At 41.5% G+C, this 144179-nt stretch overlaps 3 protein-coding genes across 3 annotated transcripts; all 3 read right to left on the reverse strand.

The window, feature by feature from the left end:
• Positions 1-19614: 19614 nt before the first annotated feature.
• Positions 19615-32530, reverse strand: CCDC34 (coiled-coil domain containing 34). The gene is made up of 7 exons (XM_054390742.1): positions 32435-32530; positions 32198-32400; positions 28439-28571; positions 27173-27280; positions 22261-22419; positions 20587-20710; positions 19615-19814 (listed from the first exon to the last, which is right to left on the reverse strand). The coding sequence occupies exons 1-7, from the start codon at positions 32528-32530 to the stop codon at positions 19615-19617; spliced, it is 1023 nt and encodes a 340-aa protein (XP_054246717.1).
• Positions 32531-39277: 6747 nt separating this feature from the next.
• On the reverse strand, positions 39278-113357 carry LGR4 (leucine rich repeat containing G protein-coupled receptor 4). The gene is made up of 18 exons (XM_054390333.1): positions 113173-113357; positions 81257-81328; positions 66249-66320; positions 64651-64722; positions 53915-54130; positions 52877-52948; positions 51097-51165; positions 50446-50517; positions 50288-50359; positions 49593-49661; positions 49090-49161; positions 48386-48451; positions 47272-47343; positions 46312-46383; positions 45944-46069; positions 44504-44625; positions 43593-43667; positions 39278-40554 (listed from the first exon to the last, which is right to left on the reverse strand). Exons 1-18 carry the CDS (start codon positions 113355-113357, stop codon positions 39278-39280), a joined length of 2853 nt encoding a protein of 950 aa, XP_054246308.1.
• An 11167-nt stretch (positions 113358-124524) lies between these two features.
• LIN7C (lin-7 homolog C, crumbs cell polarity complex component) lies at positions 124525-135008 on the reverse strand. The gene is made up of 5 exons (XM_054390510.1): positions 134972-135008; positions 128988-129106; positions 127865-127936; positions 127286-127495; positions 124525-124812 (listed from the first exon to the last, which is right to left on the reverse strand). Exons 1-5 carry the CDS (start codon positions 135006-135008, stop codon positions 124657-124659), a joined length of 594 nt encoding a protein of 197 aa, XP_054246485.1. The 3' UTR covers positions 124525-124656.
• Positions 135009-144179: the final 9171 nt, after the last annotated feature.

Raw genomic sequence — 144179 nt, forward strand, 5'->3', positions numbered from 1 at the left:
GCATGTGCTGCTGCTGCTGCTCCTTTTCCTCATGCACAGAGTTGTTAGCTAGGGAGCTGCATGCACCTGTTTCGTTCAGGGTGTTGAGACCCTGGCCCACCTTGTCCAGAAAGGGAGATGCCTCATCTCTGGAAGTTTTCCCAGTCAGGTTGTATGGGGTTCTGAGCAGCCTGCTGTAATTGCAGCTGTCCTTGCTGACTGCAGGGAGGTTGGTCTAGATGACCTTTAAAGAGCTCTTCCAACCTCAAACTGTTCTATGAGTTTATGAGCTTTCTTTAGGTGAAGAAGCATCACAAGGAGGGAGGAAAAAATTCGTTTGGACGCTGTGCAGGTTAGCAAAATACCCTGGAGAAGACAAGAGAAGGGCTCTTAGTGCTCTCATAGTGTTAAACAGGAAAGAAGCAGAGGCTAGATACTTTCTAATAAACCTGATGCCACTTTCACATTGCTTTTCTTTCTGGAGACTTGCACATACTTTTTAGTTTTGACTGATAATAAATAATAGATTTCCTGCCACTAATGACAAGGTTCCCCTTTCCCCTCCCAGGTTAACTGGGTCTGTCCAATAGATCTGGCCCTGCATACACAAGAGCTTGCTGGCTGCAGAGCCCCTGCAGAGCCACGCTGAAAGCACACACAAAAATATTTCTTCTGCTGTTTTTCCTGAACTTCTTAAACTCTAGGTGACCCAGAGTAAAATCCATTTTAATGAGGCCTTGGTCAAATCAGTCAGTTCAGGCCTTGTTTAACTGGGCAACACTATGCAGAAATTAAAAATAATAATAAATTAAATTAGAAAAACACATTCTTGTTCCTTTCTAGAGTCTTGTTTCTTACTTTCCTGTCCTTAAACAGCAAGGAAACAGTTACATTCCCAGTGTTAATCCTCTCTTCACTGTACAGCCTACCAGCATTCTTCCAATAGTGCAGCTACTGTTCATTAAATGGGGGTGCACTGGGTTTTATGGCAGTAATCCTCTGGTGCCATAGCAGATGAGGTCCTGTTACTCCACTAAGCTGTTCAACACATGCTTCTGATTTTCACTTAGTAACTCCCACTGATGGTGACAGAAGTCCAGTGAGCAACAGCTAAAACTGAGAACTGGTAAGGAGCATAGCAAAGTTGGTTTTGCTGTAGAAAGTAAGAATATGCCTCCTTCCCCTCAGCTTTGCTCTGGTGAGGCCACATCTGGAATATTGAGTCCAGATCTGGGGTCCTCAGCTCAAGAAGGACCTCAGGGAACTGCTTGAAAGAGTCCAGTGCAGAGCAACAAAGATGATGAAGGGAGTGGGACATCTTCCTTCTGATGAAAGGCTGAGGGAGCAGAGACTGAAGGGTGCCCACAACCTTATAAAGATGTGAAGGGTGAGTGTTGGGAGGACAGAGCCAGGCTCGGCTCAGTGATGTCCAATGGTAGGCCAAGGGGCAGTGGATGCAAGCTGGAGCAGAGGAGGTTCCATGGGAACAGAAAGAAAACCTTTTTTCCCTCTGAGGGTGACAGAGCCCTGGAACAGGCTGCCCAGAGAGGTTGTAGAGTCTCCTTCTCTGGAGACATTCAAAACCTGCCCAGATGCATTCCTGTGTGACCTGCTCTGGGTGATCCTGCTCTGGCAGGGGGGTTGGACTAGATGCTCTTTCAAGATCCCTTCCAACCCTTAACATTCTGTGATTCTGTGATTTCAGTCTGATTCTACAATGAGAGAAACCAAAGATATTACAGCAGATTGATCAGTTCACCTCTGTTATGCTGTTCTTGGGAGCAGAAGTTAGAAAACGTTTACTGGTGCAGCTATTCTGACAATGTTAAGAGAAGTGTGTAGAAAGAGAATAGAGAAGATGTCTATTCTTCAGGTATCTTCAAAAACTGATGTTATTAGCATTGTATATAATCTTCACACATGAATCAAGTCTTAATTTGGACCAGAATGACCAAAGAGGTGATGTTTGCAACAAACCCCAATCTCAAATGAGATTTGAACAAAATGAGTTACACCAAAACAGTCAAAGTAAGTTGAGAACACATCTTTCTGCAGCATGAACAAGCATTATTCTAGGAGGTGCAGGAGGCAGTGGAGACAATGATTCTTCCTATCATCTTATCATCTTCCCCTAGGTGTCTCCTGTGATTCTACGATTATTCTGTAGCTTCTCATGAAGCATTTCAGTCTTTCATTGACCTCTAAGCACATTGCTGTGAGAGATACAAACCAACCACAAGTCTTCAGGACTGCAGAATCAAGCTTCTGTTGAGTGGTTGGTTTGCAGTCTCAAAGGCTTTGATAAACCCTGACACATTCACCAGTCTTTCAGGACTCCACATCCACAGCTCCTTATACAATTTGGTGTTCTCTGGATTTATGTGCATATAACTCTACTCTTTATGGCTGAAAGACCTAAGCACACATTCCTTTGGGTCTCCCATGCCTTCTAATGTTTCTACATCAGCAGCTTAGAGTCTCTACCAATCCACAGCTACACAAAATGCACTTCTTTCATGCAGGCATTTCAGTCTGCTTTCAAAAGCATTTTTAGGAATGAGTTTGAGGCAAGTAAATTTTCCAAAGTATTAAGCAGTTCCTGGTTTTCAAAATCCTACCACATGGTTTAGAGGGCCAGTCTGTAAGCCCTGAGGTGAATTTGCAGTACTGAGACAACAGAGGAGACACACACTCCTGCTAATACTTCTAGTATTTGATCATTTAAACAGCCACACACATCTTGAAATTCAGTCCTTGGAAATTTTACTCTACCCCCTAGCTGCTCTTTAAACAAAGAGTGCCTACATTTGCTGCACAGGTTTTTACCCAGAGGTTAGGAAGAACTTCTTACAGTAAAAACCACAGAAACAAGAAAACCACCAGTTTAAATGATGAGCCACAGCTGGGGATCAAAGGGTCAGCATTTTCACCAGAAGGGAATCCCTCTTCCACTCCTTATATTATTTATCAAACTAATTACTGGACTCTAGTTCAAGGAGGAGCACTGTTCCTCCACTCTTAGCTTTGTTTGTCTCTAAATTTCAGGTAATTTAGCAACAGTTGTTCTGAACAAGTTGCTAAGGGCAGCAACAACACTAGCTGCCCCCGTTTTCTTTTTGCCTCTCTCCTATCCCACAGCCCACACCACGTTTTGCCCTCTCCACTACCCATCACTTAGATACACTCTGCTTAGATTAAACAGCCCCAAGTCCTTCCAACAAGCTGCTTATCTCCTTTCAAGTGCTCCGCTCTAAAAGCCATCCCAGTCGTCAGCCTTTGTGAACTTTACAACTCGCTGGATTTTTCTTGAAACGTGTCTCTTCTTTAAAGCCAAACCCATGGAAAAACAACTGAAACCAAATGCCATGTGATCAGGGCCAACCATAACACACAAGAGCCCTAAAATAACAGGAGAGATGCTGCGGTAATGCCTGACCTTCTGAACCGCGCATAGGGGTTGAAGCAAACCAGCCCCGTATTCACGGCTTCAATGGTGCATGCTAATAGTTTATTTGTAATGCAGAAGAACCCAGTTTACAGGGCCACGATTTTTTTAAAGCTTCAAGGCCTTGCTTTAGATGCCAGAAATTACTTCACTTTTGGAATGAGTTTAAACGAGGTCACAGTTGAACTTTATTAGCTTATATGGTCAAAATCAGTTCAGCAGGCAGCTTCGATGGCTGCAGACATTCCTGCTTTTCTCCTATCATGTTTCCACCTCAAAAAAAAAGGTGAAAATCTACAGATTTTCCGTTGTAAACATCAGTGAAGCGTGGAATTATTCCAGCTGGCTTGAAACTAGCAGTTCAAAAAGGTTTTATTTTAAGTATGCAGGCAAGACGTTCAACAAGAAGTTTCTTACAGAGATGTTATCAGCCTGGTCAGATCTGCACCCAGCCGTGTTAGTTAGGGATGTAAAGACCATGCCAGACTCCTTCATATCTCATGACTGAATGTACACCAATTATTGCACCCCTCCCTTCTGCTGAGCTGGTGACTCAAGGAGAAAAGGTAAGTCCTTATAGTCCCTTACCTTCCTGTAACCTCCTTGTGCTATGAAGACTTCTTTGGAGGAGGAGAAATAAGAGATAAAGAAAATATGATTAGGGGGTTAAGAAGTCAGCTCCAGGAGAGAAGGCCTGGAAGGCATGCAATGTGCTGTGTCCTAGAGATGAAACATTTACTTTTCAAAGCAGCTGAGGAGAATGAGCTTCCAACAATGACAAGAGAGCAGTAGAGATCCATTAGGACCTCAAGTTCAATCAGATGAAAGAAAAATCCCACTCATTTCTATCAGCATTGCCATCTAAAGAGAACACTGTTCAAAATGTCTTCAGAGGCAACCCCCTTGCCATTTGCCTACTGCACTGATTAACTGATATTTGCTTTGAATTACTTGTTTTGCAATCTTTTTATGATTTAAATCAAGCTGAATGACTGCATAGTATAAAAGCCTAAAGTCAATGGGAACAGTAATATTAATTTCTCACTGGGTTAAGTAAACACTACAAACCTTTCACTGACACATGGATTGTTTGGTCTGACTGAATTGTTTTCAGGTTCAAAAATCACCCATTCCTTCTGGAAAAGCAGGGTTTATGTCAGCTGGTATACTCATGTGATCATATCCTCACGGCATTGCAGGCAACAAGGAATGCACAGTCTAGATACTAACATCCAGAAAAGGTTCACAGGATCAGAGGATTTTAGGGGTTGGAAGGGACCTCTGGAGATCATCGAATCCAACCCCCCCCTGCCAGAGCAGGACCATAGAATCTAGCACAAGTCACACAGGAATGCATCCAGATGGGTCTTGAAAGTCTCCAGAGAAGAAGATTCCACAACCTCTCTGGGCAGCCTGTTCCAGTGCTCTGTGACCCTCACAGTGAAGAAGTTCCTCCTCACGTGGAGGTGGAACCTCCTGTGTTGTAGTTTACATCTCAAATGGGTGGGATGTGTGCTAACAAGTATGGTTCCAAAAAACTGAAGAATCAAGTTATGACTCAGGTTCCAAGACTCAGTTTACAGAGAATCATAGCATGTCTAGAAGATTTCAGAGTGTCAAGGCATCCAGTGGATCAAAATATATTGCAAGTGAAATTCCTTTGCATTATGTAAACTAAGCAGTGTTGATTTAGTTACTAGATATGAGAAGCTTACGAGGCCATTGCTAGAGGAATAACATTACCATACCAATTTTTCACTGTACATTTACAATTCTTGAAGTTCCCAGGAAAATAAATGACTGGAAAGATACTCCACTAAATCCCACCTGTGTGGGATCTCTGACACCTGACTGTATTCATATACTGCATTCCACTCTCAGCAAGGAAAGGGAAGACTCCAGTCCCATGAGGAAAGGCTTACCTCAGCTGCTGCTTTTGCAACTTCCATTTCCTTTTCCCATAAAAAGGCTGAGGCAAATCCTTTCTTCTGCATCTTTGTCTCTAGGTGTTGTTTAAAGTTTTATTCAGTAACCTTTCTTATCTTGGGGACTTTTAGTTTTGCAATGCTCTGGTCTTTCACTGGGTTCTTGCTTTAGTAGACTTGGTGGCATAGGAACTCAGAGAAAGGCTTACTGGTTTTGCCACTAGTTTGGGACTGAGGCAATCAGGTCCCACCCATTAAACAGATACCTGACATATTTATCACTACAGACCACATGCACCTAAATTCTAATTCAGAAAATGGGCACAGGATGCTTGACTTCTCTTTTCTTTTTGAAGGAAACACAAGCTTCCCACAACTCTCTTTACTGACATGAAGAAGTATGACAAAAACCTGGAATTAATTAATTCCTGAATCAATAAAAAGATCAAGTTAATTATTTTCCCTCCAGGTCTGGCACACACAGTTCAAGCAATCTACCATCAATGGCTTCAAATACATCAGAACTGCTTTTTGAGGCTCATAAAATAAAGAGCAAGCAAATTAGTTCAGAGAGCAGCACCTCTGACATTCTGCCAGGAAAGCATGTGTGGAAGAACACAGAGGAAAGATGCAACACCCACACAGGAATCACATTTGAGAAACAGAAACACGTGCTTTCAAACTTGAATTATCACATCATCATCATCAAATAAAGGAGAGCTTAAGAAAAGTATTTTTAATCAGTGTATTTTAATCAATGTATAAACAGGGTCACTATAAATTGCCAGGGTTGGTAACAGATAGAGAAGTTCCTTGAAACTAGGAATTATGTCAGATTCTCTTTTTTTGTCCATGTCTTTATAATTTTTTAGTATTTTGTTATGATTTTTTAGTAATGTAAGCAAATTCATTTTCACCTTTATACACAATAAATAGCATATAGTTGGTACACACCATATGTGGTTTTTATTTCCCTGTGTATCTGCCAGCAAGAAAAAACATTATTTGAAAAAGGAACAGTAGGATGGGATTTGATATTTCTCCCTTTCAAAAACTTGTTTTTTTTTTTTTTTTAAAAAAAGTCTTTTCCAGTCAGACTATTCCAATCCCTGTTCCAGTCCAGACTATGCCAGTACAGCAGGAAGACCTTAGAGGGAATTTCTGTTTGCTAGAACCCTTCAAAACAGACCCCTCAATCTTTACTCCTACATTTTATGCAGCATTCTGCTGAGATGGAGACAAGCCTTGGCTGCCCTTTTTGCTGGGTCAGACATCCTTGACCTACTAAACTGCTTAGGTTTTAATTGCTTAGTTTAATTGCTTACATTTGACCTCCTATTTTGAGTTGTGGGGTTTTTGTTTTTTTTTTTTGGTATGTGAACTTTGCTTTTTGTGAGGGTGTGAGAAAGTTTTGGCTTGCAAGAAAAGGGAATCCCATAATTCTTGAGTTTAGATTGACTTCAGTTATCTATGAGAGTTCCTCTCCTCCTCTTCACATCGATTAGGATTCCAGCATTAGTTACATTTCAAATTACTTTTGACAAATCTCTTCTATCACAATGAGGACAGAGGATCCTCAGAGTTTCTCACAAATTTCCAGTTGTTTCACTAGCTGCAGCATGTCTGGATATTTCACAGTATCATAGTATATGAGAGGTTGGAAGGGACCTCCAGAGATCATCAGGTCCAACCCCCTTGCCAGAGCAGGATCACTTAGGGTAGTCCACACAGGAATGCATCCAGGTGGGTTTTGAAACTCTCCAGAGAAGGAAACTCCACAACCCCCCTGGGCAGCCTGTTCCAGGGCTCTGTCACCCTCACTGGAAAGAAGTTTCTCCTCATGTTGAGGTGAAATCTTCTATGTTCAAGTTTGAACCCATTGTTCCTTGTCTGATCACTGTGCACCACTGAAAAGAGCCTGGCCCTTTCCCCCTGACACCCACCCCTCAGATATTGATAGACATTGATCAGATCCCCTCTCAGTCTTCTCTTCTCAAGACTAAGAGAAGCCCCCAGGCTCTCAGTCTCTCCTCATAGGGGAGATGCTCAAGTCCCCTAAGCATCCTTGTGGCTCTGTATTTAAAAGTGTTCACACAGCTGCTGATGGTGAGCTAACCTAGGAGAATTGCTAAGAGCCCTACTGATAGGGAACACAAAATGAAAAGTTGTATTCTGGATATTTTACTGCTGCTGTCCAAGAATTTTTCTTAAAAGTAGATTAATTAGGTTTCATAAAAACCCTTCTGTTTTTTTTTTTTCCACACATCACCATGTTCAGAACTGCAATGCCATTACTAAACTGTATGCTGAGTATTCATGCAAATCAGCTGCCTAGCTCATCACTGTCACAATCACACAACCTTCCTACAGCTTTCTTCACAAAAATCATCTTCCAGGCTCATCTGACAGACAACCTGCAGAGTTTTCAACTTCAAAGAGTAAATAGGAGTATTCATTTTTGCTTTTCTTTGTTAGGTTGCCTTTCTTGCAACATATAATGCTGCTAGGAGCAGATTCACAACCCATACTGTTCATTTATTTGTGATTTGGGTTCTGCTCAGAGTGATGCTGGAAACTCCATAAAGACTGAGGATATACAAGCTGCTAGGGTCTCTTCTGTCCTACCAGAAAGCTACACAACCATATAGCCTAATTGTGTATTTCTGTTTCTAAGACCTGCTTCTTGGTTTTCTCCACCTGACAGTGCAAATGAAGTTATCTATGAGACACAGTAACAGCTAAAATCTGATAGACCCATGTAACTCATGTCTGGCAGGAACTGGAACCCAAGCAAACAGAAATTTAGACTGACCAGCAGGGCTCCTTGCCAGAAAGCACAAGAAGCTAAGTGGATTCTCAGTAAATTATTGAGGCATTAGCTTACAAATCACATCACCCTTTCCTTAGTCTTTTGAGGTGGTGGTGTTTTTCAGTGAAAGTGAAGTTATCATTCAGTCATAGAATCAGAATGGTTTGGGCTGGAAGGGACCTCCAAAGGTCATCCAGTCCAACTCCCCTAATGACAAGCAGGGACATCCTCCACTCGGTCAGCTTGCTCAGAGTCCAACCTTGAATATCTCCAGGGATGGGGCCTCAGCCACCTCCCTGGGCAACCTGTTCCAGTGTTCCAGCATCCTCATGGTGAAGAACTTGTTCCTAACATCCAATCTAAATCTTCTCTTCTCTAATTTCAAACCATTGCCACTCATCCTATCACTGCAGGTCTTTGCAAACAGTCCCTCTGCAGCCCCCTTCAGGTACTGGAAGGTTGCTATTAGGTTTCCCCAGAGCCTTCTCTTCTCCAGGCTGAACAACTCCAGCTCCCTCAGCCTGTCCTTGTAGCAGAGGTGCTGCAACTACCTGATCATTTTTATGGCCCTCCTCTGGACCTGCTCCATCAGGTCCATGTCTTTCCTGTGTGGAGGGCTCTAGAGCTGGATGCAGTACTCCAGGTAAGGTTTCCCCAGAGCAAAGTGGCAGAATCACCTCTCTGGATCTGCTGGCCATGCTTCTTTTGATGCAGCCCAAGGAACAAGTGATAGGACAAGAGGAAATGGCTTCAAATTGCACCAGGGAGGTTTAGCTTGGACATGAGAAGAAACTTCTTCACCAAAAGGGTTCTCAAAGACTGGAAGAGATTTCCCAGGGAGCCCCTGGAGGTCTGATGCTGGGGGAGATGGCTTAAGGATGACCTGGAGTGCTGGGTTAATGGTTAGACTTGATGATCTTCAAGGTCTCTTCCAACCAAAACCATTCTGCGAGAAGAAACTGAACCCGAGAAACCTGTACTTTTCCTGTTTCTCCAGACACATTTGAGGAAAGGTAAATCTGATTTAAACCAAAGCGAAATTTCTTAAAACCCATCCACTCTGAGGCGCATCAAAAGCTGATCATCTAAGGAAAACACAGAACTTAAAACCACTCTTGAAAGCACACAGAGCTGTGACCAATTCTTCCTATTGCAAACCAAGCTGCATTTGAAACCCATGACACAGACTTTCATCCCTCCCCTCCCTTCTCCAGCAATGGGAAGAACTTGTCTTTCCAAAAAACTGGATTCTAAACTATGCCTCAGGCTGCAGTGAGTCAAGGTTTCACATGGGATTGGTTGAGCAGTTGCTTCCTTTTACTTTGTGGGTTTTTGTTTCTTTTTTTTCCCCCTTCCCCTAAAAAACTACCAAAGGCATTTGAGGCAGGCTTAAAGTGGAGGAAAGCTACCATGTTTTGTAACTGGTAAAAGAGAGGAAAACATTCACTAAGTAATAACTGCTCATAGTATTTACATAACTGTACATAGTATTTATTTCTGCAGGACTGGACATTAAAAGTGGTTGAAATTTCCTTTATTGGCAAAGTTGGGGTTTTCTTTTCTTTTCTTTTCTTTTCTTTTCTTTTCTTTTCTTTTCTTTTCTTTTCTTTTCTTTTCTTTTCTTTTCTTTTCTTTTCTTTTCTCTTCTTTTCATTTCCTTTCTTTTTTCTTTTCTTTTCTTTTCTCTTCTTTTCATTTCCTTTCTTTTTTCTTTTCTTTTCTTTTCTCTTCTTTTCATTTCCTTTCTTTCTTCTTTTCTTTTCTTTTTTCTTTTCTTTTTTCTCTTTTCTTTTCTTTTCTTTTTTCTTTTATTTTTTTCTCTTTTTTCTTTTATTTGCTTTTCTCTTTTCTTTTATTTTTTTCTCTTTTTTCTTTTCTTTTTCCCTCTTTTTTCCCCCTCTTATTTGTTTTTCCTTTTTTATTTCTTTTTCCTTTTTTATTGTTGTTTTTTGGTTGTTTTCTGAAAGGACAACCACTTTTGGATTATTAATGTTAGTTCCAGACATTCTTTGAGCTGGGTTTATGCCCCACCAGTAAGCTTTCATGACATTTTTCAGCTTTTTGAAAAGTTCCTCTTGCCAAAGCGCACTTCGTTGCCTAGCAGAGCATGCTTTTATCTCACAATCAGGAACAACAGCGTGGCAGTAAAGACAGAAACAAAATTAAAACCAAGTCGTGGAAAACATGTAGTGATCTGGTTTCCAGATAACATTTAATTACAACTGTTTGAGACAGTGCCTCTTACAGCAACGGATCATCACTGCAGTTAAACAGTACTCTACAAGTCAGCTACTACAGCAAAGCCAGGCAGCTTAGCATAGAATCAAGCAGGTTGGAAGAGACCTCCAAGATCATCAAGTCCAATCTATCACCCAGCTCTATCCAATCAACCAGACCATGGCACTAAGTGCCCCATCCAGACTTTTCTTGAATGTCTCCAGCGATGGTGACTCTACCACCTCCCTGGGCAGCCCATTCCAGTGGGCAATCACTCTCTCTGTGAAGAACTTCCTCCTAACACCCAGCCTATGCCTCCCCTGGCACAACTTGAGACTGTGTCCTCTTGTTCTGGTGCTGGTTGCCTGGGAGAAGAGACCAACCCCCATCTGGCTACAACCTCCCTTCAGGTAGTTGTAGACAGCAATGAGGTCACCCCTGAGCCTCCTCGTCTCCAGGCTAAACACCCCCAGCTTCCTCAGCCTCTTCTCATAGGGTTGGTGTTCCAGGCCCCTCCCCAGTTTTGTTGCCCTTCTCTGGACACGTTCCTGTACCTCAACATCTCTCTTGAATTGAGGAGCCCAGAACTGGACACAGTTTGGCTCATGCCCTTGCAGAAAACATATAACAGTGCATGCATTCTACCTTACAGGATTTTGCAGGGATTACTTGGTGGGTTTTTTATGTGTGCACTTGGAATTTTGTGGCCTCTGTTTGGCAATGGGATCATGGCATTGCAATTCCTGGTAACTAGGAGGGGCCCAAAACTGGACCCAAGGTGTGTGGCCTGACCAGTGCTGAATACACTTGGCTCCACAGTCTGACAGCCTCCTACACCCTGTTCCCTATGTGTGTTTTCACATGGCAAGCAGGAGTGCTTATGTATGAAAGGTGGCAGGTTTCAGACAGGCTCTAACTTTGGCAGAGAGAAGATACTTAGCTTGTCCCAGTTCTAACAAAGAGTCAGCAGCGGATACCTAACTCGGGAGTTTTAAGTCAAGTTCTTTGATTTCCTCACAGGACAGCATTCTTTGCCCCACTATATGTTGTCTCAAGGTTAATTAAAGAGCATACTGTGTAATTTTAACAACTCTATGCAGCTAGACAAGTTATTTTTTGAGATCATGATTCAAAAGCTTATGATTATTCATTTTGCTTCCCTTTTGTGTTGAGAAACCAAAGCAACACTAAAAGTCAGCCAAATGTTTTTCATATATATATATATATATATATATATATATAAATACACATTATTTGTTATGAGTCCAAGTGAAGCACACTTGAAATCTTTATGCAAATAAAAAATATCTGATTTCATAGGTGTGTGTACTCCTGAAAAAGTCCCATGATAAAACAGAACAAAAATGCTCCATGGTGTTAGAAGGAAGAAGAAAACAAAGCAAGCCCTGGATATACTTTGTAGATCACATCATTAACTTGTGAGGTGTGTCTTTTGTTTACCAGTGATGTGCTCAAGAACATCTAGACTGCAAACTCTTTTTACACAGAACACAAACATAAGTTATGATTGAATCCATGCAAAATTAAAAGGAAACTGTAGCACAGTTCTGCAACACCTGTATTACAAAGAAAGTCAAAATGATAACTAATCCTTATTTCTTTTCCTACCTAGCCTCTCTGATGACCAGACAGGGAAAAACAAGATGCAGTGCACAAATATCAGTCACCAGCCATGCAGATGTACTGTGTCAACCTGAACCTCCTTTTGGTGTGCAGCTAAACCTTAACTGTAATTTAGATCCCAAGAGATGAAGTTGTAAAAGTCATTAGGGCTTTAGCATCAGTAGAGGAACTACATTTTTTCCCACCTCAATCCTTCCTCCAAAATATCATTCAAACTACATCCAAACCTAAGCTAAAACTGTCCTTACCAAGATCAAAAGCCTAAAATATTGTCAACTCAGCATTACACTTTTGACATAAACCCATTTTTATTTGTGACTACAAATAAAAAATTAAAATAGATTTTTCACAGTGTTTCTGATAAAAAATTAAAAAAAAAAAAAAGTAGGCAACACTTACAAATTATTTCCATTCACTTTTTCCCATGGGTATTCAGGTGACTGACCTAGTGGGCCAAATGAGAATATACTACCTGGAGATGTTTAATCTCTTCTGCTGGAAGTATTTTACTTTGCAAATAGAAGTAAAAGTTCAAGGATCAGAGACTGAAACTTGACACTCTCTAAGCTAGTGGCTCTGGAACCATCCTTTTATTTGTTCCATAAAACACAAAAGTTTCAACAGCACTATCTGAGGGGGGAGCAAATTCTGTAAATGCACACTGGCAAGGACAGTAACTTAATCATAGAATTGTCAGGGTTGGAAGGGATCTCAAGGGACATCCAGTTCCATGCCCCCTGCCATGGGCAGGGACACCTCACACTAGGTCAGGTTGCTCACAGCCACATCCAGCCTGGCCTTAAAAACTTCCATTGATGAGGCTTCCACCACCTCCCTGGGCAACCTGTGCCAGTGTCTCACCACCCTCATGGTGAAGAACTTCTTCCTAACACCCAATCTGAATCTACCCACTTCTAGCTTTGCTCCATTCCCCCCAGTCCTATCCTTCCCTGACATCCTAAAAAGTCCCTCCCCAGCTTTCTTGTAGCCCCCTTCAGATACTGGAAGGCCACAACAAAGTCTCCTTGGAGCCTTCTCTTCTCCAGACTGAACAGCCCCAACTCTCTGAGTCTGTCTCCACAGGAGAGGTGCTCCAGCCCTCTGATAAATCACAATTCAAACCACTGAACTAGGCATGAAACAGATTAAAGATTTTAAGTGACTACCAAACGTTTGAACTGCTTTACAAGAAGATTATGCTTTAGAAGTATCAAAGGCTTAAGGGTAAGTTGGAAGGTGCCATGCCACTTCTCAATAGTTTTAAAAGGCATAATGTTAAAGATTAGTTGCTTTACTCCTGTTTAAGCATTTTAATCCTGAAATATTATACCTCTGAAGCAATCTTAGAAGAACCCTAACAATTTTATGTATGAGCAACACACTCAGACCACCTGAAATAACAACCAAAAAAAAAAAAAAAAAAGAAAAGAAAAAGGGAGGGATTTTTTTTTCCCCAAAGATTTGTTTGTGTTGGAGTCTCATGAAACATGATCAGCACATCCACTACATTCAGGAGATTACATAAAATCTTACTCATTTTCAAAGATGTTCAGCTTAACCAATATGGAGGTGAAAAGAGTTCCATGGTCAGCACTTAAGCATGGACTTCATAAATAGTTCAATAACTTCACCCTAAAAAAACCAACAACAACAACAACAAAGCAAAAGCAAAAACAAAAACAAAACAAGAAAGGGGGGGGGAAGGGGAAAGGAAGAAAAAAGAAAACAAAAAATTCAGCAGCACCAGGACCCTAGAATTTCTTCATAGTTCCTGTAACTTTTTGCACTATTAGCAGATGAAATCAGCATGAGAAAACTTTCCTTGTTAAACAGATTTGGGTCATATTACCCCTACACCAAGAATCTTGGTACAGTCAAATGCTTACCCTCCCATTTTCCTTCCTGAGAAGTGCAAGAATTTGGATCTGAAATAGTGCTAAGTGGAAAGCCATGTGAGGTCAAAGTACATGCAGGGAAACAAGGAGGCTTCATCCAGTTTATGTCAGTTGCAACAGCCTGGCAGATTATAAATGAGTGCTAGTCAAAATCTGTAATATTGAACCCCATATCAGAGCTGAAGCTTTGATACTTAGATTAATAAATATCCCCAGTGCTACAGGCTGGGATCAGAGTGGCTGGAGAGTAGCCAGGCAGAAAAGGACCTGGGGGTACTGGCTGACAATAGGCTGAACACGAGCCAGCAGTGTGCCCAGGTGGCTAAGAAGGCCAACAGCATCCTGGCCTGGATCAGGAATAGCGTGGCCAGCAGGAGCAGGGAAGTCATTCTGCCCTGTGCTCAGCACTGTTTAGACCACACCTTGAGTACTGTGTCCAGGTCTGGGCTCCTCAATTCAAGAAAGGTGTTGAGTTGTTTGAACATGTCCAGAGAAGGGCAACAAAGCTGGGGAGGGGTCTGGAGCACAGCCCTGTGAGGAGCAGCTGAGGAAGTTGGGGCTGTTTAGCCTTGAGAAGAGGAGGCTCAGGGGTGACCTTATTGCTGTCTACAACTACCTGAAGGGAGGTTGTAGCCAGGTAGGGGTTGGTCTCTTCTCCCAGGCAACCAGCAACAGAACAAGAGGACACAGTCTCAAGCTGTGCAAGGGGAAGTTTAGTCTTGATCTTAGAAAGAAGTTCTTCACAGACAGAGAGATTGCCCATTGGAATGTGCTGCCCAGGGAGGTGGTGGGGTCAGCATCCCTGAAGGTGTTTAAGAAAAGACTGGATGAGGCTCTTAGTGCCATGGTCTAGGCATGATTGGATAGGGTTGGGTGATTGGTTGGGCTTGATGATCTTGGAGATCTCTTACAACCTGGTTGATTCTGTGATTCTACAGATGAGGGTACTTCCAGATGTTGTCATTACACCTGGCTTGGGATAATTTTGATACAAACTGTGCACAGTGTGGTGTAGAAAAAAGTGCTGGAGGATCAGAATAACTCACCTGTTCCAGTTCAACACTGCCCACATTTCTATGTCATGTGAAATAAATCATACACCACAGGTACCATGTTCTGCCCATTCACAGCTGCAGCCTCAGTTGCCATCTGCCTTTCATCTTTGTTTCCTGCATCCTTGGCAGTTCCATCTGGTATGGAAATTGTTTTTGCAGGTTTCCCATGCCCTTTTACACATTTGTCACTGCCTAACTCAACACACTGTGAGCTATGCTCAACTGGAACAGACATCCTAACAGACAGAAATCACTTCTGAGCAGTGGAAATCAAACCATTGGCATTAGCCCTTTAAAGTCATGCACTCACTTAGGAAGAACACAGGAATTCCTGGGACCCATCCTTTATGACTTGATCAGGGTTTTGTTAGCAGGGGCTTTGGTGTGGATTTGTATCGGTATCTTTGAAGGGCCCTTTGAACTCAGGCATACCACAGTCACCTCACTTTCCTCTTGGGTACTGATACAAATTCCTGCATAGCTTTCAGCAACTGTTAGTTAAAGATGGATGCACACATTTCAGTGCAAAGGGGAAACTGAAGAGCCTTCTTCTGACCCTGATCAACATCTTAACAAAAAGCACCCATGCATTATGGATTTCATACCTGTACAGCCATATGTGGTGGCACTGTGTAATAAAACTTGTAGGGGTGGCTTGGTTTTGGTCAGACTCAAGTTACAGAGCAAACATTCTAGCATCTGTTAAGATTTTGGCATTGCTGGGTTACTTATTAACAGCTTGTTGCCTTAATCCCAAAACACACAACCTTGCATTGTTTGAAAGAATTACCTGTGGCAGCCACAGACCCAATTTCCACACAATGGCACCTGTGGGATATTTAGCTGGGTTAACTTCTTATTGTGTAGTGCTAATAATCATAGAATCATAAAGGTTGGAAAAGACCTTGAAGATCATCAAGTCCAACTGTAACCCAACTACCATGACCACTAAACTACATCCGGAAGTGTCACATCTACAGTTTCTTGAATACCTCCAGGGATGGAAACTCTACCACCTCCCTGAGTAGTCTGTTCCAATGCCTCTCCACTCACTCAGCAAAGGATAATATTGAAATCATTTCAGTTGTGTCTTCAGTAAAAGAAACCTGAGTCCTTTGTAGCAATATCAATTGCCATAAGAGAATCCACCCTGACATCTGGCCACTGTATAGTTCAATAGATTTTGATATTGAGCTTTAAGTATTTCAGCTTTCAAATCACCTACCCTGTAAATTCAAACTTTGCCTGTTTATTAAATATTTGCAATCTCTGCTCAAGTCACTAAGTTAGACCAAGCAAACATTTAAGTCCACATATTAAGGAGAAGTCTTCATGTGTTGCACAAATGTACTGTTGCCTAAGTACAGGTAATTGTCTAGTAGGTCATTACAAAATGAGTTACATGTGTGAAAAAAAGGGCATAACGCTAGATATGAAATGGAGGCCATGCTAACTGAATAAGCTTTAGGTCCCAAGTCTTAAATCCAGAAAGCATGACCCAAGGCTTTAGCCCTGGTTTATCAATCACCTCCCTAACACATCTCAAGTCAATCAAGCGTTTATACACTTCACAAGATCAGGGTGCTTGGATTTCCTTTTTGTTACCAAGTTTAAAAACAGTTCATGACGTGACCCAAGGGACAGCAGTCTGGATCACTCACCTTCTCCCCCCAGCAAACAAGTGTGAGAAGTATTTACTCACCAAAATCTCCCAGTGAAAATTCTAACAGGACTACTGACTACTTTTCAAGCTGGTTTTAAAAAATGATAAATTAAGAAATTAATTTGACAATTGAACATTACACTGGCAGGGGCATTATTAGGATCTGATGCAATTAGTGGGTTCAGGTGAAACTCTGGCTCCAAACTAGAATGAGAACCAGAAATTCCAACAGTGCAGTAGCATCATGTTACATTCACCAGACTAATTCCTAAGAATGCAAGGCTGCCTACAATACTGCTGACCCCTTACTCATCCTATGCTCCTCTATGACTTCTTTTGATCCACTTTGCTGCTTGCAGACTTTCAACCCTGAAACATGTGAAAATCCACTGTCAATTACTGAAAGGCCATGCTACTTTACAGAGCACCTACAGAGCAATTTGCAAAGCCAGTAAAAGCTCATAGGAGATGTGACCCTGTGAGGTCCAGTATGACACTCTGGTTACGACAGATGAAGAGGAGGAAAGTTTGTGAATCTCAGGAGCAGCCAGGACTTTGAAGTGGTCTGTGAATTCTTACAGCCAGAAGTTCTGCAAAAACAAAGGGCCAAATACAGGCTGAGGTTGAGTTTTGTATCCCTTTAGCAGCACAGATATCAAGATGCAAGATCTTGGATTGTTTCTAGGGAGTAATTCAAGATACAGCAACTTGATCTACTGTGAAATTTCATGAGCAGAGAAATCCAGGAGAGAACTTCATAAGGGACTACAGAATGCTGTTTAAGCTACAAAGCATTAAGATTTTATCTTACTAACATCTCAGAAAGAATGGTATAAATTAATTATTTGCCACAACAGCATAAAATTAGTTTTCTGTAGCATACAATCTTAAATTATGCTACGTGGCCCAGGCCATTTTGTGCAGTTGCTATCTTGCTGAAAAAAAATCCAAACAATATTTCTCTTCTTTGCTGAGCCAAACCATTATGCTGCTTGAATTGGAGCCAGTATGTGCACTCATGAGCTATCCTGCCCTAACCTTACTTGTAATTTAGTTAGGACAGAACTGCATTTACAATGCCATAGATAAGCTACAGCAGGGGCCTCATCTTAGTGCTGCTATTTGAGGAGTAGCAAGTTCAACCCTGACTGATTCTATGCTTAAAGCTGCCTGTCCCCAAATGAAACGTTGTCCTGATTCTGAAGACAGAATAAACCCTTCCACAGAACATTTGGTGGAGGAAAAATAACACCACCTTTGCTTGAGAGGAGAACAGAACAATGGCTGCAGATATTTATTAGTATTTTCTAAGATCTCTAAACCAGAATTCCAGTTCAGTTACTCTGGTTGAGGCATCTGACTCCAACATTTACTGTTACATTCCCATCCTTGAACCAAATACAGAATCACAGAATACATCTGGTAGGAAGAGCCCTCAAAGATCAACACAGCTAAGATGTATTCAGCACACAAGTACAGCCTGAGTGCAGATACGCAATCCTGAAGGACAATCCCATTTGGGTTAGCACAGCACCTCCTACTGAACTGCCATTTGTCACTGTTCAAGCCAACAGAAATCTTGTCAGTGATGTGTTGCAGCAGAACCAAGTAACAGATTCTTCCATACTCTGTTCATATAAATGCTGTCAAGGCCTATCTGATATGATAAGCTATTTTATGCTACTACAAGCAAGCAAGTGCTAAAACACCACCTTGCTGGTGGCTACAGGCTATTTCAGAAAAACTATGAGAGAAAATACTAACATGATAGTATATGGGTCTGCATACATGGGTCTTCACTGAATCAGTGTCTCCAGAGACCTCTGTAAACTAATCCAAAATTACTCATTTACATTACAGGAAAATGCTTCCCTTCATCTAAACACTAATGAGCTTCTAGTAGCTTACACAACAGTCCAACTTCTGACTCTCCTAAGACAGCTCCACATGGCAAGGTCAGATGGAAAGATTAACAACTAATCCATTAATCCACTAGTTTCATACCAATCCAGCATGGAGGTCCTTATTAAAAAAAAAAAAAAAAAAAAAATCTGAGCAGAGAGTTCTACATCCTGAGTATCAGGTACTGACTTCTGTGAAGCCCATGTTCTCCTACTTACCAGAAACACAGTTTGACAGCCTGTGGAGTCCAGACTTCTCCTAAGTGTGCATAGTAAAATTAATATAAAATAAACACACAAAAGAGAATAGTGCATGAACCATCAAAATTATTCTCTGCCTTTAAAACAAACCTGTAGTGAATCAGGTTCAGGTTGGGTACTAGGAAAATTTCTTCATATAAATGGTTATAGGGCATTGAAACTGCCCAGGGAGGTGGTGGAGTCACCATCCCTAGGGGTGTTTAGAAGTTTCATGGATGTGGTGCTGAGGGATGCAATTTAGTGGCAGTAGCCTGGCAGCAGTGAAGGGATTGTGAGCTCTAGGCAAGCAGCTGGACCTGGTGATTTCAAAGGTCTCTTCCAACCTCAACAGTTCTATGGTGCTATGGTAGCAGCTGTGCTAGAAGTTCTTCTCTTCTTTGATGAGAGCTCCATTCGGTGTCTTTGTTTTATTTATGTATTGGAATAAATAGGGAAATAAACTAATAATTAAATACAACAGTAAAAGTCAGCAGTCTGTACTCTGTATGCCCCAGGACAACACTTTAGAATACTGCTGCCCAAAAGAATAATCACATACCCAAAAGAACTCCTTCAACAACACAGAGGAAAGCAAGAAATAATTCTGTGAGTTTTATTGGTATTGAGGTACAGTCCCATTACAATTGGCTAAATTTCTTTATTACTAAAATGCAACATATAAAAAAAATTAAAATGCTGATTGCTGAGTGAGCTCTAAACATAAAACTTGTTGACAAAAAAAAATAAAAGTAAAAAAAAGCAGCCTGTTTTGGACATAAAATAACATACAACTTGATATTCCAGTTCACTCAGGATTGTAAGAACAGTTTTATTTTCTGTATTATAACTGCTTTCTGCAAGGGTTATTCTTGGGCTTATAAATTACTATAGGCAAAGAAGAACATGACTGACGAGGTACAGGTCTCTTACTCTTCTTCATGGCAAGAACATTGTCTTCCTTTGGAGGAGGCACAAGTACAGGTTTCCAAGGAATGGGGTTATAATACGCTGGAGCTGGATACCAACTCCCATCACCACACCCTAAAACATTTAGAAAATACACATAACTAAACAAGAATATTTAAACCACAAGCTTTACAATGCAAACAGTTGTAATAATCATTTGGCCTAACCAAGAACAGCAGGGACTTTGGAGGAAGAGAGCACAGGTATATCACATCACTTACATGGTTCAAAGTAATAGATCTTCCACCTCAAAAAAGACAAAACCAAAGTGGGACTCGCAAAACACCAATCAATAGCATTCTCTAACACTTCCTTTTAAAACAAAAAGGATTACAGAAGCCAAGGTGTGATGCAGGTGCAGAGCAAAATGGAAAGAAAACCTTAGCTCAGAACACAGGTTGATTTCCACAGCTCCTTTTTCTGTCAGCCTCTTATTAATCTTTTGTCTCAAAACTCCACCTCTTCTCTAAGGGGGATTCAGGTATGATGAGGTGGCACACACCTTCTGTAACATGAACTTTACAAGCATGCTAACAGAACTGGTTCACTTCACAGGAACCAGTAATTGCCTTTAGTGATCCCTAAGCCTGACAAAGAAAATGAGATCAAAATCAGTTATAATTTGATATGTCACTTTATCTTAAACAATATAATTTTCCTCAGAAGTAATGTGAAGGGCTATAAAAAACAAAGGGTCTCAGAGTAAAAGCTTCTCTGACTTACACTCATTCCAATGAGCTAAAATTAGATACTGGATGAACATCTTAAACAAGCTCCATTTTATGCTAAAAGATGAGAGGGAAGGAATCACAAACCAAAATCACTACATATCAGCAGAAGTACAAACCTGTAGACTTCCCATTTAAAACAGGGCGTGGTTTATTCCTAGCATTATGAAGCCATTCCTTAAAGATCTTCTCTGACCTTACTTTCTTCTCCTGCAGCTCAGCTTCCCTTTCTTTCTCTTTTTCCTAAAAACAAAAACTAAGATACTTACAGACAAAGCCCTGTACAATATGCACAAGTTGGTAAACAAATCTTTTGTAGATTCCCAGACTGCTGAATGCATTTTAAATGTTTTTCAAGTACAAATACATTTTTCTGACAACAGAAAAGTTGAAAATAAAATTATCAACCTCCACATTAATCCAGTGTTTCTCTGAGAAAAAACTCTGGAAGACTACAGGCAGAAGATACTCTGAACATATTGGGGAAATGACCAGGACCTATTGTGCTGCCACTAACCTAGAGAGACTATTGCACCTAGAACAGCCAACCACCCTTCTCATTCCTCCATATTCATACAGCCCTTTAGCAACCCTGACTGGGATGCCTCTAAGCCTGCAGTTGGCTTGGAAAACCATTAATCAGAAGTAAAAACTGTATGTATAGGCATGGCATTTGGGTTTAAACCAAGTTGAATGGATACTGTGAACATGGCTTTTAAGAACACACATAATAAAGAATGCATATGGTTTAAATCTGACTTGCATTTTCTTGGGTTTCAAGGTCCTTTATGCTGTGCATTTTAGAAGCTCAGCAGAGAAACAGAATCAGTTTGTTAAGCAAGAAATATAAACACCACCAGCTCAGAATATTTAAGAGTGTTTTAATTATATGGGAAATTGTGAAAAGACTGCAACGTTAAGGTCATTAAGGCCTGCAAATTGATCTTACCTAGCTTAAGTTAGTCCAAAGAAATTATTTATATGTACTTGTGAAATTCTTACATGTGTGTTCTGCACTTTAAGACAGCTCTGTAATTACAGGGGGAATAAAGATAAACTCTTCTCTCTTCAATCCTCTTCCACACTTAGCCACAACAACAGTGTAGTAGTTCTATAATATTACATATTCTACTTAAAAATTACCCTGCCATTTAAAATAAATTCAAATCCAACCAATTAACTTCATAGATAAGACATCTGGTCATACATTTCATAATCACTACCAATATGTGATGTTTCAGAGGAACTGTGGATGATTCCTGCAAAGGTAGCATTTGTTCCAGTGAATAAGGGACCTCAAAGCCTACAACAAGAGGACTTCTGAAGCTTCCTATAAAAATAACAGGTGAGCAATTCCTTTGAAATAACATTAAAATTAGAACTCCTAGCATCAGATATGAAGCAAAATGCTTTTAATTAGAAATATGTGCAAGTATAATATAAATCTAATGGTGGAGACTGGGAGAAAACTTGCATAATGATGACTGTTCTCTGTCTGGGTCAGCCTGCAATGGCTAATGGCTGAGTAACAAAGGCATACTCTGTGGTTTGAGTTTCTCTTTCTCTTATCTCAATTGCAGTGGGTTTGCAAAGACTGTTAACAGCAATCCATTAAAGTGCATCTTGCTTTGCTGACCACACCTTAATGTCTTCAAGGCACTAACATCACAAGTTTTGAAAGTTTTTTTCATGTTAAACAGTGCCACTTGATAAATTCTAATTAGATTAAGCAACTAATGTATTTAATACACTGTAAGTAATCCCATCCAAATAAATGACTCATTGATTAATACCTTCTCTTTCTTCTTCTTTTCTGCTTCTTCAGCTCTCTTCTTCTTTAACCATTCTTTATACTTTACTTCTGCCTTTTCTTGTAACTGCATTTTTTCTAGTTCCCTTGTGGCTTTTTCTGCCATTTCTTTGCTCAGCTTTCGTTCCCTTTCCCTTCTTTCCTAAATGAAATGGACCAAAGAAAGAGAAGAGAAACATTACAGTGTATTTCAGTGAGCAATTCTTTTGAAGAATACAGTTCATGTCTTCATAAATAGAAATAAATTATCATAACCCTGAAAAAAATTATTATACTGTAAGCTCTTTGAAGACAGAACTTTTTAATTGCTAGGTTTCATATAAAATAGTTTCAAACATAAACTTGTCACAAAATAAGATAAGAAATTTACTTTTAGGACTGCTTATGCAGACAGTCCAGACACTTCTCAAAAAATCTGAGAAAGAAATAGGAGTTGCAGTTCTTGACCTTTCAGTGAATCCACAGCAAATCACAGTTCCAAACACAACTCAGGCAAACCGCCCCCTTCTAAGAGCCATAATCTCTGAGGTGGATGTTTCTTCACCTACGCCAGATGACAGTATCACTGCTTGGGTAACCTCCTGTCAAACATCCTTATCTGACTAAGAGTTATTAGAGTACACACTATGCATGACTTCACAAAACAATTAGCTAGCAACTATATTATTTCACTTCTGCTACATTCTGGTGAATGTCAGCTGAATCTGTTCAGCAGTGCAGGGAAAATGGGCACTCCAATGCATAATCTGGAATATAAAACTTCAGATAACTACAAAATAATGGAAGCATCACTAATATGATGTCTCAACACTGTTTGTAAGGCCTGTACCTCTGATAAAATTCTTATCTACAACTAAAACCGATTAAAAATGGAATTTCATTCTGGGGAAAAAAAGTTGAGATTACAAAACGCTTTTGTGAACAACAGAAACAAGATCCGTGTTAAAACCCTTCCATGCTAAAAAGGGAAAATATTTTTGGCAAATTATGCAGATTCTAAGCATCACCTGCCTGAGAAACAAACAACTAGTTGTCTAAGCTTTTCTTCCTCTAGAGTTAGAGAATGGTTGGACTCAGTGATCTTAAAGGTCTTTTCCAATAGAAATTATCCTGTGATTCTATATTGATCTCTTATTCAGAGCTGTTCCTCCGTCCCTTCATTACTAAATATTCCCCACACACATCTCTCAACAACTCCTGTTTCCAGACAGTGGCTGTGTGGAACACATAAAAAGCATTAATGTAGCTAAGAGATATATGCTAAATGAGTGAGTTAAAACCACTAGTGAAGGCTTTTAAAGCTTTCAAATCTTTGGGTGTTTGCTGGCTTATCTCTATTGTAACTGAAATCAAGTTACAAAGAAAAAAACCTAAGGGTCTTTCAAAGCTACAGTCTTTAGCTAAGGGTCTTATCATATAAAAAACATGAAATATAGGAGAAAAGTGAAAAAATCCCCCCCCCCCTTCCATACCTACAATTATAAACAGAAGTAGCCTGAAAACCTTTCTAGAGACTGTAATTAAATGGCAGGGAAGCTTCTTCAATTATATACCTTTAATCATAATACTTCAGATGAGTTCAGTTACTATCTAGGCTGACCCAAAGTTAAATTAGGTCCTACATAAACAATGATATGCCATGCTCACTACCATGAAAGCCTGAAAAACTGCTACATTTTCTTTCCAGTGAGACATGCTTAAGCCAGGGAGACTCCCTGCAGAACTGCAGACTTTGCAGCTGCCTAGAAATTATTCTGCAGACAAATCAGAAACTCTTCCTCTTTCTCTCCCGCACAGACCAGCTTTTCCTTTATAAAGTTAGTGTACACTACATTCCCAGCTGCTTTAATAACCTGTTCCATGTCAAGCTCATGTCACCCTGGCTTTCCCAGCTTCCCCCTGTTCTCATTATTTTCCCTTATACAAGTCCATCAAAAATGCTAGGAATGTGCATATTAATGTAGATGTTTTTCAATCCTCCCTTCACTCTCCTTCCATGTATATATGGGGGGGAGGGAAATGATGTAATTTGTTTATGCCTGGTGTTGTCAGATTGGGTTTTTCAAATTCTCTTTGATCTTGTGTTCAAAACAGACATGATCTATTCACTGAACCACTAGTAAATTCACACACACACTCTAAAATACGATTACAGGTTATTACATAAATTAAGGTATTGATTGTAAACCACCCAATTACTCATTGCAAGAAAGGCTTGTTCTCCTGCCACCCCACCCAAGCACATTATTAAGGAGAAAGGATACCAATCTGCCCTGCAGGCTGACTGCTCTGGGCTGTGATCCTATCAAGCCTTGGAACCTAATGAAATCTGAGCTAGGTCAGTACTTGAAAATCTCCCACCCAAAACAAATCTATCTGTCCCACAAAGCAGTGATGGTGACTTAGTAGGCAGCGTCTGAGTCAGTACCAAACCAATGTCTCATGGGCAAAAGTACTAACTTCTGAAGAAAAATCAGACTTATCTATACATGGAGAACTATCAAAGGAATTTAAAATTTCAAGAAGCATCCCATTTTCTTCCTGACAGAAGGTAGAAATATTAGTTAGAACTAGATGATTTTTAAGGTCCTTTCCAACCCAAACCATTCTCTGAATAAAAAAAAAAAAAACCAACCAAAAAATGAAACTGTCCATGAACAAAAATAGTGCTTGAGCTTTGCTTCCTAACCTGACCCCTAAAAGACAAAATTTAACAGCTAGAGCATCACAACTGACATGGCCATGCAACAAACTGCATGAAACCGGTTTGGTGTAGAGGAAGCCAGCAGAATTCTTTCATGAACATCCTATTTCTGACACAAATTTATCTCACATTCACAGCATGACAGTTTTTCCATCAGTGTCTCCTGGATGCTTAAGATGAAGGAAAAAGTTTCACGTAGGCTCAAGCATCAGTACAGTACTCACTACACTACTCAGTAATGACAAAAGGAGGCATGAGATCACAGAGGTAACACCCTCAAAAGTACTGCCTGCTGTCACACAAAGCATTTCTGCACTCTACGTAGGCACAGAGGTTCACAAACAGCAATTGGTGAGTGCTTAATGCCTATTTCAGTGAAGAACACTCGGAGTTTTGCCTCAAGGAGCATATGTTGATGTTTCTAGAATGAAATTGAGTTCTCCTAAATATGAGATATATGCACACTCCCCAAGAAAATCATAGCAACCATCAGTTTTCACTTAGCTAACCCTAAAGTTCAAGTGAAACCTTCATGCAACTTTAAACACCTTCTTAGTCATTGAACTGCCATATTTATCCTTCAGTCTCTGTCCTGATATTTAGCCAGTCTTGTGAAAACTTCAAGTGGCAAGGTCTGGGCAGCACAAATGTTGACATTCTAAGACAGCTTAGCTTTTGAGTTCAGTTTGTTCTTGATTTGAGTGCGGTTTACAAGAAAGACTAGCCAATGAATCATCTGATTTAAATGAAAATCAAATTACTTTTGGTAAAAGCTTGGGACATGGCCTAAGGATGACCTTATCCTTCCAAAATATAATCTGACAAAGCTGAGACATGAATATATCTTTTCCCCTGCCCTCTGGGCTGATATGATCACCACAAAAAAAACCCTCCCACTCTCACTGACAAGAGAAAAGAAGCAGCTAATCAGTAAATCCAGAAAGGCAAAGGTCTTTGGAAAAGCCAAACAGGTAGAAGTGGTGGGGGCAGGGGAGAAGACGACCTTTCACTGTTTTGAACTGTGAACAATTTTAACAGGCTCTTTCAAGCCAATGAATAGTTACAGACACCTGTAATTTAATTTGCATTTTAGAAGAGGGAAATGGCATTGTTTGTGCTGAATAATATATCTTCTACTTTTTGCTGTGTATTTTAATAAGGGAGGACCCTTATGCTATCAGAATAAATGCCTAGAGCAGGGGTGGTTTGGGGGTGGGTTTATGCCAATCATCCAGTCAGACCTGACTAAGAACAGCTGGTTAGATCCAAACACAGCTTACTCTAGTGGTTCTAGATGAATCTAAAGGGTTCTGAAATCATGAAGACAAACATATGAGGTCTTAACATATGAGTCCAGCTGGTGCTACTGTAATATTTTCAATCCATTTTCATCTGATTTTATTCAGAACCAGAACTACAGAACAGTAAGCAACTGGTATTGCTACAGCCTGTAAGACAACAAATGCACATGTCCGTGAACAGCCAGAGGCTGAAGAAGCCCAAGCCCTCCAGATATTCCCATTTTTGACACTCAGTACACATGCACATGCTTGCTTTGTGTGACATAGAGCTGTACAGTGCCCCACTGAGGTCAGGATTCTGTCTGCTTGGGTAACCATCTCAAGAAAGCTTAAAACATTTTTGACCCCACTCAGAAATGACTTTCTGGATGAAGGAATTCCCAATTGCTAACTGTGGTCCACTGAGAATTTCCTGAATCTGGCCTCACACCTCAATTATCCCTCTAAGCTTTACCATACTATTTGCCTGTCCACAGTAGTACTTAACTAAATCCTCCTTCTGGCTCTACTTCGTCTACAAGACGTTGCAGACAGCTAAGATGTACACTTTATCCAAAATGCTTTGGCACTGAACCTAGGAAGTCACAGAGTAGGGTAGACAGAAGACCAGAACCCCAACTATAATTAGCAGAAGGCTACTACACAAGATGTAAGCCAATTGTCAGTTATCTGACTACTCAGAAAACAAATCTCTTTATACTTTATGTAAAAATAAATAAATAATAGATCAGTCTTGAACCATGGTTAACTGGATTGGAGTGGTAATTCTCAATTAAAACAATCATTGATTTAGCAAACTACAACCATGGTTGTCCAAACATTTTAAGCATATTGCAGGTTTATTCAAGTATGGTACATGCTAGAATACTTGCAGTCAAAGCAGTACTTACCTCTTCTCTCTTTTTTTGGGCCCATTCTTTGTGCTTCTCCTCAGCCATTCTTCTCCTCCTTTCACATTCTTGCTTTTGCTTCATCTTCTCAAGCTGTATATTCATTTCCTAATCAAAGAAAAAGCAGACAGCCTAAATCTGTGGTGACTGCCTACATCAATTCCCTCAATAGTGGACACAGTGATGTAGTTAAAACAATGGAAACATTGGATTTGGAAATCATCTCTCCATTAACATTTTAAAAAAGATGTATGACAGGCAGCATTGAAGTATTATGAAATACAATCAATGGAAATGTGTCATTTTTAGAAGATAAACTGGAAATGTGTCTCTTAATTAGGATTTAGAAGCAATTCAACATAACTAATTACTCCTCGGCTTAATGGATCAGTCATATTACTCAAGTTTAACTATCTTGGTGTTATGCTGACCTCTAAAAGGCTGTTCCAGAACCTTCCAGTTTTGAGTGTTCTATGAACTAACTACATGAGGTAGCCCACATAAAACAGGTCTGTGTTACACTGGATTCACTTCACAGATTAAGTGAATCATAGAAAAGTTAGGATGTGCCCAAGGTTAAATAATGAATCAGAAACTAAAGTGAGAAATGATCTAACTTTGACGTGATTGTTCTAACCACCATCCAATAGTTACAATTTGATTTTAAACCACAGTATCATTTTATCAACTACAACTACAAACTTACTAATCAAGGTAACATATAGCTCTTTCAATTCCTCCCTAGCCCCAGTATGCAAGAATTGGTCATTTGCGATGGGGGAAAAAAAGAAAGGGGGGAAAATGTGCTGTGAAAGGGAAGCTTATCCTGGGAAAGAGCACTAAACAGTTGTATAACTACACATTAAGCAGGTAACAACACTGTGCCTTATATCTAACCAAGTAGCTTGGCATACTTACGCCCAGCACACGCCCTGTCGTGTTTTACTACCTCCACGCAGGCATATGTAGCCATGATGAAAATCAAGGTACTAATTATATAAATATCTTTTAATCCTTTAAACTCAAAACCATTACCTGACAGTTGGACAGGCAAAGCATTGTACAGCACCACTTCAATGAAGCGTAACATTTAGCAAAAGAGAATGCATGTAGCATGTAAGCACTGTCAAGCACAGGCACCATGGAGGCCCAAGATGCTCAAAAATAATGGATGAAACTTTGTGTTTCCACAACCAGAAGAAAGCAGATAATTCTGTGCTTGGTATCTGTATTAGACTTAACATCAGCCCAACTGTATGGATTCACCTCTGCAGCTCTAGCTTGTAAGCGGGCACGTAGTTCCTTCTCTTTGCCAATGAACCATTCTTCCCATGGTGAAAGATTAGCTTTCAAAGGTGACTCTTTTTCCCTTGCTGCTACTTCAGAGTCTTCAGCCTTTCTGAATTAAAAACAAGAAATGTAAAAGAATATTATCTGTGCTACTGTCTTTAAAATGACATTTCCTTTATGGCATATTGTGACAACAATTATGTCATTTTTCTCCTTGCTTAATTGGCTCCATAATGGATAAATGGCATTTATAACACACCTCTGACTATCACCCTTTTGTTCTACTTACTGAACTCTAGCTTGTTAAGTGTTTTTTTAACTCCCAGTTCCAAACTGCAGAAGATATTCAAGTATTACTTTGTATGAACTTAACAAAAGCTAACACAAGAAACATCGGTATCACCATCCTTCTTACGTATGAAACCCAAGGGAAATCAGAGATTTAACACTACCATCCTGTCCTTGGTCACAGAGAAGCTCCATGGATAAGTGGCCTTCAGCACAAAAAAAAGACTCCAAAAATTGAGGATATTTTTCTTGTTTCGAGTCATATAGAACTGGATTCAAGATACAAAGCAACCTCTGCATAAAGAATCCATTCACCCTAACAGGTAAAGCTTTTCCTCCTAAAAAGCTTTCACAGGAAACTTACTTAAGAAATATGGCTTGCATGCAATACCTGATGATATTATAAAAGGTTCTATTAAGACTTTTAATAGGATACCTTGCATAACTCACTCATAACTTCTTTACTCATGAATAATGCAGCAATCCTAGCCCCAGGCCAGAAATATCTTTTATAATACTCTATAGATGCCCTATCACATAAGACAGTATATTAGGCTTTAAGTCAACCAAAACTAAAAACATGCCAATATATTTCTTTGTAAGCCACCTTACAAGGAATTTTTTTTTTCCTTAACGAAACAGTTGAAACTCAATTTCACTTTAGCATTTAATAGGGACATAAGAGCTCTGAAAATACCTACTTATATACATGCTTCACTACAGTGGGTTATGTGCTGAATTCAAGCTACAGAAGATTCATCCAAACAAGTATATTAACACTCCTGAAATAAATCTTTTCAGCATATCTGTTTTTCATCAATACACAAGTATTACACTTTCACACCGAACAGCAATGCTCTGTTGCAAAATGTTTCACATCTCAGCAAGCTTTTTAGAATGTGATTCTGTGATACAAAGCATTTGGAGACACCACCAGTGCTAAGGAGTTTTGTCCTACTCTTCTCCATTGTTGCTACCCACACGTGTGTCCACCAACATGACTGTTCATTGCTCAAGCCGTGACATGCCCAGGGAAACTGATTCATGTCGAAACCAACCTGGAAAAGTGTTATTTTCCCACACAGTATCAGCCCCCAACTCCTTTGACACTGTGCTGCCACAGAGATGTAACACAATGGAACTGACAGGATACCCTGGCACACTGACAAGGCACGGATAGAAAGCAGCACAGACCAAGGCTACTAAGCCCAGCATTATCCAACACACTCTGGTGCACCCCAGGGCTTTTATGCTGTATTGTTAACAAACACCAAAAATGTACCACACTTTTTAAACAGGTACATATTAAGAGATGCAACTTAAGAGTGTTAAAAAAGAACCTTCTGAAACTTTATCAGAGATAAGGAGAAAAGTACTATGCATTCAAATTCAGGAAAGCAACACCAGCTTTGTCCAGACTTGACATTTTGGGCAGGGATACTTCCTCAAAACATTTTTTTGCTGTGCATGATTTGCATTATGGCACCCTGTACTAGAATAATGCTGACACAATGGAAGGAATGAATTAAGAAAAATATTTCCTACATGTTTTCTTGTCATTACAAAGTTCAAGTTGTTAAGCTCTCAAAAAAAAAAAAAAAATAGTAATAAATTAAAAATTTATTATATACAAGAAAAAAATAAGAAAATTAAGTTTAAACAGAGAAAAACACACAAAGAACTGTAAGGAGAAACGTCATTTCTCCTCCTGCAGTGCTGTGTAAAGCTCTCAGATTGCACTGGAGCATAGACTGGAACCCAATCCTTTCAATCCTTTCCCGCATGCATTCCAGCCTCCAGTTGCACCGTCCCTGGCACAATGATTCTGTATTTGGAGCCACACACAACCCAAATCTCATGGGACCATCTTCTGAAATGCTGGCATGTTCACAGCGATGACCTTCCTCTGAATAACTAAAATAACAGCCTTCTTCAAAGTACCACATTCTCAGGTGCACCTTTATTTTTAACTAAGTCTCTTAAACCAAATTAGACTCATTTGGCATTAGAACTGAAGTCTGATGAAAACACCACGATTATCATTTACCATATACTCACTTCAGTCACGCCATCAAACCTAACACTGATCCAAACCAAAAGTATGGAAATGCCTAACACCATTTCACAAGGCCTTGTTTTCAGCCTCTTTTGCAAATATTGCATTTCCCACGTTCAATGTCTGCCTCCGGCTCATTTTTGTGTAGTTTTAAGAGGACAACAACAACAAAAAGACTCTTTGAGCAAGCGTGTGCAGAGGTGGAGGGGTAGTGGCTGTGTAAGAAGTGCTTCTTATTACACTTTTGAGAACTTGGCAGCTATACACGGAAGCTGCTACAGGTACAGTTGGTAGATGCTTATTACAAGACAGCAGCAGTATTATTCAGATACAGTGTCTGCATGAGTTAAGTATATATTGTGCCCACAGAATTTAATGAGATTGTTCCAGCTCAGGCACCGACAGAGGTCGTCTCTGGTTGCATCTCACTGCTGCCAGGGAATATTGCAGCAACAGGCCCAAACATTGAGAGCTGTTTCAAGTGGCATCTCAGGCTGCAAAGAAACTACATGGTTTGAACTGAGTGCTGCTGAACTTCACAGTAAGTAAACAAAAATTACTTATTGATAAAAAGAAAAGGAGAGGTAACAGAAAACATGAAACTGGAGGGGCCACTAACTGAAGTCTCTATTTCTGAATACATTTGAATACTCTCCCTGGACTTCTAGCACCTTTTTCAATTAATGCTTTTAAGAAAGGGATGCAGCTTTCCAAAAAGCTCTGAGAACCATACTAGAACGCTGTGGCCCTGTGAAATTCAGTTGTCCCTCCCTTACTCCAGTGGCACTTCTAGCTCAGTTTAGCTAGCTAGATGCCCCATCAGTTACTACACATATCTGCTAAGTTTCCAATGCAAAGGTCGCATTCCAGAATGAGATAGGCACCCCCTGCTCCTCCCCCATCTATTTTAAAGGGAGGAATAAGGCTTATTCTCCTGTCAAGCAGCAGAGATCCCAAGGAAAAGAAGACATACTTAAGTTTGCATATAATTAAAACGGAATTAAGTTAAGCCACAAGAACTGTGCAACGCATACACACAGAACTGGCTCTGGATATAGTTATACACACTAACCAGTCCCAAAGAACACTTAAAAGAATGACAGGAGCGGCTTTACCTTTTTAACTTTAAAAGATGCAATGCTCAGGTCAACAGCTTATAGGTATTTTGCAAACACATGAAAACACTCCACTGCCCACTGAAAAGAGAGCTGCAACTTCCCCAAGCATCCTAACGAGGGAAGGAGGTGCCTGAAACGCTTATCTATGCAAACAAATCGATATTTAGGTGAAACAATCTTCCGTCCCCAGCAAAGGCCTCAAGCGGAATGAGGCGAATGCAAGAGACGGCCCCGAACTCCCTGCTCGACTCTGGGCCCAGACGCAGGGGTTACCTATCGCCTCGCCGGCTCCAGGAGGCCGCCGCCCGCTCCTCCTCCTCGCCACTAGGGGAGCTGGGGCAGGACGCGGGGGAGAGCGGGGAGCAGCCGGAGAGGCTGAGGGGATCCTCGGAGCTGGAGAAAGTCGATGGGCTGAGGCGGGCGGCCCTCCTCCAGCTGCGGCTCCTGGCACCGCTGCTCATGCCGGCGAGTGGCACCTGAGAGAGCGAGCACGCAACGGTGAACAGCCACCCACTCCCCGCCGCCCCCACAGCGCAGGCACTGGCGGCCCGGCCCCGCCCACGCTCCCGGCGGCCTCCGCGGCTCCCCTGCAACCGTCGCCGCCATGGCAACCAGGACGCCGCGCAGCCAATCGCCTCGGCCTCCCGCCGAGCGCCCGCCTACTTCTGAGCTGCGGCCGCCGCCTCCCGCCTCAGGGACGAGAGAGTGGTGCTGGCCCCACGGCTAGGCCCCGCGTGGCGTTACTGGGAAAGGCAGAAGCACCCACCGTTGGAGTGAAAGGATAACATCAAATCATTCGTTATCCTTCTTCTTATCGCTCTGCCCAACATGCCAAGCCAGCTCCACAGACACTGTGCCCTACTTAGAATCATAGAATCAAGAAGGCTGGAAGAGACCTCAAAGATCATCGAGTCCAACCTGTCACCCTAAACCTCATGCCTATCTAAACCATGGCACCAAGTGCCACGTCCAATCCCCTCTTGAACACCTCCAGGGATGGTGACTCCACCACCTCCCTGGGCAGCCCATTCCAATGGCCAACCACTCTCTCTGTGAAGAACTTTCTCCTCACCTCCAGCCTAAACCTCCCCTGGCGCAGCTTGAGACTGTGTCCTCTTGTTCTGGCTGGTTGCCTGGGAGAAGAGACCAACCCCCTCCTGGCTACAACCTCCCTTCAGGTAGTTGTAGACAGCAATGAGGTCACACCTGAGCCTCCTCTTCTCCAGGCTAAACAGTCCCAGCTCCCTCAGCCTCTCCTCATAGGGCTTGTGCTCAAGGCCTCTCACCAGCCTCGTTGCCCTTCTCTGGCCATGCTCCAGCAATTCAACATCTTTCCTAAACTGAGGGGCCCAGAACTGGACACAGTACTCAAGGTGTGGCCTAACCAGTGCTGTGTACAGGGGTACAATGACCTCCCTGCTCCTGCTGGCCACACTATGCCTGATGCAGGCCAGGATGCCATTGGCTCTCTTGGCCACCTGGGCACACTGCTGGCTCATGTTCAGGCGCCTGTCAACCAGCACCCCCAGGTCCCTTTCCACCTGGCTGCTCTCCAGCCACTCTGACCCCAGCCTGTAGCTCTGCATGGGGTTGTTGTGGCCAAAGTGGAGCATCTAGCACTTGGACTTGTTGAATGCCATCATGTTGGACTCTGCCCATCTGTCCAGCCTGCCAAGGTCCCTCTGCAGAGCCCTTCTACCTTCTAACAGATCAACACCTGCTCCCAGCTTGGTGTCATCTGCAAATTTACTGATGAGGGACTCAATCCCCTCATCCAGATCATCAATAAAGATATTGAACAGGATGGGGCCCAGCACTGATCCCTGGGGGACACCACTAGTGACAGGCTGCCAGCTGGATGTGGCACCATTCACCACCACTCTCTGGGCTCGGCCCTCCAGCCAGTTCCAAACCCAGTGCAGAGTGCTGCTGTCCAAGCCACAGGCTGACAGCTTGGCCAGGAGTTTGCTGTGGGGTACAGTGTCAAAGGCCTTGCTGAAGTCCAGGTAGACTACATCCACAGCCTTTCCTACGTCCACCAGGCGGGTCACCTGATCATAGAAGGAGATCAGGTTGGTGAGGCAGGACCTGCCCTTCCTAAATCCATGTTGGCTGGGCCTGATTCCTTGACCATCCTTCAGGTGTGCAGTGATTGCCCCCAAGACAATCTGCTCCATGATTTTCCCTGGCACTGAGGTCAGGCTGACAGGCCTGTAGTTCCCAGGTTCTTCTGTCAGTCCCTTCTTGTGGATGGGTGTCACATTGGCCAGTTTCCAGTCTTCTGGGACCTCTCCAGTGAGCCAGGACTGGTGGAAAATGATGGAGAGAGGCTTGGCCAGCTCATCTGCCAGCTCTTTCAGCACCCTAGGATGAATCCCATCAGGTCCCATGGACTTGTGAATATCCAAGTGACTCAACAAGTCTCGAACTAATTCCACTTAATACCGGCAACATACGAGTCCAATTAATTCCACTTAATACCGGCAACATACGAGTCCAAAGAACATAATTTTGTGAAATTTAACTAAAGACGGAAACATCAGCAGGTTAAGGGACTCAACTCCTATGACCACGGAAAGACTGACAGATGAATAAATTGCTCATTACAAGGGCATGCTTCATGGAAATACCTTCTTAATTCTGTCAATTTGGTGCCATAACAGGAAAAGGTCTCTGAAAAGCATTTGCCCTGGTAAGAACTGCACCAACATTGCTAAAGCCTACAGGCAAAATTCAAACTGGCACAGTGAAGCACAAAACTTGCTGCAAACAACCGAGTGCAGTGAATAAATACATATACATCCCCCATGGCTCTTACTACTGTGAAAAATCAGCCCAATTTCTCAACAGTGCTAGCTGAACCAATACCATCATAGCCTACGAAGTACTTAAAGCTGTCTAGCAGCAGGGAGTTAAATTCAGAGCAGAGCGATATATTCACAGACCTACACTTTCTGTCCAGTCATGCCAGTCAGCATGTCTGAACATCCCATTGCTCCTGACAAATTGCTCAGAAGTAATCCCTAATTGCCACGCACAGTAGTTGGAAACCCATTTTACACAGAAAATGATGTCAAGAAAGCAATTTTACAGGTAACAAACATAGGAATTAATCAAATTCTAGGCATAAGTCAACTACCCTGAATCACTAACTACCTTCATTTGTCAAGTCTATAAAACATTTGAATTTGCTAGCTCTTTATGAAATAGCTGAATTTTAGAAATTCAGCTGTAATCTGGCCAGGTCAGTCTCCAAAAATGTAAGAACTCAGAATCACAGAATGTTAGGGGTCAGAAGGGACCTTGAAAGATCAAGTTCAAGCCCCCTGCCAAAGCAGGATCACCTAGGGCAGGTCACACAGGAACACATGCGGGTGGGCTTTCAATGTTTCAGGAGAAGATGACTCCACAACCTCTCTGGGCAGCCTGCTAAAGGGCTCTGTCACCCTCAAAGGGAAAAAGGTTTTCCTTCTGTTCCCATGGAACCTCCTCTGCTCCAGCTTGCACCCCTTGCTCCTTGTCCTATCATTGGCTATCACTGAGCAGAGCCTGGCTCTGTCCTCCCGAATTCACCCTTCACGAATGAGGTCACCCCTCAAGTCTCCTCTTCTCTAAGCTACAGGCACTCAGCTCCCTCAGCCTTTCCTCAGAAGGAAGATGTTCCACTCCCTTCAGCATCTCTGTGGCTCTGTGCTGGACTGCTCAGTTCACCTTGTTTAACAGTACCCAAATTTAATGAAAAGATTCATCTAAGATTACTTTCAGTTGTGATGTCTAGTTCCACACTTGCATTCAAGATGACAGAAAAAGTATAAAAATAATCCTACTGAAAAAAAACCCTTAGTAAATGTAGGCACAAAAAATTATTTGGACAACCTGCCTTAGGTTTGAAGAACATATCTTATTTTCAACATGGAGGGAATGAATAATAATAATAAAAAGAATAAATAAATAATATTTCAATCGAATGTAGTAGAACTTTAAACATCTTCCCGAGTCTTCAGATTTTCCAGTTTGGGGAAAACTGGTGCAGCAGGCACAGGATGATAGCTCCTTGGCTCCATGCTCAGTGTCAGAGCTGAATGAGCACAGCCTGTAGTTGTCTACTGGCTATTTTTGTGCCTGCATTTGTAGTTCTGCTCAGCCAGGGTCTGTGAAATCTGAGAGGTCTTGGATTGCTTGTCTTCCATCATGGCAGGCTGATCAGAGTTCAGGTTCTGTGGATTACAAATGTGGAACCATCTACTTTCAAGGAGTGCAGCCTTCAGAAGATGAGAATTTCTCCCTTGGTTAGGGCAGTGTGCAAGAACATACGGAACACATTCGTATTAAAATCCCATCTTTTTGAATCACTAGCAGGTTTCCCCATAAACTCAGCAGATTCAAGTTAGTTGGCCAGCACAGCCCTCCTGCTTTTGAAGAGCCTTGGCTTGCTCAGCTAGTTTGCACTTCTGCACAAAGTCCTTATCTCTTTTAAACTGTAACAGATTAACTTGCTCATTTTTGGGCTGCAGTTTTTAAGACATGTACAGGCTATGGGTTTATTACTGGAAACCAGTGAGACACTTGCTATTTTGTTACCCTCAAATCTAGGTAATTTCCCTATAGTAAATGCCACAGTGACCATTAACTAGTATTTCTTGGGTAAAAGCTAAAGGATGGTATTTTATAGTAGTGTAGTGCCAGGAACCCAACATACAAAATGTGTCCATATGCCTTCCATGTTCTTGCAGGATATAACAGTAAAGAAAACAGTCATTTATGATGTATTATCCCATATAATTTCCTTATTTACTGAATTATCTTCAACTAGTACTAAGAGTAAATAGGCCAGATCCTACTGCACCATGTGCAAAAGGCAGTATTAAAAAAAACCCCTCTTGCTAAAAATAAACTTATTATGCTAGCAGTGAAAGATCAAAAGCACCTACATAATTAAAAATTATTAAATGGAGAACACATATGAAACAAACTCTGCATTGTGCTTTTAATTAAAAATATTACCCTGTAAATTAAAACTGAAGGCTTAAAAATAGTAATAGATGTCAAAAGAATTCTTGGAGTAAAATATCTTTGTGCAACTCAAACTTCTGAGTAAATTGTTATTAAACCCAGGAAATTCTGCTCATTTGTAAAAGAGAAGAAGAAATAAATCCATACACAAGAACGTCATTTGAAATCAAGAGTTGGAATTCCTTCCCTCCCAACATTTATTGTCCTTTTTGAGAAGTATTTGTGTTGTAAGTAGTCTCCTTACCTGTGACTCGTTGGCCAACAGAGGGAATGCAGAACAGACTGGGACTCTTACAATGGCAAAAAATCCCCCACAACCCTCAGCATGGAAACAGCACCAAAACCAAAATCATCATCTGTGTGATTTTCCAAGGCACACTAAAAACATTTCAACTCAAATACAATATGCAATAAGGTCTTTAAATAAAGAGATTACTTTATAAGAGGGCTGATGGTCCTCACAAGTTTTTAACCTTTTGCATGCCAAGAGTCAGATCATAAATCCGCTTGTAAACTGGAAACTTTCTTACCTTGCTGGCAGTTCTTGCTCAAAACTCTCACCACAATGTAGTGGAGAGCAGGTGACACATTATTTATGCTCAATAATTTTACATGTGCTCAATTTTCAGTCTTTTTGAAAAACAGAGATTTAATAACAATCAATATTCAGGTACCCTTTATTTGCTTTCAGTGTAACATTCCATGCTAATTGCAGATGTAATATTCATGTGTGTAAATATAAGAATTAACGACTCTGGGTTGGTTTTCTCCTCCTTTGTTTTTACACGTGAGTATTTTGGCTTACAAAATTAACAGCATACAGTAAATAATCCTCCCATTCTTTGTACAAACTACGTGATTTTGATATACAAGGATTCTGTTTTTATTACAGTGACAATATACAACCATGTCTATTTACAATGCAAAAAGTATAGAAACCACTTTTTAAACATTCTGCTACTGGCAGCCACTATTGTTTAGGAGGTAGCTTTAATTAACAAAATGAACTGAAGCCACATTTCCCATCATGTGTTCTATCAAATAATTTACAATACAAAGATAAAAATTCATTGTATGAACAGTATATACAGTTTAATTCTCAAAACAGCAATCCAGCTTTAAAATCTTAACCAGAATGTCTCCAGGGGAACTGGGATGGCAGTGGATTTGCTCTTGATTTAGTGTATTGTTCAAGAAACAGACATCATTACTTAATCATGCATTAATAGCTTTATATCAATCAGATTTCAGACTAAATATAGATGAATGGATCATTTGGGTCTCAGGACTTCACTGCTTTAAAGATATTGCATGAAAATCAGTGACTATGCAGAGTGTACTTCACTCTCAAATAATTGGAAAAAACACTTTGTTGCAAAATTGCTTTCTGGTTTCCCTCCATTTGCTAAAAATCTCAGTTTATTCAAAGGTATTGTTGGGGTGCTGTAATATTCAACAGGCTGCAGAGCGTTAGGCAGTCTTTCTGGAAAGACATGAGCTGTAAGCATTGACAGCATTGCTAACACCCCTGATGCACTGATAATCCTTCCATCAGTGTGACCCAACTGTGTAATACTGAAGAATCTTGCTGTGGTTCACCTGAAGTAATGCATCATCACGGGAAAAAAATATGCTCAACCCTATTATTCCTGACAGCTGGTAATAGGCTTATTTCATGGTCTGCAGATATTGTGGATCACAAGTGCTTTGTTGTAACAAAACCTTTTTTAAGTTGAAATACAAAACAAACATGGTCTTCCTGTATTGCTGTCACAGTTATGTATGGGAGAATTAATCCCTTTTTTTGGCCCTGCAGTAAAAATTCATCCTGAGATTCAATGCTGAATACACTATACAAAGCTAGCAAGAGAGGTTTTTTTGCTTAATTATAGAAAAGTCACATTTAAAAATAATTTCTTTGATATTAAAACAGCTGTCCTTTATATTGTGCTTTGGCAGAGAAAAAAAAAAAAAAGAAAAAAAAGATAACAGAACTTACCTTGCCAACAGCAGAAGCAAAGTACAACTGGAGTACAACATGGAACCACACCATTACCATGTAAAAAACTGTATAAAAGAAACCACCATTGTGTGGTGGTGGAGAGAGCAAAAATATTGGGTAACAAATTTGGTTTACCAATTATTTACAGTCAGGGCAATTGATTTATTTGTTGAATTATTTTTAAATGTATGGCTCAAGAAGTTTACTGCCCGCTTCCCTTCTTTACCAACAACACTACAGGACAATTACAAAAGTGCTTCCTGCTCCAAAGGTCCAAACAGGCAAGGGTCTACAAACCACTGTAGCTCTTTATTAAAGCAGCTGATGGCCAAAGGCCTTCAGTCTTTAATCCTGGGTATGTTGTAGGCATAGCGAACCAAAGGGAATCCCCGGCTTTGGTAGAAGCAGGCACGGCCGCAGGCCTGCACCTGGTCTGAGCTGTCCGACACGAAGGAGTCGTCCTCGTCCGCATAGTCGGAGTGGGCTGACTGGGTGCCGCAGTCCGACCAGTAGCCGTCCGGCCTTTGGCAAGGCACCACTGCCAGCGCGGGGCAGCTGTGGGATTTTATTAAATGTTTACAGGGCACAGGCTTGGACAAGAGGAGCGACTCACAGCACTCGCACACAGCAATGTTCCCCTGCAGGTGGCTGTACACGCTGCAGTCATAGTAGAAATCCTGCGGCATGCAGCCCCCTTGAGCACTGACGGCAATCGCTACCGCTCCGCTCTTCCTGGTCACGTGGCGCCTCAGCAACTTCCAGTCTTCCTTGAACTTGGGGTTGAAGAATACGTACAGAACTGGATTCAGGCAAGCAGGCAACGGGAAAAAGATCAAAGTAACAGACTTCATGATTTCAGGGCTGATAGAAATCGCGGTGATCAGCGGTGCAAATGAGAAAAACGCAACAGGGCAGAAGAAGATGCAGTTGGTGAAGATGAGCCAAGCCACGTGCTTGATCATGCTGGACTGCGAGTTTTCCGAGAGGTCCTCTTTTTCTAGGTTGCAATACAGTTTCGTGTAGATAACAACCATTAGCAAAAACGCCAATGAATTCAGGAGCACCAGAGTTACAGTGAAACCTAACGAAGGTGTTTCTCCAGTGGGGAAGGGCAAGCAAAGGGGCGATGCCGAGTACTCTGCTTTGTAAAACAGTGGTAAGCATCCTGCTACCACAGCGCACAGGAAAGCAAACACTGCTGCCACTTGAAATTGTTTGTGGCGATTGCTTTTCCCCTTTTTGATGATCTCCTTCGCAGAGAAGCTCCTTTCTACAGCTGCCAGCATCAGGAAAAAAATGGCACTTTCTGACGAAAAGACTGCAAGAAACCCAGCAACTCTGCAACCACTGCCAGTCTCCCACCATATGCCAAATTCAGCAAATCTTCCCCATGAGACAGCATCCAAGAAAGTTAAAATACCAGTATAGACTCCCATAAATAAGTTAGAGACAGAAATCAGGCCTATAAACAGTTTGGAAGACGGCAGTGGAGCACAGGATGCAAATATCGTTAAGATCACAAGCAGGTTGAAGAACAAAGCAACCAAAAAAATAAACCAGACAGTAAGTCGAATCATCCAGCTGCCCAATAAATATTCACAAGGCTTAAAAGCACCTAGAAGAAAACAAAAACAGAAAGACAACCAGTTTAGGGAGGGAAAAAAAAAAAATCACGCCTTAATAAGCAAGATTTTCAAAAGGTATTAAAAGAGCACTCCTCATTAATTCCTGAATAGAGTACACAGCTGAACTGCTAAATAGGTCAGCTGAAAGTAAACTATTCTGGCTCAAGCTATTTACTAATTAATTATGCCTGAAATAGTAATTACTGTGATGAATGGTCACTTGAGAATTCTTTGTATGACCAAGCTAGATAAACAAACTTAATTACTTTTCAGCTACTCAAAATAACTTTTATGAGTGCCACCTAAATACTTTATTTTCTTCAGATTTCATACTTTGTAAAAGAAGCTGGTCACAAAACAAAAGCAAATGTTCACAACTGACTTGTATGGGCAAAGAATTTTTTAGAGGTAACGTGTTCTCTCAAAAAGAGATTCACAAATGACTTCTGGAGTAACTTTTGGTCACAAGGAAACATCTGTAAAAAACAGCTGACAAATTCAATTTAATCAGCTTTAATAGGGACAGGAATTAACCACAAGCTCTCTCCCCCACCCTCATCACTGAAAGGCACTGTGGGCTTGGAGAGTCAGGCAGGGAAAATGATTTTTTTTTTCCTTCTACTTCTTTTCCACATAAAAAAGCTTAAATAATACACAATGTCCACCAAACAAAAAAATATGGGGTGTGACAAGGAATAAAGGTCACTACTACTGCTTACCCTTCTCATCCTTCTAATTGCTATTTATTCCGTAGGGAAATCCTACTGATTTTAAGTAACGATTAGAAGAGTTTAACCTCTCCTACATCCCTATTAGGCACCGCTTATTGTCTGAAGCACAACAGCTGGGGATCCCTCCCTGCAGTCAGGCACTCTGGGAGCTGAAGGCAGAGCAGAAAAATGCCAAACTCTGCTGCCACCTCAGGCTGGAGCTTCTGAGCCAGGTTCAGCATGCAGCTCCTGGCTCTGTGTAGCTCATACCCTTTCTTTAAGCAGCTGAAAGGCAAGTACAACCCATTCCTATCATGGGCGGGAACATCAGAGAATGATTAAATGTCAGCCCAAAAATCTCCCAAAGGCCTAAAGCGACTTCCAGGAATAACTGAACTGGCAAGTCAAAAAGGGGTCTTTTTGTTTAAGCAAGCAAGCTTCATTTCTGGAAATGGTGGTGCTAACTGGATTATCAGACCAGTAAAATAAGCAGTAAAAACTCTTCTTTTGCAGGTATTTCTGAGTAAGATATCCTTGCCAGAGTAGGTATTTTTACAGAACATTCACATGACACAACAATACCTGCTGAGATGAACCAACTTAAACCCAACTTCCTACTTAGGAAATCTAAAAGTATCAATGCTGTGCTTCCAAACCCATTTTTCAGTGTTTCCTAGTAGCTGTGCAGTAAAGTATCTTCACACAAACAAAACCCATCACACTCTCCTGTCTTTCTCCTGAGGTCTACCTGTTCTCAGAGTTAAAAGTTACCCTCTGTCACTAATGTCCTCAGCCCACTGAGGGAAATTCATGCTCAAAGAATGAGTTTCACAGCTTTCAGCACTACGCTACTTGAGTGCCACTGTTCAGCAATCTATGCCTGCCATTAGGCAAAGTGGGAAGTGGATCTACGAGATGAGCAGTGATTCAGAACTTACATGGTGGGTGGAGTGTCCTACTTATGACCAGCCAACAGCATGGCATAGAAAACAACTTGTTAGTATGGGAGGGACTCGTGAAAAACAAGGCAAATTGTGAACTTGCAAAACAAGCTCTTCGTTCCTTTTAGAACTACTGCATCTCTGGCATGGGCAAAAAGAGAGAGCCAAAGGCTTTAAAGATTTAACCCATGTAACACACTGAATTCACATTCTGTGAACAGGAGATCGCAAGTGAATAAGCAGCATTGCTCAAATTAGTTCTCAGATCACGTACAGTTATGTTAATAATTTAGTTGACTTTCTGACCACAAGTTTTTTTGGCTGGGATCAAGAAATCCTTGTGATATTCTGTACACTAAAGCTGGAGTTAGGCCAAAAGATGAAGAGTGAACAGATTTTCATAATGGATGTAAAATACCAGTTTAGGAGAAGAGAGCAAAACAAGACTTGGACAAACCCCTGCTCATCCAAAAGTAACTGCCACTGAAAGCATACTGTTCCCCCATCTACATGTTCCTGTTTATGCAAATAGGAAGGTGCAAGATGTATGGCAGGAAACCTCTGGAGAGCCTATGGAAAAGTCAAGGAAGTAGCAGGCACCACAGCAAGCATTTTAGGACCCAAGTGGAAATGTATGTGGAAATTTGGAGTTTGAGGAAGATAAGCAGAAGGGCAGCAAGGAAGCTGCCTAGAATGAAAATCTTTGTTTGCAATATTAAAGACTTTCAGCAGTGCTGGACTGTTCAAGGCTGAATTGGAGTAGTTCTGGTATGCCAGCAAGACTCTCACTGCACAAACATCTGTAGCAGTTTAAGGTGCTACTGCCTGCTCCAGATACTTGTAACAGCCCTCTGCTGTCAGTTAACGCAGGTACAGCAGGGCTGGGTAACAAATCACATGTGAGTTTTCCACCCTTCTCTCCTGCAAAGGCATCAAGCTTAGTTACCACTACCAATGACAGCAGTTTGAGCTCAGCTTTTAAAGCACAGGCTGACTTCTCACTGAGACATGACCATTCCTACAGTCTGCTCCAAGTCATTGCTAACAGAATTAGGGAGCAGTGCATTAAACACAACAGGCTCCAAACAGAACTGCTGCAGTCCTGACTGTTCTGCTTATGGAAACAAACTTCTGGGTTTTTTTTCCTAGCATAGTTGGCCAATATAGTCCTATGTGTCTAAAGCCCAGCCAAAACTTTGTGATTGCTCAACCAAAAAAACACTGACATCAAATGAAGTTTCACCCAAGCATTGAGGAATTGAATTTGCTGTATTCAGAATGACTGTGAGGAATGAAACATTGTAATCTGTAGACAGCTATTTGCATAACACCATGCCTGAAGTTCACAATGTGGCTAAAGCACATTGTCAGATTTACCTGTTGCTGGTGTACAGTGAATAATAGTCTGTCCCAGGTCCTCATTTTCCTCTTTTCTTAGAGCATCTGTATCAGCTGTATCCAAGTAAAAATGAAAAACAGGTTAGTTGTAGGAAGGAAAAAAAAAAAAAGAAGTGAAATGAAGTGGAAGCTGCCTAGGATGGAAGCAGTCCTTTGAAAGATCAATGGCCTAACACTTCACCAGCATTCAAGCCTTTTAAAAGTGGGGCTCCTCTGGTTTGCCACAGAAGGTCAAACATTCAGTGCAGAAATCACTGCAGCAGGTTGAGTTACTACTGCCTGTCCCAGCTACTCACAACGCTTGAAAACAAAGCAGCAAGAGGGGAAGATCTATGCGCTTTGAAGACAACAATGGAACAAGCCCTTCCTGAACAGGAAGGTCAATATGCTAAGGACCATAAAACAATTTCTGCTCTGGTTGAAAATGACAGCAGCAATACCAGCAGTCTAGAAAGAAAGAAAAATTTTAATATCTTTTTTTCCCAAACCAACAGGCAAATCTCACAGAGTCATCACAGAGTGGCTTAGATTGGAAGGCATCTTAGAGACCATCCACCCCATGGACAGGGACATGTCTCAGCTTGATTCAAGGCTTCACACAACTTGGCCTTGAACACCCCCAGAGAGGAAGCATCCACAACCTCCCTGGGCAACCTGTTCCAGATTCTCACCACCCACATACTGAAGAACTTCTGCCTTATACTGTCAGATAAATCCACTTCACACATTTAGAAGAAACACAGCACTACCAATCTCTAAGTAACTGCTAAACACATTCAGAGACAACTTTTGTAACTCTGTAAAGCTTGCACCTTCCCTTATTCAAAGACAATATACAATCTAGTCTGGCCCAAAAGAAAGCTGTCAGTTTAGCACGAAGAAACACTCACCCTTCTCACGATCCACCAAGACACCTTGATCTTGGTGACTGGAATCTTCAGCATTAGAGTTTAAATAAGAATCACAACCCCAAAATGCACAGCACTGGTAAGCATATGGTACAGAGAGGGACCTGAAAAACAGGCAGAAGAACAAAGAGTGTTACTCATCAAAGTTATGATTACCATCTATTAAAATTACTTTAGTGGCACACAGTGCTAAAACCAAAGCTTTTATTTCTTTTTTTGTCATGGCTGCTAATAACCTGTTCCTAACTAAATCTCCTCTCATTTCAAACCATTACCCCTCATCCTATCACTGCAGGTCTTCACAAATAGTCCCTCTGCAGCCTTCTTGTAGGCCCCCTTCAGGTACTGGAAGGTTGCTATTAGGTTTCCCTAGAGCCTTCTCTTCTCCAGGCTGAACAACCCCAGCTCCCTCAGCCTGTCCTCCTAGCAGAGGTGCTCCAGCCCCATGATCATTTTCATACCCCTCCTTTGGGCCATCTCCATCAGGTTCATGTCCTTGATGTGTTGAAGGCTCCAGAGCTGGATGCAGTACTCCAGTTGAGGTCTCACCAGAGCAGAATAGAGTGGCAGAATCACCTCTCTCAATGTGCAATAATAATTATTATTTTTATGAGATAATAGCAGGTCAGAAGCTTTTTTTTCTGACTGTAGGCTACAATACTGACTATTTGCAATATTATCTACAATGTAGACTACTGGCTATTGACCATTGTTCCTGAATTCTGTTCTTGTAAATGTTTTAGTCTAAGGGATCTCACCATGCATTAGTTCTCAAACACAGATCAAAACCTAAACCCCAGTGTGCTGTTTCTACAGGACTGCTGAGGCCTGATTCTAGCAGTACACTGATTCCTGGCCTTCCCTTAGATGAGTCAACAGGATCTTCATCTCCATTTCTATCACTGGACAGTATGGGAAACAATTTTTAACTGCTTCTTTATGTGCAAAAAGATCTTTGAAAATGCAAAGTAGTTAATCACTGTCTGACCAGTATCAGCTTTCCATTTCAATGATTACTGTTGCTCTTTATCATTTGCCTCCAAGAAGAAACAGCATATGTATAAAGCATGGTGGTTACGGAATGAGAGACCTGCACGTCTGCTCCCATTTTCCATGCTCTGAAAGACAGATGTGCTCAGCTCAGTAACAAATGGAATCCACCCAAACCACTGCTCCAAAGTCAGATGATATCTGCCTGAAAAGTGGTGGAGGGAAAATACAAAAGGTTGCAAGCAAGTTGTCTGCTTATGGCTCGTATACCAGAACAATCAGACAGATGCCCTTTCAAATATGCCAACGTTAAGGACTGCACAGGCATGATCATTTGTCATGAGTATTACCTATGCTGGCTTCATTTATTGTCACATTATTTGCTACTGCCAAAATAGGAGAGGCTCTCTGTGGCGTTATCTACCAACGTACCTGAGCTTTGCAAAGTTCTTTGCTGCCAAAGCTTCTTTCAACTCAGAATTGCCTGCAAGTTTAAGCTGGTTCAGTCCACTCAATCCTTCGGTTGGAACTGAAGTGAGTTCATTGAAGCTTAGGTCTCTGAAATGGGAACATTACAACAGTGTTACCAGAAGGAAGGCTTTTTGAAGCCTCATACTGAAGCTGTGCTCTGGCAAATGCCTGCAAGTGCAGCAGGCACTTAACATACATTCAGCAGGTGAGAGGCTTCATGATTCAGAGATGAAACACGATAGGCACATATTAATTTTACACTAAAAATATTTACTACCTCAGAAGCTGAATGATAGAGGGGAGGTTGCTGCACAAAATAACCTACTTACAGGTTAACAATAGCTCCAACAGTGGTGAAAGCTTCCTTGTGGATCTGATGGATCTGATTTCTACTGAGGTCACTGCAGTGAAAAGGAATGTGATTATTTTAACAGTTTCATCAAAACTCTGTTAACAGCTACTGTACTGAGAAACAGGCTAAGGTGGGAAATGCCTTTCTCAGAAAAGCTGAACAACCCTCCCATTTCCTCTTTCTCCCCAGTCAGACAGCTGCAGTAGCACCCAAATCCATTGGCAAGCAGCCATATATGCTGCTTCACCTCATGCCCAAAGGAGAATCCATTTCCCATTCCTGCACCTCCTTCATTCCTTCCAAGTACCAGCAGCTCAACCTGTGCTCCAAGGCAGAGGCTGGCACCATCCATTGGTAGGCTGGAAGTGCCAGAGGGATCCCTTCAGTGACAATCACACCTCTGGCAGGGCGTGTTGCCAGGGGTTGGGAAAGAGGGCAAGCAGAAGACCATCTGCTTTCTTGCATTTCAAAATCCAGCTCCAGCTCCTGCTAGACCACCATGACTTCTATTACGGCATTCCTTCTAAGAAACCTGACAATTTGCAGATTTTTCTGATCATTTCAGTGTTCCTACATAATCTTTATAGAGCTTTAGACATAAGGAGAGGGAATAATTTTGTTTACTGGTCTCTTCCTCCTGAAGAAAACAGAGATGATCTCTCCAATGAACACAATGTAACAGAATAATGTAGCAATAACGTCAGGCAAAATAGCTGACTACCCAAAAGAGTATCTTTTTTCTTTATAGGTTAGAAAACCAAAATGGGAAATAGAAAGAACTGAAACTTGCTGCTGGTCATCTCTCTTGTACAAGGTTTACTTTCTCCGTAGGACCCAGCATGCCTGGCCTTCTGCCATCAATCAGATTTAACATCAGTTTACATGGGAATCAAAAACATTGCCTTGCTTTACTCAAAATGCAGTTATGTGCACTTACAGGATACGAAGGGCAGACAGTCCTTGAAAGGTATCCTCTGTGATTTCATGGATCTGATTATGCTGTAAGGAGCTGCAAAGTGAAGAAGTAGAAACAGAACTTTATTGCCTAATTGCTTTGACTTTAAACCAAGGGATAACTCACTGCCTGCTAATACACAGATTTAACATGACCAGTGGCAAGACCGTCCTCTTACATCAGGACCCCCCAGCAGGCAAACTGGTTAAGTATTTTGTGTTAGCCAAGTTAATATAATCATAAAGCTCTTTCATGGCACCTCTGCCCAATCCCAATTCACAACAAATTTAATTTAGAAGAGACTATTAAGAGTACACTAAATTATTTTCAAGCTAAAAGTAACACTTTGTGAACTTTGAAGAGTCACACTGAGATCTAAACCAAATCTACTTCATTCTGCAGGGAACCTTTAGGCATTTTCTAACCCTGGGGGCACTTTCTCCTCTAAAATATCGATTTATGAAAAGAAAATGTTGAGAAACACCTCAAAAGCTAATGGCAAAATTATCCTGCCAGGTTGCTAGCTCCCTTGACAATGAATCATGTGTATAAGAGCCCAAAGATTTGAAGACTGTAAGAGCAAAGCATAAGTGAATGTGAGAAGTCTGTTAGCCCCACTGTGCTTAAAGGGGAAAGAAGTTTGAGTACAGTAGAAGCAGGAGGAGGGACATATGCAGGTTTGGAAACCAAAGCTTAAGAAGCTTTAAAGTAATGAAGCAGGGGAAAGCAAAGATGGGTTTTGAATGTGTCTTACAGGGACTAGAGGGAAAAGGCTGATGGCTGGGTGGGAACTGCAGAAGAGCTGAAGAGATGAGAGGCTCATTCCATTTATGTGTATTGCAGTACTACTGTGAAATGCTACTATCAAAGGATCACTGTGTCCTTCATTCTTTTGCTGTGTCATAGAAACCATTAAACCATATCTCACTGAGTAGAACACAAGTAGTTGAATGCTGTCCAGCATATGCCTTACATGAGATGGTCATATTACCCCTCTCTGTCCTTAAACTTACAAATTTATGATGAAGTTTCAAGAGACTTTGAATCTGCAAACTAAGGAGGTAAAAAAAGGCAAAGAATATGTGTTTCTACTTACATTTCTTCCAAGGAGTGGCAGCCTTTAAAACTTGGGAGCTCTTTTATACTGTTATAAGACAAGTCCCTTCAAAACAGAAAATGGGAGTAAAGTGCTTAGTTCAACTCTTTTCTGCTTGAAGCATCTCCTCACTAGTAACCATTAAGTGAATTGGCCTGTTGGATGAGGCCTTGAGCAGCTGAGTCTAGTTGAGAGGCATCCCTGCCCACAATGGAGGGGTGATCTCTGAGGTCCCTTCCAACCTAAGCCACACTATGATTCTTCTTTTCTGTCTTCCTTTTCTATTACTATCCTCTTCCTAATCCTCATCTCATTTTCTCTTGGTTCCTGATGCTCTCCCCTGCATTCCCAAACACAAGAAGTCAAAGCACTATAACTGAATTCTTCCTTAACCTCTGAACATGGATGACTACTTCTGTGTTCAGAATGAACGGTGGTAGAGCGAATTTGGAGATGCAAAAGTTCTTCTGCAGCAGCACCTTACATCCATTTTATAACACAGGATAGAAATACAGTGCATCCCTCTGAAGGAATATAAGGCATTACATCAAGTCTTGAAGAATCAAGAAACAAGAATCAGATTGCCAATGTTGATAGAGCTACTAGGATGAGCAATTCTAAGCGATGCTTTTGCTTTAAATTCAATTTAACTTTCATTTGCATTTTGATGTGGATGAAAACAGGAGCACAATGTGGATACTTACAGAGTTCGTAGCACCTTTTGCTCTTGACACAAATTACCAGGAATGCTGCTTATCTTGGTCCCTGTTAGAGTTCTGTGAAAAAAAAACCACACATACACAAATGTTTGCCTTGTTGATGGGCTATGGCATAACAAGCATATGAAAGAGAACAATAAGGATGGTATCTCAGCTATCTGGCTGCTAGATTCACCCACCAAAATTATTTTTGGTTTGGGTTTGTTGGTTCATTTTTGGAAGAGGCCAAATTTTCTGGGTTTCATTTCTGCAAGAGGGAGGTTACTATCAGTAGCATTTTCATAACCTGTTGTCAGCTTCTCCTATAAAAAAAAAATAATTCAAGAGGCACCAAGGTATTACTGTAAGGAAAGCTATATAATGGCATTTAGTGACAGGAAGAGAACATACATCCAGTTGCTCTCTAGATCAACTAATCATATTTCAATCACTTCAAAGGAGGCAAACCCAAGAAATTACTGGAAATTATTTCTGTAGGAGATACTTACAAGCTCTCCAGATTAACAGTTCCTGTCAAATTAGGAAACCATTGTACCATGCTGGCACCCCGAATGACTCTAAAAAAAACACAAACCCAAAATAAGAGGAAAATTAGCTGTAAGTTAATTATGCAAATCAATTGTGACATTCAATCTTGTTATCAGGTAGGTATTTTCACTAAGGAGACATTCTTACTAAACAAAGTAATTTGCTTAATAAATTACTCCTGCACTAGGAAATGACTGGCATTCATTAAGACAGAAAGAGTCCTATCAATACAGGCAGGAAAAGGGCATAAACTCAGAGGCAGTTTGTAGTTCACAGTTGTAGTCTCGCTCCATTTTTCTCACTCATCACCCCCAGCACTGGTATCTTTTGAGAGCATGCATGCACTAACCTGCAAAACATTCTCACTATGTACATCCCTGTTCAAAAACCTCTTAGGACATATTGCAGTTTAAGTAAGAACCTGAGCACTTGGCCTGAGGTTATGAGTCTTATGCAAGGTAATGAACATTAAAAAAAAAAAAAAAAGTTGCAGCACATATTTACTAGAGCTTCTTAAGAAACTGGATATTCACAACAACATTTATTAACACTTACTGCAAAAAAAATAATAAGGAAAGGCTGTCAGAAAATTTAGTTCTTTGGAGTTCTTTGTTCATACCCATTTATTTTACTATGTAGCTGAGAGGATACTTACAGGGAATGCAGGTCTGACAGATTCTGAAATGCTGAGTTCCCCACAAAAGACAAAGGATTATCATACAAATGTCTGGGAAATGAAAAACATGTTTCAATGGTTGCTCTTTTAGCCACTGTCTGCTAAAAACTAAAAATAGATGCATGAAAATTACTTACATCGTTCTTAGAAGGGGGTTTCCTGCAAATGCACCATCAGGAATTATGGAAATGTAGTTACTGTGAAATCCCCTAAAGATATCAGCAAAGAAGAAAACCAACATTTAAAAATACACTGCCAGCAGATTCCACCAATAGTCCTTCTCCTCACACCTACTCAATTCCCAAACCTGCCAAAACTAGGACTGCAGTTCAACAGGAATTAAGTCCAACCATAGGAAAAACTCTGAAAGTATGATTTCTGTCTACTGCACATCAGCCAAACTGAAAATATTTCCTTAGAAACTATTCTGTCTAAAACATCATCCTGAGTTTTTTCTCCTCTCTCAAGGAGGGGACAAGGAAAGCATGGGTGATCAGTGAATACTTAATTCTGCTACTGGAGGCCAAATCCAGCTCACGATTAAGATCTATGCTAATGGTTCTCCTGAATAAATTGGTTGCTTATATAACTCCAAAATCATTTTCAGTAGGTTCCCTCTCTAGCTGATTATATTTTCCTTTAATTACAGCTTCACTTAGAAGAACTTAATCTGATTTAGGTTGCTGCATAATGAGATAAGCTTTCATAAATCCAGGATTTTTTTTTCTCTTTTTACTTAAGGAAAGGAGAAAGAAAACTGCTAAAAAGGGAGAATAAGTAATACTCACAACTCCTTTAGATTTGGGAGTGCTTTTATGGCTTCAGGGAACTCTACCATGTTATTATAGTTTAAATCCCTAGAAGAAACAAAGCAAGGGAATTATAAAATTCTTAATGCTCACAAACTGTCAAAATAATTTTTAAGACAATTCAATGAAGGTAAAGTGTTTTCAGAGCAACTTTAACTAGGTCACAGAACCACTTTAACTTAGATGTACTCTTCTGATACTTTACATGTTTATAACCAGCTAATAACTTAGGCAAAGTATTTAGTATTATCCAGAGGATTATTCTTATTAAGTTTTATTCATATTAAATTTTCTTACAGCAAAGCTCAGTATTTTTCAACACACCACAGATTTTTTCTTCAACAGAATTTACATGGAAATGAACTAAATTTTAAAGTTTTTAAAAAGAAGATAGAAATTACTGCTTTTCATTAGCTTACCGAGAAAACTTTTCTTTCAGGTTTTATAAAACAAGCAGTAAATAATCCATTAGGTAACAGAAAAATCAATAGCAGAGGGAAACCTCATCACACCAACCCAGTACACACAGGGGTGATAGGGATCTGCTGAAATCTCAGTTAACCTGTCACTATCTCAGCAGGAATGTCAAGACCTGCTATAGCCTTTTTTTCTTGAAAAAGGACTCCTTATGAGCAGCAAAAACATTTTGACAGTCATACATCAGCTGTGCACATTTACATAGCATCTAATTATTACTTGAGGTTCTGAGGGAACGGCAAGATAGTTGGAGTAAGCAACATTCCTGGATTCATCCAAACTCTTCGTGTTAACAGAGGATGTTGCTGGCTTGCCCTTGCCCTCCTTCATTTGTTCTATTGATTTAGCATTCTCTTAAGCATAACAAAAGGTACCACTAAAGAAGATGCTACTTATTAGGCATTCACTGAGTGAGCTAGAAAATGAAGAATTGAGGGAAATAAGGAACGTAATCCAAGTGGCTGAAAGCCATTCCTTGCCAAGAAGGCACTCTGGAAGGTGAGGAGGACTGCAGAGCCAGGAACTGACCATTGCAGCCCAGCCAGTTCTGGGGGGAGTATGAATCATCAGCAGGGGCAACAGGTGAGGGGAAGGTGATCCTTCCTGACCCCATCCCAAGTTTCTGTCCAAAGGAGCACAAGGTTGACTGTTTCAGATAAACCAGACCATCATCTTAGTATTTGCCAATAGTTGAAGTGCACTCAGGTGAGAGGCTGGGAACCAGGAGTTAGGCTGTTTTCTGCCAGCCTGAAGAGTATTGGTTCAGCAGCTGCTGGGATGCATGACCAAGTCTCCTTGACTGCAGTAGTGCCCATCCAACAAGGGAGGAGCAGTGGAGAAACAGCCCAGTGGAGCCCTCTGAGAAGCCTCCTATTGTCACACAACAGTTTTGGCAGTGTATTAATCCTACAATAAATCTGAGAAACAAATATTTGTCCCTTATCACCCACAGGGCCATTCAACCACTTCCGATATATCCACCTGACTCAGTGGTGTGCTATGCAAAGATACCCCAGCTAGATCAAGGCTAAGGACATTAAGAGCCACATCCTCAGTGTGACATTTCACCTAGGCTAATATTTACCTGCTTCTCAACATAGTTAATTAGTTTTGGTGGAGCACTGCACTGATAACTAAGCCTTCAGTTCTGAAACCTGAGCTGGATCTAAGTATCGGTGGCAAGCATACAGTGCAAAATCTTCACCAGACAAGTAAGGTAACCTTAAGCAAGCTGGGAATGAGACAAACACTGAACAATAAATTACTTTAGAATCATACTCACAAGGTTTCAAGGTTGTCCAATCCATCAAAACAGTGTTTTCCTATAGTTTTTATTTTATTATTATGAAGATGACTAAAAAGAAAAGAAAAAAAATAAAGCATGAAAACAAGCGAAAGATTTCAGGTCATTTGCCACATCAGAAGATATTTCTAATGACATCAAGATGGTGAAATGATTAAGAAAAAGCATTGCATGGGGTGGATTATACAGTAGAATGTCGTTCATTTCCAGACAGAAACATTTCATCCTTGTATGGGAATTGAATAGAATAGATTGCCTGCAGTCAAGACAACCTATTTTAAACCTTCAGTCACTACCTAGAAGTCTGATAAAAACATGCTTTAAATATACAAATCAAACTAATTTTTTTTATATTAATCCTTGGAGATATTCAAGAGAAGAGAAGCTGTTAAGGGGGCACCTTAACAGCTCCCTTCCAATAAATGAAGGGATCCTACAGAAAGGCTGGAGAGGGACTTTTTATAAGGGTGTCTAGCAACAGGACACGGGGGAATGGTTTTAAGCTGAGGAGACTAGGTTTCGACTGGATTTTAAGAAGAAGTTCTTCAGTGGGAGGGTAGTGAGACTCTGGAATAGGTTGCCCAGGGAGGCTGTGGATGCCTCCTCCCTGGGGGTGTTCAAAGCCAGGTTGGACGTGGCCTTAAACAGCTGAGTCTAGTTGTGAAGCATCCCTGCCCATAGCAGGGAGGTTGGGGTAGACAATCTCCAAGGTCCCTTCTAACCTAAGCCATTCTATGATTTTCTTTTAATATCTCTGAAAGCTTTCTCTCACAGCCACTGATTTGAAATATTGATTACTGAAATGAGAATTTGAGAAAAATGTACATTAGTCTCACTACACATAACACATCAGCAGGAAATACAGAGGTATCAAATCTTGGTGGCAGTATAGGCTGTTGCTAGACAACTGAGATAAAACATAATGGAATCCCATGTTCAGTGGCATACTGGGTTAATCAAAACTGTAACTGAGGAGAGAATCAAAGTGACCTGGGAAACATGGTTGCAAATACTCACAGAACAACAAGACTGGAAAGGTTGGTAAATGCATAGTCAGGAATGTGTGTTATTTTGTTGAGAGCCAGTGTTAATGCCTGCAGAGAGGGGAGATTGCTTAGAGGGTAGATGGGAACTTCAGTCAGGCTGTTGTCATCCAACCAAAGGTGACGCAACTGCACCAGACCCTCGAAACTGTCTTCTGGTATGGCAGTGATGTGGTTAGCATCTAAACGCCTACATTAAAACAGGGAGAACACCCACAGTAAGCTTGCAAACTCCAGATAAGGAAAAAAAAAATCAATGATATAGCAGTTAAATATGTTAATCCTGAGCAATTATTATTTTTTTAACTTAAATATCCTTTATCAAAATACTACATTTGAAGGTTCACTGAGGGACGCATGAACAACCTTCCAAGGCAAATGAAGAGCGCCCCCTTTCCCCCCCAAGTCTCATAAATACCTGCTTCTCAGACACATTTTTAATTAACATTTTAACAAATTCATCTGCTTATAACTGACTTTAAGTGAATTGGTACCTCTACAGACATCTCCCCCCCACAAACTCCCCAGCTGCTAATACTGGAAGTAGTCTTTACATTGGTAGCTTGATAGACTATCAAGACTGCAGAAGCATTTACTCATTTGTATGCTGTGATACCCTTTGTTTTGTGGTACTGCTACACACCTGCTTTAGAGAATAAGATTATTAAGAGCAGTTCTTGAACCAAGTCAGAGCTATCAATCACCCTGGCAAACACAGCGTTACATCATCAACTAAAACCAACAGATTTCTTTCACTCTTGCACCTGATCTTGTTCAAATGCACAACAGCACATCAGCGCTGTTAAATATTCCCCCCAGACGAACTCTGACAGCAAACATTAGTGCTATTAACACACATGGAAAGCAACTCCATCCCCTCTACAGAAAAATCAAACCATGTGTGACTATTAGCTCTGCTACAGTTACTGGTTCATCTATGCTATGGGGTTTCACAGCTTCTTCAGGTTTCAAAGTATTTAATAAACAGAAATGTCACATCTGGAAACCTAGGAGGCCAAAATGCACATCCAGCTCCAGATGTGAAGCCCTCATGATGGGAGGCACAGGTGTTACTGTGAAAGTCTCACCCAGAATCTGGATCCATGACAACTGACAAACCTGATACTGCAACTCCTTGTCTGATGGCTTGGCAGTGACAACAAAAACTCTCATGCAACATGACATATGCTTTTTACTCACGCAACATGCCCTAAACAAATTTGTTTTTTCATCTCCTACACTAGCAGCATAATTCCTTGGATAGCATCACTGCCAACCAGGGCACGCAAAAGACACAGGCTGGGACTAGCTCAGGTTTCTCCACACTGTGCCACATCATCAGATGTGTTGGGGACAAATGTGGAAAAACAACCATACCAAAAGTTTAACCTTGGATTTACATAGCTGGGAGCCCCAGTGAAGTGTAGTGGCAAGGGATGACCAGGAAGAAGCAACACACTAATAAAGTGCTCTCCTTCACATGATGAAAGGCCAGCAGTGCTAGCCCACAAGATGAAGAACACAAATGGATTGTAACTGATGGGAGTCAGTGTAGGGCTGAGAGAAAGAGGCAGTGTTTGACTGTCCTCTGACCTGGAAGCTATTTTTTCTAGGTCCACAGCAGCTGAACTATGGTGACTTTGCTGCAAACACGGGAAGAGAGCACCTTGCATAACTGCTTTGAGATGACTGGTGTACCAGCCACAGTACGTAGGCTGCTGTTTGGGGACACAAACAGGTATACTTTCTTCCATTAGCATCAGTGTTCACTGGGATATAAATGGTTTTTGAGTTCTAGTAAACATTCACTGTGTTTCTAAAGCTATAATCAGACATGCTCTTGAAAGTCTAGCTGAGGTAGTTTACGAAGTCACTGCCCCCATCCCTCTCAGGACTGGCAGGGTGCACCAAGTGACTGTGCTGCCTTTGTCCCCAGGCACAGTCACTACAGCTTAAACAGAAGTGAAAGTGCTTCTGGACCCCAAGACTTGAAGAACGTGCTGAATTCAAAGAAAGAAGACAAACTTCATCAAGAACTACTGCACTCCATCTGTTTCTGTAAGAGTTAATGTGATGTACATGGTTTACATATTTCCAATTATTAGGAAAAAGAGTCAGCAGCTGAATTTTCACGTAAGAGGGAGCCAAGAAATACATCCAATTAAACAACAAATACATCAGTGCAAGTGGGAAGTTACAAAACTGTCTGCAGTCAAAGGCTGAGGTGCCTTTAGCTCTACAGCTACACATCAAAGATCTAATTCCTATGGATCACATACTGGCATTCCCTTATCATTTGCCCCATGGTCTGACAGGTGTGCACACTACACTGTTTGAATGCTTTCAGGCTGCACTGAGACTGGAACATTTCAGAGAAACTGTCTGATGATAATAAAGAAAAAATGGGGGATGGGAGGGAAGAGGGAAAAAGCCTGCGGCTCTGCTTCAGAAACAAAACAAACCAAAAAACAACTCGAAATTACCTGTCTTTCTTCCCTCTCCTGAATTCACACACCTCCCTGAAGATCAAAGGAATTATTTTCCAGTGGAATAAACATATCCGAGTCTTCTCCAACTAATCTCCCTGCCTCCTCCCCCCTATCCCTCCCTGGTTTTCTTCTTTAACAGATGCAGCCTCTGTCCCTCTGCACCCAGACCTGTATTGTCCTCCTTGACAAATTCCATTTATCCTAGCAGATTCTGGAACACACAATGAAGTCCCAAGCCCTGCTCCTCCTGTCCTACCATTTAAGCATAAAACAACCAGAGCAAGGGTGGATGAATGCAATAAGGGAGTCAAACACTGAGGCAGAGAGAATATGGAGGGTCATAAAGAAGATGATTTGCCTTCATCCCCTAGCTTGCTTTGCCAAGATCTCTGTCCCCCAGTGCAGGCAGATCAAGTACCCAATGAATTCTGTGTATTAACCTGATGACACCTCACAGCCATTCAAGTCTCTTGTGTTCATCTCCTGCCCATAGCAGTAAAAGGCAGGAGGGCAAGAAGACCACCAACCATTGTCATTGCGCATAGAGATTTGGAAGGTGAAAGAGGACACTTCCTTAGCTCTGTCACTTCTTTGACATTTTTGGCATCATCTTAACAAATGTGGTGTCTGAATAGAGCTGAAAGTAATTAGCAATGCCAAATCATAAAGCCAAAGTCAAGCAGAAAGACAGGACATCATGCTGTGATTATTTGTCTCTCACTCTCATTTACATAGCCACTTCCCGATCACATTGTCTGAAATGCACATAATGGAGTATTTTGTGAAGCAACTGAAAACCAAACCTAATATACTTGACAGCTTCCACAAAATATTACAAGTAAGGACCACAACTTTTCTTTAAGAAAAGGCCTGGGGTGACAGGATGAGGGACAATGGTTTGAAATCAGAGAAGAGGAGATGTTAGCAACAAGTTCTGCACCATGAGCATGGTGGAACACTGCAACAGTTTGCCCAGGGAAGTAGTTGAGGCCCCCATGCCTGAAGATATCCAAGGTCAGGCCCTGAGCAACCTGATCGAGTGGAGGATGTCCCTGCTGACTGCAGGGAGGTTGGACTAGATGATCTTTGGAGGTCCTTCCAACCCAAAGCATTGTATGACTCTCTGATTCACTCGCTCAAATAACTAGCAAGTACAAATAATACCTGTGCTTGGAGAGAACTTTTATAAAGACTGTCCCTTGCCATTAAAGTGTTAAACATGATGACTTTCAAATGAAAGCTTGCAGCATGTACATTCCTTAATCTTTCAGAAGCCACTCCAATTCTAGCTTCCCTATAGGCATTGGCTTGTGACAGACCTTTACATTTCAGTCTATAAATTCAGAGTTCACTTGCAGAGCTGTCATCTTCACTTTTATTACCTGTCAGGTTCCCCCCTCACACTAACTCCCACTCCACAAGAAGAAAGAGCAGGAGGCTGATAGAAACCTCTATATTCAGTGTCTCTTATTGAAGTATTTGACATCATGTTAAAACAATTGAAGAACACAGCAACTTAAAGGTCTCCAAATAATCACCTCAGCTTTAAAGAAACCGTAGAACTATTATGAACTCTAGACAGTTCAAATGAATAAAAGTTTCAAAGTCCAACACATATAATTTTGTAATACTTATATAAAAATACAAACAAAAATACCATCCAGGCTCCAACATATTTCAAATTTTCATAAAGCTTTTCACCCCAGAGAAAAAAGCAGGAGAAAACATAGCAAAATTTATTAATTTCTGGAGCACTAGGAGGATGTTGTGGATGTGAGATGAATCTCACAAGTGTCATCTTGGTAATAATACTCATCATGAATATACTGTCACACGTTTTGTTAACACTATTTGCCTCGGAAAAGGATTGCAGCTTTGCTATCCAAGCCTTGCTAGCTCTTATCTGTGACCATGCTCAGCCTTTGAGGCTTCAGCAATTGGGACATTTTAACAGCCTTGTGCTAACAGCAGCAGTTTAATATTGATGTTAATAAAAGGATAAAAAAAAAAAAAAAATCACTCCCAACTCTTGTCTTAAATCACTTCTGCTCAATGGCAATCATTAAAGAGCTTTGCTCTTTAAAGTGCTCCTTCAGAAACCACAATGAAATCACTCAAATAACACTGGAGTAGCTTTTTAGGTTTTGAAGTTGAGTACTGATAAGCCTGGTACCTAGGAAATTCTGCTGTAATGCAAGGCAATAAACCCCCCATGTTAACAGAGGTACTTTAACACACTCAGCACGTTTGCTCACTGCACCTCAGGTTGAGAACATCAATGCAAGGACTTGCTTTATTCAAAGACATATTTACAACAGCTCTCAGAAACTAGTCATACATGCCAAAGCTCTTTCAGCCACCAGAACTGATGTACCAGTACATCTATTCTGCCATTTAAATGTTTAAGATGGTACCAGTCACAGACCATACAAAGCTTGTTGCAAGTTACCCACAGAGGATTCAGCTGATCTTTACCTACATGCTGTGTGACTTCCATCCAAGTTCCTCATCATTCTGGTTTTAAATATTTCCCTATTTTTTCTTTAAACACTATCAACTCTTTAAGCAAGCCCAGACAGTTAAAAAAAGGCTAAAAATATCCCAGAGATTCCTGAAGCTCACAAGAAATACTCATACCTCACTTTCAAGAAAACCAGAACACCTTCTTAAAGGTAAAGATGGCATAGAAAAAATGACTATTGTCACTCAGCAGGTAAAGTTCATGAGCAGTATATTTAAACTGCTGCATATTTAAAGATTTTTTTCAGCACAAACATGCTCAAGACAGCTCTTACACATTCTTGAAAAAAATGCCAGGGCTTAGAAAAGCATATTCAACATATTTATGTTTGTGTGGGGTTTGCAGGTTAAAAAGAAAATGTGTGTGATTCTTCCTTTCACATTCGGGTGGCTATAGTTTAATTCTATAGTTTAACACAGAGTCACTTGAGAGCTGGTCCCCTCTAACAACAGAGAAAACTAAAAAAAACAAACAAAAACCAGCCAACTTTGAAGACAACCCATGAAATTTGATTAGTTGAATCACAGAACCACTAAGGTTGAAAAAGACCTTTAAGATCATGGAGTCCAACCGTAACCCAACTACTACGAACACTAAACTATATCCTGCAGCACCACATCTACACATTTCTTGAACACCTCCAGGGATGGCAACTCCATGTCCCTGAGCAGCCTCTTCCAATGCCTCACCACTCTCTCAGTAAAGAAGTTTTTTCCTAAACTTCTTTTCCTAAACCTCCTCTGGCACAGCTTAAATCCTGTCATCCTATCACTAGTTTCTTGGGAGAACAGATCAACACCAGCCTCACTCCAAAGTCATTTAAGGGAGCTGTAGAGAGCAGTAAGATCTCTCAGGCTTCTCTTCTCCAGACTAAACAAGCCCAGCTCCCTCAGCCACTCCTTGTATGCCATGCCCTCCAAACCCCTCACCAGCCTCGTTGCTCTTCTCTGGATTTGATTTGGGTATTGGTTATTTTTTCTAAATATGGAAGTAAATTGATCTGCATAGGGAATCTTTCTTGAAGAACAAAAAAAAGCTGGAAATACAAGGTTGTAGCAGTCAAAGTGCTGCAGCAAACATTTTAGACGTGTCATGACTGAGTGAAAATGTCTCCATCCTCTCTCTTTTCGTTTTTATGCTGCAAAGCAAGATCCTGCTCTCATTTCTTTCAACCCCATGGCTGGGATTCATTTGGGGTTTACTAGGACCCTCTGCTGCCGGGGCCAAGCTGAGTCCCTCACCCAGAAAATATAAACCACATCCCAGTTCAGGACATTCATTCCTCCTGCCTCACCTTGCCTCAAGCCTGCTCCAGCCTTCTGATACTGGAAAGCAGACTGCAAAACTGGTTATGATGCTGTGAGCAGCCTTGGCTTAGGGAGCCAGAAGTGACAGCAGGCACCACAGTAAGTTACTGCTGACCACATGCATGGAGACACTTACCCTGCAGCTCAGGCAAACACCCACACAAAGAGAGAGGCAGGAGCTATCACAGTCGAGTACCACACTGGCATGGTCCCAACACCCACAATTTGGGAATCTGGCATAACAACATTGCTGCAGTGCTTTGAACTACTGCTGCAGAACACGCTATTATTGCCTGCATGTGGGCATGTGTGCACATGTGCAGGGACAGTAACTCAGCAATTACAGTAAATTGTCTCTGATACATTAACAGCTATTGACAAGGTTTCCAAAAAATGACTCCTGGATTTGATGGCAAATGCCTGCAAAAGTTAAGAGCAATGAGGGGGTTTTGAGTTTAAATGAAAGACAGTTCTCCTTTCCAAAGCACATGAAAGGCTCTGTTTGAATAATATAGCTCCTGCATTTGTCACACACTTTGTACTAGAATATTCTGTGCTATGACTTAAACTTCATATGTAGCTGGGTTTCTGAGGTGAATTAGAGCAACCCTAGAAGCCTCTGTAGTTTATAAAACCATTTTATAAATCCCCACATTGTGAGTGAAAGCTCTGGAAAAAAAAAAAAAAGTCACCACAGTCAAATATATTCAAGCACTTGGAGGAAGCAACCCTCTGAAACAGCTTCACGGTCCTGCCAGGCCCTGCACAGGCTGCTGAAGCAGCACACCACTTTACTTCCTTCAGCTCTCCCTGTGACCTTTGGATCACCAATAAACTTCACCACCACCATTTCCAGGATCTGAAGTACAAAGTACACCACTTCATTACCGTGTGATAAGGAAAATACACCATTGATGATGTGCAGCAACTGAAATGCATCAAGGCTGTTGATTACATTTGTGAAGCTCTTTATTACATTTTCTACTGGGCACAAGCTGGGCAACTCGTGCCTTCTGTCTCAGTAGTGCAGTCCCACAGTCCTAGATACCACAGCTCTTGCAATGTGAGAATACACCCAGCCAGACAAACTTCTCTGGGGTGCTAGACAGCAAGTTTCCATCAGTACAAGTCATTCATTTTGCTGAATTCCACCTCCACAAACAAGGACTCTATTCTAACTCTCTTTCAGAGGCCAGAGCTGGGAAAATATCCAATATAAACAGCAAATGAAGAGCTGTCCTGTAGTATTCTGCACCAGGCTGGCTATTTTCCAACTATAATGTAAACACTGGAGATCATGAAGCTCCTACAACCATCTCCTTTATTTCCACCCAGGTATGTTTACTGGGCTTGTTAATACGTACAGTGAGGCAACCACCTTCCTACGCAGCCAGAAACTGGAGCACATCAAGAGAGAAACTGGATAGTTCTACAGGACTTGCAAACCAAACGATCATCAATACACAATAAAGTTTTATGAGCAAGTAATTTGTGTCTTTAAGGAAAAAAAAAAAAATTCCTCCTAAAGCCTACTTCAGAGCAAACGGGGAAAGTGCCAAAAGAGAGTCAAGTAGGTGATGTTTAAACTTGCAGGTTTTGGATGGAGGTTACATGTTTAAAAGGCAGAAGCAGGTTTTCTAACATTAATTCTGTAAAGAGTTGTTTGTTTTAGAGGAAGGTCACAGCAGCTTAAGAGCTTTAAATCCATTTTTGAAACAAATTCCTTTGGGGAAAAACAGAAACACACAAAACCCCCAACAAACCCACAATACAACCAAACACTTTTTCCTTTTAAAATGGATAAAGAAGCATACTGACACTTAAGTTTCCATGCTCAAGCACAAAAATCAGACTAGTCCTACACTGCTTTGCAGAAGGTACTCCTTGCTTTAGTAGGGAATATGCACAATGGCACTGTCATTTGATGAGTGATCCAAGAAACTGAAAGCTTCTCTGAATTTACCAAGACAGCATTCTGGTGAAGCGGACATCACATAGGAAAAATGCTTTATATTTCTCACTACACTTGCCTCAAACCCCCATTTATTCTCAAATTGCTGACAATTCTAACAAATTGTGGGGATTTTGCAATGCAGACAGATATCCTTCTTGGGAAGTAGTGAGGGGGACATCCCAAAGACTGATCGACACCAGTGCAAGAAAATAAATAAATAAACAAAAACCTTTCTGAGCTTCTGATACTGATGACTTCCAGACTGGATTTGCCCACCTTGTTTCCTGCAGCTATTAAGAAATCTCAATTTGGTTCTCACCAGAAAAAGAAGTAAGAAGTAGCTTGCTACTTCTTAACCCAATCTCCTCCTTTTTCAGCTTCCTAAAATTGATACAGCTTACCATGTGCCTATGAACATGAAGCTCCCAGAAAGGGAAACCTCAACACACTTTAAATTGTCACTATTGTAATTACAATGATGTTATGCCAAGTGATTATTCTGGTCATATTCCACAATTTTACATACCATTCCATGATATTTTCCACAAGTAAAATGTCTGCTTTTTTAATGTCTGTAACATCATCTCCCTTCAAATCATATTTAATTTTTTTTTAATGTAGGCTTAATTTATATATTATTTTTACTTGCAAAAAGGAAGGGACAAAACGAAGGGAAAATTATCATCCAGGGATGTAATATTTAAAACTTTAATTAGAGAAGAAATATTACTGTAAATAAGCAAAGGGAAGGGGAAAAAAGAAAAGCCATTTTCATTGAAATTTTATGATTTGTAGACAACAAAGGCATTTATTAAAATAGCTTCTCTTTCTTTTTTGGCATCACAGAAATGCTGGAAGCCAGGAAGGAGTTGTGCTTTGTTTTTTTAAATAATTGCTTAACAGTTATTCACATGATGTGAATGAATGAAAATCCTTCAAATTACATGATTTAATTGGAAGGATTTACTCTGCTCGGTATTTGCACGAAGCAGACTGTGGCCTTCAGAACAAGATGTTCTCTCTTCTACAGAGCTAAATCGAGAGGGAAGATAGGCATCACATTCACAAGATGGCTGCAAATGGAAGCCTTCATCTGTCCTGCTCTTGGATCCATGGCACGAACCTGGAACAGTCCGTGCCAACGCATGGCATCAGAACCTGCTGCTCTGAGCTGTCTGCCCCCACGTTTGCCATCACACAGAGGAGATGCTCATAGGTAAGCAAGCCCAGCAGAAGCAGGTCCATGGGCTGCCCTAGGAGGTGGCCCATCTCTATACTGCCCAGGTTCCCACCTCCCAGTGGGATAATCTGCAGCCAGTCTTATTCTGCCCTGTGCTGCTTACTGAGCTCTTTTCAGAAGGAAAAGGCGGGAATATCTGAGCGTCTGGGAGAAGGTAGTGGCCAAGATCCAAGTTTAGGGAATGCAGAAAGCACCTCTGCAAAAGTTGCACAACAGTTTGCAGAGCTATTTTGCCAAACTCATTTTTTATGAGTGGGTTTTTTTTTTTTTTGGTGGTGGTTGGTTTTGGGGGTTTTGGGGTTCTTTTTTTTGGCAAAACTATTCCATCATTTGATGCAACACCGAAAGAAAGAGGATCTCAAGCCAGAATCCTTCATTTTAGCACAGAGGGAATAGATAATCTGCCCTCTCTCTCTGAAGATAAGCAGAAAAGAGGAAAATTTTTGAAGCCCTTCCCCCCTCCCCCTCTCATCAGTGATAAGCATCTACCACCTAGAGAGCTGTAGCTAGCTATTAAGGTCTGATTAAGATGCTTTATAAAACATAATAAGCCATTAGATAGCATAAGCACGTATGAAACATCTTATAAGCAACTAGCAATAATGGCTGAGGTGTTCCTAACTGTCTGTGTGATTTCAACACCTTCCAGTAAAACCAATACTATGCATGTCTCAGGCAATACTTCTTCCCAGAAACCCCTTTTCCTCCTCCAGATACAAAAGACTTGGGCATGATTCATTTTTTGCACAACATCTTAAAATTGCTTAAACACCTTAGGACATGCAAGAAGGATGATAAATGTTTAACTTCACCACCAAGGCATTTATATAGCAATCTTCTACCTGTGTTTGGGTTTTGAAAGAGTTTGGATTTGGGTCACCCCACCAAGGATGACACAATTCCTTATGAACTTTACTTGGGAAACTTTGCTCCAGTTGTTAACTGCAGTATCAGAAAGTCCAGGTACTAATGCACACACACGTGATTGGATTTCAAACCTCTGCAGAATGAGGCAAACGCCAGGGCTTGCTCCCACTGGGGCTTGATGCCCACACACCAAGGCCAGAGCTTAGATTTGTAGAGTTTTAAAGTTTGGCTTTATTTTTAGTGAGGTTTTGGAATTTTTGGATCTTTTTTCTGGGGACTGAAAGTGAAACCTGAAGAAGATTAAAAGTAAGATTAAAAGTAAGCAAACTTACAAGGACTGTAAACCGCTTAATCCTCTGATGGCCTCATTAGGTACAGTCTTCAGCTGATTGTTCTGTAGGGTTCTGTAAAAAGCTACTGTGTCAGTAAAGCAGAATTGGACAATAATCTTGATCAACAGGAGAGGTAACAGGTCCTATTATGGCTTCAGAAATTTCTAGTGCACATAAAAACACGCAGAATTTTCAAGGCCAGATACCCACAGGCAACGATGAAACAAGAAAATGGTCTGTTTCGGGTTTATTTACAACTCATTAATTAACTGCATCCGTTTGCAGAGACATAATACCCTGAAATTCCCCCAGGAATGCCCTGAAGACATTGAATAACTTAACACTAGTACAAATTTGCTACACTGAATGATATTTTATTATATTTTTTTGTGAAATCATCCCATACGTGCTACAAAATACACAAAGCTCTAATTTTTCTTAAAGCCCTATCAATACACCGGGCCATTAACAATGCCATTTACAAAGTGTGTTCACAACAAACCACCCTCAGGGCACAACATTAAAAAGACACAGAATGAAATTAGAGTCAAGATTATTTAAGTTGCATTGGGTTTGGTTTCCCCACCCCAAATACTTCTCTCATGGGACAACATATTGTTGCATGCTGAGGAGAACATGTGCAACTGAGGCCTCACACATTAGGAAATCTTACTAGATTTTGGTGCATACTGAGGTAAAATGCAAGTGGAGGAGTAAGGTAACTTAATTAACATCCAAGTCCCAAATTTTTCAAAAACTGCTAGAATTTCAGGCCCCTCCAAGGCTGATTAGACCAGTGGAGGTACCTTCAAGAGGCTTGATGCTCTGCATTAACTTTACAACAACATCATATGAAATAGTATTGCAGATAGGCAGTATTATCTAAACCTTGCTTATGCTGTCTATACTTGGTTTTGTTTTTACAATTTCAGGGTCCTTTTCCACTATTAAAAAAAAAAAATCTGTTTAATTAACTATCTATTACCCTACAAGCAACTGGAAATATTTACATCAGCATAAATGCTACAATTTCTGTGTACAGGTTCTTAAAACCCTAAATTACAGAAAGCTCTTTTTATCCTTAGCTATGGGGAAAAAAAAAGGGTTGAAAAGAATCTTATCTCAGAAAGTAAAACAGGATATGGGAAACAGGGACTACAATTCTGGTATGCTTTAATTAAAACTTTTTTTCTAATAGTAAGTCATTTTTTGCCTAGAGAAACACCGAACTCCAAATTATTTCTATCACTGGAAAAAGGACCATTTGAAATCTTTGTAAGCATTAGTGCTACCTGATAATGTCAGGGCAGTTCACAGAATAAACTAAGGAGTGGAGACAACAAAAAGCTTTACATGCCCCTTTTAAGGATTCCTTTGCTACAAGACACACTTCAGAAGTGGTCTAACCAAATGCAGTAATTACAGTTTAGTGAAGTTCTCCACTGATCATCATTCATCACTTACAGCAGGCTTTGTAGAAAAAAAAAAATTAAAAATACCTATAATTTGGGAGTGGGGGGACATTTCCTCTAGCTTACTAGTGAACAGGGTGACTGGGAACTAAGACAGCTATGACATTCTAAAACCAGATTACTTACAGAACTTTGAGTTCTTTCAACCCAGACAAGGCCTTCGGATGGATAAAAGAAAGGTCATTGCCAGCCAGCCGCCTGGAAAAAAATGGCAATAATAATTTCAGTCACAAAATACAGTACACTTCTACAGCCACCTAACAAGGACAATCACTTGGCCATATTCATAATCTTCCAACTTTGCAGCAATTATTTGAGTCATTGCACACTTTTAACAACGAGAATGCAGCCTCATGGATAGACTTTTGCAAACAAGCTAGAAAAAAAAACAAACACCAAACCATAGAATGATGAAGAATCTGTTTATGGTACTAGGGTTGAAAAGTGAATTTACCAACTATTAACATGATCCTCCAGTTTGCAGCATTGCTCTGCTGAAACACATGCTCTGGTACCCATGTGGTTTTAATCTACACAGCAGTTTCTAAAGAAACTATCCAGTCAACTAAAAATTACTAGATGCTAGCACATGGGACTTCTATGAGAATCCTGAATTCAAGACAATATTCACAAGGAAAGGGGACGTTCACAGTAATGACAGTTGACAGGATGCCTGCTGACAATCTCAGTAATATTTCACCTTTTTGCTCAGCTATTTGGACAAATTTTTCAGGAAAGAAAACTGTTTTGGTAGAGGGAGAAAGGAAATAGGATCCTCAGCCATGCTCCCTCAATCTCAAGATGTGGGCAGCTTCAAACTTGGGACTGCTAGGCACCAACACCAAGTAAATGGTGAAACCCACCATGATATAAGTAATAAACACAGGAGATACTGCAGAACACACAGCAGGAAACAGGAGGCAAAACAGCTGCTTCCAAACAGCTCTTTCCCCCACTCCTTTTTTTTCTTTAGCCTTTCTCCCCCCTATCCTGACCAGCAGCCCCTGTGTGGTCCCACCTTTGTTGCTCTGCTAACAGTTGTGACAGGAGATAGCTCATGAAGGGTAAAAGACAGTAACACAAAACACCTGATAATCCAGAACTGCCAAAAGATGCCAGCATTTCAGCTCAAGAATTTGCTCTCCAACTTGGTTTCGCTTCCAAGCTGAGCAAAAGCAAAGGCTGTATAGGGAACTCATCTGGTGGAAGTCCCATGTACAATACAGTAAGTGTTCATTGTTAAAATAGGCAATGGGCTTTAACAAAGGTTACAGAATATCAAACCCCACCTCTGCTGATACGGGGCACTGTGAAGCAAGCCAGCCACACCAAGAGGAAACCAAAGAGGCAAATGAAGGGAGTAACAAGGCCATCATCTAAAGCATCAGCTTGCCAGAACGCAGCAACATTACTATGCTTTTATCTTAGTCTCTATTTCTAACTGCATAAAAGAGATTACCCAAAGCATTTGATGCTTACATAAATCTATTTGCAACAGAACCAACAACTCAGTAAAATTCTGTGCAACAGAAAGGATGCAAGTTGTGGTTATCAAACCCATCTGCCAAAGGTAGATGAGTTTATTTATTAAGTAAGGGAGAAGAGGATGGCTTCTCATGAACAGGAAGGTAGTGGCAGCAGCAGATACTATCTGATTTTAGAAAACCATGTTGCTTAAGGTAAACCTTGGTATTAAGTCCTTGCATTCTCACGTCTTAATCACCCCAGCTATAGCTCCGATACCATTACTAGCATGCTTAAATCTCAGCTGCTTCTAGCTTAAAAACACCCCAAACATCTCCTGATTGCTGAGGGAAGTTTTGTCTGAGTGACTTGCAAATAACCAAACAGCCCTGAAACTAGAAGAAAAATAAAAATAATCAAGGTATACTTAGTCTTGAAACCCTCTGTCTGCAAACAACCTCAGGATTTCAGAGCTGTGATATGATTTTTCAAATACTTTGAATTCTTAACATGAATGAAAAATTCCAGATGGCAACCAAACATTCTCCTGAAGTTCATTTTCTTTTCAGTGGCTGCCCAAATCAACTCTATTAATTGGGGGGTGAAAGTCAACATGGAGGCAGGTTTGCAGTATTTCATGGCTTGTGTTTATCAATTTCCTAAGAAGCTGTCTGTAAACAGACAAATATATGGATGAAACATCCTGGGTCTCTATACCAGAGAGCAAGTGATCTGCTAAATACATTTCTTTTTGAAAGTGTTTAAAACATCAAAATAGAAATCCTTAAATCAAGCAAAATTTAACTTAGGCTACAGCACCAAATGATTTTGGCACTCAAACACTACTGCTAATGGTCTGGTATGCGTGTGTCAGGCAGCGCTGGCTGCAGCTCTGCCAAGGACCCCCATTAAACGGGCTGGTGTGTGGCTCCTCTGCATCTGCTGCAACTTCTCCCTCCCTGTGAAGAGGCTGGGGATTATGATTTGGTTCTTAAAAAGCTAAACTAAAACCAGTTGAATTGCCTCCCCCAACCTCACTGAGTGTCACTGACACAACCTACAGAGCACTGGAAACAAAATACAGCCGACCCAGAGCATGGCTTGCGTGACTTCGAATAGCAAGACTTCTCCTACCTCAAGGCAACTGCTGTTTATTCAGCCTTTTGCAACCAACCAACAGAAAAAAAAAAAAAAAACCAAAAAAAAAACAAAAAACCAAACCCAAAAAAACCTCCAACCCTCCCCCCCCCAAAAAAACTAAACAAAACAAAAAATCCCCCAAAACAACAAACCCTTTAAAATTCATTACATTTCCGTTTCTCCTCCATCTGGCAACCTTCCAGGAAACAGGATACAACTAGCCAAGTGTGCAAAGGCTTTACTAATCAGATTGCCAAATATACATTTATCATTCCTGTCCCAGCCTTGGGGAGTGAGGCTGCTCCTTAGGAGGCTTCAACTGCATCTCTCCAGCAGGCAAAGCCCAACTTATCACACATCACTCTCGACATGCTTTCCCCTGCTGCGGCATGCAGCAGTTAGGAGGGTGGGATGATTTCTCTTTACATAACAAGGTTCATTTTAAAGAGAGGAATGAAAAATAAAGAGCATGCAATATAGTGCATGTACAATGTATAAATTAACATGTCACTGGAACAGTCACAGGATCACAGGAAATCAGGGGTTGGAAGGGACCTCTGGAGATCTTCAAGTCCAACCCCCCCTGCCACTTATATTTCCTACATTATCTCCTTTCAGCATGTCTCAAAAACAGTCACATTCAAATAGAATGTCTAAAATAATCAGCAGTTTACAAAGCACTCTTTTTCTGTCTCTCTCCATGCATGGTAAAAGAGCTAAGAAAAAATTACAGCTTTACTAAGCCCCAAACTCTAGCACAACAGAAAGGAAGCTTCATCTTGCAACAAAAGACTCACCAACCTGGTTAGAATCATCCCATGGTGGGACAGCTCCACACTGCTACAAAGCTACCTGAAGGCAACCCCTCTAGCTCAATACTCTTCTTTCCCTTCAGTGTGAGTGAAAACAGCCTCAGAGACCTGATTTGAAATTCTCTCTCTGTAGTTACTGTGTCAAGGTTCATCACCATTAGTTAGAGCTCTTTCTCCAAAAGGCAGAGACTGTAAAACAGATTCATCCACTAGCACAGTAAAGACTTAACTTAATAGGCCATTGTAAAGCTCCCTGCTACGCTCCAGGCCACACAAAACTTAATTTGCTCTATTTTTCTTCTCAGGGTACACAGACACAGTAGGAGGTATCATCTGAAGTGGGGTGTAAATGTTTATCACACTGACCAAGAGTTTTCCTTCTGAGTCACAAGTCCATTTTGTTTGGAAACTCTGCCCAGGACTGCAAGTACCTTCAATCAGTCCAACCAGAATACACCTTGGAGGCTTCCACAGCAGCATGGCAGTTGTAATGTGTGACCACATTAGGGATCTTTCTTCTAGATTGGCAAACTCCTTGCAACTTGTCTGCTTCAACAGGGCAAAATTTCTGCAAATTCTGACAAATTCATAGACAAAATAATTTTCAGCATAGCAGAATAACAGAGTAGGGCATATGGAGGACAAAATATTTCTCCTATCCTGTTATATATAGGTGTGCAATACCCTCTAATCATTATTTTAAGTGACACAGGAAATGATCTCCAGATGTAGAAGACACTTTGTTGTTATTACAGAAATCAGGATGCAATCTGGCTGGGGAATAATCTTCCATAGCTTCTCATTCCTAAAGTACACAGCAAGCATAGCTTTCTGCACTTAAAACTCTTCTGAAAACAGCAAAAACTGTTTTCTCTCTTCTGGGAAATTAAAACTTCTGCAATTATGCATCTGGCAACCTCCATGTTAACCAAGCCAAGCTAATCACTGCTGTCACTCCAAAATCAGGGAGGATGTCCCAAGGATACATTTTTGTCTGTAACAATTAAAACCATCACTCTCATTTTGACAGGATGCAATACAAGCTTTTTGGAAACCTCTCTGCTTGCCTTGCATCCCAGATGGTGGTGAACCTCAGGTTACTCGAGCAAAGAGTTAGGTCTCCTATTCTTCTCAAGATTTTGTGCACACATACCAAGTGGTTTTACTGTGGAGTTTTTTTGCTTTCCTCTTGGTTGCATTCTGGGATTTTCCTAACCTGACCTGCCCATCTTGTCTCTCATAACAATCCATTGACGACTTTTTCCATCTATCAACTGTAAACTTAATTCCTCACTGAAAATTCAAATAGTGACACAGCCTGCAGTCCTGCCAGGTCACGATAAATCACTCTATTCACTCTTTTTATTTCTACATTAGCTGCTTTTTCCTGGTAAAATACAGGACTGCTAATTCAAGATCTAGTGAAGGCTGAACCTTCCACATCCCTTGCAGACCATTCATCATTGCCTCTCTGCCCACTCAGCATCTTCTTTTAGCTCTCCAACTTTTCCCTACCTATTTTTGTGCCGTTTGAAAATATTCCATTGCTTCCCCACTTGCACTTTTGCAATGTCTTCACTTTTTTGCTGCCTTACAGCAAACTATTCTTCCATCCCTACATGCCTATCCCTAACTTCAGATTTTTTTGTATGCTTCCTATACAAACTTGAATTTTGCTTCAGGTTCTCCTGCAACAGAAATAACCTTATGGACATTTACTGGTTATCATACCTTACATTTTCTCATCTTTAACAAAAAAAGCTTCGTGTTGAATTTCTTCCAGAAAGGCAGTCACACTTTGGAAGAAAATTCTGTTTTCTTAACAGAAATACTTGTATGCTACCATTTATTCACCGAGGTTTAAAGCTTTACACAAGAGGTAGAGCCATTTGGAGGAACCTAGCAGGGACATGCTGCTTCCGCAGAGCAAAAATACCCACCCTGGCGAGGGCCCAGGCCTGTGCAGAGAGCTCCAACCCGTGCAGGTCAGCTGCAGAAGTGGAGAGCTGGTAAAATGGAAGCCATAAAGCAGGACTGAACTTTGCTTTGCTTATCTCTGACCAGCAAACAGCCCCTCTGGGACTCTGTCAGCTGCAGGCTGCTGCACGGCTGTGAAGCCAATCAATAACCTAGCAGATCACTCCCAGTTCTTCCACCTCAATTTAGTATAAGTAAATGGATACTTTCTTTTGCTGCTGCTAATGGAAAATGTTTGTGTCCCCTTCTCTTCTTGCAACAGCTTCAGTACTATACAACCTCAACTGCTATTTCTAAAATCCTATGTAAGCCAAGACACACAGGACTGAGAAAGCAAGCCCAGAACTACAACCAGCTCTGAATGCACCCACTCCATCCAGCCCAGCAAACACTTCTCAACCTCAGCCTTGCCCTTCCTGCCACTGCAGCTTTCTCAAACTTATACTAAACTTCAAGGCAATAGCTTCTTTCAAAAGGTATTCCTAGTCTAAACTGAGTGATTAAAAGAAGCCTCAAGCCTCTCTTTAAGTTCTACAGTTAGCTTGTCAGCAAGAACGACCAGCACGCACCGCAAGACAAAATATGACTCCATGATATTGTTTTTTATGGGCACACAAAGAATATTTATAATTGTGTTATTTTCTTGTTAACAGGGAACAAATGATGAAGGATTTTAAAGAAAGTAAGCACTCCCATCCATGTAACATATGCTTCATCATTCAATTTGCAAACAGTATCTGTACTGGGCAAGACCTCCTTGAAGTAGAGCTCATAAGTTACAACACATGTGCATGGAAGTAAATACACATAACCTAAACAACATGGAAATGGATTGAATCTATGTATATTTGGCAATTAATTACCAGTTTACTAATCATCTCAGATACATGATGGATAAATCAAGACACAGGATTTTTAGACAACTTCACAGAGAATGACCTCAGAGAAATGGGAGTAATTTTCAATACAACTCTTTGTTTCAAATTTAAGTCAACTGTTAACTTTCTCCAGTTGGGAAAAGGGTAAAAAAAAAAATTACCTAGAATTTTACTTTTATAAAGGAAGGGCAGGAAAGTAAGTTTATATGAGTACTGTTTACTACTTCTGTGCCAAGATAAGATTTGCTGATGTTAATTAGACAAGAGTACCTTAATACTCACAAAAAAAGAAACCAAAATACAACCACCCAAGGAGGGGAGAAAAAGGAGGTAAAAGAATTACTTAATTCTAATAATTGACGGGATCCTACAGCAAGGCTGCAGAGGGACTTTTCATAGCAAAGGACAAAGGGGAATGGTTTGAAGCTGAGGGACAATAGGTCTAGACTGGATCTTAGGAAGCTCTTCAGTACAAGGGTGGTGGGACTCTGGAATAGGTTACCCAGGGAGATTGTGGATGCCTCCTTGTTCAAGGCCAGGCTGGATGAAGCCCTGAGTCTAGTTGAGAGGTTTCCCTGCCCATGGCTAGGAAGCTGAAGTAGATGATGTCTAAGGTCCCTTCCAACCTAAGCCACTCTATGATTTTATGATTAATTCCTCACCATGTCTTCTTATGGTAACACACAGTGTCATGCAATAACACTATGGTGACAGAACACACTCAGCTCACACTCAAGAGTATGGAGATAATGCCTTTACCTTCAACATACAGGATTTGGTTCTTCTGCCTTTCCATTTGACTATCTGAGTTTTTTGCAGAGCTACATGTGACTCTTCTCAAGACTCAAGCCTGGAACTGGCCACCTGCTCACTTCCACACCAACACTCCAGTTCCTAAAACCTGAAGGAGGTGGTGGACTGCACCATGCAAGTACTGTTTGGGAAACTCTACCTGGAGAGATGCAGCCTGAGAACTTCTCAGGTTACCATTCAGCCTCCAGAAGCTTCTTATCTGGTTTACAGTTCAGACAGCCCCAACCCAGCAGCTCAGGTAGCATAACAAATTCAGGCTTGTAAGACGGGTCTTGAAGCGTAAAGTTCAGCCTCCAGGCCATTGAGCTGAGCCAGCTTCTGTGTGCATGCACAACTGAAAATAATGCTGAGCACCGAAACTCGAAGACAACAGATAAGGCAAAAGTTTTATTTCCCTCTAAAAGTACTTGCAGCAGAACAACCAGTCTTGGGATCCTTATACACAACCATGCCAACTTTTGAAATTAACATGTGGAAACAGAAACTGGAAAGAAACTTCATGATTTTTCTAAAACAATGGAATTTACTCAACCTACCAGCGTTTGTCCCCAAAACTAGGAAAAATATCCAACAGTTTAAGCACAGCAAGAACCTTCTAAGCTACAGAAATATTATTCTTGCACCAGCAGGATTGGAACTCAGCCAGAATCAAACTGATTTAAGCACTCACATAGATAAGAAAACATTAATTAAACACAGGTTGGCCAACATGTTTTTAAACACCGTTTAGCATCTAGTGCAGACCAAGAAGACATTTAAAAGTATCTTAGCTGACTGTGGTTAGTTCTACTTGGGAGTCTTTGCCTAAAGGTTTGTCTTGACTAGAATTTGAAGGTGCATGTTTCAACATGCCAACACACTTTCTAAAGCTCCAGCACACATAAGGCAGCAAACATTTCTAATGTATGCTATCTGGTCAAGTCAGAGCTTAGGCTCTCAACTTGCTACCACATGTGAAACCTACACCTTGCATTTTCTTCATTAGAACTTCACCTTTTGGAATCCAAGCTGGAGCAACTGAGGAAATTGCCTCCTCCAGCTGTTCAAATAATGGGAGCTGGCAGATGAAAAGCACTCAATGGGTTCCTACCCAGTGTCAGCTGGCTGCTTCTGAAATACCAACAGAAGAGGTCTACACTGTCTGTCTTTATAATAAAGCAGCTGAAGAGAGCTCTTGACTCATTCCTCAGTCTCTGCTGGTGGGGCTGAATGCACAGATAGAGTGAGATAGTATCCCAAATCATACCAGCTAGTTTCATAAAAGGATGTTTACAGCCTCAGTTACCACATGTCAGGTAACTTAAGGCATCAGGACAGCTTTTGTCATGAAGGCCTTTACCTTTTCTATTCAAGAGAAGTCCTTTGGATCCAGCTTCCCACTACAAATGCTAGGACTGCTCATGTTTATGAAAGGGACAGGAATTGCACCCTGTCATCACATGCCACCTTGAAAACACTACTTTAAAAGACCTAGCACTGGAGGAGAAAAAAACTTCCTTCCACCAAATGAACCACAGCCAGGTGAGGAAAGACACTGCATCCCAAACTAACAGCTCACCCTTGGTGGCCCTGGCCAAACTCCAAGACATGCCTTATTCATAAAATCGAAGTAATAAAAAAGACAAACACTCCCCCTCCTTCCCCAAGGATAATACAATTGGTGCTGATGCAGAAATCAGAAGGAAGGGGACCATCTAAATTACACAGTGAAACAGATACTACAAAAGCAAGCAGCTGTGACACTTCAGCCAGGTGGTCATCTTCAGCTGCAGTCAAAAGGAAGAATAACTCTAGACATTTCCCTTGCAGATACTTCTTGATTACAACCTTATGGCAAAGCCACCTCATTTTCACTGGCAGTATGCATTTTAATTATTCCTTATGTTCTTCAAATATTCTTTGTCAATTAAAAATCCACTTTCAGAGACTCTGGCTGAGGGGGAAGAGAAGGGTTTGTGATATTTAAGCAATATCTCCTAGCACTGTAATCAGCATGGATATAATTAAACAGTCAAATTCTCAGCTGTATCATTTCTTTTCCTGTCTCTTGCTCACTATTTATTCATCTCTCAAAAAGCAGATTAGCATTGTCTTTCATAAAAAAGGAAAACTTTTATTATCTAAATATATTTTTATCACTTTATTTCCCTAACCATTTTCACCAGCCATTAAATAAAAACCTTGATAAAGTTTTGCCCTTAACTAACAAAACACACACACACACACATATATATATATATGAAAGCAGTGTCACAAAAGAGACTGGTTCAGGAACAAAAACCAGAAACACAACAAACCCTGACAACAGATTTTGGCATCAGCACACATCTGGAAGGTAATCCAGCACTGCTCTCTTGGTGCTTTCAGAAGGGATTATTTTCCTTGCAGTATTACTGCATGTGATATAGTCTTCTGAATCACAACAGTCAGAGAGCAGAGAACACCCCCCCCAATCATTGCTGCAGGAGGTCAGAGCCTGTCCCAAAGCTGACTGTGTGGGTGCTGACTGGTGGTCCAAAAAGGCAACTTACAGACACAGCATGTCAGCTTGCTGTCCTCTGCCTCCCTAACACCAAAACCTTAGCACCTAAACCTTACCCATTGGTGCAGAACCAGTAAAATGACAACATTTTAAAGGGTTAAGAGTAGAATCCAAAACAAGGTTAGAAGGTCATTAGGTCAAGGAGACTTTCTCTTTATTCAAGTGGTTCAAGTTTCTGAAGCCAGACTAGAAAACTGGCCAAGAATAAAAAACATTTTGATTTGCTTTCCTTGATGAGGCAACCTTTTTAATTAATCCAGCAGATCATTCATAAATGCAGTGAACAGAAATCATACAGTTAAAATCCTTCACGCTACTTCAGATAACTTTCAACATTAGAAAGCACTGCAACTTCTTATAAGAACATCAAAACACAACAGTTAAAAATTCTCTTCCAGTTAAAAATTCACACTGGCAAATGGTTTCTGCTTTCTAAAAACACTGCATCATCTAACTATATTTCCCTCTTCTATAAATACTTGAAGGTGTGGTTAGAAAACTGTGGCCAAGTTCTTCAAGGATTTTTAGTTTCCATATCATGTTCAGGACTGCAGCATATTTGCATTAACATTTTCTGGAGAATACACTTCATTAACTGCTGTGGCAAAACCCTTGGTGGTCTGCTCCTCGCTGACTCTGGCAATTGCCATTTCAATCACTTGCAATTACTTCCAGATGAGTATCAGTTACACAGAGATGGAGAATTTTTATAACATTTATAAATAGTGCAGGAATCCTACAGACATATGATAAGCATGCTATGCAGTGACACACACGATGAGGCTGTGAACAGAATCTGCCTGAACTCAACAGGCAGATTCTGCCCACAGACAAGCTGGAAGCCCTTTGCTTGTATCCATGAATAATAATATCTCAAAGGTATGAATACTCAAATTAAACCTGCAAATGTGATACATTGCAAGGGAGTTAGCTCCCTAAACACTGCTATTTAGTGTCAGTTCAGATGCCTCCTCCACCTGGCCCCAACTGCCACTGCAGACAGTCATGGGTCTCCCTTCTGTGTCAGACCTGCCAGACTCATGCAGCTGTCTCAGGTAACCCAGCATGGGAAGCACCCAGGTCACCTCCTTTTTGGTGATGTAGAAGGCACCTGGTAATCCAGAAGCCATCTTTCTCAATCTGATACACTGCTTCTTCCACTTTTACTCACTAGTGTTCATTTTAGGATTCAGAAAATGATCCTCTGAAGTCCCTCCAGATTCTCAAATAATTCACTGCAGTAAGGAAATGCCAACCCCCATTTTATACAGCTCCTACTGCGTTCTTTTAATCCCAGCCTCCTCAGAGCTGCACTGTGCAAGACTCAGTTGCCTACATAACACATCTAATTGCCTCCCGTTTACGTTCAATTAAATTCTGTGATACTGTTGTGCAATATTAATTAACTCTGTCAGTGACTAATCTCCTGAAGCATTTGACAAACGGCAGGGCTAAAGCATGGTATAAAGAGAAAGGTGACTGTGGCAGTCCCATGGGTGGAGAATACCAGGTGGCATGGGTACCTACTGCATTCCCAACAGTCTGTGGGATTTTCATTTGCTTTAGACATGCAACTGTTGGGAAAAGTTCTAGACGGAAAAATCATTTCTAGCACAGACAGCAACACCACTTTGCATTAAGTCTGTCTCTTTTTCTTTGGTATGGAGATCCACACCCAGGTTTCTGTGCTGAAAAAGCAACTTTGCTAGTGCCTAGCAGTCAGATTTTGTATTTGTTCAACTATAAATAAAAGCCAGGAATAAAGTTTTAGGGTGGAGAGGAAAAACTGTGGTTGTACAGTGGGAATTACGACCATTTGGTTTTTTAATGTCAACAAACAGCAAAAATAAAGACTTAAAATTTTCCATACCCTGTCCCATAGAGAAAAAGGAATGGACAGAATGAAGGAATGTGAGCTGGAGCAAGGCAACCTGGAGATGACTTGTGCACAGATGACCATAATCACATCTTTAATGCAAAGAAAAACCTTCCTCATCTCACTGCTGGTGGGCACAGCCACAGCCTCTGCAAACAGGCTTCAATTTCAAAGCAGGCTGCTGCTGTGAACCACTGCTAACAACTCACAGGGCTTGGTTAATGGTTTTCAACTCATAAGTACTGTACACAGATAACTGTCTACTTATGGCTCTGTTTTCCTGCCTTTCTGCATCATGACAGCTGTTGAATTGGAGAGAATTGTCCTTTTTAATCTTTCTGGAGATCCTCCTACCCCTGGAGCTCTAGGAGGCAACTTGAACATAAAATGAAAATTGTATTTTTTTTAGTCAGGAATTATGGTTGACCTGAATATGTTCAAATATGTGGCATCATTACTGTAAAGTTGTTGGGATTGGGTGTGTGGTTTTTGTTTTGTTGGGTTGGGTTTTTTCCCCAGAAGTTTCTTTAACATATCAAGTAAGCATGCTAGGAAAGACTTAAAGGTTCTGAATGTTCACATCAAATTCTGAGCTTAATGCCTAGCCCATTTTTTTTTAAACTGAAATGCTGGAATTTAGGGGGACAGTGAGGGACATGTAGCAAATGTCTCTCAGGCAATAAGCACAACAGATGATGGCTGAAGGCTCTGCCTTTTCTCTTTACCTCCTGACACACCCCAGGGTTTATGGAAGTTACACAATATGCACACCCACCAGTTAGCTTTTATTGCTTAATTACTTATAGGGGAAAAAAAAATGACGTCTCCCACAATCATCTGAAGTCGGGAAAACAGAATTGTTTGGAGTTTTTTTCCCAACTTTTGGTGTCAAATATGGCTATAAAGGATTTTGAAAAAAAAGCTGGACTACAAATATAGTCTAACAAAACATAGAGCAGCATGTTTTATAAAACATATAGAAGGATTATGACAGGCTTGCAAAGTGGGCCAGAGACAAATGCATGAGGTTCAGAAAGTCAAAGTGCAAGGTCCTGCATCTGGATTGGGATCTCTGCTGAGATCCCACCTCAAATACTGTATCCTGTTCTGGTGTCCTCACCATAAGAAGGACACAGAGCTGCTGGAGCAAGTCCAGAGGGGGCAACAAAGACGATCCAAAGGCTGGAACAGCTCTGCTATGAGGATAGGCTGAGGAAGTCAGGGTTGTTCAGCCTGGAGAAGACACTAGGGAGACCTTAGAGCTGCCTTCCATCCTGCACAGATCCTACAGGAAAGCTGGAGAGGGACTCTTCATAGCAATAGGACAAGGACGAATGGTTTGAAGCTGAGGAGAGCAGATCTAGAAGGGATCTTAGGAAGAAGTTGAAGTACGAGGATGGTGAGACTCTGGAATAGGTTGCCCAGGGAAGCTGTGGATGCCTCCTCCCTGGGGGTGTTCAAGACCAGGTTGGATGAGGCCTTGAACCGCTGAGTCTAGTTGAGAGGTGCCCCTGCCCATGGCATGGAGGTTGGGGTAGATGATCTCTGAGGTTCCTTCCAACCTAAGCCATTCTATGATTCTCTGATATAGGTGATTCTGGCTCATATACATTCTGAGCTAAGCAAGTCTTCCCAGGCTTCTAATTTTTTAATTTGTTTTTTAAAGTGGACTATGAATGACATAGAGCCTTTCTTAAATTGTGTTAATTGCACACATGCACAACCTGAAATCCTGGTAAACCTCTCTTCCTTCATGAGGTATTCTCAACATTGCAAACTGAAGCAATACTGAAAATCAGTGGGGATAAACCAGACCCTGTTAAGCATGAAACAAGATATCACACACAATTCATCTGGCATAAATCAGCTCAACTGAGCTTCAGAATTGTACTGACCCAAGTCAAAACTACTTAAGAACCAAGGAAAATGGAGTTATTTAAGTGCATTAGTAATGGTAGATGCTACATTATCAGGTTATAAGGACGACCAAAAATATAAGGAGAGGTAGAAGACCTTATTAAACCAAGAAGTGTAGCTGGGGTGCAAGGAAAACAAGAGTTTTCAGGAATGCAAGCCTTTCTTTGGGAGCAAATGATCCATCTCTTATCAGTTTCTCAGTATCTTTGGTCCAGTGAGCTACAGTGAGCATACTGGTTAGAGTAGATAACCAGAGTCAAATAGGCTTGGACTTCATCTGCAGTTTTACTGCAGGGTTAATTTATCCTGATGCCCTCTATAAATGGCTTTCACTCTTAGCTTCAGTTGTCTCATCTGTAAAGTCAGAAGAATGCTTCCCTACTTCCTAAGGGTTTGCCTGTCTTGGGAAATGATCTGTTTTTACCATAAGGTGCATTTATTGAAACAATCTCTCCCAGTTCCAGCCTAGACAAAGTCACAAATACAAACAGCCTTACTGTGGATTTTAGATCCTGTTTGGTGTGAGAAATGCTACACTGACATGGAAAATGCAAGAGAAGCAAAGCAAATTGCAGTGGTTTTGTCTTATCTGTTGCTAATTACTGGAAGCTCTCAGTGCTTTCTGACAAGAGTTGAACCATTACCCTCTATTCATAAATATGTGAAAGGCAGTGTCAGGAGGACAGAGCCAGGCTCTCTTCTCAGTGATGCTCAAAGATAGGCCAAGGGGCAATGGGTGCAAGCTGGAGCAGAGGAAGTTCCATGGAAACATAAGGAAAAACTTCCCTGTGAGGGTAACAGGGAAACCCTGGAACAGGCTGCCCAGAGAGGCACTGGAGAGATTCTTCTTCACTGGAGATTTTCAAAATCTGCCTGGATGGGTTTCTGTGTGACCTACTCTGGCAGAGGGGTTGGACTTGATCTTTTGTGGTCCCTTCCAGCCCCTAACATTCTTTGATCCTCTGTGATTCTGCGATAAGGAAACTGAAGCACACAGAAGTCACTTGTCACATAATACTAAAGTAGTAACTGAAAGTCAAACCTTCTCCCTGTTTACTGACTTTGAAACCCATTATAATCTAGGGCTATGCTGTGAAAGGGTGCTTCAACTTTGTAAAGGCATCTCAGTTAAGACTTCAGTCCAGCGAAACATTGGGCTAAGTTGAACCTTAGCACAATTCAAGGATAAACTGCAAGTATCACCTAAGTAAAACCTTTAAAAAAAAGAAAAACAAACAAAAAAACCCCCAAAAAACAGAGAAACTAAGAACAAGAAACTCTGTAATACAGAGCTTGAATTTCTGACACAGGTCAGGATGAGCTTGTGACCAGTTGCAACCTACAGAGGCAAAGGGAGCAAGCTGCTCAGTAAATGAAACACCACACATTTTATGGAACTTATGCAAGAGCTATACTCCAGCTCCTTTGGAAACAATGGTAGTTCCATAGCTCCCCTGTTATCTTTGGATAACGTTATAATTGGTGTGTGTCATCACTCTAGCCATGATTAAAATAATTACCCTAAAAAGTCCCTTGTAAGTAGCATTTATTGTTCTGGTTACCAAACATGTACATGATTTTATTTTTTTTTTTTTTAAGTGTAATTGCTGTCTGTGTTCACAGCTCACAACTCAACACTGTTTCCCCACCCACCTTCCATTTTACACAGTCATCTGATGTTGTAGCAAAACTTTTAATGTGTGTGCAATACTTACAGCTCTTCCAAGTAGGGGAAGTTCTTGAATGCATCCTCTGGTAGCCTTGTGATGTTATTCATGCTGATATCTCTGCAGAAGCAGAAAAAAAACCCAAACAAACAGATTTATTAATAAACAGGAAGAGATTTTTACACTTTAGGAACAAAAAAAAAAAAAAAAAAAAAAAAAAAAAGAAAGCCTAATCAGATGGTATGATAACAGAAAAAGACAATAATCTAGCATCACACATTAATACCTCTTTCTAGAAATTTGCATGCTACACTCTCAAAGCACAATAATCTGAGAATCCAGCAGCAAAGACCTACATAATGGGAAGCTGATAACAATCTTTTCTGACACCTCCAAGAAAAAAAAAATTACTGTGAAACTACAGGGTGTAGCCCCACACATGTACAGAAAAGTCTCTACAGCACTCTTATCCCCAGTATTACATTTTACCAACTTACAGATGCATACAATTTTAAGACAGACGATTAAGACTGCTTTCAAACCACAACATATGCAAAAATTATTTCCAAAAAAGAAAAGATTGTGACCACCCACCAAGCAAATTTTCATCCCACAATGTCTTTAAAAACCAAAGAATATATGCATTGGGACTTAATAAAGAGCTTCTGGCAAACACAGCTTCTGGAACAACTGACGAGAATAGCAGTAACATGTCTTAGCTCTACCACAGTCAATTTTTTTTCCCCTACAAAACCTATAGAAGTCCTCCAGGTAATAGTTTGAAGCAGATTTCATTCTCGGTCCGTGAGCAGAGACAGGCTGGCAGCAAGTGCTTACATGACAGGTATGCAGAACCGTTCAGCTTTTTTCTTTCCAAAGGAGCAGTAAGTGGCAAACTGGTGCCATGGCCTCAGTTCACACTCAGGTAATGATCACAGATAATCCACTCCTGAAGCTGGTTCTCACTCAATGTGAGTTAAAGTAGCACAAAAACCATTCAGTTTGATAATTAAACCAATAGCTGCCTACCAGTTCATGACATAACTCAAGTTCTTACTTTCCACTTGGTTGCTGTTTTGTTTTTTTTTTTTCCCCTAAGATGCAGTCTGATGAGCAATTCATTGTGGCTCATTTGTGTGTCCTCCAGGTTCCTTCTGCTTGATGTCTTCCACACATTCTCTAGAATCTATGTGCCACCTTCATACATATTTTGGGCAAAAAGGAAGCAAACAAAATCAAACCACTCTCACCAACATTCAGCAAGTACCACTCAAGCTCCTCCTGAAGATCTGAAGGGCTGGTGTAACTGCATGCAGTACAGCAGATTTTGTTTGCCATCTAATAAGGCTGACCTTGGAATAAAGTATCAGCCCTTGCCTACTGCTGGGGCAGAATTTCTTAGCCCATCCATAGCCACCACTGTTTTTCAAACATCTGCCTCAACTGGAATTATCACTTCTGATGATGAGGCAGAGAAAGGTCTATTGAGATTCCTCCTGCTATATCTGAAGGGCACAAATCCCTGAAGAACTGTTTTGTATCAGCAAAAACACCCTCCTTCTTGAGAAATTAGAAAATTTCATGTTCAGGACATCTTCCATGGCTTCCACCCATGACAGGACTAGGTGCTGGCCTTAGGAAGTCCAGAGTAAGTTCCCTAAGGGGAGCAAAAAACATCCAGAGGGGTTGATGCTGCTTCTGAGGAAATGGTGTTTTGGGACATTTGTGCCTTCTTTCATCCTGTGACAAAATAAATGCCTTATAATACCTTATAACCTACCAAAAATATTGCAGCAGCTAATTAAACCACTTTTTGCAATAGTGCCCATGGTATTCCTTCAGCTGCCAGACCATGATGTCTAACACAGCTCATTAAAAAAAGTTTCTTTATTTATACTGACAACAGAATGCACTAAAAAAAACACTCTCATAGTTACTGAGGGGGGAAATTTTTTTTTTTCCTTATAGCAGTTAGTAATGTCAACTGATGTCAGTGAATTTGAGATGAACAAGTAGCTGGCAACTGGTCTGCTGTGCTGACCAAGCAGCACAAACCCCCAGCCATCACTGACAGGAACACTGCTCTCACATCAAACCTAGATGTAAGCGTTTCTTTAAGCTAAATGTTTACTAAATAGCAGGCCAAAACTTCATTCCTCATACTCCAGTGTAAACCAAGAGAGTTATTCCTCAGCAGCTGTTAGGAGTATGCTAACTTAACTCAAGAGCAATGGAGATCAAAATAAGGTTCAGCACACACAAATCAAGTCCAGTTGTGAAAGAAGACCAAGAAAATCCACTACAGCACAACAGACTCCTTGACTAAGCTCCAGAAGGAGCTGGAGATGATTTATGTCTGAACTCTCCAGCCCACGTGCTTTAAGAGGTGCTTTGTGTCTCAGCAGCAGCCTGGGTACCATGAGATGCTGCAGTTGCCGTGGGGGACATATTTCTTCTTGTGAAGGAAAATAAATAAGAGTATCAGATACATGAACTGTCAGCTGTCTGCTCCACAGGAGACTGCAACCTTTATTCTCCCTACCCCCCATACACATTTTTCAAATTGTCATGAATGCAAGAGTTTCACACATCCAGGCTAGCCCTCTCCTTTCCAGAGGGCTACACGTCCCCTTCCAGTATCAACTGGGAAGCATTTACAAATAGGGCAGAAGAGTAAGAAAGGAATGGAGACCCTACATGAATCCTAAGCAGTAGTAACCTGTGTGAGAAACCCACAGCTCTCTCAAATCGTTGTCCAGGTGATATAAATCCCTTTGTTACAAAATCATATTAAAAAGGGGTAGTAAAAATAATGGAAAACATGTAGACACACAGCAGAGCTGACATCCAAAATTGACCTAATTTTGGCTTTTGAAATTTCAGCTTCGTTAATTTCAGGATCTGAAATTAGCAGAGAATGTTTTTTGCCTGTAGCATTAGCATCTACAGTTTCAATAATGCTTTCTCCAGGAGCCACAACATGGACACAACAGCTTTCAGAGGGAAAAACTGAGGACCAGCTATGCTGTGGTTTGACACTGCAGATTCATCAAGGAGAGGAAGGAGAAGACAGGGGCAGAGCTGCACCTTTCAGCAGTTAGCCATTAACCAGGCTTATCTGTATGAAGCAGGCAGGCTAAATCTTCGCTTGCTAACCAGCTTTAACCGAGGCAGGTCAGGGCACGATCAGGCAAGGAGCTGGCATCGAAACCAAAATGATGAGCAGCCCAAGGTGGTAACCTCTTTAGCAAAAGGAGGCTGCATCTCAGGGCTAGCATGAATCACAGATACAACCAGTTTCGCCATTTCAGGTAGGAGACACCAGGTAACACCAGAATGTAAACAACCACCCTGCTCCCTCCTGCAGCGCTAGTGCTGCCCTGCCTGCAATTCTCTCCCACTGGGTCACGAGTTTTGTCCTCTTCCACAAAGGTACTACAGAAAACAATAAAAGCTAACCAACCAACAAAAACAAAACAAAACCCAAAACAAACCAACCAACCAACCTTCAACAAGAAGCTTGATGAAACCTGCTGAAAATGTTATTACGCCATGCCAGGTACTGCAGAGACTAATTTTTACAGGATAAAGATTTAAAATCAAGCCCAGAGTACTCCAACAGACGTTTGTTGTCTTCAGACTGCTTCAAGTAGATCCCTTCAGGTTATTCTGACAATTATTCTAATCTTCATTCCCAGCATAGTTTAGCAAAGTCCTCCACTTTCACCCCCCACAGAAACACGAGTATCTTTCAAAAGGCTTGTACCAGCAAGGATGCTACAAAACCCTCTGTTGAAAGTAGGCATTAAATTAGATAAATTAACCTGGGAGAGAAGCACCTTTGCTGGACACAATAAAAACATGCAGCACAACATTTCCTCTCTTTATAAAGCAGGAGATTTAAACTATCCTTAAAGCACCCAACAGTGGAAGCTTCAGAAACCAACTAGGTAATATACGTCACTTGAACTTTATTATACTCCTTCTGTGCAAGAATTCCAGTTCCTGATGAAAAGTTTGGGGTTGATTTTTTAAAGTATTTTTTTACTATTAACCAAAGTCAAACTTCCCCAGGCTTCAGGATGAGCAGAAACATTTCTTCTCTGGAATGACAACTTACTAATTCTCTCACAGCCTTTAAAAAAAAAGAAAAAAAAAATCAATTCTTGCTTGTCTTTAGAAAGGAGCTTCAGTTACACCACACATCACTGGAGAATTAGATAAAATGCCCAAGATGTCAGAGCATCTCCCACTGGGCATGGAGAGCTTCCTCTCTCATTTTAAAGTATTGCCTCTGCCATAAAGTAGCCTGATCCTTGTTAGATTAATCCCAATTGTCTGTCTTAATGATTGCCAGAGTGGGACTCTGGCTAGCAAAGGACAGCTGACTAGGGATGACAGAAATGCAAGAATTATTGCCCCTTCCTTCTGTGAGAATGAAAGCTGCAACAACAAAGCAGGAGCACAAAATGGGAAACAGACTTCCTGTAGAGGCCTCAGAAGGGATAGGAAAAATTATAAATAAATTAGCCCAAGATATAGACAAAGAATGAAAGCTAATGACCCACAATAGCTGATGGGCATGGAAAAGGAAAACGATCTTGCTCTCCCTGGACTGAGGGACATTTAGCTGTAACAGCCTTATTGTTCTCCACTGCATCTTCTCAGCCAAAAGGTGTGCACGTTTTAGGCAAAGAAATCTTCCTTACTGCCCAGTTTTGGGGTGCTGGCATGTCTCCTAAAAGTCAGAGGAGATGCTGAGGCTACACTTTCTACCCCGCATTGCTGCCTTAGCTCCCAGCACTTGGATCTGCACTGAACTGGGGGCACATACCCTTCCCAACACGTTTGTGCCCTGCATGCTAATGACCTAAAGTATTCCACTTTGTTATAAAGATCTTAAGCTGGAAAAATATAAAATAAACCTAGCTACAGAAAAGGAAAATCAGATCTGTGTCAATCACATTCGAGAGGTTGGAGTAGATGATCTCTAAGGTCCCTTCCAACCTAAACCATTCTCTTCTTCTGTGAGATTGGCTGTTTAGAAAATCAAATCACAATATTCCCCTGTGCTTCCCTGCACTCCATAAACAGATGAAAGGTCAGAAAGAAGTTAGCTAACTTCGATCTTGTATGAAGTTTATATGGGAAGGGGAAGAGAGAAGGGGCAGAGGAAAGGGGAGAGAGGGTGGGATAGAAGGAGGGAGGCAGGGAAAGGAGTGTTTGTTGAAGGAAAGAAGATCATGTTTCAACAAGGCACCTTCAAAATCCTATAAAATACTCCCTCTGAGCAAGCTTAACCTGTTTGCTGATAGATAATAGCATGTAATACTGTAGGCTCCATTCAGTCTTTTCCAAGTCTGGGCCCTCTGCCACCGAGTTATTTAATTATAACACTTACAAAATGATTTAGGCAGAGCTATCTATATTTGAATAAAGCCCTCCTACCTGCTTGTACAAAACCATTAGGTAAAAGGTCTCAATCTTATGTAAAATTCCACAGGTAGTAACTGTGATCCAGCTTCAGGAGTAGTAGGAAAAGCTGGAGCTGTTAATGCTTTAGAAACTACATTGGGTAAGTCAGGTTATTGCAAATGCAAATCAGCATGACACTGGCAAAAACTCAGCAACAATTAGCCACCCATTAGTATTGGGACTGTTGAGATATGGATAATGTCCTGATGAACATCAGTGAAGATAAAAGAAACAATTTTTTGTCTTAGTATACCAGACCAACAACTGTTTCTCAAGTATTCCAAAAATGGGGTAGAGAAAGAAGCAGATGTAGCTGTAAAGTGATGGTCACTGCTTCACATTTGGTCCAGGTCATATCTGCATTAACCAGAGTAACTGCCAGGTGTTGTGGCAGCAAGGAGAGGCAGGAGTGGAAGGTGAGCCAGGGGAAGAGGGGAAATGAAGAAGGTCAAGGTTTGACCAATCTACTTTGTACTGTGGTGTTATGGTCTTGAAGAAACACTTCAGGTACAGGGAGTTGGCTCACATGATGAAAAGCCGTGTAAATTTCAATCAAATTTTCACCTGAGCAGCCATTATCAAGGCAGACCAGGAGCTGAATTACAGCCCTGGTTGAGATTTACTTTCCCATTTAGCCAGTTCCTCCAGGATGAACATAAAACCACTGAAAGGACAGAGCAAATGAGTTTGCATTAATACTGTCCCATATCTTGCTCGTATTCAGTATGCAATGAAAGCATAAAAAGCACAGAGAAACAGAAAGGAAATTCTAATTAAATTCCTTCAATTAGAAAGAAAAAAATACTGGGGTTTTTTTGTTGCTGTTTTATCCTATCTTCTTGATAAGAAGTGAGCAATTCTCTTCCAGAAGCACCAACTCATGGTGACTGCTTTGGACAGCAACTGCTGGCACTGTGAATTCAACAAGTGCAGGATGTATGTTACATGCTTACATGCCAAAACCCACAGTTACAAATCATGAATGGGAGGCAAACCAACAGCAAGCTTAGGAAAGATGATGTTTACAGAGAAGCCTACACTTGGGAAGCGTTTGAGCTTGCAATGGTGTTTGAGTTTTTTAAATAAAAAATGTTGAAGTAACATGCTGAGTCATTAATTTCTTACCTTACATGTGCTACCTACAGTTATTATTGCAAGTTTGGCCACCTCAGCCTATCCTATTAGCTAACATGTGTATGGTAACAGTACATGGATGCCCCAGTATGTTAGACTGGTAATGTATTTGAAATGTACCTTGTCCCAGTTTCTGACAAGGTCTGCACAACTACTAGTACCCATCTCCCAGCAGGAAGAGCCCAGCTTGAGGGCACCTCTGGGAATGCCATCGGCCAGGGCCCTGTGGTATTAACTACCCCACAGCCTCCAATCCTTACGGCCATATCCCAACGCATTTTTCATCTACTGTTCCTTTTAACCTTGACAAAGTTGTTAACGATGAAAATGGAAGCTTTGAAACCGATTTTTGCATCGATGAAGACTTTTCTCCTTCTGATTCTACTCTCTCCAACAAGCTTAAGTATGGTCCTACTGCCTCTGATATGACAGAGACCTCCAACACTTAAAAAGCACATCAATCCATTCTGTATTCACAGCCCATTTTGCAATCACTGAAAGCCTATCAGCCATGCCATTTTTTTATTTATGAGCATGTTTCCTTTTCCACTTCTAGGAAACATTCTTGTAAGAAAGGAAATATCCAAATACTTAAAGCCTTAGTCAACATCTGCTGTGACTGGCTAAGTAAAACACAGGTTGCATTCCCACCCTGCAAATACACTTGCCATTTCCTAAGTACCCATGCTATCTCTCTAATGAGCACCACATCTTATCACCTGCTGTTTGTATTGCAACAAGAAGCTAAGGGCCCTAGTTCAACATGTCAACGTGATTGGTGCTGTACAAATACACAGTTGGAGACACTCCTCATTTAGAAGAGTTTGCAGCTTACACGGACAAGACAAACAGCACAGGAGGGAAAAGAAGCACAAAGAATTGACCTGCCCAAAGTCACCAGTGGAGCTTGGAGTACCCTCCAGTTGCCCAGTTCTGCTGCCATGTGCTATGCCCACTTATTACCCACCATGTCTTTTTTAAAAACTAATTAATTACCTTTAATTTCCTTTCTTTTTTTTTTTTTTTAAGCAAGAAAACAGCATAGGAGACTGTTCTGCCAGTTTCTCATTTGCTAGATATGTAGGTTCACTCCATTTGGTAGTGGTGGAAAGAAATTACATTCAGCTAAGCAATCAGCTTATATGCAACATTCCCATCCACTTTTCTGTTGCTTAAATTAACTGGAACGTTTGTGTGACCATTCACTTAGGGATTCATAGAATCGTTTGGGTTAGAAATGACCTTGAAGATCACCTAGTTCCAACCCCCCTGCCATGGGCAGGGACACCTTCCACTAGATCTCAAAGCCTCAACCAACCTGGCCTTAACATCTCCAGGGAGGTGGTATCCACAACCTCCCTGGGGAACCTGATGAAGCACTTAACCTGCAATCACACTTCAGACTATCTACCAACCCTGGCTATTAGGAAGGATTGTAACATTCAAAAGTTTAAGATGGGAGTCCTTTTTCAGTAACAACAACGAAAAAGTATATAAATCCCGTTGGATCCCAGTAAGCTTTCAGCATTTTGTGAAGCAGGACCTACAACATTTCTACTGACAGCCACAAAAAGGCTGAAAAATTTCAGACAGGTCGGTTCCTGCAAGAGAAATAACATTCCCCTCTTTCCCCCACCGTATCTGCAAGCTATTTCTCCTGCCTCCTCCTTCCCATGTCACATCAACTTGTTGGGGTTTTTTTGGGGGGCTTTTTTTTTCTTTTCCCAACACGATGTCTTAGCTTTCTTTCAGACATAGTAACTAGCTCTAATGTACCCTATTCATGTGCCAATCAAGCCATCATCAAGATCTTAGAGAGAACAATACTTGTATGCAAAGACCTATTTTGAAATGGTATTTGAGTCACTGCAGGCCAGCCATTAAGCAATCACACATACTGTTAATGGCCTATGTTGACACATGGTGGGGAATTAACCCAGAAAAAAATTCCACTGCATTATTATGAAAGAGTTTGTGTCCTGGCATAGGAATACAGCACAAGTTAACGCACTCTTAGGTTAATTTTTAAGAGCCACACGTTTGGGGCACATTTTGGGTAATAGAAAGGCTTTTTCTAAGCTGGAGGAAGAAACAAAACGTCTTCCAGTGCAAGAGTAATTCCATTACATAGTTAAAGATTATTTCTTGCAGAGAGAGAAACGATACATTATTCATGGGCTTACAATTATTTACTTTCTGCAATACAGGAACACCAGGGAATTGAGTACCAAAAAAAAAGTGCATCGGGCTGTGAGTGGACTGGCACATTAGTCAAGCAGTCTGAGGACAAGCCTCTGCCAAGGTACTCCCAGAATGACAGAATGATTTGAGCTGGAAGGGACCTCAAAAGGTTATCTAGATCCTCCACTAGATCAGGTTGCTCAAAGCCTTGTTGAGACTCATCTTCAATATCTCCAGGGATGGGACCTCAGCTACCTCCCTGGGCAACCTGTTCCAGTGTTCCACCACCCTCATGGTAAATAACTTGTCCCTAACATCCAATCTAAATCTCCTCTTTTCTAATTTCAAACTATTGCCCCTTGTCCTATCAATACAGGCCTTTGAAAACAGTCCCTCCTCCTGTATCTGTGAGCATCAACCACAAAATCTGAATAACCAACCTGTGCAAGACCATAAAGAAGTCCCTGGACAAAACCAGGTGGGCACTGGAATCATCCAGGTGCCTGATCTGCAACATGTAGCATGTCTTGCTATCATCCAAATGCCTGACAGGGAAGCTCTCAGCATGGTTTACATTGTCAGCTACCCTCTGACTTGGAAGTTTTAAAAATAGTAAGCACTGAAATAAATTATTAATAAAAGTAATAATTACTAAAAAGTAATATGGTTATCCAATACTCCAAGAGTAGCTACAGATCAGGTGCCACAGTATGGGAGAGACATTGGGCAACCAAGCTGGTGAAGGATCTGGTCTTATAAGGAGCAGATGAGGGAATTGGGGTTGTTTAGTTCAAAGAAAAGGAGGGTGAGGGGAGACCTTATCAATCTCTACAATTAGCTAAAGGGAGGTTGTAGAGAGGTGGGTGTTGGTCTTTTTTCACAAGTCACAACTGATAGGACAACAGGAAATAGCACCAAGTTCTGTCAGGGGAGGCTGAGGTTGGACATTAGGAAAACCTTTTATACCAAAAAAGGGTTCTCAAAGACTGGAACAGTCTGCCCAGGAAAGGGGTTGAATCACCATGCTTGGATGTATTTAAAAGCTGTCTAGATATGGTGCTCAAGGATACAGTGTAATAGCAGACCTGGCAGAGTTACATAACTGGACTTGAAGACCTTAAAGGTCTTTTCTAACCATGGTGATTCTGTGAAAACATGAGAAAAGTATTTGGTGATAATCCAGGCTGGAAGGGGAAGAAGGTTAAAACCAGGCACACTAGAGATGGGACTAAGGACAGCCTTCAATCTGCCCCACTTGAGGTGGGAGATGGTGACAATATCAAAATTGTCTGTGACAAGTGGCAGGAAGACACACCAGGGATGGAAGGATAGGGTGATAGTAAGGGCCTTTAACCTGTTGCCCTGAAACATGCTGTGCACACTGCAGCAAAGGCTCAGGTGGCCAAGAAGGCCAATGGCATCCTGGCCTGTATCAAAACAGTGTGCCCAGCAGGACTAGGGAGTGATCGTGCCCCTGTACTTGGCCCTGATGTGGCCACGGTTTGAGTACAGTATTCAGTTCTGGGCACCACGAGATAGGAAAGACACAGAGGTCTTGCAGCTTGTCCAGAGAAGAGCAATGACAAGGAGTGGCTGAGGAAGCTGGCGTGGTTTAGTCTGGAGAAAAGAAGACTAAGGGGATACCACACGGCTCTCTGCAACTCACTGAAAGGAGGTTGCAGGGAGGCTGCGGTTGGTCTCTTCTCCCAAGTAACTAGTGATAGGATGAGAGGAAATGGGTTTAAGTTTTGCCAGGGCAAGTTTAGATTGGACATTGGGAAAAGCTTCTTTATTGAGAATGGTGAGGCATTGGAACAGGCTGCCCAGGGAGGTGGTGGAGTCACCATCCCCAGAGGTGTTCAAGAAGCTGTAGATTTGGTGCTTCAAGATACAGTTTAGTGGTCATGGTAGTTGGGTTACAGTTGGACTCGATCTTAAAGGTCTTTTCCAGCCTTAATGAATCTATGATATGGTAGTAGGAAAGAGGAAAGGTACTGAAGGAGACAGTGGGAACTGCACACTAAAAGGAACTGTAACATGTAACCATGCCTGCAACTGAATCAAAACCAGATTCACTGAAGGAGTTTTACAGAAGGGTATTTGTCATGTTAAGTAAATACAGTTCAACACTATGTTTGTAACCAAGCTGAAATAGGGGCACACTGCCAGTTGCAACAGCTGTCCTTGCGTAGTGAAGTCATCATGAACCATCAACCACTATGGTAACTATGTCATTTTTAAATGACTCTAACTTTGTTTTTTCTTTAATGAGTTCAATCAGGCCCAGGTAGACACACGTCTCAGTTTTAATTTAAAGCACGTATTGCTGCACCCGACACAGGCACTTCACACACAAGCAACCCAAGGTTTGTTCACTGCTGTTAAGGAAGTTCTCAAGCATTTTTTCCTTATCAAAAGCTTCTGTGAACAACCATTGCTAAAACACTAGGAACATCACCAAACTATGTCATCTAACCAGTTTAATGAGCTCTGGGTGTCCCCCGGCTCCAGTCTCCGGTCCCTGCCGCATAACCACGAGCACCTACAAGACACATTTTGTTCCATTTAACAGCTTCAAGGGCAATTCCATAAAACTTAAACTGTCTCAACAGGAGTGCAGGGAGCCAGGCTCACCCTTTGGACTCCGAGGACACCACATCTCTCTCCACCTAGCAACACAGTATTTACTACAACAAACATTCCACACCAAAAGCTCCCCATTACAACTGTGGACACAGACCCGCTGAGGTTCAGTTCCTTGCCCCAGTAAAGACTTATTTTGTGGGTTTGGACAGGTTGCTTCCCCTTCCCAAACCTCAGTTCAAAGAAGAACTACTTTCTGCTTCTCTGTGGGGAAGAAACACTTCAATCTGTTTACACTGATAGAAAAGCAGTGCTGTCATTACACATACACACTCATTAAAATTTTCTGCTACATTTTCACTCTGCATTTTTGCTCTGATAAAAAAAAAAAAAAAAGAAAGAAAAAATAAAGAGAGAATGTGAACAGCTATAAATTCCATTTCATTAAAATGCCAATTTTAGTCTTCTGAATTTTACTCATTTTCTTCTGGTTTTATTTTGGTCTCCTTGTCTGTCCCACCCAATGTTTAGAAAGCAACCTGAGCCTCAAAAGCCTGAATAAATCCTACATTTTTAGAAGGCTAAAAAAAAAAAAAAAAAGGCAAAACAAAACTGATGTACAAACACAGTCACTGATAGGATGAAGTCAGAAGATAAAATGTAAACATCTCAATCAGTTCAAGCCTATATACAAAAGCTTCAGCATTTAAGAACTTTTTTCACTTACACATAACATGTAGCTTGGATGTAACTAAAAATTGTTTCTGGGGAATAAAAAAAAAAAAATCAACTTTTACTGCAATACAGCACTATAATTATCTATGTGCTGTGGGAAAACTAAAAGCACAGTACAGCTTTCTAGTGTCAAAATAGATTTCATGGCAGCACCTGGAACAGCCTTTATAGAACCAAACATGCTTTTAAGTAGTGATTTTCAAGGCATCTCAAAGTAGCTGACGAAGCACACAGTTTTGATAAGACTTGAAACTCAACGGTTTGAGATTCTTAATCATCAATTATTGCACAGTACTTTAACAGGAGAGTAATTTCCACTTTGTGACATTTGAAGGATTAAAGTCTGCCTGAAGCCTTCTGAAGCCTCCCGCGTGGCAGCGTTCATGCGTGCTAACAGACGACCCCTGTGTTTCACCCAGGAAACAGTACCTTCAATAAGTGGTAAAGCAGGAGTTGCTGCCTAGCAGCAATGCATGTAGATAAGTACCAGAAATCAAACAGCCTCACCAGCTTCATAAAAGCTTTTGAGTCATATGGGTTTCAGGTACATTCCTCTTTTTGATTTATTTGACACGGATGGCCAAGTCCCTTACATACATGAAGACACAAGTTGAGTATCCACCTTACCTTCCAGTGAACCTTAGACATGAACTGAAGTGAAATCTGCCCTAAATGTCTGCCAGGACACTCTTTAGAAAAAAAAAACCTACAGGTTCAGCTTCTACTTCAACAGTACAGGACTGAAGAAGGGATGTCAAGGCCTTGAACAACTGAGTCTAGTTGAGAGGGATCCCTGCCCGTGGCGGGGAGGTTGGAGTAGATGATCTCTAAGGTCCCTTCCAACCTGAGCCATTCTAGGATTCCATGAAGGAAGCACTCAAAATCAATTTTATTTCTTCTTATGTAATAAGAGCATTAGGAATTACCTGACTCTTCCCTGACTTCATTTCAAGAAGCAAAACTTCACATATGCTTTGCCTTGTGAAAAAACACAACTCTTTCCTTGACACTTAAAAGTTGTATGACTTTTATTTACCCACCAGAGTGAAGTTGCTGTCAAGCAACCCAATACGCATCAAAGTTCACTGTGCACATATGAATCTCATGCTCTCAGGAACTTGGCAGAGGCTGGCCCTAACACCAACACTGGCTAACAAGTGACAAGTGCCCACAGAGCTGCATCCTCCATTGGCTTCTAGAGCCCCAGGCAAGGCTGCCTGTACAATGCTAAGCTTACGCAGGCATGACTAACTTCAGTCAGTGTGGGCTGCCAATAGAGTGGAAATAACAGGAAAAGTCACATCTGCAGGTAATGAGCCATCCAGAAAAAGGGGGAAAAAAAGTCTCTAAATGAAAATAATGAGTCTGGATGAAAAGAAACCACTGAAAGCACAGAAACTCCTCTTTATGCACCAAGAGATGAAAGAGGAACATGGAGAAGAGAAGGCTGAGGGAGGGAATCTTATTGATGCTTAAAGGGTAAGTGCCAGGAGGATGGGGCCATTCTTTTTTCCCTTGTGCCCAGCAACAGAACAAGAAGTAATGTGCACAAACTTGAAAATAGGAAGTTCCATTTAAACATGAGGAGGAACTTCCTTATGTTGTGTGTGGTGGAGCACCGGAACAGGCTGCCCAGAGAAGATGGTGGAGTCTTTATCATCTCTGGAGTCATTCAAATCCTGCCTGGATGCCATCCTGTGCAACCTGCTCTGGGTGAACTTGCTCTGGCAGGGGGGTTGGACTAGATGATTGAACTCCAGAGGTCCCTTCCAACCCTTATTACTCTGTGATTCTGTGACAAATGTCCTCATAGCACTTCTATCTCCAGAGGTTGGAGAACAAAAGCCAGATCCTCACCTGCAGCAGAAAGCCACATATGATGAGGAACACTGCCTTTCCCTTATTTTTTATGCTAGTATTATGTCTAAATGCAAATTCTAGAGGACTACACAGAGGCCACATGCAACCTACCACAACCACTGACAGGCCTCCCAAACAGTTAAACATATTGAGTAGTCGTTACAGAATAAAACACTTAGACAGAAGTCCTTACTCAAAATTTACCCCAAACTGGAGAATTCTCCAGAATCAAGAGAGTCTGTCAACCTGGTCCATCATCAACCCTGTCTTTTCACACTACACCTAGAGGCTCAAACAAAGAAGATTTGGTATGGGGGAGCGGGGAAAGGAATAAATTTTGAATTATAAAAGCAAGAGTTGTGGGAAAAGTTTTTATGATGTACTAGACCAACCAACACAGACATGGGAGAAGTGGTGGCAAGTTTCAAGCACACTGAGACTGAGGTCCCCAATGGCAGGCAGACAGGTGTTTTGCCATTGAAGGACGAACTGCTAACCTGCAAAGGTTGCCCCTCCATCACACAAAGCAGCCAGCACAGTCTGAGCTGGCAGCCACAAGAGGGTTAATGCACGCTTCACACCAATTAGAAAACCCCTATAGTTAAAATTAACTGCAATTGCAAAGAAAAAAAAATGAGGGGGAAAAAACCCAACCTCCCCCAGTCTCTCACACCCAGAGAAAAAGCCAAGTACACTGCTAGCGCAGGGAATCCAGCTCTTTACAAATTCCCATTCCACACCAGCGTTATTCACAGTAGTTTTCAATAAACATCTACACAAGTCACTGGAGGGGGAAAGAAAGAAGAAAAAAAAATCTGTTTTCTTTCATACAATTCCACAAAAATAACTGTCATCACAACCATCCTTGTGGCAGAAAAGTCCATATTTGCCCGCAGTGAAATCCGTCTGCAGCTGCCCCGTGGAAAAGACAGCCAATAATTGGCTTCTTTCACCTCTGTTAACCACGAACAAAAGTGTCATTCAGCTCCCAAATGGACAGAAGGCACCAATGGATGGTCAGCTCCCTGAGCCAATGGGCTGGAATAACAATAACCCTGTAGCATTTTCTTTTTCCTTTTGTTTAGTCTTTCAAAGCCCTTAATTAAGACCCTCACAAAGCACCCCTACAGGCTTCTTTCAATGAGGCATTACACGCCTGTTTTCTTGTATTTAAGGAAGAAAAGTAACAGGGATTTCTGAAACACATTAAGCAGTACACACAATTTCCATGCATTCACTACTGAAATACTGTTACATTTTAGCTTTTAAATATTATCCTCAATAAAAAAAACCAAGTTCAAGCTTACTGTGCTCACTCTCTGCTGTACGCCCCTTGCTACTTCAAGGTAAAAAAATAACTAAATACAGGCAGTCGTAAATCTGGCAGAACCACAACAGCTCGCCCAAACCCATGGCAAGCCAGCGGCTCCCGAGACGAAGGCAAGCAGAACAAGGCACGTTGATGAAGCATCCCTGGGCATTCTGAAGCAGACAGCTGAGAGAGGACCGGGTAAGGCAGGGAACTAATTTGTTGAGACTGCACATGACACACTGGCATTGTCTGAAAATCAAGAGCTTGAGAAGGCAAAGGTGTGTCTGTACAAACATACACATATACTGGCTGGGTTTGGTGGCTTCTTGTAGTAACGAGCATCTGCTTGTATTTAGTATACATGGAGGTAAATCTGTGCTCCATTATTTACAGCCGAACTCATGCAATACTGGTGTTTGTATATTAAACAGGACATGCGAGGAGACTCTGCTTTCAGCATCGGAGGCAGTCTCTGCTTAACAGAAAGGCTATGGAAACTTGCAAGATTTCTTTTTTTCCTGAAGGACTTCTGCCCCCTCCCCCCAGCAACAAATAGGAAACAAAACGGTTTTAGGAAATACCCCTTAACTATCATGCTTGTAGGTGCTCTGAGGTAACCTTGTCATCTCTCCCACCTCAAATCAGCCTGAGGAGCAAGGAAACTGTTTGTGGGGCACCCATGCAGTGGGCAGTGAAGGGTACAGGGGCGGGTGGAGAACATCAGGTACAGCCAGCACCTAACAAAGCCATCACCCAGCCATGATGGTCCAACCCCTCCAGTGTGCTGCCGGCTCTCTCCATTGTCTTGTAAATGCCCTTATCCTGTGAAAGGCTGCATATGGGCAGCTTCCTCGCAGGAGACCAGCCCAGCAATAGAAGGTGAAGCCAAAACCTACCAAAATCATTAGCAGAGGGTATTTTTCACGTCAAAGAACCACAGGCTGAGGCTCTGGTAATCTCCAAAATGCTCTCTCCCTTGCAAGAAAACGGGAATAGCCTTTTTATGACTGACAGAAACCCCACACAACACAAAGAGAGAACAGAACAAAGACAGTTTTATTACTAACACCAATCCCAGCAAACAAAAAAGCAATCGTTTAAAATCCTCCTCTCTACACTGCCTGCCTACCCAGCAGTCTTCAACTAGCATCTCTTGCTATAAGGACATACTAACATATTTTAAGGAAAATGCATGCAAGTAAATTGAATCTTTCATAGACACTCTCAGACACACACACATAAAAAAACCCCACAATCCTGATAGCCATTGATTACTATTACAAATAAGCAGCCAAGGAAGCACTTATTACTAGTAATTTTCTTGAAAAGAGTAAGTTCTCTTCAGATTAACTCTGATCTCAGTATTTACATGACTACACCTATTTAAAACCGAGTAGATTTTAATCACTAAACTGTCAAGAAAAAAAAAACAGCATCCTTAATGCAAGCCTAACCTTACAAGTATTTACATGAAAAACAAAGACCTACCACGTTAGCTATCCAGCCCACACTCTTAGCAACAGATTAAGGCTTGTCAAGTTTAATCACGTACACAGGATCAATTTTTTTACATAAACACATCTAATGCTCATGTGATGGAAAAGTAAGCAACCCAGAAAAGGCAATCAAGTAGGCCACCTATTTCTGGCCTGCTTGTAGACAGAAATAGCACCTGCATCTTTCCAGTGACATGCATTTTATAAATGAACTCCAAGGAGAAAATTGGGCTTTTGAATGCTTGTCTCCTTAGCTATATCCCCACAACAAACATGGACCTATTCTGACTTCATCACAGCTTTCTTATAGGCAAGGAAATACACTCTAGCTCTTACCTAAAGGCCATCAGTCAATGTAAATTCCTTTTAGATGTATAAACCTACACTCAGTGAAAAACCACTGTAATGGATGCAAGATGGACAAAGAATACCCCTCCCAAACTGCATTAATAAAGAGATCTGGTTTTTCTTGTTCTCACTTGTTTCAAAGAAGTCCGGTTTCTTCTGCCTTGAAAGGCTATGGGTCTTACTGAATCAGTAAACCAGGGCCAGTAAAACCTGCCATGCGGCTCAGAACCTGCCCTAATAGAGCCAGCTTAGTCCTACTGACAGCCTGTTTTCCCCTTTACCAACTTCACCATTTACTACCATCAACACATCAGTTTTTCCAATCTAACATCAGCACAATTCTGACTAAAAAAATTAACCTCCCGAAAAGCTCAGAGGGTGAGAAGGTTTTTATTGAAATTAGCAGACCATATTCTCTTTTCATTTTCACTAATACACTTGTTTAAGATCAATATTTAAGCTACTAGAAATGAAGTAGTGCTCTGCAATTATGGTGTCAGATCCCACAATAAATACCAACACATCTTATCTTCACTACCAAATCCAAGAAGCATAAAGCAGATGCAGTGATTTAGTTTAACTTTTAGTTGAGGTACAAGCAATCCTTCAATGGATCAGAGCTCCAACAGACTATCTTGAAATAAAAAGGTGAGAAAACACTCAAAATATGATCTCTTTTTGTTTGTGTTTATACAAACATCAGGATATAATGAAGGCAGTGTAATTTAAAAAAACATACATAGGTCTGTCATGTGCAAAACAGTTTATCTTTTCCACATACATGAAAACAGGGTTTTTTCATAAATATATTTACTTGCTGTGCAATTAATAGTAGAGTTAAATAATTATCCCATCTTAATAAGAGCACTTTTTGCTACTTTTCATTATATTTACCACAAAAGAGTTACAATAATGGAAGGACTATTTACAGTAAACATGGTAGAGAAAGAAGCATGCCCATCTCTTTGACATATCATAGAATGGTCTGGGTTGGAAGGGACCTCAAGAGGTCATCTAGGCCAAGCCCCTCTGCAGTAAGCAGAGGCATCCTCAACTAGATCAGATTGCCAGAGCCCTATGGAGCCTCACCTTGAATATCTCCAGGGATGGGCCCTCAACCACCTCCCTGGGCAACCTGTTCCAGTGTTCCACTAAGCTTATGGGAAAGAACACAATGCTTTAGAGCTTTACAGTATGGATTACTTAACAGTAAGTAAAAGTATCAGGAAATAAGCCCCCTTTCTCCCACATTTTCCCAACACAGGTAACTCCCATTGGAAGACTACATTTTGTATGGCATAACAAATTAATATATCACAGAAGACAATTCTTTTAGAAGTAATTCTGGGCCATCCATTCCAAGAAATGATCAATCATACCTCCTCCACCATCAACTTAAAATAAAAAAGGACTTCAACAAAGAATTTCTGCACTTAACTCCTTTCAGTCTTTACAACTGATCTTTCCTTTCCTCCATACTACATATTACGAAGGACAGGATGAGGAGCAAACAGGAGCATACAATCCTGAGAAATTTACACAAGATGAAATATGTATTCCTTTGCTATCACAGAAGCAATCAGTCTGGCAGCATTGCATCACATATCTCATAAGGAGTCATTCTCTTTTGACATTTAAATAGTGTATGACTAAACAACAGCTGTTAGTAGAAAAAAATGGTTGAGTTTTTCTGCCAACTTAAAATGTCCTTTACTTTTTACCTGTATTGCCCCACTACAGTATCAAAGTGCAGTGTAAACTGGTTCTTTTCTGCTGAACTTGAACTACATTTAAGGAAGAAATGTTCAGAGATTGCTAATTCAGTACATCTCATAGCTGAGTTGCAGCAAACTGAAGCTTAACACGCTATGTAAAAGGTATAAATTATGTTTCCAACACAGCTCCAGGCACTGCCTTGTTTGGAGTTGCTTACCAGGCAACTACGTTTCTCCAAACAAACTAATGTGCAGAAGGGTAAAGGGCAGTGAAGGTAATTATTGGAAGGAAATCTCTCCCTAGGCCACAAAGGAGTAATTAAGCTTGTGCACGTTAAATCACACAGGGGAAGTGAACACTGAAGTAATCAAGGGTAAGTGATACCAAAACCTATCTACAATCTTACTGAAAGGAAATTATGGCAGGGGGTAATCTAAGGTGGGATTGTTTGGGCAACACGAAAGTAGGATGCTCAACTTCATTCGTGGTTCTTGAGATAAATGCACACATGCACAAGTACTCCCCCTCACCCCCCCAGCACAGAAAACACTCTGTAGCCCAGTAATTAAAAGAGTGTGCTGAAACCTGAAGCAGGTAAACTGCATTCTGCAAGCCTGGATCCAACAAAGTTTACTTACTGCTCATTAATCTCTCTGCAGATAGTATCTTTTTAACAGTTGAGAAATGCTTAAAATATGACCAAGATTTTCAGTGTTTCAGATGCCTCTTGTGCATCCACTGCCACCGAACTTTGGAACTGCCTTGTCAAAATGAATGCAACATATGGGAATGAGTGCAATGAGTGTCTGGTCCAGTCCTTCCTCAAAAGCCTTGGGCTATTGTGTAAAAACTTAATGAAAGTCATTTGCACAACCCTGAAGAGCTGTAACAGAATCTCCTCCTGAGCTTCTGAGTTGCACATCTGGGGAAAAAGACACTAGGTTGGTGCTGACAAGATGGCAGCAAAAGAGGGACTGTTTGTGGTTTTACTTTCTCACTTTTGGCTGAAGTGTCTTGGAAGATCCGTGTTTATTCTCTGAAAATACATTACATGATAACTGCTTTTAAAATGTAAAACAAAAATGAAGCAGTAGTCCATATTTCTAACACTGGATGTACTTGGGGGAGACCTAAACCAAAATGAGACTACTTCATAATGACAGGTTAAGAAGCAATCCCATTTAAGGCCACCCTTGTGTTTGAGCTCCAAAAGGAGAGAAGCAAAACATGCAGTGTAGCAAGACCTTAAGGCTTTCCCAATAATGTTGCAGATGTGAATTGCTAAGAGAGATGCTCTCAGCCTCAAAAGAACTCCTGTTGCGCTGTAACAATTCTCCTGCTTCCTTTACCAAACATTAAAATTTTATAACTCGCCTCTGAACAATTTCAAAGCCCACAGATTTAACTTTCAAAGCTGGGTATCTCTACATATCAGCAGATTTCCATCGATCACAAGGCTAAACAGAATGGCACCTGGGCAGGGAACCTCACTGCTATCAGACTGATGCTTGCACTGCAATGCAGATGTACAGGCAGGGCTCAAATCCTGAAGCACTCAATGGCTTTTCTTTCTTTAAATCAGAGATGCAAAGGACTGTTGCAATACTGGGAATGGTCATACATAAAAATGCCCTTGCATCTTCACTGTTGATTCACACCACAATTCACCTGTTCTCTTAAAATCAGAAGCTACTTTTCAATTTGACACAGTAGTTTAAGAAAGGCACCAACAACACAAACTTACTAGCACAGGGGATCAGTGACTCTAGGCACTACAGACTTATCCTTTTTCTCTAACAGCACTGATGTGCCTTCTGAAAGAACTGGGGTTATTTGGAAAATGTACATTTATCATAAACACTGTGTAGAGTCCTCAGCTTCTCAAGCACATCCAAGGTGTGAAACATCAAGCAGGGACTGGTCACACAGGAGCTATCAGTGAAACTCCCACATTCCACCAGCACCTGTTGATGAGAAGTACTCTGGAATAGGGATAACTCTTCAGTAATGCTGTCAGTCCTGAACGTGGCAATACACAAACAGAGCAGAAAAAAAAAGAGCACAAGCTCTTATTTTAAAAAGCCAGCTAAAGTTCAGAATAGTATCTGTTCCTTGTTTAGCCATTCAACAGATCCAGCTCCATGTAGGTGACTCCCCATCAATTTTTTCCATGACTAATATTTACTACTCCAAGATTGCAGAGAAAAGGGAAAAAAAAATTGAAGTTCAGCTGTACTCTCAAAAAACGGAGAGGACTCCAGTGAGCCTAACATGGTTTTATCAGACACAGCAAAATAGAGACAACCACAAATGTTTCTCATTTGCACAGTATTCTGTAAAACAGCCCCAAACCAGAAGGGCAAAGGGAACCTATGGATAGCAGATGTGTGTTCTGGCCAAGCTATTGAGCAGTGCAGGCATGATGTCCAAGTCCCAGGTGTTAAGTACACATCTCAGAGTCACCAGGAAACAAAGCATATGAACTAAACATTGCCCTTTCACATCATGGGACATTTACAGCTACATGGCCTCCACTGGCACAAGTGAAGTTCACAGTGGAGGATTTCATATTGCCATTCATAACGGCAGAATTCTCAGCTTGGTGATTATTTGCTCCTTATATTCCTTACAGTTGCAAGCACTTGTTTCTATTTCTTATGGTAACAAAGCTTACAGGGGCAAAAAGTTACTAGCCTGGCAGAGACATTAAGACAGCAAGCAGGATCAAACTGTACAAAGCTCCCCCAGCCCTCCCAAACACCTTTTACAGAAAAGCCCAGCAGCTCCAAACAAACTGTGAATGAGGAGCAAGCACCGAGCTGTGTCTCTTGCCAGGCACTCAACAGGACAGAGGTGACACAGAAGCTGTCTATTCCCATTGAAGATGCCAAAGGACAAACTGGCAAGGCAGAACAGCAAAGTGCCCTACAATACCCCTCTGACCCTTTAATAGTAAAATAAATCAGGCCAGACACAAATTTGCTCAGCCAAATTCACTGAAAAAAATGTCATTAAGGAGGAATAATTTTTTCTGTTACCATTCCATATTCTCTGTTCCAGATGGCACTGAATCAACTGAGACCAGGTGATGCATTTTGCCTGAAAGAAATGAGGACTATGTATTTGGTGAGATAAATAGCCAGGTTATTTGGAAATATACATCAAGCTGATGTCTGTCACAGAATTTCTACCACCTGATGGTTAGTTATTAGGGAAAAAAAATCATGTCAACAAAGATACAATGACAGTGCCAGCAGTCCTGCTCAGAAGCAGGATTTCTAATATATTGTTGTCCAATATCTAATATATTGTTGTCCAAGCAACAGGCTTCTCTTTTGAACATGCTCTAGATTTCACTAGCACAGTTACTTAGTTGGGAAAAAAAGTATTTTTAAGGAGGAAAAACTGATCTTGTTGCACAATTGCAGAGGCTTCTGCTAAAGCAATAAACAACTCCCTTTTATTATCCTCAAAACAAATCAAAACCCTGCTTAGAACTCCTGAACATCAAGACACTGTACATTTTTGGTCTGGAAACTAAAAACTTGTCTTCACAGGAAGCAGGTTAAAAAACCCCAAGATGTAAACAAACCAGCTGAAATTTCTGAAAACAAGATGTCAGGTAAGAGCAAGTCAATTCTAAACAAATGATTCATTGACCTGCATATTGAAGAGATTTGATGCCTCCACTAAACACTTAACACAGAAGCAGATTTGCCCTTGGAAAAGATATGGATTTTCTACGCCTAGCAAGACTCACACTAGTTCTGTAAAATATTAACAGTTTGGTCAATATTAGTACATACTTTTTTTTTTTAACCTTTTTTTTTTTTAAACCCAACAGGAACAAAGTACCAAAAGGCAGAAACCTGACAGATCCAAACCACCACCAGCTATGTTCTCAGAGTAGTGCCCCTTATACATGACCACTTCCTTTTCTGTTTTCAGCTCAGCTTTCCCTCCCTAACTCCATGAAGGTCATGAATTCCCCAAGGAGACATCCTGAGGAAACACTTCAGGGGAGCATTTAGTGCCCCAAGAGGATGGCCACTTGGGTGAAAATTACAACTGGAAGTGATGAACAAGGAGTCTAGATTGCTGCTGGCAGCAGCTTTGCAAAATTCCCTTAAAAAACATCTAAGTCTAGGCCTAAATACATCAATCTTCTAAACAGAGCAGGGTTCCCTTCAGTAGGTTCAAGGGCTCCTCATCTGCAGGAGCAGCTCAAAGAACTGCTGAGTTGCTAGCATGTTTCCCAGGGTTTACCCTATTCAAAACATACATTTCCAGGACTTTCAACCATAGCACCTGAAAGGGGAGATGGCTCCTTCACAGCTTTAGCATGCAAGAATTGAGCACAGGCCAGACTGACCAAATCCATCAAGCAAAGAACAGCACACAAAGATCCTCTGCCCCAAAGGGAGAGCTCCCACCAAAGTCACAGGTTTCCGAGTCCCTTTGCTTTTCCAGGTGAATTAACTACATCCAGAACTAACTGTTTGGGGTCAGCATTTAGAAAAACAGCAAGGAAACCTCTGAAGAGTTATTTTTAAAAACACATGAAAAGCAAATTTGAAAAAGGATGGCCAGGACATTCCTTACATGAAATTTTAGTAACAAAGAAAGGATTGCAGCTACTCACCATCAAGTCCCTTTAAGCAACATGGAGCAACAAACTTCCCCAAATGTCCTCCCCTGACTCACATCACCTTCTCCCCCAAGGTGGTGCTGCAAGAGGAGCAGATCACCCCTGTTTTCCTGCTATAACCCCACAGCTCTGAGTGCAGAAAAACAAACTAGCTTCACAAGCTAACACATTGTGGTGTCCTGTTAGGATGACAGGGAGCAGTTGGCCCCATCTGAAAAGAGAAGTAATGGGCACAGGGGGAGACAGGCATCAAGGAACGTTCCAGTGGGACACTCATCTGCACTCACACCTTCTGCACCTACTGAACACCAAATTACCAACCACTAGAGTGCCCAAATGGTTGAGTAAAAACATTGCTCAGTATCACATATGGGGAAGAACGAAACACCACTACAGTGAACTCTACTGCAGGATTAAATGGCTTTGCTCTCCATCTGGGGTTCTGGTCCCATGGCAAAACTCAGCGTTATGCAACACACGAGGCCTCTGGCGAGAGCATTTTGATGGCTCACAGCAAACCTTGTGGCTAGCTCACGAAGCCTGAGGCCCCCAGCCCTCTGCCCTTACAGCCCCGGACACCGCCTGCCAAGAGGGGAATGAAATATTCCATATGCTCCCTTTGTCAGTGACATGCCTATTGAAAGCACAGCCACACCGCTCTCCCTGCTGGAGCAGTGGGTCAGGCTATTCATCTGAAACCCTGCAGATGTCAAGAAGGTAATGGGAAAGCTCCCAAACAAAAACACATTTTCACTGAGCAAGGTCATAAAATACACAACTGCGTCTGCAGCCCTTATTAAGCTAAATTAAACAGGTTTAGGCCTCCCCTGCATACCTCTGAAATTGCACATCCATTTATGATTCATTGCTAATTGTGTATCATTTGAAAGTCCAAACACATTTGCTCACAGATTTTAAGGGTGAAAAAAAGTCCTTGTAAGACCTAGCATTCCCTCAGGATTGGTTGGAGAGAGAAAAGGAGGAGGTACACTGGGGAGTTTTTTAAAGTCATCATATTTTAGAAAGCAAACACTCCATGGGAGCTGCAAAGACAGCTGTTTACTCTGAGGGTCTGACTTCTCGGGGTGCTCTCCAGAGCCCTCCTAACACCTTCACCTGACCTTGGATTTTTCTTCATCTTTTCCTCAAGATAGAGAATAGGCACTTGTTCTCTTGGAAAGGAAAAAAAAAAAAAAAAGAAAGAAAAATAACTATTTTTTTTCTGCCCCAAAGACAGCATCCTCTGTAGAACTTCTATCCCTTCTTCCAGACCATGGTAAGGGTTTGAGGCTCCTTCTGGATTTTAAATGCCAAGAATACAGTAATTAGTTACTAATTTCTTTTTTTTTTAACTGAAAGCTCTTAAGCTTTGGAATAATTTTCCTGCCCCTAAAGAAAAGAATCAACTTAACTATTTTATTAACTTCAGATTAAAAAAAAAAAAAAAAGATTCAAAAATTACTTCAGTTGTATCTCCACTTTGCCAAAACTGTGAGGCTGAGTTGTCAAAAGCCACCAACTGCTCCAAGCTACCGATGCTATAAACCACTGATTTTTCATTACCTCTGTAATTATCAATATTAGATCTGAACAACATTAAGCATCAGATTTCAGCAACGGATCTTACATGTTTATTTCGTGTTACAGCAACAAATCAGTTAGCTGATTTATCTTCAAATCCAATCATTTTCAGACACCTACTGTAAACTTAATTGCTGAGATTGCTACAATCCTCTGTTGCTTTGGAAAAGACGGGCATTATTAATAATGGAAGTTGACTGGCTCTGTGCAGAATGTGCTTCCAAATGCAGGCTGGAGCTGAAATACAGATTTCCCCTAATCTTTCAACAACAATAATAGGTCTCTGGGAAGTGGAAAGTTCCGACCTTGTCACAATCCTGTAATGGTTAAATCATTAGCCAGTAGAATAAAATGCATTCTACTATTTTAACTATGTGTTTTTAAAGAAATGACATATGATTTGAAAATATTGGAAACTTGCAACTTCAGTGAAACTCACTGACAGCTGCAGTAACTCAGCACTCGAGGGGGAAAAAAAAAAAAAAAAAAAGGCAAAAAGGTCAAACTGTTTTGCCAGGTAGATCACATGGCATTTCTGCATGATTTCTTTATGCTTTCCAGGCACTCATGTATCCAAGGCTAGATTTTTCCAATTTTGACATACCAGAATTATTTGGAACACAGAATTGGGCCTGATTCTGAAACAAAGGCTTTTAAACATGTTTATAGTGAGGACAGTATTTATATAGTCACACCAAGACCTTCCTCTCCTCTGATACCATGATACCAATAGCAACGTGCAATTCTACATCAGCTGAACTGGTTGCCTGTCTATGGGTAAAGAAATACCAACAGCTGCCTTCATGTTTCCAGAAGGCTTGTGCAGGGCAAGCTGATGGTGGGAGAGCATTAAGAACCAACATCACATGACCAGAAATCTCTTTTCAGACCAAAGTTTGAGAACACCTTATCAGAAAACTGCAGTGGTGCCTGAAAGGCAGGTATGAAAAAATACAAAAGAGTGTTTCCCTGCAGCAAAATGCTAGGTCACCACTGAAGCAGATGGCAAGTCTGCCAGGTAGGGAGGACGCCCAGGGACCTCCAGCTAGCAAAGGTCTCGTAACATTTAAATCTCTGTTGCCTCAATTTACTGCTTTCTCCAAATGGGTATGGCCCCTTCTCCTCTTACTCTCTTTTATATAACCTCTAGCACCTTTGCCTCCTATTTCTAGGACCGTACAGATCTCTCTCATTCTTCCTCAAGATATTTTTGACTTTCTGCTTCTTCCTTAAAGAACCCCAAAACCACAATTTGGCATCACAAAGCTGCTGCTTGAGACACATTCATCCCTTAATAGAATAACTGCTGGCCATGAAGTCCCATGTGGCCATGCTGAAGCTAACCAACCCCATCCATTTCACTCCCTTGCTTGTTTGCAAAATAAGGAGCAGGCAAACCTGAGCTGTTGGCAAATCCTCCTGAATACAAACGCAAAACAACATCAGCTTCTGCCCACTCCCAATGGGAGGACCACCTTTAGGAACAACCATGAGGGTGGCTGAGAGGAGAGAAGGGAGAGGAGGGCCTCTGACATTCAGAGACCCTCCCAGAACGCTGCAGCTCCCATGCCCTCTAAAATGAGATATGGGTGCTCAGCCCTTCTGAAATCTAGGCCAGTAATTTTCTCTGGGTAAATAAGAGCTTGTGTTCTGCAAAAATTGCTGGCTTGGATGCAGAATACAAAACAAATAAAGATCCTTGCGGAGGAGGTTTCTTTGGGTTTTGTTTTGTTTTTCAGTCCTTATATTACAGCTTCCATATTTCCCTTCTCAAGCAGATAGTTACTAGCAAATTCCTCTCCAGAACTGAAAAGGTAATTATTTACCAGCATAAACTTGCTTACACTAAAGTCCAACTTGTCTCCATGCTGCAGACTTATCTTAGTATTTATTCCCTGAAGTCACACTTACAAGCCTCTGCCAGTAAGCATCAAACAAGAAATGACATATTGCTGATACAAATGAGCTCAACGTACAAAACAAACGCCAAATACCTGACAAATTACATGCTATGGCAGGGCACTGGAGTTTTTGGGGGAGGAATAAAAGCAACAGAGGAAAACACCAAATTTGTTGCCAATAGAGAACATTAAAAGGGTAAAAATAAATATTTAACAAACTTTGAAATGACAACAACAACTCCACCTTTCTGGGCACTACCCCAGCATTTAAAATGGACCATAAGGACTCCAGTCCTTAGGTGAAGTCTGCTGGAGAGGCTGCCACTAGAGCCACTTGGGCTCTGGTCCAGATGCTGGATGCTGCGCCAAACTCAAGTCCCCCATCCTGCCTGTGGAATTTCACAAGCCTCTACAGATTAATGACATTTCTGCCCACTGATTCAAGTATTCATATTATAATGGCATGACCATGTCTTTCCCAAAAGCAGTGTGGAAAGCATGCTTTTCACAAGACAGAATAAGCCTTTTATCACTTGCCATCACATCACCAACGTGTAGCATGGGCAAGTGAAAAACTGAATAGTGTAACTGTAAAACCTTCAAACCTACAATTAGATAAGACTATTCCATCTCAGAAGGACTGCAATTATGCTACATTTTCCAGACTCAAGGTCACACCTGGACATCTTTACTTTTCATCATAATAACTCTGCTAGATGGCATTCACAAAACCTCAGCCAGGTCCTTACTGTGCTTATCTGACCATGGAGGGATGCTAAGCATCTGTGTGTTCTTACTGGACATGTAAGAAGATATCTCACACCTACCTGCTATGTTTCACCACCATTCTACAAAATGTGAAAAGACATAAAAAACATGGAAGCTCTGCTGAATCCAAACAAAACCATATCCTTCTGCCATTTATACACAAACAGAGCAGGACATCTAATTCAAAGTCAGATGTGAGACACTTCCAGACAGTCCATGCACTGAAACAAAGACAACCAACACTCTGCAACTGCTGAAACAACCTGTGGTATAACACAAGTTTAAAAAAGGATCCTTCTCAACCACCACATCTTAGGAAGCTGGAGGCATAACACAGCACACAGAGAGACAGCCAGTATTAGGTTAAATGAGTAATGAAAAACAAAAGACCATGACAACCAAGGTCTGTCCTCTAGGGCAGCTTGGTTTTGCAGGCCATCCTTTCACAACTAGACAAAATTAATAACTCCCTGAACATTTAAGAAGCACTAGAAGAATAATTATCTGCACTGCTTCTGTATTTCAAGAGCCAAAAATAAAATAGCAGGCACTGTAGAGAGACTATATTACTCACGGTTGTCAGGCAAGCCCCTGAAACAGTCGGGCCCATGTAAGATGTTTCCCAAGTCATTATGTCTTAAATCCCCTAGAACTAGAATTTGAGTCCACAAACTGACACTCAAGAGAAACACAAGTACAACAATTTTCTTCCACTACCATGGATGTTTTCTTGCACAAGGCATGCAAAGTATCATGGCAAAGATCAGGAGCGCACTGCTCCTGATTAAAAAAAAAAAAAAAAAACAAACAAATAACATTTTCACATTCTTGCATAGGCATCTCAACTTGCTAGACAACAGTTGTTTTGCAACAAAGCCAAATCACAACCTTCATAAACAGAAAAACAGGCAGCTAGTAATTAAGAGTTACATAAACACCTACCTAAATTATACAGAACAAATGGCTGCCTACAGTAAAAGTATTGAGTAATTATCCCTGGTCATGTCCTCCTGACTCCCTCTGTCTTCCATCACAGCCCCTCCAGCCCCTCAAAGGGTCTGGATCTAGTGCTGCCACCTCTTTTTTTTCCAACCAATGTGTACCTTCCAAAAGTCTCTGCACCAGGATGACTGTGGTTGGGACGGCATAATCACCTTCCTTCATTCAAATTCCATCTCTCTAAGCACACTGATGACTCAAATCATGAGCAGATATTCCATCTTTTCAAGCTGCTTGGTCTGATGCAACTTACCTCACATGACTCCATCGTACTTTTGGTGACCATAAAACCCCCAACTCCTTCTCTCCCTGCACCCCAGTGTTATGATTCTAAGGCATTCAGACAGGTATGAATTCAGTGGAGTGTCTGTTCAATGAACGTTCCACACCAAAAAAAGAAAGTCATCTTTGGAGCAGCTTTCTAAGCATGACAGTAAGCAAGGAATGAGCAATGGATCAGTAAAGATCTGAAGAAAGCGAAATAAAGAGAAGGGGAATCTGAACAGATATGCTTTGAGGCTCCACAGAAAGGATATGCTTTTGAGGCTCAGTACATGGCCATTTGTGGCAGCCCAAGAAGTTAATGCAAATTAATGCAAAGAAATTAAGAATGCAGGAAAACAGACATAGGAAGAACTAAATACCAACCCCCTCCCATGGTTCTCAACTGCCTTGAAACTTATCCACTGCCAGCTCAGGTTAATTGTGAGCAACTTTTCTTCAGTTGTTTCTCCTAAACAAAGCCAAAAACGGGCACAACTTTGTTTTAGTATCACAGAACATCACTTGCAAGACTGTTTCAGCCACCTATGCTATGGCTATAATCAAAAAAAGCCCCGTGGCAATGCTAAAGGGATTTCCTGGTATCGTTATACTGCCTGACACGAAGCATGGAAAAGCTTTCTTCTCTTGACACAGCTAAGATGCTTTGCCATGACACAAACATGTCAGCTGAGGGGTGATTTTATTTTCCCTTTTTTCCCTCCATACAACCCAACTCAGCTTCTCTGCCAACACTATACCTTGCCCAGCCCAAGCAGGTCAGAAATTAGTGTTCTCTTGCTTACAAAACTGTTTTCTACATACTCTTAAATTCAAATGGCCTCACTACAACAGAGACTATTCAACTGCAGAAGTGCCAACAAGTAACCCATGGTTTTCCTTCTCAAACAAGGAAACAGGAATTAAACACAAATATGGACCAAGAGTATCCTTCGCTGCCCTAAAATAAGACAGTTGAAAAGTTTCTTCTCAACTTTAAAGAATGCAACACCAACGGTGACAAAAATTCATTCCAAAACATGCTGAAGTGCTCACAGGTCTCCTCTCAGTTTTGTCCTAAGCATTAACTCAGTTTCTGGAAGTTTACCTGCACAGTAAAGAGGAACTTACAAACTGAAACTCTTTGGCAACCTTATCTTAAATGGGTGTTGGCTATGACAACTTGTACCCATTAGACAACGAATGCCATGTTGCAGACACAGGGATGTACCTAGCCCCTTTTACAGGGCAGCCAGACTACACAGCAACCATAAAACCTTGTTCTTAAGCACAGCTTTTACCAGATGGGCTTCAAGTACTCTATGACATTGGGTGACTTGCCTGTTTTATCTGTGGAGGAAAGAGAAGACAGTTCACCAGCAAGTCCAAGGCTTCATGAGTGCAGCTCCTTACTCCCTACCCCAAATGCTCACAAAACACCATTTCTGCCACAGAAAAAACACCATGAAGCCAGCTCCCACTAACACTGTACAAGCACAAAAAGGAACAAAACATCTAAGCACAGGTAACAACCCAGACCTGCAACTTGTATCATTCATTAAGTACTACTCAAGCAAAAGGCCCAGTAACCCTTCTCCAACCAGCCTAAACAACTTAAAAACTAATCCAAACAGGTAAGAGAAATTGGAGACCTGCTCAGTAAACAAAACCTCCAGTAACTAAGAACCAAACTCCCTTTGAATATTAAGTGAAGGCAAACAAAGAAGAAAAAACAAAGTGCCATTTTCGAAGGCACCACATCACTGCTGTATTTGACAATGGAGCAGTTCAGTACTCATGTGAAACCACAAAACATGATTTGCTGTAGCACGCTCTGTATTCTCGTCGTAAATGCAGCGAAGCTTTAGTAACTGCAGACCTGACCACTGGCCAGGCAAGCCCTTGCTCCAGCCTGTGAAATCTCTGTTGAGAAGCGGAGTGAAACTGACAGGTTTTATTGTGAAACTTAACAGGTTTGTAGATTAGCAACACTACCATACTGAAAGCCTGCAAATCCTTCTTAGGTCATGTCTCTACAAAACCAAAGGTTCATTCCTCAATTAAAATTGTGTTATTAAAGTTACCAGAACTCAACCAGTTTGTTTCTCCTTTACAACGTGATCAGTGTTGTCACAGCTGAAAGTGTTTCAGAGTTTATATTTTCTTCATTCACAAGCAAAACTCAACAAAGCTCCCGAGACTTGTTTATGTTCGGGGTTTTTTCAAGGTTCAGCTGTGCATCCCATACGAGAGATTTTGTAAAAGAGAAGGCATCTTTCTTTAAGTCGATTTATGCATGCTGTGCACTGAGAACGCCTTCACTTTTGGGAGAAGACTGACTAGCCTGGGAGCTGGTTTCTGAAGAAAACTGACGTGCAAGGACATCGCGTAGAGGCACACACATGTGCATACAGCGGTTCCCCCCTGCCTCAGAATGGCAGCAGGAGCGGCCCGCACCCCACCGGGATCTCCCTACTCAATGCTATAGTACGTAAGCAGCTCCCCCCGTCTCACACCACCAACCCTCCCAGGCCTTTTAAATATCCGAGGCCAACCCTTTCGTTGTTCGGAGGACTCTCCCCGGCCGCCTCACCTCCGCCCGCCGGAGCCCAGGGGCACCCGCCACACCGGACCGGGCCAGAACCCCGCAGGGCTCCTAAGAGCGGAGCGGAGGACGGAGCCAGGTGCTGCCTCAGGCCTCCGCCCCCCTTACCTGCCCCTGCGAGACGATGGGGTCAGGCCCTGCGTGCGGCCCGGCGAACCCCGCCGCTCCCCACAGGCCGCCCACCGCGGGCCGGGCCGGCGGGGAGCGCGGCGGCCCCGGGGGCGGCTGCATTACACCCGCGGCAACGACGACAACAAATGCATACACACGCCATTATTTGGGTTACTCTTAATTAAAAAGGGGACAAAGCACCCGGCCCCACCACGGCTACCTGCCCGCCCCGGCCCCCGCCCCGACTCACAAGGCGTGCGTGAAGGCGCTGAGTCCCGGGGGCACAGCGGCCAGCCCCCTCCCGGAGCAGTCCACGCCGCGGTCGCCGTCGCAGCTGCAGGAGGCCGGGCAAGGTGGGGGGGACGCTCCTCCGCTGGGCCCGGCCCAGCTCCCCAGGCCCCAGGCGACGAGGCCGAGGAGAGCGAGGCACCGCATCGCCGGCCCCAGCCGACCGCCGGCCAGCCTCCCCCGGCTCAGCTCGGCCTGCCGCTCTCCACCGGTGCTCTCCGCGCACCGAACTCCCCCTCCACCAGCTGGCGGAAAAACAGATGAAAAAATAGCAACAGCAACAAAAAAATAAAAAGGCGGCTCCGGCCGGCGCGGTGCGGCCCTGGGGCTGCCTCAGCGGCGCACCCGGGAAGCCAGCTCTCCGCCGCCTGCCTGCCCCATCCACCGCCCGCAGCGCCCGTCGCCGTCGCTCATCTCAGCCTAGCAGGTACCGCGCAGGGGCGGCCATGGCCGGCTCGCCCGCGCCGCTGCTGGCGGGTGGCGGTCCCCGGGGAGCGCGCCGGCAGCCGAACACCCCGGCCCCTGCGGCTGCCTGCGGCGGGGCTGCCCTCGGCGCCCGCCTGCCCTTCCCGGCCCTCGGTCGCTGTAAGCCGCGGCGGCGGCTGCTCTTCGTCCAGCGCCGAAGTGCATATGCTAATTAGACGGCCGCCCCCGTGCCCCGATTGGTGCAGAGCGGGCGCGGGACTCGTGAATATGCAAAGCAGAACTAGGCCGCAGCCAATAGGCGCAGGGCGCGGAGCTGACCGTCGGCGGGGCCCGCTGGCGCCCCCGGGGGCGCTGCGCAAGTGGGGTCGGGACCGTGAGAGACCTCCCAGGACCCCCCGACCCGCCGTGGTGTTCCTGGTTACGGAATCGTGACTGCATGAGCAGAGGAGACGCGGCTGATCCCGTGAACGAGTGTAGCACCGTCTCGCCACCCCAGGGCGCCATTTCAGTCCGACCTTGGCCGCTGCAGAACCTGTGCCCGCTTCACAGTCTGCAGCTTCCAAGCCCCGGGGTGAGCTAAGGTAGTGAGAGATGACAAAAGCAGCATCCATGTCCTGTGCCCCGTACGGGATCCTGTACAAGCGGAGCCCGACTAGCCTTGCTTGCCCGGGGCGAGGGGCCTTCCTTGCTGACCTTTCACGCTCCTGTTGCCAAAACAGAAGCAAGTGCATTACAAATTCTTCTCCACAGCGTTTTGCTTGGAAATAACCGTTTGCCTGGCACACAAAGCTCCACCAGTTAGGACTTTCTCTGGTCCAGACCCCATAGCAGGTTCTGAGTCAACGGACCTGGCTGAAGCAAGTGTTACGAAGGCACCGGAGCCTGCCCCATGGCAAACCCTCACCCCATCCACTTCAGGTAATCTCGTTTGGATGCTCTCAACCTGCCCGGGGAGTTGCCTGCCTGGCTCTGCCACCAGCACAGCCTCTAGCCCTGTCCTGAATCTCAATCAGGCAGGTGCCTGCACAGCCCATCCTAAACAGCACAGATACCTAGAGAGCTTGCTAAAGATAGAACTCTCCTCAGCTCTTCTGCTTCTTAGTGGGAGGTAGGTATCATTCTGTTCATTTCATTGATAGATTATGGAGGAACACAGAAAGAGGCAAGGGATTGACCACCTGCCTCCACGACAGCAGGGAAATGGGATGAACTACACTCCTGTGCACATATCAAGCTCCACCAGCTTCCCCACAGCCAGGAATGGCTTTGCAATTGTGCGTTGAGCCCTCTGCCCAAAGCAAGAGCAACCATGCAAGGGTTTCATGCTACAACTGCGTTCAAAAAATCTGAAACACCTGCACACAGTCAAACATGTCCAGGATGAGGCATGTTTGTCCCAGCAGACACACAGTGAAGAGGCAGCAGTCACATCAACACTGGCTCATCACCGGTGCTCCTATGCACTTGCAGAGGGGTCAGGAGCTGAAGGGCCCATAGATTCCACCTGACCTTACCAACACAGTCATGGTGGAGGACACTCTCCACGCTGGGCTGAACCCTGGGCTAAGCACACCTTCTTTGTGCTGACTGACATGGAGGAAAGGAGGAAAAGTATCATGTTAAAAGAGGGCATTTGGTGAAATTTAAAAACCAGGCATATAAATAGTAGAGACCTGGTTTAAAATCATCTGCACTCGGGAAGGTAGAGTACACACTGAGGATCTCAGAAATACAGATCTTCCAGACACCACCTCCACCTCTTACCTTTCTCATTGTTTTTTGCAGCTGTTAATTCTGTTATTATTTCACCTAATAAAATACTAATTAAAAATATTTTACCTTACTAAAAATATTATTCACTTCCATACTGGGAATCCTGTACCAAATGCATGGATTTTGTATGAATGTCATCATCCATTGCTACAAAAATAAGGTCATTTTAATAACTCACCATGTGCTTGTCTTTGTACTCCGCAAGCAGTACCAAGTTCTCATCAAAGCTGAATTTACTGGCATATGCTAAAGCTTTGCCATAGGTATATAGACATGTATGGTTATCTCTTGTCCTTCTCCCTGGTTGATTTTGGCAAGGAAAACCTGTCAAGTCAAACCCATGTTGTTTTAACACCTGTCAGGGCCAAAGACAAAGCACATTCATGTCACCATGCCTGCACTTGGGGACAGCGATGAAAGGGTAGCAACCAGAATAGCAGAGGGAAAAAATATTAAAAGTCATTATTTTCTAGACATACTTCTACAAAACACACCCAAACCGATCTGGATAATAAAATAATACTTTATTTCCCCCAACTGGCAAAGAAAAATAGCAAAGTGCTGATACTGACTCTACAAATAGTCTCACTTCACTAACCAAAGATAATGGGAGCAGGAATGGCCCTGGGTGCCTGCGTGGCATTTGGAAGATGAATAGCAGCACAAAGCATACTTTGTCCTGCAGCAGTGGTGATCTGCAGAACTTCTCGGCAAAAAGGACAAAAAATTTCTAGTAAAAGGAGAAAACCAGCACTTTTTTCCCCCATCTTTTGAAACACTGCAACATTTTAGCTTTCCCTTTCAATCCTTGTTTGGTTTCAATCTTCTCATTTCTTTTCCCAGCATCACTTCAGGTATTTTTCCCTCAGTTGAGTTATCTCAACTCTCCATCTTCCAGTAGGCTTGAGATGGATCTCAAGGATTTATCCTAAGCCTACTGTACCAAAGAATCATCAGCAAAAGCTGCAGCTATTTTAGCCCCATACTGCTAGGAAATTGTTTGCTTTCTAGTTCCAAAGGAATTAATTGTATGCTGGAGAACGTAACATAGAGCTACTGAGAGCAGAAAAAGAACAAAGTATGAAATATCTGCACTGACACAGAAAATTCTCTTAAAAGTTAAAGTAGTCTTTCCCAGAACACAGGCTGAAATCTTTACTCAATTGAAATAGAACTGAAGTGTTAAACCTCTGTGGAACAGACCCTGCCCACCTCTCCTCTTTGTACAACCACTTGTGTCCTCCGCAATACTCTGTTTAGATTTGAGCATCGCTTCACTTTGTACGCACTTTGCAGTAATTCAACACGTTTCTGAGTCAGACTGAGCTAATGGACCCTCACTCATTTTAAAGAAATGGGGTTGATTTGGGCTGAAAAGCAGTTGGTTGTAGTTTTAAAGGTTTGGGTTGTTCTATATTTGCTTCTATCTTCATCTATAAAATATTCATTACAAACACAAGGTCAAGATTTTCTCCAGATATTCTAGCACAAAATACTTCTAACATTACATTAAATAACAGCCAAAAGGAAATCAGCTTCTGACCAGATTTATATTTGAGAAGCAAACACTTTGCAGGGGAGTGGTTACAGAGGAGTACATGTAATTCAGTGAAGACAGAGCCACTCTTATTAGGAGCTGAACAGGAAAACAACTTGCAAGAACAAAGCCCCAGAGCTCAAAGTTAAGCCTACTCACCAGTTCAGTTGCTGAAAAGGCAATATCCATATCCACAGATATTTGTTTTAAGCATTTTGGCATATTTCATTTTATGTGGCCAACTGAGATGTGTTGAGAGGAGCACTTTAGATGAGAAGGCAGAAAAGGGCAGGCAGAGAGGGCAGGGGCAAGCAGGGCATACAGCCCTAGCAGCAGCTCTCCGGCAGCATCTAGTGGGAGCGAGCACTTACCCAGCCCCCTGCCCAGCTCATCCCCCTTTCCCCAAGATTCTCCATGGGGAACACCAAAAATTGTATGTTTAAGTCACAGAGCCCATTTTTCGCTTATTTTCTAAGTCACTGAAGCACTGATCAGCATAAAATTTAAGGCAAGATGTTACACCAGGAATTAAAAAAACCTAAACAAAGCAGTGCTTTAAGGGTGAAATCTGCCTTTGCAGAAGACCAGCTTAAGGATTATGTAGTTTTAAATCCTACTTAAACCTTATTTTGAAGAATTACAGTGAAGCCCAAATAATGTAAAGGAGTAAACTTAACTTTGATGATGAATTATTTCCACAACATGCTCAAGATCCTAAGCTGTTTAGCAAAATATTACTAAAGCTCCTGTGTTAGCGTGAATAAAATCCTTTTCTTTCAGTTCTTTATCAACAAAAACTCAACTAGGTACATTACCTGTCATCACCACAGAACAACTCAAATGCTCTGGTAAAAGAAACACACATGGAAAATACATGTAATCCCATGAGGGTGGTGGAACACTGGAGCAGGTTACCTGGGGAAGTGGTTGGGGCCCCATCCCTGGAGATATTCAAACTGAGGTTTGACAGGGCTCTGGGCAGCCTGCTGTAGTTGAGGATGCCTCTGCTTACTGCAGATGACCTTTGGAGGTCCCTTCCAACCCACGCCACTCTATGATTCTATGATTATGTCATGTATGCAATTACACCTCACCTTGTCACTAACATCCAATCTAAATCTCTAATTTCAAAGCACTGCCCCTAGTGCTATCACTGCAGGCCTTTGGAAACAGTCCCTCTGCGACCTTCTTGTAGCCCCCTTCAGGTCTCCTTGGAGCCTCCTCTTTTCCAGGCTGAACAACCCCAGCTCCCTCAGCCTGTCCTTGTAGCAGAGGTGCTCTAACTCCCTGATTAGTTTCGTGGCCCTCTTCTGGACCTGCTACACCATTTGTTAATGAACTATTGTCATGACCAGAAGTTCTGCAGTGCTCCAATAACCACCATGCCAAGAATAACCTAATAAGACAATATTCATGCCCAGGCAGGGCACGGAAATTTACATGAAAACTTTGAGGGACACCTCGGACAAGGCAACAAACCTATTTGGCAATGCTGAATAGATGATGGAAACTTCAAAGACACTTTTCATAACTGCAATCATTTCTCATCATGATCCACTTTACTTACCTAGCTGTACTCTGCTTGTCTAACAGAATTACTCTGCTTCATTTGAATATATCTTCACATTTATCTAAAGCTGGTGCTGTACATGGTTAAATTGCAGTAGGACCCCTATCTAACACCACCAGCAGCTCAGACACCTTATACACATGTAATACTTTCACAGTACAGTAACACAAATACAATTCCTTAGGGACTCCACATTTATCATGGACAGGACTGAAAAAAAACATGACTACTGCAGGCTTCAGAAAGATTACGGTCAAGAGCCTGTCAAATAAGTTTTCATACATATACTAGAGCAGGTATTTGCATTTCAAGCTGTCTGCTTGTGCTGAGGGACAGGATCTCTTTTGTACTCCTCAGAGGAAAATAAATAACTTCTCCCCAGAAGAAATCATACAGGAAATTGCAAAAAGTCATTATTTCATTTTCTACTGTATTTCTTTCTCCCACTTCACAGAAAGAGTTATCTTATAACACCAGCCACAAAACCTCCAGTTTCTTAGCAATCAATTGAGGCTCTCTGGAGCCAAACTATTTGTGCCACGTTTGTACACTGCAAAACACAATGGTGTCCCAGTTCCAACCCAGGACTTCTAGACGCTACTGCAGTGCTGGCAATACAATAAATCACTAACTTTTGCCTTTTCCTTACACTCGAGTTGCTGAAAGGCTGGATGACTTATTTCCCTGCTGTCAGCCATCCAGTCTCCAGCAGAGATTAGATTTTATTCAGACAATGCTACTGTGGAGCTGTGATTAGATAAGGACCAGGTACAGGTGGTTTTGCTTACCTTTGGAAGTAGACAGCTCAGAGCCCTGCACGTTTCGCGAGGACAATTTTTTGGTGGTAGTGGTGGGGTGTTTGGGGATTATTTTTCCACCATCTACAGATACATTTTCTAGATAGCCAAGGAGAATTCACAAAGAAACGTGGAAGAACATATGTCTGAGTGCCTAAACCAGATGATACGACGGAAAAACAATCCTGTAACTTGATACAAAAACCTGGGCAACTCAGATAGCCATGTTTGCCTTTTCTGCTAGCAAATCAGATTAACCAGCCAGGAAAATAAATGATTTAAAAACACTGGTGAAAAGGAGTGGGGAGGGAATTCACTCTAGAGAGAGAAAACAACCGTTTATATACCACCATTTCTCAACAGGCCACATCACTTCAGTGTAAGGTTTTGGAAGACTGAACATAAACACCCAGCAATATTAGAGCATATCCATCTTGATCCACCTTTTGTATTATCAGAAGCCTTTCTACATAGGCAAGACTTACCAATACATCAAACTGTACAATTAAACAGATACAAAAGTCACAGTGGTATCCAAGGATTGTTCAGTTTGGAACAAACAGATCCACTGCAACGAGCGGTAAGAAAAAAGGTATTTACAAACACATTAAACCAAAAAGAAAGCCAAGGAAAATGTCCACCCTTTATTGGATGCAAAGGGGAATACTGCTATCAAGGATGCTTTCTTTGCCCCAGTCTTTAATAGTCAGACCAACGATCCTTATGATACTCAGTCTAGGTGGTGGAGTTGTCGTCCCTGGAGGCATTCAAGAAGCGTGTAGATACTTCAAGATACAGTTTAGTGGTCATGGCAGCTGGATTACTGTTGGACTAGAAAATCTAAAAGGTCTTTTCCAACCTTAATGATTCTGTGATTAGAACTAACTACTAACTGGATCCTGAGGCACTTTTGAATTTCAGATGTCTTTCTTCTCCTGAGTATTGCTGTCTTCACCTCAGACTCTCCAGGCAAAGACAACTTCCCTGTAAAAGTGAGCACTGCAACCCAGGCTTTTCTGTGTAATCAGCTTCTAATTAGGACTTTGCAGGACACAGAATCACAGAAATCCAGATAGCTCCCTCTCTTGAGCTTCCCTGTAATTCCAGTTTGTCTGCCAACCATGGTTTCATCCCTTCCATCCACCAGTGGAATTCCTTTATGCATGTATTTTGCTTTCTGAAGTTGTTTCTTTTAGTTTGTGCATGACTTCAGTTTGGTTCTGTTCAGTCAATGCACATTTAAGGTGGATTAGTATTTGGGACAAAATACCTTTCTAGCTTGTTTGGATACTAACTGCTAGGTCACAGTCGAAATCAGAACTCAAGAAATAAAGTATATTTCACCAACTTTTTCAGTCAACATCAATAAAGCCTGTAATGGCAATGAGAAACATGAAGTAGATAAACTAGAGCTTTTTAAGTTACAAAATTACATTAACTTCAGTCTTTGGTTCCATCTTACAAGCCATATGTTGAAATTCACAGTTTCTCTCTATAAATCTGAACCATATTTAGCAGAACAGACAGTCATTGTGTAAGTCAGATCATGGAAATTCTATTTTTTTAAAATAAAATTGAAAAAGTGTTTCTATTTCCAGTTCATGTGTTATCAATCCTCTACACCAAAAACAGTCACATAACATATTTTCAATTCGTAGTCTAGCTTACATACATTAAAAATACATATATTTTTACACTCAGAACTGGAATACTTTCTCATACCTTCACCTCAGTTCACAATTCCAGGTACTTTTCCTGAGCTGACAACCTTACAAGGTCTTTAAACAAAGAAATACAGAAATTCAACATCTCATTTCTTGAGATACTTGCTTCAAGCAACTAAAAGCTAGTAGAAAAATAGAAAAGTCAGAAGAAAACGACACAAACAACGCAGATGAAATTTAACTTTTATTTTTCTGTTGATAAACCCCAAAGATCCCTCACAGCAGCAATAGATACAGAAGATATCTGCAGAAATGACACCTCTGTTTGCATACCCCAAGTACGCCAAGTGTGTAGGGACTGCATATTAACATGGTACAGGCACTGCTCAGTAGTAAAAGAGATCAAGTTCCTTGGCCTACTTTAACCCATACTTTCCTTACTCTTGTAGGGTTCTCATACTAGTAAAGATGGTTAATGAGTTGTCTGTTTATTGATTTTTGTTGTTGTTGCAGTTGAGAGGCTTTATCAAATCCTATACATACAATTTATATTCCCAGATATACCTCCCCACATTTTGTAGTGGACAAAATTATATCCAAAAGCTACAATTCTGAATGCAAACGTTACTGCATTTAGTATCTCCAGCTGCACTAGAGTATTTCTGTAGAGTAACAAAACACACCTCTCTGTTCAGTAACATGAAGGATACAGGGTTTAAAACACGCATTTCTATCTTGTATCCATACCTTTCTTTAATATATATATATATATATATTTATATATATCTCTAAACCAAATCTCTACTATTTTACAATTAAATTAAAAAAAACACATCCACAACTGGTCTAAGTGATTTTGGTCTCAATACGTTAAACATTAGTTGTTCCATAAAAATATACAGCTCAACAACATGGTTGTACCAGCAACATGAGGCCTTTTGACAGAACCCTGTGACTGATAATCAACCATGCAATTCAGTGCTCAATGTCATCTAACTGATAAATATTCATACTGCATTTTCCAGCTACCAGGATCTTTAAAATCCAAATGTCTCTTTGCAGGCTTACCATGCTTACAAACATGCAGAAAGCAATCACATTTCTCCCTTGCCTGTAGCAATCACAGTTTTTCTTCTCCAACAGACCAACTGACAAAGCACAAACTTCATGCTGTCATTTTTAGCTCGTTAGCCTTTTCCTTTCTTTCACATACTGAATTATTTCACAGTGGATCACACTGCTCTGTATGAAGACTAAGGATTAGCAACATAGTAAGAACTGCACTTTTCAGTTTAAGCTTCTAAGGATCGAATTACTAACAGTCAATTAGGATGCACTCATAGCTGCCATCCAAGTGAACAAGACACCCAGTAGACAATCAAGTTAATTCTAGATATATACCAAAAGGTGATGGTTAAAATAAAAAAAAAAAAAACCACAAAACAAAACAAAAAACCCCCAAAACCAACCAACCAAAAATCCCAAAGCCTAAAGTACCCAAGTACAGCCTCAAACCTGGTAGATCCCAAGAAGTGGACCTCAGTCCAAAAGTTTTCTTCAAAATGGCACCTAAAAAACGTGCCTACCACATCTGAGATGAGACATAAATCACTTTTAGCTGGAGATTTCCTCATTACCACCACAGCACCATTCCACACAAAGTTTTGTAGCACTGGTGGTCTACTTCTGTAGCACAAATAAGAATTCTCCAAGTCAGAAGCAGTGAGTAATAAAACCCCAGACAAGTTCACATGTCAGGGTAACCTGGCATATAAGCCTCAGAACACTTCACTCTTATAAATGTAAGAATAATTTAGGTTCTAACTATTCCAAGACCAATGCAGTCAGTCTGTAGATAAGACTACAATAGAACATACTATAAACACAAGAGATGCATGACAACTAAGACGAAGCTATCTTTTAAACAGCAGAAAGTCAGGGAGGCATCTGGAATTCTTCTGCACTGCAATAACCTATCTTCTGTTTCTGAATATAAAAATACATCTAGGGAATCAATCCAGAGCTGCATACACAGTTACTTCTCTTCCCCCCCCCACCCCCCCCCCCCACTTCTACTGCTTTAAAATTAGTACAAAATAATGTAAGTTACAGGAATGATTGTTGCAAATTTGTAAATGTTGACTGTTACAAAACCAGTCTAGGAGAACACCAACTGTAAATTATTTACAGGTGAGGTAATACAATTTCCAGAGTAACCAATTACAATTTAGCAGAAGTGTAAAAATAATGTACTCACCAAAACACTACAAAAGGTGGTAACATTATCAGCTACACGGTAGATTATGATTGATTTTGTAGTTGATATACAACAAGAAAAGTGCCAAAAAAACTGCTACATAAGATTTTTTTTTTCCTTTTTTTTTTTCAAAATCATTCAGCAAAAAACCTGCAGATTCTATGTTAAGTAATGCCAAAAGAGAGCAGGAAAAAAGGGATCCCAGTTGTACAGGTATGCCTTTGTCTTTAAAAAGAATCTGTAAATTCATTTTCCTGCTTGAAGTTCTGACACAAAAGAGACTGATTAAAAAAAGAATCAATAGAAATACCAACACAGATGCTTTTCCAGGGTATCTGAGGCCGTTTTAAAAGCACACATTCCTTTTAAACTGTGAAACACGTGGAGACTGAAAACATTCTAAAGGCTGAAGTGCCAAGGGTTGTTGTGATCAGTGGCACAAAGCCCTGCTGAACTCACGCCAGGGGTCTGTACCAAGGCCCATCTGGTATAATTAATTGTTTTCATTAACAACATGGGTGATAGGACAGAGCACACCCATGGCAAGGCCTTCAGAGGGACCTCAGCAGGCTGCAGAATGGTGAAAAAGTTTAAAAGTTTAAAAATGAGAAGTGCAAAGTTCTACACCTGGGGAGGAATCACCCCATGCACCAGTATAGGCTGGGGGGCCGACCAGCCCAAACAAAGCCTTGCAGAGTATGATACCATACTGACCATGAGACACCGTGTGCCCTTCCGGCAAGGGAGCACAGCAGTCTCCTGGTCTGCAGAAGCAAGAGCCAGAAAGTTGAGGGGGGTGATTCATCCCCTCTGCTCAGTCCCAGTGAAACACAACTTGTGCTGGGTACAGTTTGGGGTTCCCCAGTTCAGTACAGACATGGGCATAGAACAGCATGTCCAGTGAAGGATCACAAAGGTGATTAAATGATTGAAGCACCTGGCAGATAAGAAGCTGAGAGAACTGGGATTGTCTAGCCTGAAGAAGGGAAAGCTCAGGGGTGATCTTACCAATGTGTCTAAATGCCTGACAGGGAAGAGTAAGCCAAGAGCCAGACTCTTCTCAGTAGCATCCAGTGACCAGATAAGAGGCAGCGGGCACAAGTGGAAGGAAGGAAGCTCCATTTAAGTATAAGAATGGCCCTTTGTAGTGTGAAGGAGATCAAAACACTAGAACAGGTTGCTCAGCGATCTTCTGGTGTCTCCAAATCAGCCTGTCACAGTCCTGAGCAACCTGCACTATAGCTAACCCTCCTCTGGGCAGGGGATTGTACTGGATGATCACCAGGAGTGACTCCAACCTCAATCATCCCACGACTCTCTGAAAAGGTCTTTAGTAGTCCAGGCATTGGATCAACCGAGTCACAAAGCAACCTCCAAAAGGTCCAGGGCAGACAGTTTCTCTTGCGGTTCTTGTGTACAAAGTTAGTTTTGCTGCCTGCGTTTTGCCGATCTCATTTTCTCAAATCTTGACTCCATTTCTTCCAGGACCTTCGGTGTGTATCTCACCACTAATTTAACCTTGCCTTGAGCTGCCTTCAGCAGTTCTACTGCTTTTTCATGGTGTTCACCTTCGACACTCTGCAAAGCATAAGGCAGTAAGTCTAGTATTAGCAAGCTCACATTGAAAACAGGGCTGGTTTTTTCTTTCAATTTTGTACAACTTCTGCATAGTCAAATCTTGAAGTATTCTAGTTTGAAGACTGCACAAGGACAATGTCACTCAAGTTCAGGATTTATTCTTCAGCAAATCAGTAAGAAGGGATGATAAATATACTAATTAGCAGCCACAAGAGAGTAGTCCAAAACTCTGGCTTAAGCTTCTGCTAAACAATTCAGTTCTGTATTTACATCCACTAAGTAGAATAAGGATAACATTAGACGTTTATGAAATTACACTAAAAAAAATTAACAACTTCAGAAGGACACTTATTTGAAGTCCCAGACTATTTTTCATCTTTTGGCATGCATTTTAAATTCAGTAGTCACCTTCAATTTGCCACTGACACCTGCAAGGTAGCTGCATTCTTGATGGTGGCTGTGCTACCACAGCCAGCCCTACTGGGCACCTGCAATAGAGTGGCCAACATGCAGTGTGCTGCAGATCTCAGTGCTGCACACACCTCTCAGTAAATGCAAGGTATTTGAGTAATTTCCACTACACTGACTAAAAACAACCTAACCCAGCTCAGTAAGAACAAAATAAAAATACTTTCCTGAAACAACTCTCAGAATTTATTAGGGTTGTATCGGATTCACTAAGTACAAATTTTAAGCAATACTTCAACAACTGCATCCAAATAGACATCCCTGGACAGCATACATTTCATCAGCAAAACTAATTTCTCCCAAACTTATGAAACACAATGATGGTACTACCCCAAGCCTACCTCCCACTGGTGCTATTAGAAGCTAGAAGGCAGGTGATGCACCTGTTGATTGGAGGGTTTCCCCGTTACTATAAAGTTACTTACAGAAAGAAAGACAACAGTTAAAAAAGCCCAAGTTATTTCTCTTCTATCAGACTTAGACAACATACATTTGAATGTTTTCATTTTTGTTATTCAAGTGGATGTGCAGGCTGTTCTGTTTCAACCTGTTAATAGAAGGTTTGTAAAGTTCTGTGTTTAATTATATCAAAACACTTCAAATTCTTGGACTATACTCAAAACCTCCCAGCTGGAAAAAAAAAAAAGTAGTTTGTTTTAAGGCACATTCACTGCAATCTTGGCAGTGTCAATTTACTTTTTTAATTATTAAATTAGAAATTACAGGGAAATGTCTGTAGTATGTGTTAAGATAACAGAATTCCATCTGTAAACATCAGATGATTCCTTTGAGACCACATTAGCATTCTCACCAGGGTTTTATGCACAGATTCACTTCTTCTAATGGCTTTATCTGTGTATACATGTGCAAGAACACACACACGGTCACTATCACCTGGTACTAACTATCTGGTGACCATGTTCAGTTTTGGGTGAAGTAGGTGAGGAAAGCATCATCTGAAGACAGTTCTACATCTGTCCCTCAAAGCTTCAAAGTAATAGGAAGGCTAGGTCAAGGATAGTTGCATCACTATGGGCATGATTTCTCTTATGTTCCTGAGAAGGAGACTTAGACTCCTAGGTACTAGAGAGGAGTTATGTCAGAGATCTGTGCTAACAGGGACCTCCCAGAGTACAGCCAGCCAGCAAGCCTCTGCTCCCTTCACGTGTCAAAACACCCTGACGTGGTTTAAGAAGCACAGAAGTAGTTTGACCTTTAGTCTTAAAATTGGCTTGCACATGTAATGATGAAAACATTCATTTCAAAGCTAGCATACAGCTTCTTTGTAAATAAAAGCAAGGGTTTGGGAGGTAACATGCATTTCAGTAGCAGCTGCCTTAAGTCTGTCCATAGCCTCCTCTTTCCAGTCATCCTGTGTTTTGCTTTTTGTACTGTAACTCTTCAGAAGAGGACATTTATTAAAAATAAATATCCACAACAGCACTTCAGACATTTACTCCTTGTAATATGCTAAAAAGCTTCTGGTTTTGAAGCTAAGTACACTTAAGTGGACAGAAGAAAGCCACCACAACCACACAACTGAAGATAACAATCTTCTAGTTCTGTCTTATTACAGCCTTCATTATGCAGTAGCATTTTGACTGGGATAAGGAGAAACTGGTCAGTCTAACATAACACAGATAACTTACTACTTACCTTACAAGGTGCAGAAAGCTATATTAATTAAAATCTGCACCATGAAGCTTGGATGAAAAAGGAAGCCGTAACAGCAGTTACTATTTCACAAAACAATACTCTGACTGAATTGACAGAAACGCTCAGAATCCGTCATATTGATCTAAATATTCACTTCCCAGTTGAGGCAGACAATCAGTGTGCACAATCCTACATCTCTCAATGCACACAACTCCATAGAAACCTAAACAATTTGTTCTTGGCAAGGACAAGACTGAGCTGAACTGGAGCTTGTGCCGCGTGCATTCTCTGTGCGCCCCCAAGTGGAAGCAAGTAGTTACTACTACACAAAGTGAAATCCAGTTCCTACCACTCCATTCACAGAAAGCAGCTGGTCTCCACGCTTCAGGCCTCCGTGTCTATCAGCTATGCCACCAGGGATAATCCGAGAGATGTAGATTGGAGAATTTTGTTCTTTGCCTCCCATAATGTTAAATCCAAGACCTTCTTCTGTTTTGGGTAGTTCAACCACTCTGGGATGGGAATGGCCTTCGCTAGCTGCAAATGCAGCTACAGTAGCCTGTAAGAAACAAGATTTTCCTATTGGTAAGAAATTAAATATAGGCTCCTCAGCCAGACACAGTGAGGAGGCTGAAAACGTATTTTTATCTCAAAGTACTTAAATATTAAGAGGCATGAGATTCATTCTCTAGATACCAACACTAGCACGAAAAATTTAGAACTCCATGAATGAAATTACAACGGAAGAAACGTAAAAATAACAAGTCTTTTGTTATACCTTTTAATAACCTGTTAAGATGATCCATTTTAGCAGACATCTAGGTAATAGCCTTCTGCATTTTTAAATAATCATCTTTTTAAATAATCATCCTCTATTTTTCAAGTAACAAACTACTGTGTTTTACACCAGTTACAGTTAGTTTTTTACCTTTGCTGTTGCATTAGCTCTAACTTCTGGGCTGCTGCTGATATCCACAGTCTCGTAAACATGCTCATACACCTTTAGAGACAAAACAGATTAAGTACGGGGAAAACAGGTGTTCTTCTGCTTAGATAATAACAATGTATCAGGTACAACTCTAAAATGTGTAAATTAAAAGGCACACACCTCTGGAAAAATGTTACTCCCAGATTCCCTACAAGGTGTCACATGACAGTCTACCACACTATGAAGAAGTAACTCTGAGCACCTTTATTGCTCAGTTAATCCATGCATATTTAGGTCCCAAGCTGTATCATCCCTTCTTCCACTGCATGAACACCTCACCACAAATTGAAAAATGCTTACAGGTAGTCTTAGCACACCTGCATGGAGACATGGATGACTTCTCATTTGATTCAAGCTGGAACTCCTCAATAAGGATGCATGCACATCACGTAAGGACAGCTCTTCAAAGCTCTCCTGACAACACATCCCTCTCTGCAAACCCCTAAATCTTCCTTCAACTGATGCAACTAACTGAGTATCTCATGAGAAAAAAATGGTACTGAATACACAGAGGCAGAAAGAATACTAATGAGGTGCTTCACTGAGAGCTAACCCACATCCTTACATCTATCTGCCAATCACTTGGCCTTGCTAAGCAGTAACACACTGTCCTGGGTAGGTTGAAAACATTAAGATGGCACCTGTATCTACAAACAGTTCTTTTAGATCATTCCAGGTGTTATCATCAGTGGTAGCAGGGTGTAGTCAATCACCTAAAAATTTCCAAAAGAGCATGGAATGAAGGTGAGGTGGTGCAAGGCTCCATCAAGGCAGAAAAAAAGAAGTAATTGGTACTTTGCCCATTCTTATATTCCAAGAGGATAACAGACTGCTGGATGCCAAAGAAAGACCCTCAAAATAACCACTGAAGAGCCATTTGTTCCTGAGCTGTTACTTAATACACCCATCCCAAATTACTTTCTTTGGGACTGCTCTATTAAACTCTGTGAAACAAATTCAGCTTTTAGAAAGAACAGAACCAGATTATTGCACTGAGCACAGAAAGGAAAAAGCAAACCACAGTTTTTTACCTCAAGGTACTGCTTACGTCAAGCTAACTTACCTCTCTTACAGCATTACAGAATTCACTTTGAAGGACTCTTTGCAATGCCTGTAGCTTTTGTGGTGGCACTTCACCACTTCTCTGTAATTTTTCCAGCAACTCAATTGCTCTGCAGATGTCTACAGAAAAATAAAGCACTATTAATGAAGAATGCCTGAGGAAATTCAAGGTTTGTTTGGCTTGCGGTTGGTTGGGGTTTTTTTTCTTCGAAAAATTAATGGAGCAGTCTGTGTGTGTGCATATCTTACAACTAGGTATTAGTTTTCATTTCTCCCATAAACTATGTTGTCACAAAATGTTACAATAAAACACTGTACTTTCAGACTAAGTCAACCGCAGCAACTCCACCTCGTAAAATACTTGAAGATATCACTGCAATATGCGTATTACAAAGATAAATTGACATTTAAAACAAATATTTCATTGCTCTACAGACTATCAACATTTCATGTGTGTAATCTGTAATTATCTGCTGCATGGGTAACACTGTGTTAAAACTACCTAGATTGTCAAATATGCCAGCTAACATACCTTTTCTACTCAATAAATTAGTTCAACAAGAGTGCACTCAATATTTTCCATACATCAGGGCTCAAAACTATCTGGCCTAATTTCTTTTCACCAAAGTGCTCAGAAAAACAACCAAACTCCTTCTGATAGTGTCAGCTGAGATTATCTCATAGAATCACAGAATGGTTGGGGTTGGAAGAGACCTTCAAAGGTCATCTAGCCTGACCTCCCTGCAGTGAAATCATCCAGTAGATCAGGCTGCTCAGAGCTTTGTCAAGCCTGACCTTGAATGGGGCCAGGATGGGACTCAGGATGGGGCCTCAACTACCCCCCTCTGGGCAACCACTTCCAGTGTCCACCACCCTCCTGGTAAAGAACTTGGTGCTAACATCCAATCTAAACCTCTTCTCTAATTTCAAACCACTGTCTCTGGTCCTGTCACTGCAGGTCTTTGGAAACAGTCCCTCTGCAGCCTTCTTGTAGCTCCCTTCAGGTACTGGAAGGCTGCCCCTGGAGCCTTCTCTTCTCCAGGCTGAACAACCCCAGCTCCACTAGCCAGTCCTCATAGCAGAGGTGCCCCAGCCCCCTGATCATTTTCAGGGTCCTCCTCTGGACCTGCTCCATCTCTGAAGTTAAAATCTCCAACCCCAAACCAACTTTTTCTAGTTCCTAGAAATATACTCCTGAGAATTCACATTGTCCATATTCTCATAAATGCAGATGCTGCTTTGTGAAACTGAACTCCCTGTGAAGGAATTGATATATACTGAGTTATACCAGACCAGTATAACTCAAGTCAGGCATGAAATACTGCATGACACCATCCTGGCAGCTCTACAAGAGTAGAGTACATTCATATCCTTCACTTGTTCTTCCAAAGTGTTAAACTAGTGATGGTTCTGAATCACACAAGTCCTTGAACAGAAGCAGAACAGTCTCTCAGAAAGGCTGATAGAAAAGTTTACCTTCATTATCACAAAAGTGAAGCAGCAGTGATTAATCTACTATATAAGTAAGGCACAGATTATTTTAGAAAAAGATGAAGTCTGGAACACTGCTATGTCCCAAATGAGTTACTTCCTTTCTTCTGTAATGAATCTTTAGGCACTCATTTGTCATGTGAATGCATGTCTGCTCACTGGCATTGTGTCAGCACAGACAGCACGCAATAGCCATGGACTTCACCTAAAGGTCAAGTGTAAGAGGAGAGAATTAACGTCACAGGATGAAAAGACAGTGGGGTGTACGTTCTGACTTGTGTGCTGGCAGGAGACAACCCACAGTGATGTTCTGTCCACTTCGTCAGCTAGCAGTCAGATCAGCTACTAAGCTGAGATCAACTGGTGCAGTCAATTAAGCAAGGGACAACTTAACCTCGCAGACTGGTGCTCTGCAGATTGGAAACAAATCTTCCATGAAAGAATCACAGAATAGTAGGAGTTGGAAGGTACCTCTGGAGATCATCTAGTCCAACCCCACTGCTACATCAGGTTCACCTAGCGCATGTATTGTCTCCAGGTGGGTTTTCAAAGTCTCTAGAGGAGACATCACAGCCCCTCTGGGCAGCCTGGTCCAGTGCTCTGTCACTCTCAAACTGAAGAAATCTTTCCTTACGTTCAGAACTTCTTGTGTTCTAGTTTGTGCCTGTTGTTCCTTGGCCTGTCACTGGGTACCAGTGTCTTCAGTCCCTTATCCTCTTGACACCTGCTCTTTAGATACTGATAATCTTAAACTTGTACAATCTCTTTCCAGTTCTCTCCAGGCCTCTCACCCTTTTCTCCTAAGAGAGATGCTCCAGTCCCCTCACCATCTTTATAGCCCTCCACTAAGTATTGTGACCACAACCAAAGACAAATTATTTGAGATGATAGTTAAGGTTTCCGTGTGTCACAAGAACTTGGTGGGGTTTGGCAAGCATTTCCAAGCTTTCCAAGTGTCAGTTATCTAAAGAAAAGACACTTCAAACCCTACATTTTAGCTACTACTAATCCCAGGGGTACAGAGAACGCCCTTCACGTGCGTATTTACTGTTCTACAATTACAGAATGTTTCTAAAGCTTTTAATTCCTCAACACACAGTTTGTATTTCATTCAACACACATAACAGTTGGTGAAATGAAGAGATTCTAGATTGTGATTATTTATCTTTTGATCTTTCTGTGATGCAAAATCACCAACATTCACAGCAATGCTTGTGTTCAGCAACGGCAGTACAAATTATCTTAATTTCAGAAAGTCTCACACTGAACAGCTTGAAGTAGTCATCAACAAATAGTAATAGCAGCACTTCCAACCCTGCAACGCTCCATATATTCATGAAACAACCTAGCCTGTATGTAAACTGCAATACAGCTGTCACTGAAACACTTGCAGATGTTTGCAGACAAATGACTATTTCACACACACAAAGCATGCGGTTCTACGCAGCTGTTCTCCAGCCTTTGGTCCATGTACCAAACTTCTTGTTTGATCAAGATACTGCAAGACATTTTAAATGGTGACAGCAATCCACTGATCCAAAGAGAAGCTGCAGAAATAGACTCCAGAACTCCATTTGCTAATTTCTCCTCTTCTTTGACCTCTGTGTTTCACTGATAAGCTAAATACATTTCCTACCTGCATCTCTCCTAACAGACAGAATGTTTAGCTACAAAGCATTTTATACCCTCAGGTAAAATTGGCTAGTTTGGAACCAGCTGTGTCTTTCATGAAGCATAGACTTGAGATAATCAGCTTGTCAAAAAGCAACTGGAATAGAGAGCTGGATTCCTCTTAGATGAAACTGAAGCAGAAGATGTTCTTTACTAAGAAAGGGCTTTCAGATCAAAGGACCAAGCTGTTGCTGCAAAGTAAAAACCCAAAGCAGAGAAACACAGCATAAAAGTTGGGTCCTCAGCACTCTACAGACCTTTTATCACACTGCACCTCTTGCTCAAGCAGATACGTGCAACGGATTCACTACCAGGTCACGTTTTCCCCAACAGTTGTTTTGGTTTACCCTGTTGACAGGACCCCATTATACCAGTTTGAAGTGAAATGAGCACAGCTTTCCCCCACGGAACAGCATTAAGCACTAACAGTCAAAAGCTGAAGATTCAATCTCTCCCAGCAGTATTGCTCTGGAAAGGAGCAGGGTTTGACTAATGTTTGGCTAGGAACAAGTGGCAAAACACCATTCATTTTCAAGAAAAGACTGCTGACTGCTCTGCTGATGCATTTTGCTTCCTCCTGAACTACTGCTCAGGATATCATCAACTGAAAGCTGTCTTCCTCACAATGTTAACACTACACCCAACTGTTCAGCACCAGAGAATGAAATTAACCCTACAGTGATGAATTTGAACAAGGAACAATGTAGAAATAGCTCAAGAGGTATTTGATTAAAAAAACACCATGAAGTTCATTATAAAATGGAAACCACACAATTAAAATATGGATTTTCTTTTAACCTTTTAATGAATTTTACATCAGTTGCCTGTTCTCCACAAATCATTTTGTTATCATAGGACGCTAGACTGAAGTCCTGAAAAAAACAAAATGCATTTAAACTAAAAGAATGTGGAAAAAAATAAGCCAGCAAGATGCCACCACTGCAAGCATGTGTGAACAAAACACAGGAAAAATGCAGCATCCTCAGAGATACTCCTGATTAACCACCTCTGCTTGTGTTCAAATAGCCTGGAGTCCCAAGGTGTATGCAGAGTCATCACACGTCACCACCAAAACATAAGAGTAACTTGGAAATGTTAAATGTTGCTTCATCCCTGCCCTCCACTGAATTTGGGTGGTGGTGTCTGCAGTGCAGCTTGGAGGACAGAACAGATGGGGAGAATTTTTAATTGCCCTGATTATAAGGCTATGGTATCCATCTGAAACCTTAATGGCTCTTTTTTGACACTACTCTCTCTTTTCTTATGCTATATGACAATATTAGTGATGTTTACTTTCAAGTGGATGATGATTCATTATCAGGTTATCTGCAGTCAACCCTACATAATTAAAAGTTTATTTATGCCTGAAAACAAAGCTCTTGCTTTATACTGTGCTCTCTTGTCTTAAAAAGACCAATATGCCAGAAGATTAAATAGCTCCTTTGTTCCATTGATCTCTGAGTAACTCTGCAGATTTGTTTGTTTTCATGGATAGAACATAGCAGCAGGGTAATGAGGTGGAGAAGGATGCTGCCTGAGGTTTAGCTCCACAGACCTACCAAGAGCAACTAATCCAGTGCCAAAGCAGCTGCCCTAATTAACAAGCTTTGGAGGAGGGAGGGGAGATGCACCGAGGAGTGGGAAGTGAAGTCCTTACATAAGTCACTATTTACAGGCCTTCTCTCACATACTGCAAGTTGTTCACTTGTAGAATGAGAAGAGGATTAGGCAAATGTAACACTGTAAGCAAAGGTGGTGGTCCCAAGGGGAAGAGCAGGGAAGAAACAGTCAGTTCATCCAGTCACCTACTCTCCACTTAATTGCTTCCCTTTTCAAAAATGGGATTATTCATTCTCAGTGTTCTTTTCCCGTTTAAATTCCATTTTCTGACCCCTATTTTCCTAAATAGACATAGCTACTGTAGACCCTGCACCCTTCTGAAGAACCACCTTGAAGGAAGCTGAGCCTTGTTTCTTAGAAGCTCTGTATGAAAGATACAAGCATGCTACAGAAAAAATACCCAACCAGGCCTTGTGTTTTAAGATTCCGTGTTAATTCTAGTTACGCACTGCACAGTATTAACAACACAAATTAAGGCTGTCAATTGGAAAATCGGGATGAAAACATAAATGAGAGGGTAATGGAATTGAGCAGAACAGTGAACAAGTGTAATAAACCCCCCCTGCATGTGTCTTCCATAAAAAACAGGTAAATTATTGTTGCTAAGATGCTGCCTAACAGAGTGAACGTATTGCTAAGAATTCAGCTGTGTTCAAAAAGAAGTTTTCCTAGGAGAGAAACAAGGAGTTAAGAGGCCGAGTTAAGAGCTGGCAAAAGCGCTGACACTAGTCAAGACTAAAGACACACTTCCACAGGTCTGGGACCAGTGCATCTATGGAAACCCAGCCACGGACTGAAACTCGAGAAAAATCCTCGAGGGCTGCATGAAGAAAATCCCTAGAGCCAAGTCCCACCAACACACTAAAAGAGCCAGAAGCAAACGTTTCCAAAGCAGCTACCGCATGGCTGCTCTTCAACCTCTCTGGGAGAGAAGAGCCCTTCGATGCGCTGTTGCGGGCCAGAGAAAGCAGTGCCGCCATCGCTGCCTGCTCTCGCCTCCCCGGAGGCCGTGGCACGGCAGGGGGCCGCTCCCTGACGCCTCAGGCCGGGGGAGAGAAACTGGGCAGGCCGCCACAGGGGTTCGGTCCAGGCCCCCAACAACTCGCCCCAGGGCCGGTCTGGGGTAGCGGCTCCGCTGCCGCAGCTCGCCCGCAGCAGACAGCTAGGTGGGAGCGCCCGTCCCCCGGCCGCAGCCACACTCACCTCGCTCCAGCCGTACCGGCTCGCCCAGCGCCGCCATCTTCTCCTCGCTGCGGCCCGCACAGGAAGTGACGCAGCGCTGGCGGAAGGGCCGCGAGGGAGGGCGGGGCTGGCACCGGCAGAGGGCGGCGTGGATCGCTATAGAGATATCGACCGCAGCTGCAGCAGTGTGCAGCTGCCTTTTTGAGGGGCTGCTGCTGCACTTCTCACCTCGGGTGTGCAGAGGAATGTGAGCTGTGCAGGGCAGCAGCGGGGCCATGCCGAGGCTGGGGGCTGCGCGCCCGTCCCTCAGACCCCTCCTGGCTCTGAGCTTCCAGGCGCCAGCCAACATCATGACACGTTCACCGAACATTATTTTTCTTCTTCCCCCACCCCATAACGTTACTGAGGACTCATTACGCGCTAAAAATTGGGGTGTGAATAGCCTTCTCTGTGCCCCGACTGCCTCTGCAGACGAAATACATAAGTCAAGGTTGTTCTGCCTTTGTGAAACGTGAAGAATGTGCTTTACGTTTCATGTTTGGTATCAATTTAATCTATGCGTGAGGCTAATGTATTGCATTTACCTTCTGTATCAAATCAGAACCATGCTGAGGCCTTTCTGTTTGTTTTTTTTTCTTTTTTTTTTTTCTTCCTGGAAAATGAAATTACTGCAGAACATGTTATTCCTATATTCTTAATTTATTCTAAGAGTATAACTCTCCCAAGTTCAGCTTTGTTTTTCTGTTTTGTACTTTTTGCTTTGAAAGACGATAGTTTCAACAGGTCTGAAAAGTGTCAGCTAATGTGACAGTGATGTACTCTCTGTGATTCATCTTCATGCCAGTTCCTCTCTGTTTGAAGGATGCTCCATGTGCATTGAAATGAAAAGGTCATAGGAATGGAATTTTGCAGGTGAACAAAATTAAATCCTCACAGACTGATTTCTAGCAAGAAAAAGTGTTTCAGCAGCTGGAACTATAGACTATTTCTGGAATGAAATCCAGATGTTACTATCACAGTGGTGCAGGAACCACCCTTCTCTTAGAAGTGATTGAAATTTTAATTGTCCTGCTCTGACTGTGGACAGATGAGCCTATGGAGAAAAATGAGTGTTTAAAGATATCTTCAAAGTATCATTATTCTGACTTCAGTAAAGACTAAAGATTCAGGAGTTAAAGCAGCTGCTTTATCTTTCCTGTAGGCTGCTGAACTGGACAATGACGATACATGAATAAGAAAATCTGAAAACTAATTTTATGTAGTTCTTCCACTGGCTACTTCAGAGCACTGCCCATAAAAATCAGTGCCCACAGCACCGATTTATACCTGCAGGAAAAAAAAAATCAAACGCAACAACAACAAAAAACACCAAAGAAAAGTTCAAACCATAGGTGGATACTGACAGATTCAGTGTTAACACAACAAATTGCTTGTGGCATCCTAGTCAGGAAATCCTTATCCTGGGAAGCATTTGGAGGAAAAACAGGTCCCAGAAGCAGTTCCTAATTAGTGGGAGGTGCTCCTCCTGAATGATTAGGTAAGTGGTTTGCACAGTAGTGGCTGAGAAGCATAAAAGATGTAAGCATGAAACTTCAATTGATGTATTTTGCTAACTCTAATGAAATCATTAATTTAGACCGAGCTGTCTGCATCAGTCAAGCTCGTGACATTTTTAGCAGAGTTACTTTACTTACACCTTCATTGATGAATTAGCCTGGGTGTTACCAGCTGCTCTTTAATGCCGTATGACATATTGGCACTGTGTGCTGCAGTATATGTCAGTAGGACATCTGGGAGCAGGCACAGCCTGCAGGCTTCTGTCTGCAGTGACACTCCAGAGTTACTGTTGAAGGATTATCAATAATCAAGTGGTATAGCCTATGTCTTCATTGGGAGATAATTGCATCACTGGTCCAAGAGAGAAAATGGAAATCAATCTCTAGTGTGAGCTAACTTAAAAGGAGAGCACGGTTTGGTTCAGGTGAGAGGGCTTAGTGTGTAAGAAGTTAATCCATAACTAAGAGGATGATCTTCCTTTGTAAATTAATTAGCAAGGTCTTAATATTTTTGTCATAGTGTCTCACCAGGCAGCTGCACATGGAGCCCTTTAACTCTCAGCATTAGCCACAGGTGGAGGGAATGCAAATGCGACAGGATGTACTCCATGATTAGCTAGGCAAAGTGCAGGAAGAAGTGTGGTTCAAGAAAGGTTGTTCATTTTCCTTTGGGCTCCCGCTCAGTGGTGCAATGTACAAGCTCAAGCTTCTCATGAGTGACACTGTTTACACCTGTGCAAGAAGTTGTTCTCACAAATCCCTCTCATGTGGCATTTTTTTTTTATTACAAGAATAGCTTCATTTTGTTTAGCTTAAATGCTTTGTTACTGGATGTGCTAAATGCAAGGGGGGAAAAAAAAGAAAAAGAATACCCACAGAAGAGTAAGAAAATTCATATGGATTGTGGGTAGCTTTGTTTCCATCCAATTCTATCAATGCATGGACTTCTGTCTTAGTTTGACTGAAAAATTACTTTTCCCTACTCATGGACCTACGTATATGTAGATGTGTTCTTGTGTTAACTGGACCAGTCCATAGGGGTCTTAGAGCTAGGTAGTATTTTCCTTCACATCCAGCTGACATAAATTTAGTTAAAAAGAGGGATTACAAGGAGTCACAAGATCTTTATATGCTGTCGAAACCATTAAAACGTGGTTTTGTAGAATCACAGAATTGTTGTGGTTAGAAAAGACCTCTAAGATCATTGAGTCCAACCATCAAGCCAACAGCACCATGGATGTTAAACCATGTCCCCAGGTGCCATGTCCACACGTTTCTTGAACACCTCCAGGGAAGGTGACTCCACCACCTCCCTGAGCAGCCTGTTCCAATGCCTGATCACTCTTGCAGGAAAGAAAAGTTTCCTAGTATCTAACCTGAACCACCCCTGGCATAATTTCAGATTATTCCCTCTTATTCTGATACTAGGGAGAAGAGACCAACTCCTACCTCATTCCAACCTCCTTTTAGGGAGTTGTAGAGAGCAATGACCCTACCTCAGTATGACCACAGTAAATATGACATGTATTATTAGCACATCATTTGCATAAGTTAATGAGATCATTAAAAATTGGAATCTTACCTCTTTGTTAATGCCATCCAAGAGCAAAGTCCAAGAGGAAAATCCTAGGAAGCCAACAGGAGACAAACCCATCCTCCTCGGTCTCCAGCAACTGTTCCTCTTCCACTGCCACCACACCAGGCTGTCTCTCCTCCTTGTGTTGATTTTCTAAACTTCATCATCCCCAAAACATCTCTAGAAGTGCAACTGTGGTAATTACTGCATTATTTTAATGCTCAAATAGTGCAGCTTCCACACTCACAGTGTTTGTTGTGTATGAGTTTTCATATGCATGTGCTTTTAACGTTATTGGGCAAACGTCAAGTCCAAACTTAAAGGAATTACACTTGAATAATTACCCAGCTAATTGCTGTAGGAGGTGTCAATGTATCCAGATACCTTTAAGGGGGAAATGGCAATCCTGTAACACAGTACACCAGTGTGGAGAAAACCAAATTGGCTAGTAATGGGTATCAGGACACAAAATATGCTTATAAAAATTGCAGAGGAATCTGTGCTGTCCACAAAGAACAAAGCTGCCTGGAAAACCCAAGAATTCAAATTAAACGTGATAAGACTTTTATTTATGATTTCAGGCAGAGAAGAGAGTACAAATTCAATTTTTAGGTTATTAAGACATCCCTTTGCCTCAGGACTGGCATGTTGGTGGAGTTTTATTGCTTTAATACCACTGAAGGTAATCACTTTAGATCTCTGACAGTTGCATTAGTATTTGCAATTTCAGCAATACTTTGATTCATTGGCTTCATCCAGAGCGGGTTTCATGGTCTGCCACACACTGTGATTGATTGTGAGTGTCCCTCTTCAGGCGTTTATACCTATTCCAGAACTTGGTCATGTACACACTAGCAATTTTTTCTGTCTTTGTATGACAGAAGAGATTTTTGCTTTGCTACATGTTACAGAAAATTCATTTCTATTCATCTCTCACAGACTGGTTGATTAACATGAAGGAAGAGTCCAGCATTTTGGAACGTGCCAGCTAATTTCCATGCCAGCTGTTTTTTCCACATAAAATTTGGCTACGCAAGTTGTTTCTGATTTTTTCCAGTCACTCCAGGTGAATATGGGAGCATGTGGCAGACATATAGAAAGCCCTGCCTGATACTCAGCATTTTCAACCCCCTCCCTGTCCTTTTATGTAGATGAAAATGCTGTTTACTGATGCCAAGGCTGACAGAGGAGGCAAAAATCAAATTGGCAAGTCAGTGATGCATCTAAATGCTGGTTATAATTAATACTTAGAAATAATTAAATTCATCTGATGCTTTTTTTTTCCAGAGGAAAATACTTGATCTTGCAAATGCTTCTTTTTAAGAAAATGTACAATATCACTGAGAGGCCTCAAACAGATGAGGCAGCCTCACTTGCTTTAGGCTGTAGTAAGCATACCCTCTGTAGGACAGATGTGCAGAAACTTCTTCGTCAGTAAGTTCTGAAGGACTCAAACTTCTGTTTGCAAAGCAGATTGTTATTATCATCATCATCATTATTTATTATTATGTAGAGATCCATAAGTAGCTTTCATCTCTTTCCTGTGCTCCTGGCAATTTGTGGTGGTTCAAATGGGGTACAGCCAGCTCCCATCCTCTGGAGTGCAAACACACCGCCTCTTCTCCACACCCTGCCATTTCTGTTTAGCAAGAAATAAAGAAGGATTTTGCACTGAGCCACACAAGAAAAACAGAGACCATTAGAAAGTGCAGACAGCTAACCTTGTCCAAGTGCTGCTGGTGTTCCTCCACAGCTAAAAGACCTGTATCATTAAAGAGAGTTATTATTATTATTATTATTAAAGGACAGCAGAGGTTTTAGATTGGTTTTTGAATTACAACATACAGCTGGAAACAATATATAGAGAGACTCATTCAGTTTTTCTAGGATACAACCTAGTCACAGTATGCCAAATTGGCAAGAGTCCTTGAATTCAGACATGATTTTTTTTCTCCATTGAGTTTTCCTCTGTTATCCAGAGGGAAAAAAGCTTGATTCCTGTTTATGTTATGCTCGTCAGAGAGCGCTTAGGAAGCTCACAGGAGCTCCAATGGAGGGGCTGTGAGCAGTCCTGCTTTTCTGCAGGACCTCTCCCAAAACCCCTTGGAAAGAGAAGTTTAATTAAAAATATTTCCATACTGTTCAGTAGCATTGTGCTTTGGATTATGGATTAGATGTCTCGATGCTGTGGAGACTCTCATTTTTAAAAATGGAAAAGGTGAGTTTGCTGGGAGAGAAATGAAATGTAAGCATTAGGCATAATCACAATGGTGGGATTTATTGATTTATCTTTGGTCTCATAGTGAAAATCCAAACTTTAAAAAGGGAGCACACACTTTTCTCATTAAATCTCACAGTGTTATAAATTACAGACCAGTCTAACACATAATGAAATCACCCATCTGCAGGTGTAACCATCTTCAAAACCATCCTAAACAGGGGATCCTTGGAGTGAAAGAGTATTCATGTGCATTAACAACATGTTTGTTATAGGGTGGATGATGGATAAATCTGAGAGGGGTGTCTTTCAGTGGCTGAATTTACCAACCCTCTGGCATGTGGCAAGGCAGTATGGAGCCTGACTCCGCTCTGAAATACTTAGTGATGGGCTTCAGCTCCTTTTGTGTTCCAAAACAACTGGGGCAAACCCTTCCTGCTAAGAGAAGTGAGAAGAACCCCCAATCAGAGCCCAGAGTCTCAGATACTCCACCTCACTTATAAAATGTGCCACAAGTCCCAGTCCAAGCTGCCACCCACAAGTCTGGGCAGCGTCATGCAAATTTCTATAGCCATACTTTTATTCAAGGTTACATAAGGCAGTTCAAACATCAAGAGAAGGATTAAAAGATTTGTGGTGCTTCAAGGGTGAAGGACTTTCTGGAAGAGGAAAAACCAGAAAAACCAGGCCCTGTCTCTGGCACTACAGCTAGAGTCTGGTGCCTTTAGAAGTGAATGCAAAGGAGCAGGCTTGGTTATAAAAAAATTTGTATGTAATTTAAATAAGAGCAAGCAAACAAAAAATCCTGCTTGCTTCTTAATTAATTTGCATTGAGATGCAACTGAAATGCTTGAAAATTTAATGATAAGCTTAAATGCTTAAAATTTGTGATGAGAGAGACTCCAGAATATCTGAGAAGTTTGTGGTTAGGAAGCTCCCTAGGAGATGAGATACAAAGCATGGAGTCAAACCAGCGTGTGCCACATCTAAGATCAGCTCACTAGTCACAGGGCTGATGTATTCCCTAAAGCTTTTTGCCTTTTTGTAATTTGCCCCTAGCCCTTTAAATGATTGCTTTGATTGCAGTGCAGATCAAAACCAACTGCAAGATTCACAGCTTGCTTTCTTCACTTTGTTTTGGGTGAAAATAACTGAGTAATTTACAGACCTTGGCTCAATGTATATTGACATATGTATGCAAAATTAAATAGCTCCATCCAAAGAAAGAGGTAAGCATATCATCAGTTACAGAAATCAAATCCATTTCTGTAGTGCCCTCTTAGTTCTAGTTCCAAATTAGGATATGAAGCTACCCCTTTACAGCTGAATAAAGTAAGTACAACCTGTTCTGGAACTGGTCCCCTATTTCCCCTCTTTCCCATACCTCTTGTTTTGACTAGAACTTCTTGCTTGAGCCTGGAGACTTCATGGCAAACTTATTTCTAAGGATTCTACTCCAAATTTGGTCAGCAATGCACTTAATTCTTTTATTCTTTACAGGCAAATGTTGATCTACCATTTCTGGCTAGACCAAAGATGCACATCTACCAAAATGTTTTCTAAACTATTGTTTTCTTTTAAAAATAAATAAATTGGTAAGTCAGTGAGTTAAAATAGACCAGCTGCATGCAAAGGTACAAACCCAAACCAGATAGGCAGGAGCAGAGGAAGGAGTTCAGTTATGTGTAGGCTGCTGGTAAAAATCTGATGGGTTAAATTGTGCCAAACAACAAAACCATTCTGAGAATGTGTGAGGTGTTTATTGGCATGGGCTTGACAAGGTGATTTTTGAGAGGTTAGGAAGAAGTAGTATGCTGAGGTTGCTGAGAAGGTTCAGCAAGAAGAACCCTCCCCCCTCCTGCTTCCTATTAGCCACTTTGTCAGGGGAGGTGATGGGCTGGTGCTTGCTTTGGTTGCCAGTGTTTCTTTAAGAGCGTGCTTTCCCAAGTCTTTAAAAGCTGGGAGTGGTACACCTAGAGTTGAGTTGCTCATGAGTTCAGGTGAGGTGTGATGTGAACTCACACATGGGTGTTCCCCAAAAACCCAGAGCTGCAAAGTGAGGGCTTCTTTCAACTTGATTCAGAATGTTTTAAGAGCCTGGAAATGCTGCTAATGTCAGGAGGCTGTGTTGTGTTTTCAGAGTGGGTTTCCATAACCCAGTTGCATTTAGATTTCCAGCAACACTTAAAAGTTCCTCATATGCCTCAGTAAACCTTGATGTGTCCAAAGGGACATTTCAGGGCTGTTTTCTCTCCACATGCCGTTTCACACCAAGCTCAGCCAGGTGCAATTTCTTACTCAGCCCAGAGCCTGGCTGTGTGAGGTGAAGAAATCTGTACTAAAATAGTCTCTAACTTATTTTCAGAAGCCTTCTTGGTGCTTTTCTCCACACAAGCCTGACAGTTAGCAAGTCTGACACTTGCTCAGAGTTCTGAGAATATGTGGGCTTCCCCCCCACCCCCCCAAGGCTCTTTGCTACCTGGCTTCTGCATCAGCTAAGGACTCTCTTTTCTTTCTAGCCTCTATAACATTATGCTATTCTAAAAACACAGGTAAGAAATATTAGCAAAAACTCTGACTATTTCTCTCCACAGGAATAAAAAGTCAGGATCTGGTGATGCATATTTATGTAATGAAATAAACTGAAGTAATTCTGTCTGCTGTAATTTTGGATTCGTGCAACAGCTCCACAGGAAATTCTGTGAGCACAAGTTAATTTTTAATGTTTCCTGATGAGGACATCTGAGGCCATCCTCTGTTCATGCCTGAATATCTGAGTATTGTCAAGGGAATATAAAAAAAATAAAATATGTAGCTGAAGGTATACTAAAGAGTGTGTTTAAATACCTGACCTGAAATTTAGCAATAACAAATCCATCCTCACGTTTAAAAAAAGAAATCATTTCCACATTGAGGGAAATCGGAGCGATATTAATTTTTACAGAATAAAAGACATATCTCTTTGGTTACCAAAATACATGAAATAAAATAATTTTAAACACCAGGATTTGCTGGAACAAACAGCTGCATTTCTGTATCTCTTTTAAAAGAAACTTTTCTAGTATTTTCCTCCTACTTTTCCCAGACCCTGCTGAGATGCATTTATCCATAATCATTTTGATGACAAGAGGGCTGGAGCAATTCTCCTACAAAGACAGGCTGGGAGAGTTGGGCTAGGGTAAGGGTAATGGTTAGGACCTAGGTTTAGGGTTAGTGACATTAGGGTTATTGTTAGGGTTAAGGGTTAGCATTTGGATTAGGGTTAGGTTAGGGGGTTGGGTTAGGGTTATGGTTAGGGGTGAGGATTTCAGTTAGGAGTTAGGATTTGGGCAAGTGTTAGGACTGGGGTTAAGGTTTTAAATTAGGGATATGTTAGGACTGGGGACTAGGAATTAGAGTTAGTGTAAGAGTTTCGGGTTGAGGGTCAGAGTTAGAGTCTTTTGGGTTACAGTTAAGGGTTAGGATTAGATTGTGGCCAGCAGCAGCTTCAGGCAGTATCAGCTCAAGAAGTGCTCTCATCTACAAGAAGACATTTTCAAGGAAACCATTAGAGGAAGGATAATATTTACTTGGTTTGTTCTTATTTCTCCACAGCCTGCTCATGCCACTGCTAGAGATGGGCTACTGGGCTGCAGGGACCTTCAGCCTGGCTGCCCTGATGTTCCCTTTCTCTATTTATAAGATTATGCAGGATGAATTGAAAGCAGCTTCTGGAATGAAGTAACATGAACGGGGAAAGTATGGGCAGATTTGTTTTCCTTGGAGAGCAGCCACATGTAAATAGTTTAATTAGTCCTGGAGATGAGGAGTGTGACTTACCTGTACTCCCAACCACCTTCTCCTCCACTCAGTCTTTGACACCTTTCCAGGCAAACAGCC

This window comes from Indicator indicator, chromosome 21 (genome assembly GCF_027791375.1).
Source record: "Indicator indicator isolate 239-I01 chromosome 21, UM_Iind_1.1, whole genome shotgun sequence".
NCBI classification, from domain to species: domain Eukaryota; kingdom Metazoa; phylum Chordata; class Aves; order Piciformes; family Indicatoridae; genus Indicator; species Indicator indicator.

Bases quoted from the DNA above. Each gene is read 5' to 3' on its own strand.
- CCDC34 (XM_054390742.1), bottom strand. From the start codon at position 32,530: ATGGCGGCGACGGTTGCAGGGGAGCCGCGGAGGCCGCCGGGAGCGTGG. The intron at 32,401-32,434 runs GTGGCTGTTCAC...TCGCTCTCTCAG, and splicing joins GTGGGGGCGGCGGGGAGTGG to GTGCCACTCGCCGGCATGAG. The intron at 22,420-27,172 runs GTAAGTACTGCT...CATTTCATTTAG, and splicing joins CCCAAAAAAAGAGAGAAGAG to GAAAGAAGGGAAAGGGAACG.
- LGR4 (XM_054390333.1), bottom strand. From the start codon at position 113,357: ATGCGGTGCCTCGCTCTCCTCGGCCTCGTCGCCTGGGGCCTGGGGAGC. The intron at 49,162-49,592 runs GTAAGTATCTCC...TTTTTTTCACAG, and splicing joins ACTGTTAATCTGGAGAGCTT to AACTCTAACAGGGACCAAGA. The intron at 43,668-44,503 runs GTGAGTGTTTCT...ACTTGGATACAG, and splicing joins CTTGGTGGATCGTGAGAAGG to CTGATACAGATGCTCTAAGA.
- LIN7C (XM_054390510.1), bottom strand. From the start codon at position 135,008: ATGGCGGCGCTGGGCGAGCCGGTACGGCTGGAGCGAG. The intron at 127,937-128,987 runs GTAAGTTAGCTT...TTGTCTCTAAAG, and splicing joins TCTGTAATGCTGTAAGAGAG to GTGTATGAGCATGTTTACGA. The intron at 127,496-127,864 runs GTAAAAAACTAA...TGTTTCTTACAG, and splicing joins GAGCTAATGCAACAGCAAAG to GCTACTGTAGCTGCATTTGC.